General features: G+C 40.4%; 1 protein-coding gene and 3 pseudogenes across 1 annotated transcript; 1 reads left to right on the top strand and 3 right to left on the bottom strand.

Moving 5' to 3' along the window:
• Positions 1-18,751: 18,751 nt before the first annotated feature.
• On the bottom strand, positions 18,752-18,982 carry LOC144249574 (small nuclear ribonucleoprotein G pseudogene; annotated as a pseudogene).
• A 4,718-nt stretch (positions 18,983-23,700) lies between these two features.
• Positions 23,701-77,052, bottom strand: LOC144249699 (galactose mutarotase). Its single transcript, XM_077791838.1, has 7 exons — positions 76,700-77,052; positions 67,940-68,094; positions 63,405-63,611; positions 57,656-57,737; positions 27,736-27,877; positions 26,076-26,250; positions 23,701-24,696 (listed from the first exon to the last, which is right to left on the bottom strand). Exons 1-7 carry the CDS (start codon positions 76,887-76,889, stop codon positions 24,619-24,621), a joined length of 1,029 nt encoding a protein of 342 aa, XP_077647964.1. The 5' UTR covers positions 76,890-77,052; the 3' UTR covers positions 23,701-24,618.
• Positions 77,053-99,280: 22,228 nt separating this feature from the next.
• Positions 99,281-106,475, bottom strand: LOC144249619 (Fanconi anemia core complex-associated protein 24 pseudogene; annotated as a pseudogene).
• Positions 106,476-109,678: 3,203 nt separating this feature from the next.
• LOC144249620 (nucleoporin NUP35 pseudogene) lies at positions 109,679-110,569 on the top strand (annotated as a pseudogene).
• The last annotated feature ends 18,446 nt before the right edge of the window (positions 110,570-129,015 follow it).

The following is a 129,015-nucleotide window of genomic DNA, read 5'->3' on the forward strand; positions in this document are numbered from 1 at the left end:
ATTGTTCTGCTTATGGCTGAAGAAGGAAATTGTGACACGTTCTACGTCAAGGATGAACCTTGAGGACATTAACATTATGCCAAGTGAAAAAAGCCAATCATTAAAGGGCAAATACTACCTAAAACAGAAAGCAAAATGGTGTTTGCTGGGAGGTGAGGGGAAGGAGAAATGAGAAGTTGTTTCATGGATCCATCTTCCACACCCCTCAGGAGCCCCATACTGGACCTTCTCTCCTGGTAGTATATCCCTTCCCCCACCATCTCCCTCCCATCCTCTTCTCCTTGCCCCTCACCCCAAGGGCAGGGCAACAGGTCAGAGGGCTAAGCAAACAACCCTTTTGGAGCACAGCTCCCTTCTTGCAAACACTTCTCTTTTGTCTTAAATTCCCTGAGATCTCTCACCCCATTATTTGGATTCAAGAATGTAAGTAAATTTCCCCTCTGTGGAAACCAGTCCACCTTTCCTTGTCAATCCTCTATACCAGCTGCTGACTGGAGGGAGAGGCTTGGATTGGTATCCTGGGGCCAGTTCTGACTCCCTCTAAAAGGGGAGAGGCCTCTGGCTGACTCTACCCTCTGGGGATTTACTGATGGCTCTCTGAATTGACAGACCATGGGTCCTCACCTTTAAATCCTCACTGAAACTAGTCCTATTGTGACTAGCAGGCTCAGAGGAGAGATCACTTTCAATTTTCAATAATAGGGAATTGGAAAATTTGGTGAGGGGCAGCAGGGATATTTGAACTGACCCTCAAAGGGTAGGTCAGATTTGGCCAAGTAAAGATTAATGGTCATGGGAGGGGGAGGGGGAAGTAGAGGCAAAGGTCTAGAGTCAAGAAGTGGCAGGACCTGTAGGTAATGCTATTGAGCTGCTGAAGGAGAATCCTAGGGATGAGGTGGGAACGTGCTCAAATATGCCCAGGGTTCTGTTTCACATTGCATTTGGCTCAGTCTGAGCTCAGTCTGTCCCATGATACTTTGAGGAGATGAAGACAGCTGTGCAGCCATTCTCAAGCCTGGTGTTTGGGTTAGCACAGGCAGATTAAGCTGAGAGCCCTAAAGTTCACTGCAGCTGGCAAGGTGCTGTTTGGAATGGCTGTCAGTCTAGAAAGTAGAGTGCCTTTGTGTAATAAAGTTAGTAAAATTCTTCTGCAGCTGACCACATTATCCCATGGGCTTTGTGCAGATATGCCAGCTGCTTCTCCAGGCATTCTGAGCAGTCCAGAGGATCAGTCCAGCCTCCCTGGAATTCCCATGACTGCACAGTACAGTCACAGCAAAGGGAGGTCTACTTCAAGAAATAGGAAGCAGTAGTTTTAGCTCTGGTCATTCACTTTCCATGTGACACTGGACAAGTTACTTAGTCCCTGAACCTCAAATTCATCAGAAAAAAATGGGTGAATACTATCTGCCCCTGATATAGGTTCAAATCAGAAAAGTAATGTGCATGAACATGCAATGAAACATCAGGTGGCATGCACACAAAAGGAATAGTGACAATGATATGCACCTTTCTTTGCAGAAGGCAGCATTTCAACTCCTCTCAAGACCCAAGAGCAAAAGGAAGCAGAAAGCATTTATGTTCCCAGGAGGACAAAGGCTATGAAGGGATGTGATAAATAATAGCATTGGCTTAAAAATAAATATCAGTGCCACAAAAACACAGCTTCCAGACCCCAGATGTTTTGGGTCTGTCCTTTCTGTTCCACTTCTCTGCTCTTTATTTCTATGGTATCTATCACCATGGTATCTAGGTTCTCAGATCAACTCATTATGCTTAAAACAGAGACATGCGGGAAGCCTATTATTCCTCTCCCAAAGCCTTATCCCTGAGCTGAGCTTGAACTCAACAAGGTGGAACAGGCTCCTTGGATGACGGAATCTTGAGAATTACATGGGAGAAAAAAAGCAAGCACCAAATAACTATCAAATGCCCACAGGGTGAAGGTCTTATTAGCTGCCTGGAAATCCTGAGTAATGAGTCTCTGCTCCTTGCCCTCAAGGACTTACAGCCTCTAAAGCAACAGCCAACTCTTCACACATAGGACTAGCATAGGGCATTTAATCACACCAGAGTTTGTCCTTGCAAAGGTGATAGCTCATCTCCAGAATAATAACAGCTCACTTCCATAGCAAATTCAGTCTCATTTCATACTGTACCATGGTCAAACCAAACTAGCAGAGAAAAGTGAGCACTAAGGAGATGTGTTAAGGGGAAGGACTAAGGGAGGCAGACTGAGCTGAACAGATCTAACTCATCACGGAAAGTCAGTCCCATTTGAGCCAGTATTCTCAAAAGTCTCAGATATTGTCCAGAGAGGTCAGATCTTGGTTGGACTGCTCATTCTTCCACCACTTCAATGGATAATCTAAAATAATTACTTAATCTTGTCTGATAAATGTGCAGTCTTTGAAGCTGGCTGCATGAGCCACAAATCAGGACACTATTAGACAAACATTTTTTTCCTTTTTTTTTTTTTTTTTTTTTTGTGATGCTGAGGATTGAACCCAGGGCCTTCTGCATGTGAGGCAAGCACTCTACCAACTGAGCTATATCCCCAGCCCTATAGACAAACATTTTAATGCTATCTGTAGAAAACAAGAGGCCTTCTAGGAAGTGTGGAATGAACATAAGTCTCCTGGAGTTTCTGGGACATATAATTGTTTAAAGATGCAGCCACTGACAAAATATTGAGAACAGAACTATCCCAGAAAGCCTGGGGCAAGGGATTGTAGAAATGGGCAGCCTTCTACCTAAAATAAGCCTTCCCAGTGCACTGCCACACGTTCAGCAACACCTTCTTAAATATCTCCAGTGAGCTAGTTTTAAAATGAACATATTTTATTTCTTTACCAACCCTTGTGTTGAGGGCTGACTTCCAGCAAGGAAGCAGCTCTGCTCTGAACAAAACCCCCGACCCAGGAGCAGGGTTAGGGCCAGGTTCCCCACAGAGGTGCATTTGGTGGTGGGTGAGAGGACAGCCCTTTTCCGGCCACACCCCGTTTCCCAGGACCAAGGGCTCTGGGTACTGGTGGACGTGAGGCAGCCCACCCACTGAGGAGCTACTTTTAATATTGAGGCAAACACCTGCTTCCTAGCAACTTATTTCTCCATCTCAATTTTATATATATATATATATATATATATATATATATATATATATATATTAGTTTTCGGCGGACACAACATCTTTATTTGTATGTGGTGCTCAGGATCAACCAAGCGCTGCGTGCATGCCAGGCAAGTACGCTACTGCTTGAGCCACATCCCCAGCCCCCGTGTCCATCTCAATTTTGCTGTTTACTCCCATATAGAATAAATAGTATCTCTTCCACAAATATTGTAAATATTTAAAGGGACATTGGTCCTTGAAAATCTTCATTATTCTAAACCAAACACCCCTGGTTCCTTCTATTGTTTCTTGGTTTCCAGGCCTGTGATCCAGGATGCCCTTTAACCGTATTCTAGCAGATCATGCATCTCTCTGTCATGGCACAGTGTAGCCACTAAGGGACCTAAAGGCTCCCTTAATCCACCCTAGCTGAGAAGGCAGCAAATGCCTAGCCAAGGGTACAGAATTGGACATTCTCTGGCCTCTTCCACTCTCCTTCTTATCTATGCCTTGCAAGCATACACCTCTGGTCTTGTCAAAATATAACAGAAGCTGCCCCCTGAGTGGAGAAGGCACCTGAACTTATTAGCAGGACCAAGATGAGGCCTAGCAAAAGAGATACTTTGTGGTTGGCCTAGAGAGAATGCTATAGGCTATTTACCCAGGCCTTCTCAGGGAGGGGGTGGGGGGGCGGGTCAAAGGAGGCCAGCATGGCTTTTTGCCTGCCTTTGGTCTGGACTTACATTTTTTTTTTTTTTTTTTTTTTTTTTAAAGAGAGGGGAGAGAGAGAGAGAGAGAGAGAGAGAGAGAGAGAGAGAGAGAGAGAGAGAATTTTCAATATTTATTTTTTAGTTCTCGGCGGACACAACATCTTTGTTGGTATGTGGTGCTGAGGATCGAACCCGGGCCGCACGCATGCCAGGCGAGCGCGCTACCGCTTGAGCCACATCCCCAGCCCTGGACTTACATTTAAGGAGAAAAGAAAACTTGAAGCTCTTCCAGCAAGGAGGGCTGGCAACATTTAACCACCTCCATTTCCTTCCAACAAACTAATAGCAACATCCAACAAAGAGTAAGCATAGTACAATGAGATTATTATAGCTCTTGGCCTGAGTGCTGTGCTTCTACTAAACCAAGCAAAACATTGCATTTTCCTTTTGAGCCAGTGTTTCTATTGGCTCCTGGTGAAACTATGGATTACAAGAAAAAAAAATATTTCCTAAATTAAAGGATACCTAGATCCTGCAAGGTTTAGGATCAGGAGATGTCAAAAAAGGAAGGTCTGATGATTCAAAGAGCCCTGACTTAATCCCTAGCCTTTAGGTTCTCTCACTTCAGTTAGCAAATCCACACCACACCAATACCCAATGTTTTTAGTCAACTCTGCTGCTCTGTGACTAAAAGACCCAACCAGAGCAACTGTAGAGGAGAAACATTTGAGGGCTCACAGTTTCAGAGGTCTTAGTCCATAAAGACCAGCTCCATTCCTTGGGACTCAAGGTGAGGCTGAACATCATGGAGGAAGAGTGTGGTGGAGGGAAGCAGCTCACATGGTGATAAGGAATTGGAAAGAGAGAGACTACAGAATGGGGAAAAAAATCTTTACCACCCATACCTCAGATAGAGCACTAGTCTCCAAGATATATAAAGAACTCAAAAAATTTAACACCAGCCAAGTGTGATGGCACACGCTGTAATCCCAGTGGCTGGGGAGGCTGAGGCAGGAAGATCGCGAGTGCAAAGCCATCCTCAGTAAAAGTGAGGCACTAAACAAAATATCAGTGAGACTCTGTCTCTAAATAAAACACAAAATAAGGCTGGGGATGTGGCTCAATGGTCAAGCACCCCTGAGTTCAATCTCTAGGGCCCACCCCCAACCCCACCACTGCAAAAATAAAGCATCAAAAAAAATAAACCACCCCACAAATAACCCAATCAATATATGGGCTAAGGAACTGAACAGACACTTCACAGAAGAAGAAATACAATCACTCAACAAACATATGAAAAGATGTTCATCATCCCTAGCACTTAGAGAAATGAAAATCAAAACTACTCCAGTCAGAATGGCAATTATCAAGAATACAAGCAATATTAAGTGTTGGTGAGGATGTGGGGGAAAAGGTACACTCATACAGTGCTGGTGGGAATGCAAACTGGTGCAACTACTATGCAAAGCAGTATGGGGATACCTCAGAAAACTTGGAATGGAACCACCTTTGACCCAGCTATCTTACTCCTCTGTTTATACCCAAAGGTCTTAAAATCAGCATACTACAATGATGCAGCCACATCAATGTTTATAACAGTTCAATTCACAATAACTAAACTATGAAACCAACCTAGATGCCCTTCAAGAGATGAATGAATAAAGAAAATGTGGTACATTTACACAATAGAATATTATTCAGCCTTAAAGAAAAATGAAATTATGGGATTTGCAGGTAAATGGATGAAACTCGAGAATATCATGCTAAGTGAAATAAGCAGATCCCTAAAAACCAAAAACCGAATGTTTTCTCTGATAAGCAGATGCTGACCCATAGTGGGAGAGGGGAGGGAAGAATGAAGGAATTTTGGATTGTGCAGAGGGGAATGAGGGGAGGGGTGGGGCTGTGGGAATGGGAAGGGCGTTAGAATGAGACAGACATTATTACCCTACATACATAAATGATTACACTACTGGAGTGACTCTGCACCACATACAGCCAGAGGAATGAGAAATTGTGCTTCATTTGTACACAATGTGTTAAATGTATTCTACTGTCATATAACTAATAAGAACAAATTTAAATAAATAACTAATAAGAACAAATTTAAATAAATATACTTATTTATTTAAAAATAAATTTAAATAAATAAGTATATTTAAATATATATATATATATATATTTCCTATAGCCCTGGCCCCAATGAACCACTTCCTTCAGCCACCTTCCTCCAGCTCCCACTCAGTTAATCCCATCAGGGATGAATTCATGATTAGATTAAGGCTATAATCCAATTGTTTTTCCTTGCATTGTCTCACATGTGAGCGTTTGGGAGACACCACATCTAAACCACAACACACTACGATAACTATGCTGTTAAAGTTGTACTCATAGTCCATTCAGGTTGCCATAAAAAATCATAGAGAGCATGGCTTATAAACAGCATAAATTTATAATTTTCTCACATTTCTAGAGGATGAGAAGTCCAAGATCAAGTACTGGGAATTTTCCTCATAGGCAGACATCTTCTCATGTAGCCTCACCTGCTGGAAGGAGACAAGCTAGCTCTCTGGAGTCTTTTTACAAGGGCATTGATCCTATTCATGGGGGCTCTATCCTCATGACCAATCACTTCTCAAAGGACCCCTCTCCATCTGATACCATACCACCATGGACTTGCCAGATCTTATCTAAAGCCCCCCCCCCTTGTAATGCTACCACCTTAAGGTTAGAATTTCAACAAAGAATTGGGGGAGGGGACACAAACAGACCATGGGATAGTCTGGGTGTAAACATTACTCCTTTCACTCATTGGGTTGCTCTAGGCTCTGCTAATCCTCAGTGGCTTTCCCAGCATGAAGCTTGGCTCCAAAATAACTAATTTGCCCCCAGAGTTCACAGATCCTAACCCAATTCACTGACTATCTGAGAGAGCTACTCCCTTGCCCAAAAGATGTGGCATGAGTTTTTAGTACCCTCCTTGGCTTCCTCATTTCTACCTGGAGCCAAATATCTTCCATCCCAACCCCCAGCAATTCCCTCATTGGCAATCTTGGCATCCTCAACTTCCAGTCCTATGAGACCACTCATTCTCTGACTGTTCAAGTTTTCTTGCTCAGATCAAAGATGTGAATTTGAGAAATGTTCTTCCTCCTTGGTGGAGTAACAAAACAAATGACTTTAACCCTCAGATAGAACCTGGCTTCCTCGTGGAGAGATGTGCCCTTAAACACAATAACACAATTTTTACAAAGTAAACCAGTTGGCCAGTGCAGTCCTTGGTCCTGGAATCCTCCTTGGACTTGGGTCCTTATTGCAGTATCATAAGACTGGTTTTTCCCTTGGAGGGGTGCCTTCTCTCCGTGACATCCAGGACCTGCCACATATGCCTGGGGGTGCTGGAACAGCACGTGGCTTGTCGCCTGCATGCTGAAGAGGGCTCAGAGAAGACCTTCCTTCAGGATGTGCTTAGTGGGATGGCAATGTAACCCACAGGAAAGGAAGGGAGCATTGCCATAGAGAGCTGCCTCGACCTCAGGTAGCCAATGAAATCCTGCAGGCTCACCTTGCACAAGTGGAGAGTTCCGCAGGCCTTACCCACCTTCTTGGCACCATGGGAGAAGGAAAGTTGGTACCTAGCCCCCTGCTCTGATGGAGGCTGCCCCTTCTGCACCAGGAACACTGTGCCCCCTGGCAGAGCCCAGAGATTCTCTTCCACGTCTACATTTGTGCAGTCCTCCTCCAGCAGCAGAGCAAGGCTTGTCTGCCAGCCTCGGGTGCCAGGCTTTGCGGAGAAGGCCTCAGACCCCGCCCAGCCTCAACCCCTCTGGCTGGCCCTGCTCACTGACGACTTCTTAGCGCTGAGGCGCATCACACTTGCGTTCTTCGCAGGCCCAGGGTGGCTCATTGCAAGGGGAGGCGTGACATTAAATAAAGTAATTACAGCTTTAATATGGTTTCCGGCAAAAAGGAAGGCTACAAAAAAAAAAATACACATCGGCTTCTGTGCGTAAATACACTGATTTTAAGTACTTGGAGATGTAGACGCGCCCATTTTTGAAGTCCGTAGGCAAAACGCCTCTTGTCAACCGAGTCCCCGCCTCATGGCAGATGGAGTTCTGGCTCGGCTACCGAGGAGGCAGGGGCGGGAGCTGGAGACCCGCCAGGCGCGGGCGCAGGGAGTCTCCATCGAGCTCCGGGCAATGCGCCCCCGGAGGCCTGCGACACGCGGAGAAGATGAAGGACGCGTCTGCCTCGGGCTTGTGACTGCGAGGCCTCGGGACAGCCCTGCTTCGTCCCCGGGGAAGACCAGGCCAGTGGGCTCAGCGCCGCAGGAATGCGCAAGAGTCACCTGGGTACCGCGCGGCAGCAACGCCGCCCGCCCGCGATCCTCACAGCCAGGGCGGCGCCCCAGCCGCGGAGGTCTCGGAGCTCCTGTGCGCGATCCGGCCCCGACCACTAGGTGGCGGCAGAGGCCGCCAGCGCGCGGCTTGTAGGCGATCAGGGTTCTGAGGTTCAGAGGACCCAGGACCCAGAACTGCAGGAGGCTGGGGCACACCAGCTCGGTGCCCAAAATGCCCTGGCCCGGGGCCAACGTGCACAGGCGCCTTCAGTAGTATTGCCAGGGAAAGTTGTTGGCCACAATAACACAGAACAGCATGGACACAGGTAGTAACAGAGGGGGTTGTTTAAGGAGGAGCATGAGTTCTGGAGTCTAAAGGGCTGAGTTGGAATCCTGCTTGATGACCTTGTGCACATTGTTTAACTTCCAATTAATACCACAGCCTCATCTGCAAATGCTGATAATCTATTTAGAACTTACGTCATGGGATGATTGACAGAAACTAAATGAGTTGATATACTACTTGTGTGTGTATTGATATGTATATATAAATTATGTGTATAAATAATAGTTACATGTACATATAATTATATAAATATAAAGTATAGCTAACATTGATGTGCTAGGCGTGTACATAATTTTATATATAATCATAACTTTCCCTGGCACTCAAAAAATAGAATGGCTGTGGGATGGTAATTTTTTTGCTGAATTGCTAATTTGAAAAAAAACAATTCATTCACAAAAGAAATTCGGTCACACTGTTGGGGTTTTTGGGATTAACATTTTATATGGAAATTTTTAATTGTTTATGAAAGTTGAGTGAACAGCATGATGAACTCCCCTAGGCCCATCACCCAGATTCAATCATAACCAACAGCTAGCCAATTCTATTTTGACTATACCTCAAACCCACCTCCACCAGCCCACTGGATTAATTTAAAGCAAATCCCAGATCTTGAATGGTTTCATTTGTGAATATTTGACCATTTTGCAGTATTTTTTAAGCTCAGTGATTATCTTGAATTGCCTCTATGTACAATCTATTTTATTCATCAGCCCATAAATTTCTCATGATACTGAAAACGTCCACACCAGCTTTTGACACAGAAATTGAAACTGAACATTGAATCAGTTATGAAAAGTTAGAACTGTAGTTTCTTTGCTGGAAAAGTATTTCCATTTCTTGTGGGATCAAGGAAGCGAATTTTGTAATTCATCTCTAGTTCACCCACAGTGAGATTATAGAGGGGGGTTTTGTATCCATGTTGACACGCTAGACTGAATTATTGCATGCAGGGAAGGAGATTTCTGCTAATTTGTCAGATCTCTGTGCTCAGAGCAGGAATGATCCGTTTTAAGAATGAAACCACTTCTCCCAACTCCTGAAAGTTTTAGGATATACATCCAACACTTCAGGGATAATCCATTGTCTTCCTAACATGCTCCTTACACGGTGCCAATGTCACTTTCACACTGGAAATTCAACCAAATGTTTTTCCTTAAGTAATTTTGGAACCACATTAACATTTTAAATTATTGCACACACACAACCTGCCTCATATTCCTTACATTAAAGAGCCCTTTGGGACAAGAAAAAGATGGAAAACAAATAATAAGATTCTCATTCAACTATATGTTTTTGAAATCCAACACTGCCACTGTGTCCTTACACACTGACTGGTGGACAAGGCCAATGTGACTGGAGGCAGGACTAAGCTGGGGATATTTTTGAGCTTCTTTCCCAGTAAGATAACAGCAGTGTCAGATAATATTGATATTGCTGTAAATAGCACACTTTCACACAAAAAAGATGTACAGTATTTAATCCTCACAACTGTGAAGTTGATAGCATACTCATTTTACAAAGTACACGAGAACTAAAATGCAAAGCAGTCTAGAAATACACAAATGCATATGCATTTTACTCTAATTTGTAGTTTTTTAATTTGTTATATATGACAGCAGAATGTATTACAATTTATATTACACATATAGGGCACATTTTTCATATCTCTGGTGGTACACAAAGTATCTAATTTGTAGTTTTTAATAGACTGTATTCTCTCATTGGTAGATGAACCTTGGTGCTGTTTTCTTGTTATATTTATAACTAGGCATCTGTCTTCCTCTTATTCTCAAAACAGGGGAAAAAAACTGACAATGTGATATCAAGCAGAGAGACAGTCTAGGTCTATTACTTGATTCCGCATTTCTTCCATTCTCTCTTAGCACCTGAAGAGTTATCAAGCACAATTATGCTTGTGACACTGGTGACCCCCTGATCAAACCCAGGGACTTGCACTTGCTAGGCAAGTGCTCTGCCACTCAACTATAACCCCAGCCCATTTTTAAAAATTTTTACTTTAAGTCAGGGTCTCGCTAAATTTCCCAGGCTGGCCTCAAACATGCTGTCCTAACAACCTGCCTCAGCCTCCTAATTAGATAGGATTAAGGGTGACCCCACCATGCCTGACTGGGTTAAGATTCTGATATTATTGCCACAGTCTTGCTCTCTTCTACAACATCTGCAGTTAATTAACATGTTTGTTTTTTTGCCTTATTTACAAACTACCTAGGGTTTCATTTGCCTGATTTTTTTTTCCCATATAAATGCTCCAGGTACAAAGGCTTTTTTCTAAGTGAGACTCTGAAGACACAATGGGTACTATTAAATATAGCATTTAGGAATTATCTTAGGTAGAACTGGTGAAAAAGAGTGGTTGTAAAACAGCTCTTGACAGCAATGTCACCATCGTCTCCTCCTTGGAGTCATTTGCCCACCAACTGACGAGGAATGCCCTGTGCTGCCTAGTAGCCTACAAGTAACATGGAGAAGAGAGCTCAGCATCATCCTTCCCATTAGAAGCCAACCTCCTCTTGTGACTGCAAGGCACTGGCAACAATCCACAAGTGGAGATGTTAGGACACCTGGATTCATGGGTTAGAAATGGGTATCCCTTTGCTGACTGCTGCAGTCTAAGGAAGGTCTGTTTCTCTTCTGTCCAAACCAGCCCAAACTGCATATCTAGAAATGTCCAGAACTTTAGCATTTCTTTTTTATACCTTGTTGCGTTAAGATTCATTGCATAGGACATGCTGCAGTAGCAAACCTGTAGCATTGCCTGTGTCCAGCCAGAACAATTGTGTTGCTTATGAAGGTGTAGAACAATTTCTGTGTCAGTCAGCAAGAACCACAGGAGCTATGGAGTCCCAGCACCTCCCAGGTCTGCCTAATTTCTTAGGTTCTCTTGCACTGCCATAGGGCTATCTTCCTAAAATGCCCATTCTCCTTGGGCCATTTCTCTCTCAGGAACCTACTATAGTTGTCTATTGCTTACTGGAAAAGAAAGTATCAACTGTCCTATGTACCCAGGGTGCTGGGTGATTTTACACTGTAGTCAAGCCTGTGAGCTAAGTGATATTATCTCCATTGCTCAAATGCAGATTCTGTAGTTCAGAGAGATTAAGAAACAAGTCATACTCCTAAGCAGAAGAGTGAAGATAGATCCTGAAGTCCACATTTTTCCTCACGACAAGTGTGAATAGGATGGAATACAGATTGGAATTCAAGCATTTCCTTATTTATCATCACCTCCTCAACATTCTCTGGCCCTCAAACACTTTCCAAAGAAATGCTCTACCACAGTCAGATCATTCCTTTAAGGTCCTTGTATACCTTGCTCCCTTGGGTAATGAAGAAATCCATATTTACCATCAAGTTCAAAGGGTACAGATATGTAAATGACTTTTTCACAACAAGTGGGAAGTAAACAGCAGGTGAAGTCTCTTGCCTTCAACCCCACTCCACCCATCCACCTCAGTTCCTGCCTCTTGTCAGTACCCTTCAGCCAGAACCCACCAGGAACACACCTGTAGTCTGACAAAATTTGGTTTATTAATGACCTTTTGCAATGACAGAGATGTAGGCACTCAGTAAAAGTGTGTTGAAAAGGGTTCTCCACACTTGTTAGCTTGTGTTAGCTGACTCTGGGGAAGGTTTAAGGAAATAGGACTTTGCTCTGGATTGGATATTGTCAAGAAGCAGGTATGATTCTGATGGGTACCTTAATTCTTATCTAGAAGGCAGGAGGAAGGAAAGAAGCTCACTGCTTTTCCAATTATATGGAAAAGTAGTAGTCACTTCTATTACCCAGGATAGGGAATTCGGGGGGTCAATTTTGTGGTTAGGATAACTTCTTTGTTTTGATCATGGTCCTACATGATCGTAGAGTGGCCTTGTTTCTGTCTTAATTCATGATGTCATGGAGTGGTTCTGTCTGGTGTTGATGTTCTGTGAAAATATATTTAACAAGAATATATGACAAAAACATAACCATACTCTTGATATTATGGCTTATTTTCATTTGAAAATATATCTTCAATACCTTTCCAGGTTAATACATATAAATGTGTTCTATTTTATGGCTGAAAAATATTCCATAGAATAGAAGTATTTTATGAAATCAATCCATCATTAATCATGAGTTATGGTTTTATCTTATGGGCTTTGTTTTGCTAATTGTTTAATCTGGGCCACTCTTGTTTTTGGTATAATCTCCTAATAACAAAGACCATGTCTTAAATACTAATTTCCCCCTAAAACCTCACTCATCACTGCCTATTCATGTCATGCATTTGACATGACATAAAAATTCTTTTAATTTTGGAAATGCTCATCATGTTTTCTGATTTGCTAAAAGGAAGACAGTTCGTAGGATGAGAGGCTCATATTTGACACATTTATTGAACAGAAGGAGATAATTTCTAAAAATTTCCCAATCCCATATAGTCCAATTTTCTCCTTGTACTCAATCTCCCTCCCAATCCATGCATCATGTTATCCCACAACAATACCCTTATTGTATTACCACAATTGTATTACTACAACAATCATTTAAATTCTATCTCTGCAACTTAAAATAATTTTCAAATTAGTTTCAGAGCAAGGCTGCCTAATCCACACCCCGTCAGTTTAAAGATGACAAAGTGAGGTCTGGAGGGATTAATAACTTGGCCAAAGTCACATGGCTACTGAACTGGGGAGCAAGAGGTAGGACAAGAGCTACTACCTGGCATAGTTCCTCCAGGGACTGGGAATGACTGGGGCACAGCACATTAGCAATGGTAATGGTTTTTTTGTTTTGTTTTTTTTTTTGGGTTTTTTTTGGTACCACGGATTGAACTCAGGGGCACTCAACCACTGAGCCACATCACCAGCCCTATTTTGTATTTTATTTAGAGACAGGGTCTCACTGAGTTGCTTAGCACCTTGCTTTTGCTGAGGCTGGCTTTGAACTTGCGATCCTCCTGCCTCAGTCTCCCAAGTCACTGGGATTCCAGGCATGTGCCACCATGCCCAGCTTGGAAATGATATTTTTATTTGAGAAGAGTTTAATTTCTTTTCAGTCATTGATGGATAACTGATTAGTGTCACTTGCTACTCACCAGTCTAAAGAAGAAACTCTCTGCCAGACCCCAAGTCAACAACCTGCTTTCCACCCAAGGTGTGCTCTTGCCCCAGAATGCCATTTACTGTGCATCCAGCAGCTGATTGAGACATGAATTCTCCTCTTTCCTTGTACTCCCACTCCATTCTTGGCATTCCAGTGTACCCTGGCTTCAAGTTGAGGCTGCTGGTTATATGAAGGTTATATATCCATCAGGCTCAGCCAGAGAGGAAACCTTTTGTCAGAAGTTGTCCCAGATTTGTAGGGCCTAAAACCTATAAATTTTTTTGAGACCATTTTTAATGGGAAATAATATCTTTTTTTCCATTTATACAGAAATATACAAACATATTGCATGGTCCCCCTCTCTGTGTCTTAAAAAGGGCCAGGCCCTGAAAGGTGAGGTGGTTTGAAGTTGAATTTTCTTTAGTTTTAGAGTCAAATTGCCCCTGGGCCTTATATAGACTACAGTAGAATACACTTGGCGCACCTTTTCTGATCCCTTTCATGTTGATGGACAGAGCTGCTAAGACCCCTCCATGAGTCTACAGCAATTAGAAGTCCCAGACATGCAAGACAGTCTCTATTTGGATATTTTATCATGTATTAAATGATGCATATTTTAAAAAATATTATACATATGTGTGTATATATACATACACACACACACACACACACACACACACATATATATATATAATTTGTAACTGTGTAGATGGACACAATACCTCTATTTTATTTATTTATTTTTATGTGGTACTGAGGATCAAACCCAGTGCCTCCCACATGCTATGTCAGTGCTCTACCACTGAGCCACAAACCTAACCTTGATGCATTTTGTCTATTCAAAAAATTAGGTAATTATGTTAAAAGACTGGAAATGCAAAAAAAGAAAAAAAAAGCAACCAAAGCAAAATAAATAAAATCAAGCCCCAAATATAAGTATAAATAACAATGGAGCTGTTCCCTCTGTCCCTCTGGATGTTTTGCTTTCTATCTCAGAATGGAAAGAGCAAACTCAGGAAGGATGATAACAGCACCCAGCAGCTTCAGAGCACAGAAGAGTCTATCTGCTGAGAAAACAGCAGGAATCTTTAGAAGGAAGTTATCTCTCCTGATTGGGTAGCAATAATTATGCTGCCAAGCAAACCTTATCTTCTAAGACTCACATTAGATAAGAAATAAACTTTAGTGGCAATTCTGTCACAATTTAAAATGTGAATATGTTGTAACTGACAATTTCCAGTTCAGGGAGTATCAGGAGCATATAATGGATGTTGAGAAACTATATACAAAAACCCATCAGCATGGGATTAATTAAATAAATTACCACTCCTTCTCATAATGATGCTGTACTGTAATGAAAAACAGTAGTAAAAAGGAGGTAATTTTCCTTTTTGACTGTGTCTTTTGTAATAAGCATGTCTTTTATAATCAGAAAAATCAAGGAAGCCATTTTCATTTTACTCATTTAGATGAAATTTAGAATAGTAGTAAACAATATGACCTTGGGAACCCAATTGACTGGGTTCAAATCCCAGTACCATCCTTTGTTCAATCTTCAGAAAGTAGCTTGAAGCCTCTGTTCCTCAGGTTCTTCATCATTAAAAAGAATTTAATAACAATACCTATCTCATAAGGCTGCTGGAAGGATTAAATAAATCAATATATGTAAAATGCTTAGCTGAGCATGATGGCACATGCTTAAGGAAGACTGATGCAGGAGGATCACAAGTTCAAGACCAGCAATTTAGCAAGGCTCTCAGCAACTTAGAGAGACCGTGTCTCAAAATAAAAAGCAAAAAGAGCTGGGTTTGTAACTCAGTACCCTTAGGTTCAATTTCTAGTGCCTTCATAAATAATGCTTAGAGTCTACCTGGCACACAACAGCTAATTGATACATATTTCATTTTGGAAACACAAAAATTATTTAGTGATTTCTGTTTAGACTGTGTCAAAATGTCTCTGATGTCAAAACAACTGATTTAAATGTCAATAGTCAAAGGAAAAAGACTAAAAAAGAGACAGGTTTAAATATTGGAAAGGAAGAGATAGCATAGAACTATTTGCAGATGATAGAATTGCCTACCTAAGAATCTTCAAGAGTTTCTGAAAAATTACCAGGACTTTGGCTAGGCATGGTGGCATAGGCCTATAATTACAGTGACTTGGAAGGCTGAGCCAGGAGGATTGCAAGTTCTATTGCAAGTCTCTGTTTCAAAAAATAAGAAGGACTGGGAATATAGCTCAGTGGTAAAATGTCCCTGGGTTCAATATCTAGTATATACCAGGACTAATAAGAAATATACACACACAAACACACACACACACACACACAAAGACTAATAAGAAAATTCAGTAGAATAAAGGAATAAAAAAATTCTGAATTCAATATCTTTTATAATACTAGCAATAACTAGTTAAGAAAATATAATAAAAAACAAAGTTCCAAATATACATCTTATATATGTATTCCAAGAATAATAAATTTCACAAGAAACATAAACTCTACAAAAAGAAAACTACAAAACTGTGCTGAAAGACTTAAAAGACTTGACTCTCCCACATAGAATAATTAAAACTATAAAAGATAAATTTATCTAATATTAAACCTAATACAATTGTAATGAAAGTTCTAATAGGGCTTCTTGTTATATACGTTTGTCAAGTTGATCCTTAAATTATTTAAAATAATAAGTACTCAAGAATAGACAAGACAAATGTGAAAAATAAGATGAATGAGAGTAGCTTACTCTGTCAGATATCAAAATAACTGTAGAGATAATCAATAAAATGGGTTAGAGAATACAAACCCAGACCCAAGCAGAGCAGGGTTATTCAGGACACTGGTTAAGACAATTAGTATGCGTACATAAAAATTTTAACTTAGATTTCAATGTTACACAGTACATAAAAATAAATTCCCAAAGTTGATCAAAAAATCTGATATTTTAAAAAAGAAACTATTAAATATAGGGAAATATTCATAGAACCTTGGAATAAGTTTTGCCTTTCCAGTCAAGAGTTATAATCTATAATTCTTATGATCTGTTTTAAAAATACTCATATACACATATATCTAGATAGGCGCATATGGGAGTTGGGATTATAGTGGACTTTCATCATCTGTTTGGATTTTGGGGGTTTTAAAATTTTGTATGATTACTTTTGAAATAAAAAAAACAGGCTAACAAAAACCAGTAATTTGTGTCTGTAATGACCACCTAAGTCCTGTGTGTTAAAAGCCTGGTCCCCAGAGTGGTACAGTTGGGAGGTGGAGAAAACTTTAAGTGGTAGGGTGTAGTGAGAAGTCTTCAGGTCATTGTGGGGCATGCTCTGGAAGGGATCCTAGCCCCTTCTTCCTCTCTTTCACTTTGGGCCCATGAGATGAGCAACTTTGCTCTGCCACATACTCTCTCCACCAGTAAGCATATGCCACCTTGCCACAGATCCAAAAGCAATAGGCTGTAGACTGAACCTCCAAAACAGCAGGCCAAAACAAACCTTTTCTCTATACAAGTTGATTATCTCATGTATTTCTTATAGTGATGGAAAGCTGACTAATACAAAAGGCAAACAAAAAGTATATCATGTACCCTGATGCAATATATGAAAACACTCTCAGCAGATACTGGCATAGGCACAGCAAGATATATAAAATGCATCAAAATTTCTGGAGTATCAAAATTTGTTAGTCTTAAAGTTGTCACTACATGGATATAATTCTTGATGCACTTTAGATTGTGAGTGGTTCTCACAATAAGTCATTCAGAATTGGCCCAACATTCCAGAAAATGTTGGACCAATCTACAGAGCAGTAAGATATGATCCAAAAACTAGGGTTTCCCTATCTTTATATTTTACTTTTGTTTTAGTGCCATGACAATGTGCTTTCATATTTAAACTGTGGTCAATAAAAGCCCTCAGTTGTCCTTCTCATTCCTAGTGACTTTTTTTTTTGTGTGTGTGTGTGGTGCTGGGGATCAAACCCAGGACTTTGTGCATGTGAGGCAAGCACCCTATCAACTGGGCTATCTGCAGCCCCCCTAGTGACATTCTGATGAAATCAAAATCATGGTGAAGCCTGGTATTAATCTTAAAAACTCCTCACCATTCTAATGTACAGCCAGGATTGAAAACCACTGCTGTAGGATGCTAGTTCACTGTTGTGAACTGTCTGTTATTGGGCAGATTAGCCTAGTTTATCACTACTTATAAAAAGGAAGTTAGAACATGTGATTCAAGGGAGAGTGTGTCCTTCTCTTAAGTTTCCCTGGTCTTTATGCTGGGTGAAAGGGGCGTAAACTGCATTTTTATTAGTACCAGTAGAAGTCACTGTGCTCAAAGAAATACTAATCTAAAAAATAAATTCTATTCAAGAAATGTGAAGCAATATTTAACAGAACTATTAAGTTATGCCCAGTAGTAAAGTAATTCCAGGCATAGCCTGTGTGTACAATTGTTGCTTCAAAAGATCTGAAGGTTCTATTATTAGGACATACATAAGGTTATAACAATCTTATCTTGCTAATATGTTGATCCTTTGATCATTATGAAGCATAATTTTAAAGCTACCTAATGCTATCAATACAGGAATGGATAAATGGTAATCCATACAATGGAAAAAAAGGATGAGGTCAAATAATACATACAATATCCTGCTTTTGTAAAACCAAAACTATATATATAATACATATAAACAACAGTGAGCTCTGGGAAATAAAATATGTGGGAATGGAGAATATTTAACTTTTTAATGATTAGTACAGTTTGAATTGCCAAAGACAAAACTCTTCCTTTTGCAATTGAAAAAATTTAAGGCACTAAAATGAGGATGGCTGGAAGTCACTATCTTCTTGAAAAAAAAAAAAAGAATCAAATTTACAGAAAAGTTGCATGAATAGCTCCAAAATAGCACCAAATTCTCCCATACACCGTTCAAAGGTCCCATTCAAATTTTGCCACTTGTCTCAGTAATGCACTTCCTAGCAAAAGGATCCAACCTGGGCTGGGAATGTAGGTCAGTGATAGAGCACTTGCTTAACATGTACAAGGCCTTGGGTTTCATCCCCAGTGACCTGATTTTTACATCATATAAACAGGCCCTTTGAGAGAGGAGATGCATTTCTGAAAGTCATTATACTTGTTCCAAGGCTTCTAACATGCTGATAATGTTTATTTCCTCAAATTAGACTATTTAGGTATTATTCGGTTGCCCACTAGTTGCCATTTCCACACATTCATCTGTCATAAGATTCATAAAGGGATCAAAGCCCTGCAAAATTCCTTAGACATGTCTGCCACTGTTTAATTTCCATAACCTCTTGTCCACAAATGTTTTCAGCTCAGGAGGGAGACCTTTGCTCATGGCATCTTCATGGTAGGCTCAGATGCTTTGAAATGGAATTGTCCTGTAGTTTTTTATGTCGTACTTTTTGTAAACTACCAGTCTTTATTTTATTTGGCATATGCTACTGAGTTATTCTGCCAGCTATCCATTATTTTTTTTAAATATTGATTTTTTTAGTTGTAGTTGGACACAATACCTTCATTTTTATGTGGTGATGAGGATCTAACCCAGGGCCTCCCATGTGCTAGGTAAGCACTCTACCACTGAGCCACAACCTCAGCCCATTATCCAGTATTTATTGACACTAAACTTCATCTTTCAAGGTTGGATTGTCATTGGTCACTGAATGGTCACTGTAGCTCAACCTATATGGTATGCCATTTAGTCCTTTTTTTTAAAATATTTTATTTTTTAGTTTTCGGCGGACACAACATCTTTATTGGTATGTGGTGCTGAGGATCAAACCCGGGCCGCACGCATGCCAGGCGAGCGGGCTACCGCTTGAGCCACATCCCCAGCCCGCCATTTAGTCTTTATAGTAATGTTTGTGGAATTATTTAAATATTCTTTTTCTTTTTTTCCCCTAATTGCCAATTAGGTTTCAATGAACAGCCTTGTCTGAATTTCTTTACACATTTATGCTAATATTTTTACAAAACATTTCTAATGTGGAATAGTTAGATCATGAATTTTAAAGTTTGTCAGTACTGATGGATTCTGCTAAATTTCCTTCCAAAAAAGTTGTATTTATGTTTCTATCAATTGTGATGGAGAGGAATCTCCATTTATCAACACTGTATATTATGAATCTTAGATTTTTTTTTCCTGTGTGATAGGAAAAATTGGGGAGTTTCTTTCTTTTTAAAATATTGTGCCAGTAGAACATGCACTGAGTTTCTTATTTATGTTTGGTGCTGGGGATTAAATGTAGGGCCTTGCACATGCTAGGTAAGCACTTTGCCACCAAGCCACATCCCCAGTCCTTGCACTGGGTTTCTTATCAAAGGATTTGGAGATGTGTTTTAGATCTGCTACTTTCTAGCAGTATGCCTTTCTCCAGCTAATAACTTCTTCACAAGGACTTTACCACCTATCTTACAGGGAAGTAAGGATCAGATGAAAGAATCCATTCAAACACTTCCACAGCCATTCCAATGAAGTGAGAATGAACAATTAGTAGAGGAGAATCCTGGCAAAGTGCTAACAGAATTTAATTGTCCAGAGGTTGTAGGAGTTCTAGAGTGATCTAATTAGGCCTCCATACCTGTTCAAATCCAGCCAGGAAGAGAAATAGAACAAAGCTCCAGGCTCCCAGCATTGGTTATTCAGTGCTCTGGCCAGTTTGAGCATTTGTTGTCCACCCTTTCAATACCCTTCATCATAGTCATAGGGAGGGCCTGGGCCTGAGGAGAAAAGAATTGACAAGTGGCCCAGCTTGACATCCTGCCCTACAGATATATGTTCATCTCACAAAGTCTAATCCCTTTGTCTCATAGGTGACAAAACAGGCCAAGTAAAATTAGTAGTACCAAAGATAGTGCTCAGTGCTCCCAGCTCTGTCGTGGTACAAGTTTTTAAAAAATTTAATTTGTTATATATGACAGCAGAGTGCAATTCAATTCATTTTACACAAAAAGAGCACAATTTTTTATGTCTCTATACACAAAGTAGAATCATACCATTCGTGTTTTCATACATGTACTTAGGGGGTAATGATGTCCGTCTCATTCCACCATCTTTTCTTTTCTTTTTTTTTTTTTAAAGAGAGAGTGAGAGAGAGAGAATTTTTAATTTAGTTCTCGGCGGACACAACATCTTTGTTGGTATGTGGTGCTGAGGATCGAACCCGGGCCGCACGCATGCCAGGCGAGCGCGCTACCGCTTGAGCCACATCCCCAGCCCCTCCACCATCTTTTCTATCCCCATGCCACTTCCTTTCTTCTTCCTCCCCTTTGCCCTATCTAAAGTTCATCTATTCCTCCCATGCTCCCCACCCCCGTGCCATCCCCATTATGAATCAGCATCCTTATATCAGAGAAGACATTTTGGCGTATGGTTTTTTGGGATTGGCTTACTTCACTTAGCATTATATTCTCCAACTCCATCCTTTTACCTGCAAATGTATTAATTTTATTCTCTTTTAAGGCTGAGTAATATTCCCTTGTGTATATTTACCACATTTTCCCTATCCATTCATCTACTGAAGGGCATCTAGGTTGGATCCACAATTTAGCTATTGTGAATTATGCTGCTATAAACATTGATGTGGCTGTGTCCCTGTAATGTGCTGTCGTTAAGTCCTTTAGGTATAAATCTAGGAATGGGATAGCTGGGTCAAATGGTGGTTCTGTTCCCAGTTTTCCAAGGAATCTCCATAATGTTTTTTAGACTGGTTGCTCCAATTTGCAGTCCCACCAGCAATGCAAAACTGTGCCCTTTCCCCCACATCCTCACCAACACTTATTGTTGTTTGTATTCTTAATAGCTGCCATTCTGACTGGAGTGAGTAGTTTTAATTTGCATTGCTCTAATTGCTAGAGATGTTGAACATTTTTTCATATATTTGTTGATTGATTGTATATCATCTTCTGAGAAGTGTCTATCTAGTTCCTTGGCCCATTTATTGATTGGGTTATTTGTTTTTTGGGGGGTTAAAATTTTAAAAAAATATTTTTTTAGTTATACATGAACAAAATGTCTTTATATTTTGTTTATTTTTATGTGGTGCTGAGGATTGAACCCAGTGCCTCACACATTTAAGGCAAGCACTCTGCCCCTGAGCCCCAGTCCCAGCCCAAGATTTTAAAAATATATACATGTGGAGATATATATATATATATATGTATATATATATATATAATATATATTTATATATATATATATATAAGTATATATCTATATTTTAAGTTGTTGATATTTATTTATTTATTTATTTATGGTGCTGAGAATCGAACCTAGTGCCGCATGCATGTCAGGCAGTGCATTACCGCTGAGCCCCAACCCCAGCCCCTAAAGATTAGTGCTCTACCTGATGTGCATGTGGTAAAAACTTGCTCCCATTCTGTAGGCATTCTATTCACTACATTCATTGTTTCTTTGCTCAGAAGAAACTTCTGAGTTCGAATTCATCCCATTTATTGATTCTTGGTTTTAATTCTTAAGCTATAGGAGTCTTATTAAGAAAGTCAGGGCCTAATCCAACATGATGGAGATTTGGGCCTATTTTTTCTTTTATTAGGTGTAGGGTCTCTGGTTTAATTCCTAGGTCCTTGATCCCCTTGAGTTTTGTGCATGGTGAGAGATAGGGGCTTAATTTCATTTTGTTGCATATGGATTTTCAGTTTTCCCAGCACCATTTGTTGAAGAGGCTATCTTTTTTTCCAATATATTTTTGGTGCTTTTGTTTAATATAAGATAATGTATTTACATAGGTTTGTTTCTGTGTCCTCTATTCTGTACCATTGGTCTACACGTTTATCTTGGTGCCAATACCATGCCATTTTTGCTACTTTAGCTCTGTAGTATAGTTTAAGGTCTGGTATAGCGATGCCACCTGGTTCACTCTTCTTGATAAGGATTGCTTTAGCTATTCTGGTTCTCTTAGTTTTCCAGATGAATTTCGTGACTGCATTTTCCATGAGGAATGTCATTGGGATTTTGATTGAAATTACATTAAATCTGCATTGTGCTTTTAGTAGTATGGTCATTTTGGCAATATTAATTCTGCCTATCTAAGAACAAGGGAGATCTTTCCATCTTCTAAGGTCTCCTTTAATTTCTTTCTTTAGCATTCTGTACCTTTCATTGTACAGGTCTTTCATTTCTTTCATTAAGTTGATTCCCAAGTATTTTATTTTTCTTTGAGGCTATTATAAATGGGGTAGTTTTCCTCGTTTCTTTTTCAGAGGATTGGTCACTGATATACAGAAATGCCTTTGATTTATGGGTGTTGATTTTATATCCTGTTACTTTGCTGAATTCATTTATTAGTTCTAAACGTTTTCTGGTGGAATTTTGGGTCTTCTATGTATAGAATCATATTGTTGGCAAATAGTGCTAATTTGAATTCTTTTCCTATCCATATCCCTTCAATTTCTTCAATCTGTCTTATTGCTCTGGCTAGTGTTTTAAGAACTCTGTTAAATAGAAGTGGTGAAAGAGGGCATACCTGTCTTGTTCCAGTTTTTAGAGGGAATGCTTTCAATTTTCATGGTGCAATTTTACATTACACATTTATTAGTCTCTCTCGTGAAAGGACACAGTGCCTCACACATTCAAGGCAAGCACTTTGCCCCTGAGCCCCAGCCCCAGCCCCAGCCAAAGTTTTCAAAAAAATATATACATGTATATGTATATATATATATTTTAAGTATATATATATTTTTTGAGTTGTTTATAGACCTTTATTTATTTATGTATGTATTTATTTATTAATATGTGGTGCTGAGAATCGAACCTAGTGCCTCATGCATGTCAGGCATCATGAATGCTTTAAAAGACCTAGCATACAGAGTAGGTATTCAGAAAATCCATGCTGAAGTGAATTTAAAAATTGTATCTTTGATTCATTATTGGTTTCAGAGAAAGAGAAGGTATGGAAAGCTCAATAGTTTGCCAGCTTTCTCTGGGAAAATGCTGGGGCGCCTATTGGAGAACATAGAATCCAGAACACACACCATATACTTGTTCCATTCCCCAAAGTCCATGCCTGACAAAGAAGAATGAAACAACTGGAGTCTTCTGGGGATGACTTTATTTCAACTGATTGTAGTAAACAATAGTATAAAATATATTTCTTTAAAAAGCACCAGCCCACACCGGTCATTAATGATTGGATTATTCAGGAAAAGAATCTCCAGCCTCATCTACATAAACACAACACTGCTTCCAGTATAAATGTTAACTCCAAAGGCAGGGAGTCTAAATGATGGATTCTTTATGGGTATTTGAATGGCTTCTTACAAAAGGGAATCTCAGAAGAAAGGCTGGCTCCTAACAGAGCAGGGACCAGATCCCTTTTTAACCCTTCAGTGACTCCTGGAATGCTCTGGCAGACTGGGATAGGTAAAGAAGGGGACTTTAATTTGCATGACCTAAACTTAAGTCCTACTTAAACTTTTTACTAGCTTGCGGTGGGTCACTCAACCTCTGCGCCTCAGCTCCCTCACTTGTCAATTACCTGCTACAGAGGCTCCATCTGCTGGCATGGTGAACCAGCTCATATGACCTTGGAAAACTGTAGAGTGCTACCCAAGAGTAAAGCAATTTGATGTAAAGGAGGAGGAGGAGACAGAAAAGCAATGAGAGCAACATCACAGAAACAAAGATGAGAGATGGAACCTACAACAGTGTATAAGAGTCCCTGGACACCACTTCTGGGCTAAGTTCAGGCCTTAGATGATGACATTGATGGTTGGGTTCACTTGCCCTTTGAACTGCACAGAGAATAAAGCTTGGCATTAGACATGGTCCAGAGCCAGTCACTGGAAAAAGAAATCAATATTCAGACCAATTATTGTGACAGCTACCATTTGTATGATTTAGTACGTGATCACTTTTAAATCCTCTAAATCTTCACCTTGTCTCTAGACAGGAGACAGGCTGCTGAGGGGGCCCAGGCCTGGGCATGGACTAGGATGTATCTTCACACTTCCTCAAGCCACAGAAAACTTGAACCAGGTGGTATGGTTGTACTCCTCCCCAGGACTCAGCAGCACAGGAGGGAAGTGGGGCTGTGAAGGGAAGACAACACAGTTACACCTCACTAGCCAGGGTCGTGCCATTTGCCATTCAGGGTGTGCTTCTAGACCAGGGCTCTGTGGGTCAGTGCCAGTGTGGAAACAGTAGTATTGGTTTGCGATGAGATAAAGAACCATTCTGAACCAGAATGAAAATCTAAATCACCAAGCACAATTTTTCAAAGCAAGACTTTCTTGCTGGAGGAAGTAGTTGGTTTATGTTATGGTTTGGATGTAACGTGTTCCCCAAAGCTCATGTGTGACAATGCAAGAGGGTTCAGAGGAGAAATGATTGGGTTGTGAGAGTCTTAATCCAATCATTAAATTAATCCCCTGATAAGGATTAACTGAGTGGCAACTGAAGTGGTAGGGTGTGGCTGGGGGAGGTGGGAATTAGGGATATGGCTTTGGGGTGGTATATATTTGTATTTGGCAAGTGGAGCTCTTTCTCTTTGCTTCCTGATCTGCCACACTCTTCCACCATGATATCCTACCTCACCTTGAGCCAAGGAATGGAGCCTGATGTCTATGGATTGAGGCCTCTGAAACCATGAGACCCTAAATAAACTTTTCCTCCTCTACAGTTGTTCTGGTCTGATTCTTTTAGTCACAGCAACAACAACAACAACAAAAAGCTGACTAAAACAGTTTATAGCCAGGCAGGGTGGCACATGCCTGTAATCCCAGTGGCACGGGAGGCTGAAACAGGAGATCATGAGTTCAAAGCCAGCCCCTGCAACTTAGCGAGGCCCTAAACTACTCAGTGAGATGCTATCTCTAAGTAAACTACAAAAAAGGGTTGGGATGTGGCTTAGTTTTTAAGCGCCCCTGAGCTCAATCCCTGATAACAAAAAAAAAAAAAAAAAAAAAAGTTTATATTCTGATGCAAGGTGAGAGCTCCTTATTATAGGCTGGCACTTTGAGGAGAATTGCTTCAAATGATAGATAAAAAAGTTATAAAGAATCTAATAGGATGAAAAGTAGGCTCTGCTTAAAAGTGTGGTTGCAGAACGTGTGGTTATTGACAAAGAAACATTATAGGGGCTGGGATTGTGGCTCAGTGGCAGAGCACTCGCCTTGCACATATGAGGCACTGGGTTCAATCCTCAGCACCACATAAAAATAAAGAGATCATGTCTACTACTAAAAAATATTTAATAAAAAAAGAAACATTATACTGAATAAAGGTTTCAAAGATAAAAAGTTTAAGCTTTTTAAAAACATGTAAATGCCACATCAGCAGCTTTGCTTTGGGTTTTCTGTTTGGAATGACAGAGAAGAAAACAAACATGGACTTTTGAATCATGCAGCTTGATTTGAGGGCTGTGACCTTGGACTCAATACCACTCTATCAAGGCAGCCTGGGGCTTTACCTGGTTGACTGCATCAGGCCAATTCTGGGTCTCAAGACAGAAGCCAGAGTGCTTAGGATAGATGGCTCCATTCTTGCCCTTCAGCGTGCCATTCAGGAAGTTGCCCGTGTAAAACTGGACACCAGGCTGGGTGGTGTATACTTCTAGTACCCTCCCGCTTCCAGCATGATACACCCTGGGGATAAAGACAAGCCACATGTGAGTCCAGAGCAGAAAAGCAGACAGGGAGGGGTAGAAATGGAATCCTCTTTGAGACAGGAATCAGACCCAGCCACAGAGAGGGGCAAGATGTATGGAGGAGAGAGAGGTAGGAAGGAAGAATATGATGGAAATTCTTACAGCCTCCTAGGTGGGGCATGAGAAGGTGGTTTCAAGGATCCTCCATGGCAACTTTTCACTCTGATCTTGGCTTCTTTGGGGAATGGCAAAACGGATTGACCCCAGCCAGCTGAGGTAGGGTGGAAAGAGAGGAACCAGGCTGGAAAGAAGCAGTAGGGGCTCCAGAAGGGGCCAAACCTAGGACCTCATGCATGTTGGACAAGTGCTCTCCCACTGAACCATATCCCCAGCACATAAGGCTGAGATTCTTTTTCACGGAATCAGACTCTCTGCTTGGCCTGGAGAGACAACCAGCCATGTCTTTTATAAAAGAGAAGAGACGTTTTTATGAATTAAACTATTCCCTTCCCAGGGGCTGGAGCAGGCTGGTTTTAGGTCTCTTCTGTAACAGTTTTGTTAGGGGCTGTGGGTTTCTTCTGATAAACTGTGTCCTTTATAAACAACAACCAGGCCTCTATAGGGGTGAGCTCCTTTCTGGTTCTATACTTGTTGTTGATGGATTAGAGATAAAAGCTTGAGTCTTAAGGCACAATACATGCATGAAATAGTTAAGACATCCACACAACATGCTGTCAAACAAGAGGCTCAGGGAAACATGAATGGGAAAAAGGGGGGCAAGATTTGAATCAAGAGGGAGAAGGCAGGGGGTTCTTTGGGTGGGGGCAGTGAGGAGAGACATACCCAGGAAGAAGGTGGTTCAAACAGATAGAACACAGGGGGCCTTGGTGCTGGGGCTTGGAGGTGGAGAAGATTTGTATAGTTCTTTCTGTCTGTATTATAGAATTTGAATCATTTTCTCTGCTTTCTTTAAAATCCATTGATTCTACAAACTTGTATGGATTATTGCCAGTGAAATGGTACAAGGAACTGGGAATTCAGTGAGAAGGAAAGAGCATGCACACAGGCATCGTAGCAGATTGGAGACTGAGGTGGTAAGAGCTGTGAGAGAAGGGGAGCCTCCAAGTATACACAGGGGTGGGCAGGACATGAGTCACAGATGATCAAGTACAAAGGGCTCTGGAAGGTCAAGGAAGGTAATGGGGACTTCAATCGGGAAGCTTTAGGGCTTCTAACAGAAAATGGGCCTGAAAGAACAGGCAGAGAAGGGGAGAGATGAGATGCCCCCCAAGTAGGGGATACAGGGATGATGGCAGGCCAGGGAGGATGAATTCACCAAATTCATGGGAGCTTTGAAAAGATGGGGATGTGGTGTTTGGTCCTCTGTCATGTTGTAAATGCTATCAATATGGTCAGGCAAAAGGCTCCTCAAAGAATTGGTGTCTCTTCTTCCCTCAGAGGCAGGAAGTGAAAAGGACCTGACCTTGCACAGAAATGCTTTTCTTTAGAGTTCTTCAGACAGAAATTATGGTCAAAACCACCGAGGCGGAACTCTTGCAGGTGTTTTCCAAGCTGCACTGGCTTTCTTAGGTCAAATGCAGTTCCTTGCACTGGAGCAACATCTCCTGGTAGAAAGAGAACAAAGGTGATTAATGCTCAGATCAAGCCTTATATACAGCACCCAAAAGACCCACTGGCTCTACCCTCTCAGGCTTCATTTCAACTCGTAAAGGAGACGAAAGCCCAGATCCCAAGGAGAATGAATTATTCGATTTCCTTGATTAGAATATGCTATTGATTATAAAATGCAATAGATACAATATTCAGAGTCATTCAAGTATGAAATAGACAAGAAATAAGGAAACACGATAATTTCCACGAAAGTTTAAGCTACATAAAGGTGATGGCTGTGTTAACCTTTCACCCAATCACCTCATTGATTCTCTTTCTTTTTTCTTCCTTCTCTCTTTTCTCTTTTTTTCCTTTTTCTTTTCCCTTTCCTTCCTTTTTGTGTGGTACTAGAGATCAAATACAGGGCTAGCAAGCACTGTACCACTGAGCTACACCTCCAGATGATGTTTCTTTACTGCTAAAATATCTCCAGTCTCCTAACCAAGCATTAGCACCTGGCAGGGCAGACCAGACACTAAAAAAAATCCTGCAATAGTGATTTTCAAACCATTTGGGGCCATTATTGGTTAAAGGGACACTGGCAATTACCTTGCCCAAATCACCTCCCTGATCAGTCTATAAACACTCTAAACTGTAGCAGAAGATGTTAATAAACCTGGAGCAAATGGATCAAGTAAGATAGTCCGAGGCAAACTGGGATGTATGACCACTCTATCATCTGCCAAGTTAAATTCAGTACTTTGATGGAAGCTTTTCTCCAGGAGTGATTCCTGGGGCAGTCAGTCTGGCAAGCACTGCCTCAGTGTGTGTGAGCCAGGTTCCTCCAACTGTCAGAGCACTGGAGTTTTTCTTATGAAGGTGGCCATCCTGGAGCCTCTTCACAATGATGTGAGTGGGTGGACAGTCCTGAGGGAGGATACTGCTATGTAGGGATCTTCAACTCTTAAAGGGCAAAGCATAGAAGGGACTGGGACAGGAATCCAGGTTTGGTAATTGTCACATGACCAATGCCCAGAACACCCCTTCATGGTGTTCCACAACTCAATAGCATTGGAACCTGTAGGTTCTCCACTCATTTGGTCTAAACTGCTCAGGTAACAGATAAGGAAACCGAGACTCATACAACCTGATATCATTATCAACAACCTAGATGTTGACACAACACAGTTCCTCAATTTAAGACTCTTACATTCATATTTAAAAATTTTCAGTCATGCCCTGGTTTAAGGTAGAGATTTTCTTTCTTTATGATACATAAAATAATGGCAACTTTATAAACAATGGCATCTTAGAATTGATAATATGTAAAAGTTGTTTGTTATATCTTCCATCCTACTAAAAGCACTAAACAAGTTATCAGGGATTTGAGGAAAGAAAGAGAAAGTGGGATTATCTTGAGTCATTTCAATGGGAGATTCAAGGGAGAGATAATTTCTCAACAGAAAGTCCTCTATACACGTTTGCCATAACAGCAGTATGGGTTTGTACATTCTTCTGAAAATACATTTTACTTTTTAACCTTTCATTCTTTTCCTAACTTCTTAAAATTTTTTTTTTGTGTGGTGCTGGGGATTGGAACCCAGGGCCTTGTGCATGCAAAGCAAGCACTCTACCAACTGAGTTATATCCCCAGCCCCCTTTTCTAACTTTTGGTTCTCCCCAGATGCGAGACTGAGCCATCTCAAACAGCCCTGAGCCTGGGCATTTCATCAATGCAATGAAATTGGACCACTGACTTTCAACTACCCACCCTCTCTTCCTGCAGAATTCTCAATTTCAGAGAGAATCTTTGAGGACACTCAATAAACTAAACACATTTTTTTTTTTATGTCCAGGTACACATATGTGTGTATTTATGTGCCAGAGTTCTTACCGAAGCCAAGGCAGGCTCTGAATAGTGTAGGGGAAAAAACCCAGGACAAAATGACAGCAGAGGTCCACCTTGTCCCATAAAATCATAGCCCACCCTGGAGTAGCCCATGGTTAGGTCCTAGAATATTGCATCAAGCACAAAGAATCCCTAATTTCTCTTCAGCAAGCCAAACACTCCAGACATTTTTTTTTTCTTTTTTTGGTGTGTCGGGGTGGTACCGGGATTGAACCCAGGGGCACTTAACCACTGAGCTACATCACTAGCCCTCTCCATATTTTATTTTAAGACAGGGTCTCATCAAGTTGTTCAGTAAGTGCTGAGGCTGGCTTTGAACTTAAGATTCTCCTGCCTCAGCCTCTGGAGCCACTGAGATTATGGGCATGTGTCACTACACCTGGTACTCTAGCCATTCTTGAAGAGGAGAAAAGAAAGGGGCTCCATTATGGATCCTATGTGTGAAATATGAAGACTTCCACAGCCTTAGTTGGTTTGCATCATAATGCTACCTTTGCAGAATTTGGTTTTAGATGCAGGCAAACTAGTTACCATGGATTATGTGTCACTACTGAAGGTACAAGAGATGACTTTGGACCTAAGATGAATGTTAAGATTTTAATGATTATTTATTAGTTTATATTAGAAAATACACATTTTTATACTTCAGATGGTGATTGCAAGAATATTATTACTTGGAATGAGACTAAGTTAAAAAGTAAGTAAACTTAAAAGCAAATCTTAATACTGATTGCACTTAGACCACGTCTAATAGCCTCAAAGTGGGAATACTGATCCCAAGTCTAGTCATAAACCCTGAGAAAGATTCAAGAACTGTTGTAGAATATCTACTCATTTTTCTTTCCTTGCACTTGAGACAGTGTACTTCTGTATTCTTATCTCATTCTACTAACCCAATAATAACTAACCAACAATAATATAAAATGAAATGTGGCTCTCATTTCTTATATGTGACCAGTGACTAGATTGGTTTTTGAAATCCTTGGCAAATTGTTCATCAGTTTCCACTTTTTATTTTAATTTGAAAAATGTTCGTGGAAAATTTGTGTTCCTTAAATAGTGTCACTGTGTAGAATAAAATGATCTTTCCAGAAAAAAATCATTTTTAAGAAAAAGTTTTCTAATAAAATACAGTAAGGCACAAAGTATAAAGAAAGTTCAACAAGGGAAGAGAATAGCACTGCATTCACCTATTGACAAGCTGGTGTCCTCTGAGTGATCTTATCAAGCTGAGTGGTATACAGGAGGGAGGCCTGGTGTTGGGGGAGGTAGATGATGGTGGCTGATCTCTGGCAGGCAGAACCTGCAGTGAACAAGGGGTGCAGTCAAGGGAAAGTGAGTTACAGCTGATTTGAACCTGTCTGGGAAGTAACACACGGAAGACCTAGTGGATCTTTAAAATAGCTCTGTAGAGAGTTGACAGAGCTTCATTTTCCTGTATCCAAGGACTGCACATTTTATATTTGGTATCCCTTATGGCATTTAGAAATTTGATTTTTTGTAAGTAGGGTTCAGTAAGTATTTGTTAGCCAATCATTGTTGAGCATTTTGCACATATTTCTAGTAAAATAAAAATGCAACATCTGTAGACTATAGATTTTATGGCCATATGTAGCCTTTGCATACACTTGTACCTATGAATTGGTAGCTTTTGAAAACACAACAGTAACATTAAAATTTTACTTCATGTTTGTTACTGTTTAATTGAAATGTGTACTTTCTCTAGGCGGAATTTGCATGTGTTATTATATAGTTTAAAACACATGACTTAGGGAAAAAGGAATATGTGTTTTGTAGAAAAATCCCCAGATATTTTGTGTAATTCTTTGTTACCTGAAAAAAATACTGGTATCATGCTATATGTGATTAAATTTTTAGCAACAAGAGTTATATATGGGTGGCCAACAGTGGCTAGACTTTTAATGATTATAAATAAAGATTATTGGTTGTCTTGATTGAAAAAAAAAAAAGAAAGGGGCTCCATTTCTGATCCTTAAACAATGATGCAGCTTAGTCCTTTTTAAAATTTTATTGTCCCAGACTTGTATTATATACACTAAAGGTAAATACAGACGTTAGGTGATTGACATAATCTTTTGGGGTGAGGATTACTTTCTCCTTTCATGTGTTCAGATGGGGACACTTTAGGAACTTGGTGCCTACTATATTTAAGAGAAAGACTTAGCATGCAAAGTGAGGCCATAATCTTAGAAGGCCTAGAAAAATCAGGAGCTTGTACCTTACTCTTTATTTAATTAAGTAGGTAAAATAGACTTAGCTTTTGATTCTGGTTTTGAAGATTCCCAATTGCTGTGAGGAAACACTAATCTTTGAGCAAAAGAAGACGTACTTCAACTGCAGTTCACAGCTTTGGGAGTGCCCAGGGTACCAAGCACCTGAGGGAGACACTGATGCTCCACTGTTCAACCAAGGGAATTTGGGAAGCATATAAAAGAATCTTTTCTATCACAATCAGCTTCAGGAAAAAATTAAGGAATATAGAATTATTTTGGGAAACGTAAAAAGCATCTATTTCCTTGCCTAGATTCTTCTTTTTCAAAAAATTTTTTTGAATAAGTAATATTTACATGTGTGATCAACTTAAATGGTGACAAATGTAAAAGATACAAACATAAAATATTATATAATGAAAGAATTCTCATCTTTATTTGCCACATATCCCACTCCTTCCACAGAAGCAATTACTGTTACTGTTTTTTATGCACCCTTCCAGAAAACAAGATATCCAAACAAGATATCCAAACAAGATATCCAAAACAAGGGGCTGGGGTTGTAGTCAGTGGTAGAGCGCATGCCTAGCATGTGTGAGGCACTGGGTTTAACTCTCAGCACCACATATAAGTAAATGAATAAAATAAAGGTCCATCAATGTTTGAAAAAGAAAAAAAAATCTAAAACAAGATATTTTAGTGTACACAGACACACACACACACACACACTCACACACCTGGTAGCCCATTTCCACCTTGATCTTTTAATTCAATATATTTTAGAGGTTGTTTCTAAAGTTATTCCAATAATTTTATATCTGTTTTATTAGATAACTATGCACCCATAGTTTTCTCTATTTTTGCTATCATAATTTGTCTACTTAATATTTCTTTTCAGGGGCCATAACTGAAAATTTAATTTTCCTAGAAAAGTATCTATTTTATCTATATTACTCTGATACTTATTCATAAAGAGTTTATCGTAGTAATAATTTATGGTTCTTTTAATCTCATCTGTAGTAATTTTCCTATATTCATTTCTTGTTTTGTGTATTGAATCGGTTAGCTAATACTTTATCAATTTTTTAAAAAGTATTTTTTTCAGTTATACATGGGCACAATACCTTTATTTTGTTTATTTATTTTTATGTGGTGCTGATGATTGAACTCAGTGCCTCACATATGCGAAGCAAGCGCTCCGTCACTGAGCCACAACCCCAACCCAATTTTTTTTTTTTTTTTTTAGTGGTGCTGGGAATCAAAACCACAGCCTTTCCCATGCCCTGGATTTGATCCCCAGCACTGCAATACATACATACATACATGTATACATACACACTATTCTGACTTTCATTTGCCTGGTTTACTTTCATGTTTTATTTTCAGCCTTCACTTGGTTTGTATACAGCATTTTATTGGGTTTTGTTTGGGGATTCAATCCATGATCCTGTTTAATAGGGACATTTAGTGGAATTAACACAACATACATTTGTTCTAAGTGTTCTTAGTTTTGTCTTACTGTATAGTATGCTTCCTTATGTATAGTTTATGATTTCCAGTTGTTGCTTTAAAAGCTTGTTATGTGGTCTGTGTTTACTTGTATCTGTGTTTCTGATAATTTAGAAGGTTTTTATTTTTGTTTTGTGGTTTCAACTGTACACTGTCTATCAGTGGCTTCAGTATAATGCACCTAATCTTTTTTGTTAGAATCTGCTCTGGCTTCTCCTTCCTCCCCTTTTCTCCTCTTTGCTACCTTGGCTAGGTGTCAGACACTGAACTGAAGGTATTCGAATGAAGGCCACTTGCTTCCCAGTAGATGTCGCTAGAGACACGAGAGAAAGACCCAGCTGAGTTGTCTGTCCTCTGAACTCTGATCAGTTCTGGGAGATGGGGTTCTCTTTTTGGATCTCTAAGGCCAAAGGCCAAATCCTATATGGCAGTGATCCACATCGGTGCTTTTGTCCTATAAAGTGTGCGACTAGCCACCTTCCAGATTGAAAAAAGGCAACAATGACTGTGACACAATTAGATTTGGAGAAGGGAACAGCTATTCTCATGGGCTTAGGAGATTTGAATTTTACCTACCCATGTTTTGAGTAGTAACTTATGTTAGGCTTTATTCCCTAACCTTATATGGTGTTCATAACATCTGATTCTTCTTAAAGCCATACTCAGTCAAGATCTCACCCTTGAGACTGACCTAGTGTGGCTGCCCCAGGTCAGTTATATTGCTTATGAATATTTCCCTTTCAGGTATGACTATAAGTAGAAGGCTGTAAGGAACAAAGAAAATCATGGAATTTTCATGAAGGAAGACACAGGGCATATTTGCCCATGTTAAATCTACCAATCACTGTTTGCCTCAGCTTCTCCCCCTTAAAACAAAGCTGCTATTTCTGGCTACCTTTCACATTACAAGGAAATATTTGATAAAAATTGTTCTTGCACATCTTCAGGAAAGTAGCATAAATAAATAAACGATACAGCTGACACTAGGATTCCTGTATGTATACACATGGATGTATAACCAATGTGATCCTGCAATCTGCACACGTGGAAAAATGAGAATTCATACCCTATTTGAATCAAATGTATGATATGTCAAGATCATTGTATTGTCTTGAGCAACTATTTAAAAAAATAAAAGTAAATAAATAAATAAATAAACGAGCCAGATGTCAGGTAACATATATATTACACAGCAGAGGCTAGAGAGGGCAAAACCTAAAACTTTACAGAATGGGGCCAGGGTTGTGGCTCAGTGGTAGAGTGCTTGCTTAGCATGCATGAGACACTGGGTTCAAATCCCAGCATTACATAAAAATAAAAACAAGTTAAAAAAGAAAACTTTAGAGAAGCCCTGACTTAAAATTAGAAACTTGGGATAATTCTAAAATAAAATTTTTGTTAAATGAGAAAAAAAATAGATAGTCCCCATTTATTTTCTTCAGTTACACTCCCTCTTGTGCTTAATGGTCAGGTTATGTGGAAAACATTGAATTTGTCCCTCAGATTCACCATGTCTTTGGGCCCTTTATCATAACTAGAGTGTCCTTTCTGTGTCCCTACCCATATTCTGGCAGAGTCCAATTGTTCACTTAGGGGTAGTCTATAACAGCATCTCCTCAGTGAAGGATTCTAACCTCCATGGTCAGAACTAATCATTTTTTGTATTTTGTTCCCATCAGACTTACAATGCACTTTCCCCAAACATCCATCACATTGTGGTAAAATGATAGGATTAGAGCAAGCTCTGTCTATAAGGAGCCTGAATTCCTAAAGGGCAGGCATTCTGGGCTGTTTAACTTTGTCCCCTCTGGGCATGAAGCAGAGCCTTTCCTTGACTGAAAAACTGATAAATGAATGATTCAGAGGAAGAAAAAACAGGCAATTATGAAGTGGTAACATTCTGTAACAAAGTCAGAATGAAAGATCTAGAAAGGCCCTTGGGAATTGCCTCATCCTGAGTCTTCACTCTGCAGATGAAGAGGCTGAGACCCCAGGCAGCAAAAGGGACTTGCCAGAGGTCACACATCTCCAGCACACCGAAGCCTCCAGGCCTTTCTACCCCACAGTATCTGCCTTGTGACAGCCCCTTCTATCTCTAAGCCCCTAAGCACTCTTGATTTTTCTAAGATATTGGAAATGGATGTGCAGTTCTTCTAACTTTTTGGTTAATCTGCATATGTGAGTTTGTGCTTTGTGCTAAGAATAGAAAGAGATGTCAAAATAGCTCTCTGAGCAAGGCTGAGTGTACAGAAAAGGAGGCGGAAATGGAAAGGGTGCCCTCAGAGAGGATGTCACATCGTTAGACTCTAGTTTGGAAACCACTAGAAAGCCAGGATGTTGGCCAAGAGGCATTGTGTTCTCAGGAGGACTTCTTATCTTCCTGAAGGTGGCTGGTGTGGAAGGTCTGAGCAGCAAAGCCTGGCAGATAGTAGGCCCTGGCCCAGAGATGTCGGGGTACAGCGCGGCGGTGGGGAGGGCTGAAGGCAGCATTTCTGCTTCCTTGTTTTAGGGAGAGTCTGATTGCAGGCAGCAGTAAGGACCCACTGGAGGCTATTTTCATGGCAGGTGGGTGTTGGGGTTGGGTTTCTGAGGAGAACTCGAGGGATGGGCAAGAACGCTGAGCATATGCAAAAGGGTGGTTCTGTGATGGATTCCTGATCCAGGCTGGGTGCGGGGAGGGAAGTGAGGTCACGAAGGGGTGAGGGACAGTGAAAGGGGTGGAAGGATCAAAGGACGATAGGGTCTTCTGGCATTGAAGAGTTACTGGAGTTGAAAGATACCTAACATAGTGACCATGGAGGGCTGCATGCAATGAGAGGTGATGACAAATCAAAGGTCTGGCCCTAGGACCACAGACGGGGTGAGTCGACGAGCAGGATGGAGGACAAGCTGGTTGGAAGACAGGGTCTCAGGAGGCTGAGAAGTCAGGGTGTCACCTTATGGTTAATGAAGTGATTAAAATTATGACAAGAAATGAGAGGAAGTGATGGGGCAGGGGCATCTATAGGTCACTTCAATGAAGAGAGTTCACTTGAATGACACTCTGGTGACTACAGCTGCCTCATTTTTGCAAAAAGAGGAAGTGGCTCTGATCAGGACTTTCTAAGGGTAACCATTTGTGGTTTTTTTTTTTTTTTAAGAGAGAGAGAGAGAAATTTTTAATATTTATTTTTTAGTTCTCGGCGGACACAACATCTTTGTTGGTATGTGGTGCTGAGGATCGAACCCGGGCCGCACGCCTGCCAGGCAAGCGCGCTACTGCTTGAGCCACATCCCCAGGCCAACATTTGTGTTGTTGAGTTAAAATTACCTCTACTCAAAGCGAAAGAAAAACTCAGTGCTTTCCTGAAACCCATCTGCCTTGATTCTTATCTCTAATCCCACATAAGGGATTCAGACACACATTCTATTATGAGGAATTTGGCCCCTTTTTCCATGACTGCTTGTGGCAGATTGCATTTTTTTGAAGAGAGCCACACCAGTCTATATCCCATCCCATGTGCACGCACTCCTTACAATTGCGATCCCAGCCCTCCTTCACTGAGAGATGGAGTCTTTCCTCTCTTGTAAAGTGATGGTTAGAAATTGCCTCAACAGAATGTGACACAAGTGATTTCTGAAAAGAGATTATAGAACACAAAGTGGTGTCAGCCCTCTTTCAAAGACATTCGCCCTTGGAGTCCAGACAACACGTGTGGCTGGCTGTTCTGGCTGAAAGTCCCAACTTGGCCCTCAACCAACAGCCAACGCCTGCTGCCAATCATGAGAGTGAAGGAGTCTTCTTAGGATTCCAGTCCCTGTTCTAAATGAAGTTTCTAAATGAAGTGTTAGAGTAGTTTCATGATCACCTCTTATTACTGAAGTAACAATCCTGACGGGAAGCAAATCTCTCCCCTCCTCCCCTTTCACATGGTCAGAAAGGCCTTTAAGCAATTGTGCTTTAAAAACCCTACTCCTTGTGATTACTTTTGGATGGGAAAAAACAAAGACAAATTTGTTAATCCATCAGTTTTTTTAGTATCTTCTATGTCTAGGGTTCAGCTTAGGTCAGGAAGCCTGGAATCTGATTTAAAATAAAAATTTACAGGAGAATGTGACAAATGCAGTGAGAGAGGGATTCATAGGCTCTGAGGGGGCAGGAAAGGCTTACTAAGCAGATAAGGCCCAGGAAAGAACAACAGAGGAATGGATTCCTGCCACCTGTGAAGTTGCCTTTGGGGCAAGACTCATTCATATTATACGCACCCTACAGGTTCCTACCTCTAACTTAATGGTGGGGGGGGGGGCACTTAAGAAGTAGGGTAAAGAGTAAATTGATTCTTTTGAACTCCTGATCAAACCTGGTCTACAGTGAAATGGATTTGTGTACCACCTGGGCATGAAGACTTTCTTCATTGTCTGACAGAATAGTCCCTTAGAGTGAATTTTAATTCAAAGCCTTTAACTTTCCATGATCTAAAATAGTTCTTTTCCCTGCCTGGTACTCCTGTAGTGCTGGGCTCTCTGATAAGGAAAATTGATGGCCACTCTGGGAGTCACTGAATCTCCACATTCATTCATTTTTAGGCCCTTCCTTCTGAGCAGATCTTCTTTTTATCTCATCTTCACACAACTTAATATACAAGTGCAGGAACAGAACCATAGTCCTGCTGACTCCTCAACACAGGTAAGTCTTGCTTATAATTAAAAATTACTTTGACAGCCAGGTGTGGTGGCACATGCCCGTAATCCCAGTCACTTGGGAGGCTGACACAGAGGATCATAAGTTTGAGACCAGCCTCAGCAACTTAGTTAGACCCTAAGCAATTTAGTAAGACCCTGTCTCAAAATAAAAAATAAAAAAGGATGGGAATGTGACTCAGTGGTAAAGCATTTAAGCATTCCTGGTTCAACTGTTGGTATATCTCCCCCCCCCAGACCACCACCTGCCCCCCCAAAAAAAATTACTTTGAGAAAGAGAGAAATAAAGGAAAAGAAAATATGGCATAGATTTTCTAGAAAACTATGGGGGGATAGGTGGTAGAAATGTTCTCCAAAGATTTTTTTACAAAAAGAAATTTAAGTGTATTTAAAAATTGTTTTCTCTGATATGTCCTGTATTTTGCTTTACAAATCTATGCAAAATATCTTTGGGTTTAAACAAAGTAACTGACCTTGGGTAAGTTTCTATTCTTCTGTAAGACCAACTTCCTCCATTTATAAGATGGATCTAATATTGGTGTCACCTGGCATACAGTTAGCTTGTTCTTATTCTCTATTACACTCAGATACACTCCATTAGTGTAGAAAACAGGCATTAACAATAGCATCAATCATTCAAGCAAAAGGAAGGTGCATTCCTTCTTCTGGGGTCATTATATTTTTATTAAAGTGTATTGTGTTCTAAATTCTATTCTGGAGGCAGAAGGAGGAGGATTGCAAGTTCAAGGCCAGCCTGGGCAAGTTAGCAAGACCCTGTCTTAAAATTTAAAAAGGGCTGGGGATGTAGCTCAATGGAAGAACACTTGTCTAGCATGTATGAGGCCCTAGGTTCAGCGCCTAGCACTAAGAGGGGAAAAACAAAACTATTCAGGGTTTCTTCTTCTTCTTCTTCTTCTTCTTCTTCTTCTTCTTCTTCTTCTTTTTTGTGGTCCTAAGAATCCAACCCAGGGCCATGTGCATGCTAGACAAGCACTCTACCACTGAGTCACATCCCTAGCCCTTGTTTTGTTTTTTGAAGCTTCTTCTTTTAGTGCTTTTAAAATCTAGAACAATGGTTTTAAAACTGGTTTCTGAGTCATGAACTTCTTTGAGAATATTGTAAACATTATTGGCTCTTTCTCCAGGAAAACATGTATGTGCATACAGACCAAATGTTCCCAGAACTTTAAACCCATCCACACATCCCTGGTTAAGAATCCCTGACAGGCAGGCTGGAGAATAGTCTGACTGTACCCTGTGTATCGCACAGTTGCCCTCTCATGATCTGATGCCGAAATGCACAGGTGGAATGTTCCAGTCACATAACCATTTGTTTGGTTAAGAAATGTGGTCTGGGAGTCTCCTGGCAGAGTGTACCTAGAGCAATGTACTGCATAGTCCACCAGGGCCACCTCCTGGGATACTCAGGATTCCTCCATTTTCTTGCAGCATGTACAACAAACGTGGGAAAGGCACAGAAGCTTGTCTTTTTTTTTTTTTTAATTGGTTGTTCAAAAAATTACAAAGCTCATGACATATCATCTTTCATACATTTGATTCAAGTGAGTTATGAACTCCCATTTTTACCCCAAATACAAATTGCAGAATCACATCAGTTACACATTCACATTTTTACATAATGCCATATTAGTGACTGTTGTATTCTGCTGCCTTTCCTATCCCCTACTATCCCCCCTCCCCTCCCATCTTCCCTCTCTACCTAATCTGTTGTTGTTCAGTTCTCTCCCTTGTTTCCCCCCCCTTTCCCCTCACAACCTCTTATATGTGATTTCGTATAACGTTGAGGGTTTCCTTCCATTTCCATGCAATTTCCCTTCTCTCTCCCTTTCCCTCCCACCACTCGCCTCTGTTTAATGTTAATCTTTTCCTCATGCTCTTCCTCCCTGCTCAGTTCTTAGTTGCTCTCCTTAAATCAAAGAAGACATTTGGCATTTGTTTTTTAGGGATTGGCTAGCTTCACTTAGCATAATCTGCTCTAATGCCATCCATTTCCCTGCAAATTCCATGATTTCCTCATTTTTAGTGCTGCGTAATACTCCATTGTGTATAAATGCCACTTTTTTTTATCCATTCATCTATTGAAGGGCATCTAGGTTGGTTCCACAGTCTAGCTATTGTGAATTGTGCTGCTATGATCATTGATGTGGCAGTATCCCTATAGTATGCTCTTTTAAGGTCCTCAGGTAATAGTTTGAGAAGGGCAATAGCTGGGTCAAATGGTGGTTCCATTCCCAGCTTTCCCAGGAATCTCCATACTGCTTTCCATATTGGCAGCACCAATTTGCAGTCCCACCAGCAATGTACAAGTGTACCCTTTTCCCCACAACCTCGCCAGCACTTATTGTTGTTGTTTGACTTCATAATGGCTGCCAATCTTACTGGAGTGAGATGGTATCTTAGGGTGGTTTTGATTTGCATTTCTCTGACTGCTAGAGATGGTGAGCATTTTTTCATGTACTTATTAATTGATTGTATGTCCTCCTCTGAGAAGTGTCTGTTCAGGTCTTTGGCTCATTTGTTGATTGGGTTATTTGTTATATTATTGTTTAATTTTTTGAGTTCTTTGTATATTCTGGAAATTAGGGCTCTATCTGAAGTGTGAGGAGTAAAGATTTGTTCCCAGGATGTTGGCTCCCTATTTACTTCTCTTATTGTTTCTCTTGCTGAGAAAAAAACTTTTTAGTTTAAGTAAGTCCCATTTGTTTATTCTTGTTATTAACTCTTGGGCTATGGGCGTCCTATTAAGGAATTTGGAGCCCGACCCCACAGTATGTAGATCGTAGCCAACTTTTTCTTCTATCAGACGCCGTGTCTCTGATTTGATATCAAGCTCTTTGATCCATTTTGAGTTAACTTTTGTGCATGGCGAGAGAAAGGGGTTCAGCAGAAGCTTGTCTTAATCTGAGTAAATCAACACCTTTCAGAAACTGTAGGAAAATGAAGCATCAGACGAAGTAGAAATTGCCCCTCATGGTAGCTCAGAAAATGGGTAGGGGTGCAAAGGGGTAGGTGTACATCTCTTTGGTAGTATTGGAGGTCATGATCACCAATTACTGTATCAGCCCCCCCAGGAGCATCCTGCACATGTGTTTGGCCATCAAACTCCATAGAATGGATTGTAGAGCCAAGAAGGCCTGGATTTAAACCCTGGCTTTCCTTGTTGTAAAAGTTTGTGAAGGTTGCTTCACTTCTCTGAACTTTGTTTTCCTCATCCGTAAAATGGGAATAATAAGACAATCTACCTCATAGGATTATCAAGACTCAACAGGATAAGTCAAGGAATGTGCTCAGCACTCTACCCAGCATGGAGGAAGTACTCAGTATTATAGCTGTTATTATGGATGGCAGAGAAGGAAGTAACCGCTAACCCTGGAGGTAGGGAAACTTGATTCCAGATTTTGACTATGTGGTTTCGATATGAGATGTCCCCCTGAAAGCTCATGATTATGAGATTAGATTGTGAGAGCTATGACCTAATGAGTAGACTAATCCAGCTGGTAGACTAATAATTTGAAAGGACTACTGTGCTGGCTGATAGGCAGGTGGGGGCATGGCTAGGGAAAGTAGGTCACTGGGGGCATGCCTTTGGGGTTTATATTTTGTCCCTGACACCTTGCTCTTACTCTACTTCCTGCCCCTGAGCTGAGTAGGTTTCCTCCACGATGCCCTTTCGCCCACAATGTGTTGTTGCCTCATCTCGGGCCCAGAATAATGGAGCCAGCTGACCATGGACTGAACCTCTGAACCCTGAGCTCAGAATAAACTTTTTCTCCTATAAGTTGTTTTTGTCAGGTATTTTGGTCACAGTGAGGAAAAGTTGACTAATCCGCTGACTCTACCAGTTACTTATCTGTACTGTGCAGGTTATTTAACCTCTTGGGTTTTCAGTTTCCTCAACAGAGCATAGTGTTAACACCTATTCCAAGAGTAGTTTAATGAACTAATGCATGTATGTGCTTAACCTAGTGTCTGGTACATACTAACTACTCAGTAAATGGTGATGGTGATGATGGTGATAGTGAAAATAACAATATCAAGATTTTTTTTTTTTTTGTACCAAGGATTGAACACAGGGGCACTCGACCACTGAGCCACATACCCAGCCCATTTTTATATTTTATTTAGAGTCAGGGTCTCACTAAGTTGGTTAGGGCCTTGGTAAGTTGATGGAGGCGGGATTTGAACTTGTCATTCTCCTGCCTCAGCCTCCCAAGTCGCTGGGATTACAGGTGTGGGTCATCATGCCTGGTTCAAACTCTTTATAAATGCCAGGAAAGCACGTATGTGCTATTACCTCTTGAATTTTCACAACCAAGGAGGTAGGTTCAATTATTATCTTTGCATGTAGTACTTGAAATATGTTGTCTAAGATCCCGGAGCTGGTAAAGATTTTGATGTAGGCGGTCAGTGTTCTTGCCCCAAACCACTATATTTTCAGGAGAATAATGTGTCAAAATCAGCTTATAAAAGAGCCATTCAAGTTCAAACCAAGGATTCACTTCTGTAGGATCTGGCAGAAGCTCCCGTGCCTGCCCCCTTGCTTTTCATGGCACGTGGGGGGCACTTTCAGAGAGTGGGTGCAGGGCAAGTGCTGGTCTGTCAGAATCAAGACACCCTCCCTGGAATCCTCCCAGTTTCTCTCGGGAGCTCAATCTGCTGATGGCTGCTGACTGCTGTGAGGGACAACTCTCCTGACTGATGGCAGAGGGGGGAGGGGATGTTTTCCATGGTTGGCTTGATGATTTCCTAGGAGAAACATATTGGGGCACAAAAATTTCTCCACATGCTGGCTTGGCTGCGTCACGGCAGCTTGGGCAGGCTCTAGTGACAATGGTTTGATTGGGGAGCTCAGACTGATGACTGAGGGTCTCCTGCTCTCCTCCAAGTTTCCCAAGGCTCCCACAGTCCCATTTCATAAAAAGCTCAGAAGAACACAGGGACAGGTGGGTAGACATCCTGACCCTGTGAAAGGAAGGGGTAATTGAACAGGGCTGAATTTCATCAACCACTTGGGTTCAGAGAACAGAATCAAGAAAGGAGAGAGGGGAGAAGTCAGTCCAGCCTGTTCGGTCAGCTGTCACAGGGGAATTTAGTCTCCATAATCTCTATCAGTGTCCCCTCCTTGCAAACTGCCCCCCAAAACCATACAATCTAAATCCAAGGTCAGGCCTAGCCTCCCTTCTGATGAGACTGCTGCCTTAAGTTCTTACTTCATAGAAATGCTGGCACCATCCCAGCAGCTCAGTCTCCGGTGGCTTAGCTGGAACCCAGAAGGCTTGCATTTCACTGCTGGGGCCAGAGGCAGGGTGCCCTGAAACCCAGGCGTGGCCTCCTCATTCTAACTAGCTGTAAGAATCATTGGTCACTATCCTCTCTGGGATGTCCCTTCTGCAGATATTGCTTTCCATTTGTTCCTTGCATCTGGCCCTGCCTGCATCAGGAAGTTGCTAGGAGATTAAGTGGAGTCAGTGTAGAAAAACTGCTTAGCGCAGTGATGATGATGATGGTGGTGGTGATGGTGATGGTGGTGGTGACAGTGACAGCCAACGCCTACAGAAGGCTAGGTTCCTATCCAGTCTTATTCCAGAGTTTATGTTTTTAATCATCATGTTATAGATACTAATTTTCATAAATGTTAAATATAATTGTTATAATTATTACCCACTAGGGAGAGATGTAGTTGAGCCACAGCGTGCGTGAAAATGACTTTTAGGATATAACTTGGCAGTATGTTTGACAGAAATCACAGAAAGAATGTTTACAGTAAGGTGGTGACAGTCCTGGGTTATTTTGTGCCACATGGGCATCTCAGGTAGAAAGACCTAAAAGATATATAGCAGAACCAGAGGAAAATGTCTCGAGGTGTCAAACCATGGCATAAGAAGAATAGCCAATGCACCTGAGATGTTTTGCCTGAAGAAAAGATGCAGGAATGACGTGACAGCCGCCTCTAGGCTCTCAAGCCTCTTCTGCAGGGATCCAAGGACCAGTTCCCAGAATGAGGCCACTGGGATCTGCTCTAGGTAGATGGATTTCATCTTAATATTGGAAAAGCCTTCCTCCATGCTGACCCGTGATGGACCATGAACATCCTGTCCCAGAGGCACCCAAGTGTCTGTGGAACCCAGAGGTCTGCAGTTCAGATACTGGAAAGATGGGTGGTAGCTACCAACTACCACATTCCAGGAATGTAGTCTGTTGGCTCAGGTGACAAAAATAATAAAGCAGGCTGTTCCCTGTGGGGGACTCTGTGATATTTTGGCTATTTCTCTTCTCTCTCTTTTTAAAAATAAAAATTTCAGCTTTTCTTATTTAAGGAGACTACTGGCTGACAGCAGCTCATTGCAGAATGACTTACTGAGCTACCACGGAGCTACCCCCCAACTCATTTGTATTTTATCTTGAGACATAGCCATGCTAAATTGCCCAGAATGGCCTTGAACTTGTGATTCTCCTACCTCAGCCTCTCCAGTAGCGAGTAGCTGGGAGTCCACGGGGTGTGTCACCACACCTGATTTATAGATCAGCTTTTGAGAGAGCTTCTGAGAGAGCCCAGAGTGTGAAGTAGTGGGGGGAGGAGGGGAATTAATACCTTAATTCACTACTAATTCCCCTCCTCCCTCCAAGGAGGCAGGATAGAAGGCAGGGTGGTTGGGAAAAGGAGCAAAAGGGGAGAAACAGGTGCTAAAATGGGAATGCCATCGAAGGTCTCTTAAGGCTAGTGGGAGCTTTTTAGAGCCTATTTATAGCTACTCAGAGTGGGAACTGAAGTTCACCAGTACTTGCATCACCTGGGTGCTTGTCAGAAACAAGAACCCCAGGGCTCCACTAGAGAGCAAGGAGGCGAAATCTGCATTTTAACAAGTTCCCCAGGAGATTGGTGTGCACATCAAAACTGAAGAGCACCAATATGGAGGTCATCCAAGGGAGACCCAGGCTCAGATGGGCTGCTATGTTCCTCTCTGAAAAAGAAGAGTGGGCAGGAACACTGGGACAACAGGAAGAGCCAGGCGCTGGAGTCTGGTCTCCATGGGGACGGCCCAGCTGTGCTTCCAGCCCAGCTGCTCCAATTATGTCTGTCTCTTTATCTAGTCAGGTTCAGAACAGTCAGTCGGATTTGCATAAAGAAGCCCGAAGTAATGGGGCTCGTGGGCACAGGTACTCATCTGACATCTAATTAAGCCATCTTGGTAAATCATCTCTAGAATGCCAGTTATTATTTTAGGAAACAACATCAAGAGAATGATAATTAAAAGTAGCACTCGGGATGGGAATTTTTACTTCATTCCAGGGGTTGGCAAGTAAAGCACCTTGGGATTTTTTTTTTTTTTTGTAAAGATAACATTTCTATAAATTTTCATAGTTCACACAACCTCAAAGCTTGTCTGCAGTATTTCCCCCCTTTCCTCTGCCGCTCTTTGAGTTTTGTGGCTTTATTCTACTACTGTTTTTTTTTTTTTTTCTTTCTTTCCACTGAGCACTTTCTGATTTTATTTTAACTTGCAGTGGGGGAAGGTATTGTTTCTGGATATGACATGATCCAAAGCGTAAACTGCTAAACCGAACCACAGGTTATTCATTTTCAGGCAAAAAGGCCACTTTTACACTTCACAGTTAGACCCACGTAAGGCATTTTCGTGACAGTAATTTTTCCACCACATTTCCTCTTCAGATGGCATCGGAAATTTGCCATCCACTAAGAGGTTCACCCTTCTGTTGCCAACGTCTGTGGCCTCCTGGCCTTCATGCTTCATTCCTCCCAGGTCTGCTCCTCTTGGAGACTGTCAGGTCCCTGGTGTCATTCCCCTGCCACATGTCCTTCTGTCTCTCACCCCCTTCACTACCTTCTAAGGGTGCACTGTCTATGACCTGAGCCACAGGTAGTGGCACTCACTGATCAGCCTTACACCCTGACTCTTGCCCTTCCTATTCCCCTGACTTGCCTTCTCAGTTCTGACTCCGTGCTGCTGAGAGACACTGCAGAACTCTCAGAATCACTAACAGAAGCCATCACAAATCCATGGTCTCAGTTTTTAAGTGGATTCTCGGCCCACTCAACCATTCTGCTTGCCCTCTGTCCTTAAAGGAAACCTCTTAACTTGCATCTGCATCCCCATACAGGGAAGCACTCTCTTTTCTTCCTGTCCCAGCTACCGGAGAGCAGGTTCAGCACCAATCCCTTCCATTAACTCAGGTCCCGGGTTCAGGTACAAGCACAGGAACCACAATACCTGGGCCCAGGCCTCGGTGTTGGAGGAAGTTGTCTGAGTTGGGAACCTCTCACTGGTCTGTATCCTCTCTCTCCTCACTTTCTGTCATTGCTCAAACTGTCCCCGTCCAGCTTCTGCCCTGACCACACTGTCACATGGGGTCAGACTACAATCACAAACTTTCCCCAGGCCTCCAGGGACTTGACCTTCCTAGAGTCTTGACAGTGTTGGCCACACTCCAAGTCTTCTACACACCTTGCTCTTAGCTCGATGACCGGCAGCCCCTCACCATCTCCCTCAGCAGTACCTTTACTGGGGGCTTCCTTGCACCTTAAATATTGGAAGTGGTTTCCTAGGGTTCCCCTGGGCTTGGTCCTTAGATTGCTGCTTTCCTGGATCGACATTTATTTTGGGAAAGCCACGTGGCTCAATCTACAAAGTGCACTCTGCCCATTTGTATCTCCAGCTCTCTTTTCTCTCCTACCGTCATATTCACCTGTCCAGCCGCCGGCTGTATGTCACCACCTGGGTGCCCCATGGCTTCCTTAACCTTCCGTGTTCTTGAGGCCAAATCCACGGCTCTCCCGGCACCTCTCCCCAGCCTGCCCACCGACCTGATGCCACCTCCTCTTCTTCCTTCTCCATTTACCACTTGATTTCTTTCTCTCTCTTGAGCAGGGGCTGCCCTAGAAACCAGCAGCGATCAGATAGCTTCCCTCCTTCCTCATCTACAACATTCAACTCAGATCTGATTTTTACCTCCTGAATTTCATAACAAGTCCCCCCCTCCACTTACACCATGTTTCCGTCCTCCCCAGTTCATGCTTGAACTATGAGCACAACCTCTTATCTGTCTGCAGTCCAGCCCCTAACAGCCCTAACAGCTGCTGGAGTGGTATTTCTAAAAGGCCAGTCCTGCCAAGTCAGTCCCCTGGCTCAAACCCTTCAAAGACCTCCATGATCTAAAGACAAAGTCCAGGTTCCTTAGCAAGACACAGGCCAATGGAGACCACCCTCTGCAGGGCTGAGCAAGCGAGGCGCCAGGTGCAAATGTTAAGGAGACAAATGCTCTCAGGTGCCGACCTTGAAAAGGGGTGCCGACCTTGAAAAGGGTTGCCACCTTAAATTCTGTACCCTAGTGCCTGCACTGCCCTACTGCCTCTCTAACATTCTGGCTTCACAGTCCACCCCCTTCCACATTCCAGGCTTTGGTGCTTTCAGTCTCCTTGCTGCAGTATCTTCACAGACACTAAGAAGCTTCTCACAACTCAGTGATCTTGAGAGAGCCTCCTCCTAACCTCACCTCTATGCCTCCCAAGCCCTGTGGGCATAGAGGTGTATCTCTACTACAGATCTGACCACCTAGATCCTGCTGCTCCCTGGAAGCTTCTCCAGGGCAGGGAGAGTGTTCCATTTTCTTTTTAGGTGTGTCCAGTGCTTCAGGCAGCATGTAAGAGTCAGCAGGTATCCTGTCAATGTTATCTGAACTGGAAAAGTCTGCTCCGGAACTCCCTTGAGGCAGATCCATCATCCAAGGCCCCCAGCTACCACTCGGCCCCTTCAGAACGGGGTGACCTCTGAGGATTGTGATGCACTAGGAGTGAACCAGAGCAAGCACTTGTCCAGAGCTGGGGTAAGGAAGGGGTAAATGTTAAATCAGTTCTCCAGGATGGTGGTCAGAACACTAGCAAATAATTCCCCTCCTGACAAATTCATTCGATGTGAGCCTGCAGTTTTCACAGGAATTCTAACAGCCTGGACAAGTGCTAATTTCCGAGCTTTCCTTCTGCCAGATCGCCACCAGGCTGGTTCATGTTTGCCAATCTTGTAGCAGTGATATGTTCTCTAACAGGGGACATGAGTAGCTTTGGGAGTTATTCTAGGGGTTCATAAAACTGTTCTCGGGACCATTTTATGAGAAGAAGTCAGTAATGTACCCCCTTGGAGAGTATCATCATTACCAGGAGAGAGTTGTGGAGTTTCTACACCAAACCTCTTTGAATACTATTTAGGAGGGACCTGTCAGAGAATAAGCAGCTTTGAATAAAATCCAATGTCACAGTTTAATCTTTTTAGGGTCAATCAAGCACTCTTGTAGCCTAAAATTTGGATGAGGATAGGACCTGTACTATACATATGGCTGTATATTTTTCACTCAGGCAAAACTTACTCAGTTTTTTCAGTATTTCTTCCCCAGGGCTGGCACAGTACCGGCACACAGTAGGTACTGTGACATCCTGTAGGTACAGACTGGAAAATGAAGTAGTGGGGGGCAGATTGGAGCTGGAAGGGCTTGTCCCCAGAACTGCAGAGCTGAGGGTGACAACCAGAACATGTCACTTGCAGAGTGGCCCTGGTGTGCCTGCTTGCCCTACACCCCACATACTGATGTCCAAACCAATGGCTGGTGGACATGTGGAGGCCATTTCATGAACCGAATCAAGTAGAAACAGAAAAGCTGGCATCTAACTCCAAACTGAGAATTACTGTCACTCCTCTTGGTGGGACTTGGGGAAGCTGCTTTTCTTGGTGTGCCGTTCTCCTCTAGCTAGCCTTCTAGTTCCCTTCAGGAAATTCAGTGATGATGAATCAGCAAACGAAACAAAACACCAAATCCACCCTGAAACTCCCCCAAAGGAAAACACTACTGTTCTTCTCGAAAAAGATGACGCTTTATATACGCTAATGCATAGTATATATAAAGCAGCCATAGACTATCATTACCTGATAGGAAAAAGGACAAGAAAACCCCTGTGCAGACCAAGATGATGTGGCCAACTCACACAGGGTTTTCCATAGAACTTAGGAGTGCCTGGGCACCCCCTTTCTTGGAGAGCTACTAGGGGCTGAACCCGGGGCCACATGCATGCTAGGTAAGTGCTCTGCCGCTGAGCCCTCCTCCTCTCCCCTCCTGGGTCCCTAAAGTTCTTTCATCATCTTTCCAAACACACACAGGGTCCTGGTCAGGGGCCTGGTTATAGGTTCCATGTGGTCTTTTGAGTCATTGTTAGAAATGGACAGGATCTAAAGTCCAACTCATGCGATTCCCATCTAATCAAATTTTACAGATTCCGTTGATAAGGCCAAAGAGTTTTTATGAATAATTAGAGGACATGGCTGGTAGAGAACAGAACTAAAAATCGTACCTGGTTTTCTGAATCCCAGATCTCACACCATATCGCATTAATATATTGTATTTAAAACAACTGCAAAGGAGGAGGAAGAGTGGAGCGAGTAGTCATGAGGGGAGGAAGCAGTAGCTGTTTCTAAGATACGTAGATTTGCTTGCTCTTGGTTTCATTTTTGTGTTTAGCATAGATTAGTTTTCCAACTTCAAAAGTGACCAAGCCCAAAGCTCTTCTCTTTGGATCTGCAACTAAATCCTGATAGATCATCCAAGGAAAACTCGTAGAGGGGCAGGAGGGAAGCTTGGGCATGTGATAAGTGCTAAATGGCTTATGTCATCATAAACCAAGCACAAGGGCTGGGGATGTAGCTCAGTGGTAAAGTGCTTGTCTCTAATGCACGAGGCCCTGACAAAACAACATCCCTAGACAAGAACCTATTGTTTCCAGACTGGGTTACAGCTCAGCATTAAAGCACTTGCCTAGCACAGGTGAGGCCTGGGGTTCTGATCCTCAGCATCACATAAAAAAACAAATAAATAAAACAAAGATCAAATTCTTAAAAACAAAACAAAACTATTGTTTCCAGTAAGTGTGGGAAGGATTTCCAAGGAGAAGGTATGAGTCTTGAAGGACAAGTGGGGGTTGATGCAGTAAAGAAGGGGATAATTGGGGCTGGGGCTCAGTGGCTGAGCGCTGGCTTCACATGTGTGAGGCACTGGGTTAGATCCTCAGCACCACATGCAAAAATAAATAAAACAAAGATATTAAAAAAAAAAGAAGGGGATAATTGTGGTCCCTCTAGGATGGGGGTTGGGGGGTTGTGGTGAGAAATGGCCTGGAGAAGCAGCTGGGGTCTGGCCTGAAAAATCATCTAAAAGGTTCTAAGCTGCTGATTATCAGAGTCAGATTTGCATTTTAGATAGATATCTTTAGGAACCAGATGGAAGATAGATCTTGAGATTTTTTTTTCAGTTAGAGAGTGATCATTTAGATTCATTCATTCATTTATTCATCCAAATTTATGAAGCCCACTAATCTAGACAAGAAAAGATCTCATCAACCAAGATGGTGTCAATGGAGGTGGAATCATATAATCAATAAGACATACTGAGGCGACATTTGAGAAGTACGTAGGAGTTAAACATCAGCAGGACCTGATGACTAATGATGTGGAGGAGGGTAAAAAGGAAAGAGAAGCATATCCATGGATGGCTGAAATGAACACTGTGTCCAATATTTTAGGATTATATAATATCGAAAGGAATTGTCTGTCAGGAGCCCACATGCTAATGCACGAAGATCAAAACAACCTTCATCTGCAGCATCTTTGAAACAGGAGAATACTTTGGAGTTTGTTATTTCTCCAGGGTAGAGACATAGACCTGCTCTAGGGAAGTAATTGTATCATCGACCAAATTCTAGGCGGAACCGAGAGAGGCTGAAATAAAATAGAAAACTCTTGCTGGGTCTGTCTCCACAGACTCAGAATTCTAATTTTGTTAAAATGGGGTTGCTTTCATGTAATTTTAGAATGAGCTTTGAAAAATGGAAAACAGCAAGAATAGCAGGTGAACACAGATGGGTTGGGGGACAGAGTGGATTGGGCAAATTTTTATAAAAATATAAGGTATCTTTTCTAAAAAAAAAAAAAGAGAGAGAGAGAGAGAGTAAGAGAAGATTTTACTAATGTTATTGTGAGAAGCCAAAGACCTGATCAAAGCATTTTTTTTGGGGGGGGGGGTGTACCAGGAATTCAACCCAGGGTCCCAGGTGTGTTTAACCACCAAGCCAAATCCTTAGCACTTTTTAATTTTTTTTTATTTTGAGCCAGGGTATCACAAAGTTGGTTAGGACCTTGCTGATTCACTGAGGCTGGCCTCAAACTTGTCATCCTCCTGCCTTAACCTCCTAAGTTGCTGGGACTATAGGCATTTTTGCTTTTTTGATTCCTCATCTATAAATAAAGAACAGCAAGATTAAACAAAAAGTGATATGATTTAAAGAGGCAGGTGTGGTGGTGCACGCCTCAAAAAAAAGAATCTTTCTTTTTAACACTGCACTGTGTTATATACGTGGCTACATCTTGCTGGGCAGATTGCCCAGTTTGTCTCTTGCTCTCACCATTCTGTAAGGTGAAAGGGTAAAAAGTAATATTTACAAACCTGGGAACAAATTAATCCCTGGAGAAATCTGGATTGATTTTTCTCACCTGTCCACTTTGGTTTCTGCTCGTTGCCACAGGGCGAGGCGTGAGAATCATGTCTTGAGTGGAATGCTTGCCATGTGGCTCAGAGACCTGGCACTGGGTATTCTCTGTCCTGACCATCCATTGTACATCTGTCTTTCTGGTAAACGGCCTCTAGGAGTTTCACTTCTGGGAACCCATAGGGAGAGCCCTGATTACAAGAAACACAGCAAACACACTGAAGTGGACCTGAGATGCCCCAGTGGGAGCCTGTCCTCATGCTGTGGCCCTTGTGCTGCCTAGGAGCAAATGCTTTAGAGCAGAAATGCTTTTGTGTTTCGTTAAATAGCTAAAAACAATGGCTCTGAAGAAGTAAAGCTGAACTGAAATTGAGCAGCAAGCTTTGCTCCTGGTCTAGCGTTAAAATGAGTTCTCGGCCTTGGAGAGGCCTTCAGCTGGTACTGCTCTGGGTCATATCAGAGGCACCTGTGAGCAAGGACCATGTGTTCGATGCAGACCCCAAAGTGCCAGGAATGGCATCCAGAGAAGTAGCTTTAGAAGGTGATGAATTTCATTCAAAATATTTTCTGTTCTTATTTTGATCCCTTCCTGCAGCCTCAGTATGAAGGATTGAAGCCTCCGGGGCTGACAAGATGGCAGGAGCTTCCGGTGGGGAAACAGGGGCGACTCTGAATTACTTGGCTGAGTCCCTTTGAAGGCTGCAGATACCTCTACCCTGTGGAGGCTTTTCCATGAGGCTTGGGGAAAAGGGTAGCTTTTTAATTTAGGAGAGTAGAATAAGGAGAGAAGGAAGAAGCCACTCATTTTCTGCTACCATGTCCCTTTCCTTTCTGTGTGATGACACTCAATTAGTAAGCAGGTAACAAACAAAAGGAAGAATAGACTTCACCCCTCCTCAAAAACAGCAGCAGGAGGCTAGTCCCCTTTTACTGAATACCCTGGCTAGGGTGTTATAGTTAATTGTAAAATACAAGAAGCTACGTTCTTATGATGATGGGTTTTCCCATCACCTGAAAAATCATGTACTGAGCGCCTCAGTGACTAACCAGGGTAAAATCACCTTCTGAGTTTAGATCTGCATCAGCATCTCCCACAAGACTAGAAGCTCAGGTTACACCTTTTATGAAGGGCAACCAAAAATAAAGAGTTAAAACATAAGTATAAATTAATAGCCACAAAATGGAAAGGATGGTGTGTGTGTTGGGGGGGGGGAGCTATTAAAACATTTTTGTGTGAAGCACAATCTTAGGAGGACCGCAGAGGACTTGCAAACACTCAGTAGGATCAAATCAGATGAGTCTATAGACATTGTTATTTGTCAGATTACATCACACTAAATTCAAGAAATGTAGATGATCTGATGATTAAAATATTGCCCCCAGCTTCCCTCACATCCACTACAAATGCTTCTGCATGTGCCACTTTTTCAGATTTGGTTGTTAACTGTTAAAGAGTTTTGGGTGCTCAGCCTTTTTTCTGCTACAATGATAATAAGAGTTTTCTCTCCAGGAGTTCTGGGCAAAATTAATGAGAATTTTTATGGCCCAGGAAGAGAGAAAAACAAACATCCAAGCAGGAATCTGGGATGCAAAGCAGAGGATTAGGAGAGTGAGCAAAATAACTGATTTGTGAATAAGAGCCACTCATATGCAAGAAGACCAAAGTTGTTAATGATTTTTTTACTGCTGACTTCTAAGGGCTTCACCACAACAGATCAGCAGCCCCAGGAAAGCCAGGGAGAGCAGAGGGTCTGAAGTGAACTTGTTACCAGGTGTCCCTGCTGGGCAAATAAGTCCCCCAGTAAGTGAATTCTCCAGATAACTGAAAGCTATCCTGTAACTGGTAAAGCTTTTCTTTTACTATGTTTGTGAATTGTCAATCAAATGATTTTCCTGTCATCTTCAACAGAAATGACACACACACACACACACACACACACACACACACACACCACATACTTAAGAAAGTAAACTTTCAATATGATCATAGTAAGATTCTGCAGATAAGAAAACCAGGAACCAGCAAGACCAGGGATGCATTGCCAAACACAGTTGGTTGCAGCTCTGGGGCTACTGAGGGGCACAGAGAAGAGTTTTGAGCTTCCATTACCTGCCTTGGAGTTGTTCTTTTTCTGATTCCCTCCTTGTAGGGCAGACAAAGCCAGGCACTTAAACTCATGCTTTTAACTTCAGGAAAATTCTTCCCTCCCCCTCTCTCCCTTTTTAAAATAAAATGTGAACAAACTTGTGTGTTTTGTTCTCTTTGCAGCAAACTAGAAATAAGTTGACCAGAAGGAAAAACAAGGAACAATTGCGAGAGAAGCTGTGACGTTTCTTGTACAAAGGTGACAAAAGAAATGAGAATTGACAACTATTAAAAGTTTTTGTTTTTGTTTTTTTGCTTATTTCTCATTTCTTGACTATATGGTGGTCTTGGGTATCTATAGAGTCAAGAAATTAATTTATTTTCTTTCTTTCCTTTCCTACCCTTCCTCATCATCCCAAATCTTTTTTTTTTTTTAAATACTGGGGATTGAACCTAGGCCCTGGCTTAAGTTAGGTAAGGGTTCCACCTCTGAGCTACCTCCTCAGCCCTTTCAGTTTTTATTTTATTTTTTTAATTTTAAGACAGGGTTTTACTAAACTGCGCTGACTGGCCTCAAACTTACAATCTTCCTGCTACAGCCTTCCAAGTAGCTGGTAAATATAGACGTGCACCACCACACCTGACCCAAACCTTCTTGACATTTAACATGGGAATATGGTTTTGGGGTGTTTGTTTGTTTTGCTGTGCTGAGGATTAGATTTAGAGTCTTGTGCATGCTAGGCAAGGATTGTATCACTGAGCTATGGCCCTAGCCCAAGAGCCCAAGTTCTAATGTCAGACTACTTAGTGTGAATCTCAGTTTTCCACCATTTGTTAACTGGGTGATTCTCTGTATTAGTCCAATTTTCTATTGTTATAACAAAATACCCTGAGACTTTGTACTTACAAAGAAAAGAGGATTATTTAGCTCAGTTTGGGAGGCTCAAAGTCCAAGATCAGGGGGCCCCATCTGTTTGGCCTCTGCTGAGGGCCTCCTTGGCTATCTCACAACATGGCAGAGAAGCAGGAAGGAAACTGGCTGCATGCAGAAGAGGCCAGTTGGATGAGGTGACTTCCCTATACAACAATTCTCTTTCAGGGGAACAAACTCATTCTGAGAGACTGCTATTCGTCCCTTTTGAGGATGGTGTCCTATAACCTCATTATCTTGCATGAGGCCCCACCTCCTATACCCTGCCTTCTGGGGACCAAACCTTTAGCACATGAGCTTTTGGGGAACACAGTCAAACCATAACCTAACCATATCTCACTGAGTTATTTAAATTCCTTGTTCAACAGTTTACACATCTGTTAAATAAGAAAATGAACACAATCCACCCAACAGGATTATAGTAGGAATTATTTATAGTGTTCCTTTGAAATACTAGCTATTAGTGTCATAAACCTTCATCTCATCTCACAAGTTATTATCTCAATTCAACAAAAATACAATCTCTACATCGCTAGATACGGCACGTTGATCCAGAAGTCTTAATGGAGTGTGGCTGGTCTAACAGGTTCCTAAGTGCATCACAAGAAAGTGGCCTTGTGTGTTCAGTCCACGTCTGGCTGAATACGAGGAAGTTTGACAGTGCATTTGGTCCCACCTTTCAGTCTGTTCTGTGTAGTTGACCTTGAATTTCAGGCCAGCCTGGGGTCACCATGGGCCAACCTCGGCACTTCAGCAGATCTGATGTGGTCTACCTAACCTATGCCATACTGAGTGTGGTGCAGCCTGGTGCTTTAGAAGCAGCACTTCCCTAGGACAGTTCTGCTGTTTCCTGAACTTCCCAGATCTACTCCTCTTTATCCAGAATACCTTTATTTCCTCACTGCCTAGCAAACTCTCACTTGAGCTTCCAGATTGTGTTTAACTCTCCCAGGAGCACAGGGAAGGCAGTTCTGGTTTTTGTTTTTGTTTTGATCCCTGGGGATCAAACCCAGGGCCTCTATCCCTGAGCCACACCCCAGTCCTGGAAAGGCATTTTTGGATGCCCAAATGATGGACAGGCCCTTTGTAGTGATTTTAGAATTAGTAAATTGCACCTGGGCACAAGAGTGCATTCCTGTAATCCCAGTGGCTTGGGAGGCTAAGGCAGGAGGATTGTAGATTCAAAGTGAGCCTTAGCACATCTCAAAATAAAAAATAAAGGGGCTGGGGATGTGGCTCAAGCAGTAGCCCGCTCGCCTGGCACGCGTGCGGCCCAGGTTTGATCCTCAGCACCACATACAAACAAAGATCTTGTGTCCACCGAAAACTAAAAAATAAATATTAAAAATTTAAAAAATAAATAAATAAATAAAAAGAATTGGGATCCTAATTAGAATAAGTTATATCAATGTATGTATGATATGTCAAAATATACTCATTGTCATGTATACCTAAGAAGAAAAAAAAAAGGACTGGTGATGTAGCTCAGTGATAGAGTGGGGGTTCAATCCCCCCAACTCAAAAAAAAAAAAAAGAATTAAACCACTTGCTCAGGTTTTTTGGTCAATGTTAAGAGTCAGATGAAATCTGGGCTCCTAGAGATTTTGTTCTCAACTGAAAATGGGCTAGATGTGAATTCTTTCATCACTGAGGTGCCAAGTAGCAGTTACCACCCATTTTTGAAGGCTATTCCAAAGGAATCTTATAATTTTCGTTTGAGTATTATGGGGCAAGCAGACATAACATGTAGAACTGGTGAACATATGGACAGGTAGCAGAGAATTATTATTTTTCATTAGCTCTGAAGTTACTGCAACTTATTTGTTATCATGATAGAACTCTAATGGACTGTAAGGCTCAACTGTAGCCCCCACAATGATCTTTTAAAACCCTGGCAGATAATCTTTACATAGCATGAATTGTGCATTTTTGCATTTTTCATATGATCAAAACAACAGGATAGAGCATAAGAAGATTTTATAAATATAGACAAATAAATATGCACTTATTTCAAAACCTGCATCTATAAGCTACTTAATTCACTTTCTTCCTTATCAGTCCATTATAGCAGTCAGGTTATTTTTTTCCTTATAATTGATGATATACAGTTGTAATGCAATAATTCTGCATCCAGGACAAAATGGGACAACTTTACTGGGGAATCAAATGGATCAAATTATGCATAATAAAATCTCACTATTATGTATAATTATAATGCACCAATTTTTTTAAAAAGATGGGCCAGCTTACTCATGCTCATCTATTGAGTCATTTAAATATCAAAAGATGACACATATTACCAAGACAAACATAAAAGCCTTTAAATCCTGTCTTGGAGCAGGAAAACACTCAAAACTGTGATGACAAAAATTTTAACTCGTCTATCTCAATTTCTCATTATTATTCCAATTAGTTTTATGGTCACTGTATTTATGGAAGTTTCTCACTGCTGCTGTTAACTCAAGTCACTGTTGAGTACACAGGCTCACATGTTTATCTTTTTCCTTATAAAAATGTTAAACCAGCAGCCATAAATACAACTTCTTTGTTTTAAAGAGGCTAAACTAAAACAAAAGTCCTTGCCTGGTGTAGGGCAGGTATTCTGTAAACTTGAAGTACTTTCTTACACTGATTGTTTTTAACTTAAATTTTGAAAGAATTTTAATTCACAGAAATGTGGTAAAAATAGTACATGGAGGGAAGCCTATCGAGCATAAACATGATGCAAATATCAAAAACTAAGAAATTAACACTGGAATAAGTTTATTAACTGAATGACAGGATTTGTTAGGATTTTACCAGTTTCACTACTAATGTCCTGTCTTGGTCTCAGAATCTAATCTGTGACACTATGTTACATAAAAATGTTTAAATTCACTAACCTGTAGGAAGCATGTTTTCATTCACAGGCAAGTAAGCATCAGCTTCTATAGTGACTTCATGGTCATATATATTTGGGGACCCCTGGGAGGGAAAAGGAAAAAGAAAAAAAAGACTTACTGTTTAGTCTTTTACATATTTGCTTTGTAACATTTCTTGTAAAAATGTTTTCAGGCATTGACAAAAACTTTAGAAATCCAGTTGACCAATGATACTGAGTAAGCAGGATCATCTAGTGTAGGTAGACTGGGGCCTCCAAACAACCACTGACACATGTGAGAGAAGCTTTCAACGTGTGACCCCAGCATGCATTTTCTTTTCTAAGTGGAATGCGAAGGTGAGAAGTCAGGGAGACCACAGTGGCTAGGAAGCCTTATGGTTCCCGCTTTTTAATGGAGGGGTTTCTGCTACTCTGTCAGATAGCAGGCACAGGGAGGAGAAAGGATCACTCACCCAGAACGCAACTCCTGGGTGGTCAAGACACTGCCTCCAGGCCCACTAGAGGGGGACACCTGTCACCCCTCTCCCAGCTCCCATCTAGAGGCTCCACTCCCTGCCACATAACAGAAGCCCCAAAATCAAAAATTCTGTTGCCTTTTTGAGAGAGTCAAAGGCTAGTACAGGCCAGGCAAGGTGGTGCACACCTGTAATCCCAGCTACTCCAGAGTCTGAGGCAAGAGAATCATAAATTTAAGACCAGCCTGAGCAACTTCTGAGAACCTGTCTCCAAATAAAATAATAATAATAATAAATAAATAATAAAAATGGCTGCAGAAGTAGCTCAGGGTGCAAAGCCCTGGGTTTGATCCCTAGTACTGCAAAAAAAAAAAAAAAAAAAAAAAAGGCTAGTACAGGAAACCTGAGTCAGTGGTCAAAAGGCTTGGAACCTAGTTTCCACTCACTAGGGAAGTCATGTAACCTCTGGAATACTCTCTCTCTCTCTCTCTCTCTCTCTCTCTCTCTGTGTGTGTGTGTGTGTGTGTGTATGTGTGTGTAAAATTGGGATTATGATGATCCCACTTTTTCTAGGATTTTTGTGAGGCACAGTTTAGTAAGGGCTACTTGCAAATCAGAAAATAAATTTATACATGTATGTTTTTAATGCAAAGGATTATTTTTTATTATCCATAGTAACATATTTTAAAGCTCTTTGGAAAGAGGAACCAAGAGAGGGCTTTTGCTTAGTGAAGCTCAACAATCAGCCTTCCCACCCTCTCCACCACAACAAACAATTATCTGGCCCAAAATGTCAGTGGCTGAGAAACCCTGAGCAAAGCTAAACTGAAGCTGCTGCTGAGTTGCAGAGAGGTAAGCAGAGGGGCAGAGGGGCTGAGGGCTGCAGGCTGACGGGATGCAGATTCTATGGTGAGAAAGATTCAGGCCACACAATCAAATGGAGTCATTTTAAGGCGAAAGAACAAGATTTGGGGACCATGAGATTCCATGTTGAAATGTGGCAAAAACTGGCTTAATGACACTGCTGGAAGGTTCTGCTGCTGCAGAACTGACATCCCCTGGGAGAGAAAATGGGTTTGTGCTGGGCTGGGGTTGGAGGAAATGGGGACAATATGAGGACAGAGAGCTCTCTGCTGCTCATGCTTCCTCTCTTAGCCACTTTTTTGGTTCCTGGTCTGACTTGAGAAGGCAGGTCCAAAATGGGAGGTGGCGTGCACCCAGGTCCAGTGTAGCTCAAGACATCAGGGTGTCTCTCCTGGATAGAGGCTCCTCCCTACTGCCATGCTCTTTTACCAGGGTGGTGCTGGCACCCAGGAGGCCTTTGGGACTAAAGGGAAGGAAGATGAGAAAGGGAATTTAGAACTATTTCCCCAGCTCTATTTGTTCAATGCTCAGTTCAACAGGAGGGTTTTATTTTGCTTCGTTTTTCAGTGCTGGGGTTTGAAACCAGGGCCTTGCATATGTCAAACAAGCACTCTACCACTGAGCTACCCCCAGCCCTAACTTGGAAGGTTTTATTCAGTCCAGGCAGCAGCAAGGAAGGTTGAGTACAAAGCCATGAGGGTATTAGATTGACATCTACAGCCCACATAGAGGACTGAAGAGTCCCAGGAAAGGACAGCCAGACCAAAAGAACACCTCCATCCTTTCTTTGCATATATGAGGCTTGAGAGACACAACCTCTCCTACACCATCCAGTGAGCAAAGCCTGCAGGAGATGACTCCTGGCCTAGCATTTATCAGGTCTTCACTCAATTTCCACAGGTGCCTGCCTCCTTCCATTCTTTTTTTTTTTAAAGATAAATGCTCACTTATAACCAGGATGCTATTCTGATTTCTATGAGCATAGATGAGTTGTACATGTTCTAGAACCTTCCATAAATAGAATCCTATGGTAGATATTCTTTTGTGTCTCATAAGGTTTTTGAGATCACTCATGTTATTGGATCAGTAATTTGGTCCTTTTTATTGTTGGTAATATTCTACTCTACCATTATGTCACCATTTGTTCACCCATTCTCCTGATGGGTAGATGGACTTGTGGATTGTTTATAGTGTTTCACTATCATGAACAAGGCTGCTTAGGAGTTTCCTTTTCTCTTTTTCTTTTTTGTTTTGTTGTTTTTAAAGCAATGGGCAGGAGGAAATGAATTAACAAAAAAAGTCACATTGCAAAAAAATGGATGAGTCTGACTTTATAGGAAGAGGCTGGGAGGATCAGGAAAAGAACGCTTACTGTGCTCCCAGTGGCCTCTGGGTCACCAAGTAGCACTAATATCCCTTCCTTAAAGAGAAGCATGATTCAGTTCACTTCTGGCCTGGAAAACTCCAATGATCTGCTCTGGTGGAATATTACTGTTAGACCCATTTCCGTTCAAGGTTGATGAACACTTGGCAAGAAATGTTGACAAACAAACAGATCTTGAGATCCATCTCTGAGTTCAGTGTTTTGGTGAACTTTGCTCGATTAATACCAGTTTGTAACATTAGCCATTTACAAAGCCCATCACAACTTGCATAGAGATTTTAAAACCTTTTCTGTTCATTGCCACAGTTTCTGCCTTAATTCACCTTTTAATGTGCCTAGCAGGAGTAACAGACACTGTTGACTACTGCCCAGAAGTCATAGAGCCTTTCCCTTCACCTGTACCCTCCCTTTCTCCTGGGAGAAACTTGACTTGTTGATTTATTCTATGTTAAGTCATAGATTCAGGCAAGGAACCTTTTCCCGAGCCCTAGAGGCCAAATTTTGGTTGGTCTAGATCAATCATGGCAGTCTCAGATTCCCGTTGGCAGAGAATGAGTCACACTTTTGGCCAATGAAATGTGAGTCTTCCAGGAGCTTCTAGAAAAGGTTGTACTTGTTCTTAGAAAAGAAACATTAGAGATATGAAAAAGGTAAACATCCTCTTTTGTCTCTGGGGGTGACTGTATGAGGAGGTGACTCCTGGAGCTGTAGCAACCACCCTGTGACTGAGGGGGAAAACCTGAAGACAAAAACCAAAACACTGGGTTGGGGTTGTGGCTCAGTGGTACAGCGCTTGCCTGGCATGTGTGAAGCATTGGGTTCGATTCTCAGCACCACATATAAGTAAATAAAGGTCCAACAACAACTGAAAAAAAAAAAGAAAGCCAAGACACTGAGGAAGTAGAACGGAAAAATGGAAGAACTTGGTTCCTTGATGACGTTATCTACCTAGTGGTACCAGAACCACAGCTATTGCTTTTCATCTCAAATTCCACTAGGCCTGCTTTCAGAGGACTTTAGGTTAAGTTTCAAACAGTTCTCACATCCTACCTCTCAGACCCCCCAACACACAAACTAGAAGTAGCAAGCCAATGCTTGGGCCCCAAAATAGAAAAAAATACCATTTGTTAGATTTAGAAAACAAAAAAAGTGAACAGATGTAACATGAGCTGGCTACTTTGTTCATTTATTATTTTTGTGCTAGGTGCTAGGAATTGAACCCAGAGCCTGTGCATGCTAGGCAAGTGCTCTACCAGTGAACCACATCCCGGCTAATTACTTTAAATATCATGTTTTGAAGTATTTCCCTGGAGAGGGCTTGACATATGATAATGCTTCCCAGGATAGGGCAAGGGATATTCTGAATATGCAGCGGCTCTTGACCCCAGGCCTGGTGACCATCCATTCCTACCCAAGTGCCCCCAAAGGCTGGTGCCCTTAATGCTGAGGCTGGTGGTTGTAGATTTGAGCTGCACTTACTAAGACAGTCTAAGAAGAGAGATTTATATTGACTGCTCTTCTGGGTGGGGTCTCTGATCTAGGAAACTATTCATCCTCTGCAAAGAGATTCAGAAATATCTGTCACTCCAAGTCCCTGCAGGATTAGAAAGGTGACAAATGCAAAGAGCCTTAGTAAACCTTAAAATCCCATTTTATCTCCTTCACTGGAAGAACACTGGCAGATGGAATACTTCATGTGTAATTTCTCTTTCTATTTCTGAATCAATTCATTTAGATCATTCCCAAGGTTATAAAATAATATGTCCTAAGCCTATCAAAATTCAGAAAACAGAAAAATCATCACAATTTACTCTCTACCTAAAACAATATAATGTGTTTTGGTTTGTTTTTCTTTCTCTATTTCTGCCCTTTCTGAACTCATTTTTAAAAGTAGATGCTCTTACGAATGGGTGTTTTTGTTTTGTTTTTAGCTTTTGGTTTAGTTTTCAGATTTCAGGAAGGATGATGGATGTTCTAGAGAAAAGATCAAACAAGGGAAGAGCCATATTTCTTATTTTTAAAGGGAAAACTTTGGAAATTTTATCAGAACCAATTACCTCTGTTATTTAAGAAAATTATCCACCACCCCTCCCCCTAAAAATCAGCAGCAAATTCCTAAAAGTTGGGGAGGGCAGAAATGTAAGCTAATACTTGTTGGCTGTACATAGGCTTGAAGGAAATCATGCCCACATGATTCAAGTTGAGTGGACCATGATTTCTTCAGATAATGAGGAAGTAACAGATAGAATCTACAGAGTTGGGCTCAGCTTGTTTTCTGCCTCCAGTGGTGGCCTCCTCAATAAGCTGAAGTGTTCCCTTTTGAAGGGAATGAGGTGGCTTAGAGGGGATCGCTCAAGGGCACTGTCAGTGGCTCTCTACCCCGTGTAGGGAGACATTTTAAGAGTCCTCCTCCTGGGGCTTATCCCTGTGCTGGGTTGATTTCAATGTCTTTACTGACAACTTCATAAAGTGCTTCTGACAGGGGCTGATAAATAATAGGTAGCTATTATTACGAAATTAAGAACATGCCTCTTATTCTAAATAAATCAAACAAAAATAAAAACCTCTAGATCGTCTAAATCCAGGTCTAATGCTCTTTCTACTGTCCTGTGCAGGGCATGACTGGCCACCAGAATCCCTGGAAGGAGCTGGTGGGCTGCACAGTGGGAGTACACAAATATTAAAGGGGCTGGTTTAAGTATAATTTGGAGGATTATATCTGCTTCCTTAAATGGAAGTAACTGGAGGGGGATGTAGGAGTACAATAAGGGAAGCAGATGTGAGCACATGCTGCAATCCGATGAGAGAAGTTCTTGAAATAGCCACGGGAACAGATACCCTTCTTGACAGTACAATGTATTCATTCCATCTTCTTCCTCTATGACTTCCTTTTATTGAACACCTAGTAGGAGCCAGATGCTCTCCTGGGCTCTTTTCATCATTGTCAGGACCAGAGTAAGTCCACACTGGGTTGGTCTCTCCAGTCACAGTCCCTGGTTATTCCACGAAGCAAGTTACAGCAGGAGAGAAGGAGCGAGTTCACTTACCTGGCCGGCCAGGTTGAAGTAAGCATGGTTGGTCAGACTGACTGGTGTGGTCTGACTGGCTTGTGCTCTATAGTTGACCACAAGCTCCCTGCCATCCAGGGTGTATGTCACCCAGACTTTTAACTCTCCAGGGTAGCCTTCCTCACCAGCTGGACTGATACGGGAGAACTGGACGCCATTTGAGAGCACCTGAGGGGTCCAGAGGACCTAGAAAAAAAGTGTTTTCAAAGCTGCTTATTTGCTTCAATCCCAAGTTAAATGCCACATTTCAATATTTAAGGATAACTGATTCCAGAAAGGGAGTTCATCAATCATCAAGGCTTGGATTAGTAGCCGGGATTTGAACTCATCTAAATCTCTGATTTGTACAGAAAAGAGGCATTTTTTTTTTCCTGTTTACCTACTCCCATTCCTTATACTCTTTTTTTGGCGGGGAGGGATTATCAGGGATTGAACTCAGGAGCACTTGATCACTAAGCCACATCCCTACCCTATTTTTCATATTTTTAATTTAGAGACAGAGTCTCACTGAGTTGCTTAGCACCTCACTTTTGCTGAGGCTGGCTTTGAACTCACAGTCCTCCTGCCTCAGTCTTCAGAGCCACTGGGATCACAGGCATGTGCCACCTTGTCCGGCTCCATTCCTTATACTCTTTCCTCTTAACCTTACATGTATGTATCTTCAATATTTTCCTCTTTGAATTTTTCTTGGATATATATTTATTTTAATCTTGGTGCTCCATTCTGGTGTTGTGTAGCAATACCTTTTTATAGTACTAAAAAATAACCTTAATAAATTAACCCCTCTCTCTGGTGTACTGTATACAAATATTAATGAAAAATACTCCAAGTTTCTCTTATTCCCTGGACAGAGTTTATAACAAATTGGGCACTTGTTCCATTAGGATTCAGTTCCAGCCCACAAGTCAGGAGTCATGGTTTTGGAGCCAGATCTGTTCCTAGTTCACTGTGTAAATTTGGGCATCTATCACTTCCATAAAATTAAGGAGCTAGAAAAATTACCTTGAAGCTTTTCTCTGTGTTCTAGCAAATATTAAGAATGGCAAGAAAAATATGAAGAGAAAAAAAGAATCTTGAATTAACATAGAGGTTCCTCTTCACTTTGCCTGAAAGGCCCCAAGATCACACTTTCAGGGAAGGGAAAACCAGCATTTATCAAGTGTTCGTTATGAAGAAAGGCACCTAGCCAGAAACTTTACAGACGTTATCTCATCTGTCTACTTCAAGTAGTGCCATCATTCTCATTGAGTGAGCACACACGGAGGCTCAGGAAGGGTAAACTGCTGGCCCCAGGTCATGCAGCTGGTAAGTGATAGTGGATTGGACCCAGCCCAAGCCTGTTCCCTTATGTTACAATAGCAGCATGAGTTGACCAGAGTCCTCATCCTTTAGGGAGCTCTGGGATCACTAGTAAAGAGCTTATTGCACACATGAGACCTCCAATCTGTGGAGTATTCAACAGTCACTGATGCCTTACACAAATCACCTTGCAAGGTGAACTAAATGACTGTCCCTGTATGTCAAAACTATTGAACACTGGCAATCTCTTCTAATTCCAACTAATATTATCCCCACTTTACAGATGAACAAATTAAGTTCAATGGCGTTAACCTGCCTGTTTCTCCCCATACATTCCAGAGGTGTAGAATAGAACCCTTTAATACAGCATAGTTTAAAAAGAAAAAATATTGTTTAAAATCATACATGTAATTAGTGACAGAGCTAGGATTCCAACTCAGGTCTGGCTACCTACATGATTTCACATCTTAGTTTCAGTGAACAGCTTTATTCAAATCTCCATTTTCAACAGAAGAGTCAAACTCTCACTCCAAACAGTTAAAAGGTCATAACCTTCTGCATCAGAGGAATGGCCTGCAGCCCAGGCTCTGCCCACTCACTCTGGCCTGGGTCTGGCTCTCACAGGTGTTCTGCCTGCCAGGAAGGGGAGCCCAGCAGGGATGGAGGTCTCTACCTTCATCCACAATGAGAGCAGCTGGCGTTGACACAAATTCACTGAGCTCAGTAAAAATTTAATTTATATCCTAATTATCTCTCAGAAATATTGAACTTTCAAGACACTTAAAATAGGAAGACTGTTATATGTGTAATTAAAAAAATAAAAAAAGAATTCCCCAAATGGAAAATTCTAGGAATTAAATATCTGAAATAAAATGTTCTTACTTTGCTATCCAGATTTTCTTCTTTAAGAAAGGAAAGAATGGAAAGATTTTGGTGTAAACAAATATTTTCAGTTACACGTAATTCCCATTCATGGAAGAATTTCTCTGACCTTATAGTTTCTAACTCTCCAGAAACTCTAAATCTGCAGGCTTTCTTATACTATTTCAAATCCTGTCAGGTTATTTAATTTTCATCTTTTAAAGAATTGTGCTTAAATGCACAGAAAAACACACACCCCCCCAACCTAAACTATTCATTCAGTAATTGTTGAAATCCAATACACTTAAAATAAAGTCCATCTGATACTGCTAACGATACCTATCTAAAAACTTACCGCTGAGAAACTTTCAGTGGCTCCATAAGTATTCTCAGCTTTTCCCCACCCATCTCGGGGCCCCAGTATAGCCATTCTGTCTAATACCCACAGATTGAATGAAATGTTACCTGTTCTTCAAAAGCTGTTCAAGTCCCACCTCCATAACTATTCATTTGATCATGTTCAGCTCTTCTAGTATAATGTTAGCATCTATGTTGTGGTGCCTGTGGAAGCTCAGCTGTTAATAGTTATGTAAGGGTCCATCTGCCTCATTATACTGTGAACCTCAGGAATCCCCAGCCTGTTATGCTCCGTGGTTCACAAAAGGGGCCCACTGCACGGGTTTGGGCTATGGTTTGAATGTGTCTTCCAAAAGTTCATGTGTTTAAAACATAATTCCCAAACTCATGCTAATGGTATTTGGAGATGCAGCCTTTGGCAGGTAGTTAGGATTAGAGGAGGTCATGAGAGAGGTAACCTCTGATGGCATCAATGGTTTTGCTGGAAAAGGAAGAAAGACCCAAACTGGTACAGTTGCTCATTCTTGCCATGAGATGCCCTCTTCCATGTTAAGACACAGCAAGAAGGCACTCACTAGAGGCTGGCACCATACTCTTGGACTCCCCAGTTTCCAGAACTGTGAGGGGAAAAAAACCTTTGTCTTTATACATGACCCAGTCTATGTATTTACTCATAGGAGCAGAAAATGGAGTAAAACAGATATGCATTCTTACTACTCTTCTGTGTTAATAAAGGGAATATATATGAAGCAACACTGCAGAAAATACCACAGTGGAACAGAAGGAGAAGAGCAAGGTGCTGTTTTGAGGGTCCTCTCAAGATCCCTGTAGGAACCCGGCCCAGCTTCTTCTAGATGGGGTTTACTCACGGACCTGGCATGTTCTAGAGGATCTCTGCCCTCTGCTCTTCACTGAAGAAAGGGAAACCAACGGGATAGTCTGCTTCTTGGCTACAGAGAGGAAGCTGGAGGGAGAGGGGAAAACCTAGAGCAACCAACTTCCTTCAGCAGGAGAAGTGGAGGCCAGAGGCAGAAAAAAGGAAATCATGGCCTTTAGTTACCACACATCTTACTTCCTGTCTTCTCTATCTCCACTCTAGCAAACAACCTGGGTGGTATAAATTAAAGGAGAGCTCTCTGAAATTTTTTCCCTCAGAGACTAAAATGAGACTGGAGGACTCTGAAGCAGGAGGCCAGGAACTCTGATCTCAGGGAGTAGGTTGATCCCTTTGCTTTCCAAGGATTGGAGTTTTTATTTAGGGGATGGAGTTTTTATTTAGGGGATGGAGTATTTATTTAGGGGATGGAGTTTTTATTTAGGGGATGGAGTTTTTATTTCGAAAGGGGGATCTGGAGGAGCCTAAGGTAATTTCAAGGCACAAAGCACTTCAGTGGAAGGGCATTTCCGGGTGTGGTGCCACACTGCACAGGAAGGGTGCACACAAGAGGAACAGGGAGGAATATTGGATTGGGGGTCCCCACAGTGGCCATGGAGGACACCAGCAGCTCTTGTATAGCGATGAGGGCTTGGAGCCAGGCAGACCTGGCTGTCCCCTTTAGGAATCGTGTGCCTTTCACAATCTCAGATTTCTGATTTGAGTGATGATTCAGGTCTCTTGGAAAGGTCAGAGACGACGTACGTGAAGGCCTATGCAGTAGAGGGTAGGTAGGTATTTATCATTCACCCACATTTCTTCAACCTGATTCCCTGATCCCAACACTAGGAGAAAGTTGTTCCACATCTTTCCTAAGTCAGGGGTCATGGTCCTTTCACTCAAGGATCTCTGCTTGTGACAGTCAGATGAACTAGAGAAGGACGGATCCTGGATGTGGCCATTTGCATCTGCTCCCCCAAACCCTGGGAACAGCCTTTTTCCTGGATTGCTTTACCATGCACATGTCCCAGGGCCTAGGATTCTGCTTGGCAATAGAAGACATGCTTGTGGGTCCTCTGGGAAGTGGACCAAGAAAGGACTCTGCCACATGCCCTGGACTCACCTTGTCAAACCCTTTGAATCCTCCATGCAGACTGTTGGGCCCATTGTTAATGGCCAGGTGATACTCCTTCCCATCCAATGTAAATGTTCCTTTGGCAATTCGGTTGGCCACCCTTCCAACCACTGCTCCAAAGTAAGGCTGCTTTTGGAGGTACCCTGAAAGGACAAGGATGACAGTGTTTTTTAAAACTTCAAACAGAAGGGGTGTCTTACACTGCTGCCTGTCACTTTCTTCTTGAGGAAGCCACAACTACCTACAAGTTGGCCATATCAAAGTCTTCATGAAAGCACAGAAAAATGGTATTTTTTTTCACACCTGACATTTTCCTGTTCCAGAAGTAATACATATTCATTACAAAAAGTTTTAAAGAATTTTATAACACACAAAGAAGAAATTTAAATCCTCCTTAATCTTATCACTCGAGAGAGAATCACTATTAATATTCTTATATATATCCTTCTGTCTTTCAGTGTAGTGTACATATGCATTTGCTTCTTTTCATAAACTGGAATCTTAGTGGGAATGTTGCTTTATAATCTGCTATTTTCTGAGCCAATCAATTTTCTTAATTAAAAATTGGACTTTTGTGTAGTCTTGAGAGAAAACTATCTAATTCTTCTTTCTCTTTTCATGTTTTTGTAAAATCATATAATTAGTACATGTAAATATCTTTAATGAGAGTTAAATAATACCCAAGGACATAGAGTAGGATTGCCAGAGGAAATACAGGATGCCTAGTTAAATTTGAATTTCAAATAAAAAATGAATAATTATTTAACAGTATTTAAGTATGTTCATAGTATTAGTGTGGATGAAACAGTATAAATTGTTTACCTGAAATTTAAATCAGACTTCTTATATTTTCATTTGCTAAATCTGGCAAACTTCATAGTGTAAAACATTTTAAAAGCCTTTCTTAACTTCTCTTCCTTCCTAATGTCAACCACTGTTAACAGTTGGGAATGTACAATTTTTTCAAAAATTGAATTAACTACATATAAGCATACATGCAAGAACACAAACACATGTGTATTCTATACAGTTATAATTCAGTTATACACATTGTTCTGTAACTTTTCACTTATAAAATATCTTAAGGTTTCTCCCTGTTACTACCTTTTTTTTTTTTGTGTGGTGGTGGGGGTTATAAAAAGCAAAGCACCATAGCTGTAGTTACAACTTTGAACAAGGGCATATTCCAGTAAAAGTACTTAAAGTACTCTTCTTAAAGTTTTTCTCTTCTTAAAGTTTACTCTTCTTAAAGTTTTTTTAAGTTCTTCTGTGGTTTTCCATGGAAGAGATTAAGATTTGGAGACAGTTTGTTTTTACATTTTTACCAAAATTCCTTTCTGTTCTATTTCTCACTCAGATGCACTCTGGATTCCATTCTCCTTCCCTGGGGTACTCTGTATCCTCCATGTCTAGTTAGGATTAGCAAAGAATGCAATTCAAACATATGACCTCTTTTTCCACAGCTGGAGGGGCTCTCGGATACAGACCCTGAATCAGCCAGTGGCTGGTCACTGTTCCCATTACGCAACTGGCTGGGCACAAGTTAATCATTCTCTTCCAGGTCCTGGTTCCTTCCTCATTAATCCATGGTGCCTCAGAATCTTGTAAATGAACTATTATAACAGCGGACACTTAGTCCTTTCTAAGTCCCAGACACTTTCTCAGGGCTCTACATTTAATTCATTTCATCCTTAGAACATTTCTCTTAAGTAGATACTATTATTGCCCCAATTTACTGATGTGGAAACTGAGGACAGAAAAGTTTAGTAACTTGCTCTAAAACACTAGTTAGCAAAGGAATCAAGACTTGAATCCAAGTAGTCTGGCTCCTAATCCATATTTTTAAGCATTGCCTTCCATTGGTCCCTTCCAGGACCCCCCAACAAAATATCAAAGTGTATAAATGCTCAATTCCTCATATATGATGGGGTAGCATTTGCATAAAACCTATTCACATCCTCTTTCTTCAGTACTGGGGATCGAGTTACACCCTCAACCCTTTTAATTTTTGAGACAAGGTCTCACTAATTTGCAGAGGCTGGCCTAGAACTTGCAATTCTCCTGCCTCAGCCTCCTGAGTATCTTGGATTACAGGTGTGTGCTACTGCACCCAGCTCCCCCCATATACTTTAAATCTTCTCTCGGTTATATATAATCCCTAATACAATGCAAATGCCATATAAATAGTTTTTGTACTTTATTATTATTTAGGGAATGACAAGAAAAAAAGGCTAAACACATTTAATACTACTGCAGTTTTCCCCCAAATATTTTTGATCTGTGGTTGGTTGAATTCACTGATGCAAATCCATAGATACAGAGGGCCAACTGTATTTAGCAAGCACCAGGCATCCTGGTTGGCCCATCTAACCACCATCTCTAGGCACTGGTGGGGTTCATTGTTCCGTCAGTTCCCACCTTCTCCCCCCTTCCACTTTCTGAAGCTGTAGCTTTCAAACCCCTTAACAGTGGTTAAACAAAAGGAGTCCCAAAAGGCAAACAACCTCTTCTTGGTTTTGTTTCATCTTCTCTTTAGATAGAAAAGGGGATAATCCCTCTCCTGCCCACCATCAGGGGTCATGGCTGACACCTCTATAACAAAAGACAGGTTGACAAGAGAAAAGCACATTTGATTATAGTTTCACGTGACGCAGGAACCTTCAGATTGAAGACTCAGAGATCCAGGGTGAACTAAGCATTTTTATTCTTAGGAGAGATGATGCACGGACAGCCATTTAGAAATAGAACTGAATAAAAAGGGTATAATCATGGCAGATCCTGCAAGGCCTGTCTGCCCAGATTCTTCTTGGCCTGTCTGAACAGCAATCCTTCCTCCAGCTACGAGCCAAGACCCTTTCTAGAACAGGGGTCCTAGGACCTACAATTGAACAAGAGGTCAGAGAATTTTTTTTTTTATGGCTGACTCTTAGAGAGAAAGTGTGTGTGTGGCGGGGGGAGAGTTAGAGTAATATTTCTAGCTTTTATCTTGACTTTGGGGAAAAGGGGGTTCTAGTTTTTATGACCTGCCTTGGAGAAGAGTAATCCTAGCTTCTATGGCTTGCCTCAAGAGAAGGCCAGAGGGAAACTTTGCTTTGAGGTTCCTTCTGCAGACATCAATTTGGGATGTCTGAGCCCAATAAAGTTTTAAAATGTAAAGAAAAGCAGATTGTCTAAACCAACAAACAAACATACAACAACTGGCTGTGGCCATTTTTAGTCCGATCTCAATTTTTTCCACAAGTGTACCCAGAGCCCCCATCCTCCACCAGAGGTATACTAGGCTTTGGAGACAATCTGACAGTGAAGCTCCTGCCACACCGGCTGGCAAGATTCCCTCAGAAGGCACGACTCCTGGCAACAGTTCATCAGCCTGTGGAGATGAGAAGTACCTGCCAGTTCCTTGGTTTAGATTAATAGTTTTTAAGAATTAATCCATTAGGGCACTAAGGTTGTGGCTCAGCTGTAGAGTGCTCATCTATGCAGGTAGGGGGCCCTGGGTTCTATCCTCAGCACCACATAAAAATAAAGTAAAGGTATTGTGTCCAACTACAACTAAAAAATAAATACTAAAAAAAAAAAAAAAAAAAAAGAATTGATCCATGAGGACGGAGAAACCACTTATTCAAGCTGTCTCTGAAAAAACCTTAACAGAACAAATAGATTTCATATTATTTTCAAATGTAATTAAGCATTTGTATCAAATCAGTCTTATGGAAAAATGAAAATCCCCAAATTCTGAATAAGGAATGATTAAAAAGTTATTTTGCATTGCAGAAAATTCTGTTTTATGTGAAAAGTTCAAGTTCCTAGGTCAAGCCATGAATACTGATTTAATCAGATCAGCTGCTGACGTGGAAGAAAGAGGATTGGGAAAGTCTGCTCCTTTTCCGAGATAAGGCACTGGCCAGAATAAATCAATAAATGCTTAACCATGGTATATGGCCCTTTCCACTCCTCTGACCTCCCAAGATCCCCAACTATGACACCCACCTCAAAAAGCCCAAACCTTCACCAGAGTGCTCTAAAGTCTGAAATAAATTATTCACTACTCTCCCTCTAAACAACCCAGCATGGTGGTGCAAAACCTATAATCCCAGCTGCTCAGAAGGCTGAGTCAGGAGCATTGCAAATTCAAGGCCAGTCTGGGCAACATAGAAAAACCCATCTAAAAAAAAAGTACATCTATATCCATATCTATATACACATATAGATAACATATAAATATATACATGCATTTAACTGTATATGCATACATTATAATTTGTAATATACACTATATTACATATTATAACATCATTACTATAAATATTATTTAATTATAATATTATAAATATTAGTATGATAATTATACAATAACAATATTATAATATTATATGTATAATAACATAATATTGTATAGTATATAATTTAATTATTATATATACATATATTAAATATATATTTAATTAAATATATATACATATATTTAATTAATTTTTTAAAACTCCAAACAACATTTAGTACTTGAATGACTCTCTTTTGGTCAGATGAGGAAAATAACTGAACTTTAATTGACAAGCATTCTAATTATCCCAAACATGTTATATATTTTTAAAAGGCTGTTGGTTGCCCCAGCTGAAATTCCACATAATTTTTTGCAGATTTAACAAAGTGAAATACAAAGTTCTAGTCGTATGATGGAAGCTATTTGGGGGCAAAGGAAAGAAAGCAGACACATCTCCGGTCAGACACATATCATAGATCATAGTGCACTGAATCATCATAATCCATTTGTTTCAGGGGAGGCACTGCTCTGAAGAGGTTAAAAATAAAAGCTTGCCCAAGATGTTATACAACATTAAGAGACAAAGTGGGGAGTCCTCAATGCTCCCATAAAGGTACTCTTAGGCATCTGAAATATTAAACTGCAGGCTCTAACCTGATTGCTTTTATCCCCACCTCCTCTGCTGAACCCAGGTTTCTAAAAGCATTTTTGTTTGTTTATTTATTTATGAAGTTCTGGGGATCCAGCCCATGGCCTCACATGTGCTGGGCAAGTGCCATAATGACTCATGGCAGCAATAGATGGCTGTTTGGTAGTAACTGGGGGGAAATGAAAGAAAGGAATCTCATGAATTTTATGGGTAAGTTGTTTATCCATGTGGCTTACAAGCAAACATTCTCATAACAGGCTTGAAAGGAGTCATAAGGACTGTAGGTGGGACACAAATAAAAAAGATTTTTAAAGAAAAGAAATGGTAGGCAAAACTCACAGAAGGCATACTGTTTTTTTTCTAGGTCATACCTAAAAGATCGGATAATTTACTCTTTAGAATCCTTCAGAAGAAAGATCTCATTTTCCCAGAGAGAAATCGAGCCATTCTGACCTCTGGTTATGGCTGTCATCCAAGCATTTATGTAATCTATCTGGGAAACTGGAGAGTGTTCGAATCCAACCTGGCAGTTACAAAAGGACTATGTCTCATCAAATTACCCATGCTTAGCTCTCCCTTGTAGCTCAAAACACTTTTGGAACATGATAATGTCAAGACAATATCTTGCTCTGTCAAATCTTATTACTTTCAATTATTTACCTGTATGTTTATATGTACTTACATAATCAGACATTTTAAAAGAGTATAAAGAAGGTCCTTTCCTACACCTTAAGTATCCAGGGTCCTTTCTTAAGGACAACCACTGTGGCTAGTTTTCTTTAGGGATGCTCTACCACTAAACTAAATTGAAACCCCTTTTTACTTTTTACTTTGAGACAGGGTCTCACTAAATTCCCTAGGCTGTCCATGAACTTGAGATCCTCTTGCCTTAGCCTCCCGTGTAGCTGGGATTACAAGAATGCATCACTACGTTGAGGTTAGTAGTTTCCTAATATGGGTTTTAATAAATTAGAATTAACGAAAATAGTAGCAGAGAGCCATTTCTTACTTTGATTGAGGCAATATGCTTCCTATTATGACATATGTTAAGTCTTATCTTTGGCAATACTAAAAGACAAGGCCTTATAAAGGGAACTAGGGTCCACTTATGGTAACCTTGAAGATGGCTGAACATATCAGAAAGTGTAATTTAATATACTGAGGGTGTTTTCCCTTTATATTGTCTTTTGAAAATAGTTTTCTTTCCTTTTAAAATAAATTATCTGAATTATAGCACAGGAATGAAAATGTCCATCTTGGACCAGCACCAAGAAGAATATTTGAAATGCTTTGATTTAAATTGGCATTCTGTGAAGCTGTGGTGCCTTCTGCTGAGAAAATGCCACTGAACATTCTCAACATATGTTGGTACTAGGGAGGGCAATAAAATACCGGCTAGATCACTATAATCTAGGGGAGCTAACGTGCTTTCTTCCTTTTAAGAACATTTGAGAACATTTGGGAAGGATTCTTTCACCGAGACTCCCACAAGGTTTACAGTCTCACACAGGATTATGTGAATGTCTTTGCACTTCCACACCTATCAAGAAACTGGTGCTTCCTGGGTGTCATGTCTTCCGGAAGCTTGTCATCACAGCTCACATTCCATATGAATTCCAAAGATCATTGTGCTTTTAGATTCACGTGACTCTTAGAACTAAAAATTGCAGGAAATAAGAGAGGTGTGCATATGTCTGCAGGGGGTGGACAGTACCTTTCTGAATGGTGATAAGGGATGGTGCCCACATCTTTTTATCCCCAATTTTTTTCCGTGGATCAGGAATTCCAGGTTAAATATCCAGTTCTCCTTTGACTCCCCTGAACAATTTTGCATGAGTCAAGTAAACTCTTTGAGTTGCATGTGGTGGGCAAACTGTGATCCCAGCTACCTGGGAGGCTGAGACATGAGGATTTGGAGTTTGAAGCTGGCCTGGACAATTTAAGGAGATCCTATGTCAAAATTAAAATAAAAAGGTCAGAGATATAGCTCAGTGGTATAGCTCTTGCCTAGAATGTGTGAGGCCTAGTACTGAAACAAACAAACAAAAAACAGATGCAATTTTTTGTGGTTCTATCTGCAGCCTATAGCAGAGACAAGTGACTCGACAAAGTGATTTTAGAGAATCCTCTTTGGTCACTTGCCTGCCCTCTTGCCTTCTTATTCTGAAGATGTGTGGAAGGGAAGTGACTCTGATCTTTCTCACATCCCCTTACCTTCCTGCAGTTAGCCTCCTGTACCAGATCCTCAATTAAGTTGCTGCTAAAGAAGCATTTTTGTTTGTTTATTTGAGGTTCTGGGGATCTAACCCAGGCCTCACATGTGCTGGGCAAGTGCCATAATGACTCATGGCAGCAATAGATGGCTGTTTGGTAGTAACTGGGGGGAAATGAAAGAAAGGAATCTCATGGATTTTATGGGTAAGTTGTTTATCTATGTGGCTTACCAGCAAATATTCTCATAACAGGCTTTGAAAGAAGCCATAAGAACTGTAGGTGGGACACAAGTAAAAAAGATTTTTAAAGATAAGAAATAGTATGCAAACCTCACAGAAGGCATTACTGGTTTTTTCCTAGGTCATACCTAAAAGATCATATAAAGAAAACTGTGGGGCTCCAGGGCTGGTGAAGACAAGCAGAGGTGATCAACAGGACCTTCAGGAATATTCTTACAATAAATTTTGATAAGGAAACTGAGAGTAAAGTTTTATGCTAAGTGGAAAACAAAACTCTCAGGAGTTTTCCTGTTGACCCCAAACCATGAGCCAAGTTAAACATCTAAATAACCCAACGGATAGAGAGACACACCAAAAGGGAAACCTCAAACCTCTTCTCCTGCAGAATTTGTCCACACCCAACAGCCAGCAGAGCTTATTAATTCTCAGTTTCCCTTCGCCAATTTCATTTCAGACCTCATTTTCTGTTTGGTTACACTGCAGTGCCAAGAGATAGAACCATGTACCCATTCTCTTGCTGCAATCCAACTGCAGTTGTAATTATACATTTATGGAGTTATTTGGGTTAAAAACCATCTCATGAAATATGATATGTCAAGAGCTTTGTAATGTTTTGAACAACCAATAAAAAAAAATTAAAAAAAAAAAAAACATCTCCTTAGCTAAACGGCAAGCTCTGTGAAGGGGGTGGGCGTGGGGGCTTGTCTGTGTTGTCGAATGTGTTACCAGAGTTTTAAAATGCATGAATTAACACATGATCCTAATTGCCCATAGGCCCCAAAGGGAGAAAGTCCATCTAGTTAGAGGTGATCTTCTCCCTTTCAGTCAGTACATGCTTATTGAGCGGCAAGCAGTGTGGGCTGGGCTGGGCATCATAACCAAAACAGCCAAGCTCTCTGCTGAGCCTACACTCAGCTTACGTTATGGAGCATTTCTGGGACAATCAGTCTTCAAAGAGAATCTGATGAAGAGTAAGTAGTAGACGCAAGTCTGTGATTTTCCTTCTTCTGAAAAGAGCAGAACCGGAAGAAGAAGGAGCCACGCCCCCCTATTGCCAGCAGTTCAAAGTTTGCTCCAGGATTGCTGGAGTTTGGTCTTAACTTTTTTTCTTAACTGAGGCAAAGCCTGAATGGATAACCAGCAGCCAAGAAACCAAGTCCTTTAGCTACTCGACTTGGAATCATTCTGGGTTTTCATTTTCCCCCGCTAAGCTCCGGATCGCCACACTGCCCTGTTAGCCAACCCACGCACTCCCCAGTTAGATCGTCCCAAGATCACTCAGGGACTTTGACCTCAGCCCCTCGCTCTCAGGCGGCCGAATGTTCGGGGTGCGTGAAGGGTGGTCCTGATCATCCCCTTGGCCCGGGATTGGTGGAACCCACCTTCCAACTCTGCAAAGCCAAGAACCACGTCGGAGGCTTTCCCCTGTCTGTCTTTGACCTCCAGAGCGGTGATGGTGCAGCCCCAGGAAATGATGTCCACTTTCAACAGGTCTGATTGCAGCTGGAACTTCTCCACCGTCCCTCCTCCGGAGGGCAGCTCTCCAAACACTGTTCTGGTCACCGAAACCATGGTGAAAGTTCGCGGCGTGTAGCTACTCCCCGTTCTTAAAACTCCTGCAGCCGAGTTGAGGAGCTTACTGCAGGAGGGGCGGGACTCCGTTCAGCTTCCTTGCCTGGATTTAGCCAGTGACCACTCCTGCCAAGAATATCCTCTGGGGCTTTTCCATAGCCTTCCTTTGCCTGAGGTGACAGAAAGGCAAGCCAAGCATTTACTGACCCTGGCTGCACTGCATGTTGGGAATGGTAGTCTTTGGGAGGTGAAATTGCATTTTGGAGCCTGTAGTCTTTCAAAACCCAAATCTTGAGTTTGCTGTGTCCCATCCCCTTCTCCCACACACTTTTTCATCGTGCAATGATCTGGTCATTATTGTTGATGGCTGATTGTCAGACAAAGTACTGGAAAATGCAGAGAGCAGACTTAGGAACAAAGAGGTAGATCTTGGGGAAAATTCTGGTTAACACTTTGATGCAGAACAAAGAGTACAGAGGTAATTTAGAGAGGGGGTAGATCATTGCAGGCTTCTTAGCACACTGATTAAGATCTGCCCTTTTTGTAGCACAGGATGAAGCCCTAGACATGGTCCTGATGGAGTTACTGCTGAGGATCCTCCTCAGACTGCTGGCAGGCATTAGCAACCTAGACATGGTCTGGTAGAGGGGTTAGGCCCTTCTTTGGAGGTGATCAGAGATAGCTTCAGACTTTCTTTTCTTCAAGGAGGAGCCATAGGTAGATAACCATTTTGTTTCTGAAGTCCAAAGTTCCTTTAGGAAAGGATTAAGGAAACATGTCATTATTGTAGACCCTATAAAGGTCAAGTACTGTACCTTTGTTGTCTCCTTTACAAGTAGGATGAAGTCCTTAAGTATATACAGATGGGAGAGGAAAGACACTGAGGTCATTGAATTCTTTTCTTGCTTTAGTGGGCCTCATAATTAAAGGCAGATTCCTAGGCCCACTCCTGCAATTTCTGATTCTGGGAACCTAGGACATGATTCAGGAATTCTCATTTTTTCCCAACCCTCCGGTTATGCTAATGCAGATTATCTGGGTCCAGACTTGAAATATTGCTTTAAAGTCTGATAACTAACTGAGATATTTTCTGCCAAATTAGGCTCTGATGGCAGAGGACTAAACCCTAAAGGACTATGAGATGAAATACAGGCATGTCTGTATTTCTTTGCTAAATGTAGCAACTCCACAAGAGTGTTGGCCCTGGAAAGGAGGGGGATACTAGGAGCCTAGAGACATGTTTTGTTCAATCCCTCTGCATACCTATCCCTTGTGCTTCGCCCTGCATTTGACCTGGTTCCTGGGTGCTTCAGACAGTGTCTAACTACACTGTGGTGAGTGCAGAAATCATCTGTGATCAGGAAATCAGGGGAACTGGGATCATGTTCCTGTAATCAGATGCTAATAAAACATAATAACTGTCTCACATCCTTTTCTGCCTGTGTAGCTCAAAGGAGTATTTAGCATTCTTGCTGCAAAGTCTCAATTCTTCATCACTAAACAAGAATTCTAATAGCAAAGGAAAAAAAAAAAAGAAAAAAGACTTTTCAACAGGCTTCAGTCAAGCACAACCTATAATAACAAGAAGACCCAAACAAGTCAAATTACAGACCACACCACACTCATACAATAACCGATGGGCGCTCTTGCATGCTGCTTCATCAGAAATTCTCAAACTCTGCAAGTCTCATCAGCCCACTTACCATTTGTGCCTGACTCATACACAAGCCCTTTTGCTAATGCTGTGTGAGCAAGTATGTCTTACAATCTCTTCTGTGAGCAGGAAGACGGCATTTTTTTCTTGGCCTCCTGTTCTCAATGTTCTGCAAGCTCACGCTGTCACAGAATGAAAGAAATTTGTTTGAGTGGCCAGCTCTGAGTGTCGCCAGGGGAGGTCTTATTGCTTGACTTGGTAGAAAAGGAAACATATCAGGATTTCTTCATTTTTGTTTCACTTTCAAGTGAACCAAGGCTTGGACCCCACCCCCACCTCCTCATTCTACACAGAAACTGCAGGGTCTGCTGTTTCTGGGACTTCTTAGCCCCCCAGCTCATTCATAGAGATGTTGCTGAAGTCTTAAGCCATTGACAGGCTGTTACAGAGAGGAAATTCTCTAAGATTCGATAACAAAAACCAATATACAGTTTGTCTATAAGAGACCTGGAATAGGTTACTGTGCATCTGTTCTCTTTCTCATTCCTCTAAACTCCATGATATTTCAGTTCTCTTCATTGGGCACTTTGTATTCACCATCTGAACTCATTTCTTATCTTTTGTTGTCATTTCTTATGTTTTGTTGTCATTGTTTACTCAACTATTGGCTTCTTGACTTGATATTTTTACTTACATAATTTTTTGTAACCCAAACTCATTGTATTTGGTTTTAGATGAAAATCACTTGTATCAAGAAGCCAGGAATGCCTAGAAGAATCAAGTTCATGGGAGGTAGAATTCAATTCAATTTATCAATTTTGGAGCAGCTGTCAGGGAATGTATTGTGGGGGACACGTGAGAAGTGTTTTAGGAAGATAGACTCAGTGGCTATATGGCATGTTGTTCATTTGTCAACTATTCTGTGAGTATGTGATGGACATTGTGCTAAGTGCTAGTTATACCTTTATAAGTAAAAACACGATTTTTGCATTCAAATAACTTATAATTTAATGTGATATAATATATTAAATTAATTTAATTTAATGTGATATAATCCTCATCTTTATCCCCACAAAAACTTCAGTAAAAATCTTCAGAATTCACTATTAACTAATGCTGGATGAAACAAAGTAGCTCTGGGCCTAGCTTCAGGTTTTGTAATTTCAGGATGGCTCAAAGATGGCAAGTCATATTGGGATTATTTTAGAATTTTCCTAGCACCAAGCACAGTGACTGTTACATATTAGATGCTCAATAAATAATTATTAAGATAAGGGGTATAGCTCGATGGTTAGAGTACTTGTTTAGCATGCATAAGGCTCTAGGTTTGATCCTCAGCACTACAAAACTATTGAATGAATATACAATACATTAATCTGTACAAATAATGTTGTGAAGAATTGGCTGTTGTATCAGAAGACCTGAGTTCAAGAGACACCAGCACTTACTGGCTTGGCAATTAGCTCAACCACTCTGAATCTTAGGTCCCTCATCTATAAAATGGGAATAATATCACATGATCAATCCATCCAATTATTTCTAATTGAATAGTAGTAAACTAAAGTGCTAAAAATTTACTGGGCACTGTGTTAAGCACCCCTGACTCAGGCACTATTATCTGATACAGAAACTGACACTTAGGTAAAGAAACTTGTTCAAGGTCACATGATTAGTAAGTCAGGAAACCCAGACTTGATCCTTGGTAGCTTGACTGCAGAGATAGGAGCACTAACCACTTCCTTATCTGCTGTCTGGTATTGTGATGAGGTGAGAACATGGATTCCAAAGCACTTTGTTTATTCTGGTACTTTATAGTAATGTAATATGTTCATCTTCTAATTGTAAGATAATTGTAAATTTTTAAAAATTGGTTTCTTACCTGGTGCAGTGGCACATATCTGTAACCCTAGCTACTTAAGAAGTTTAGGCAGGAAGTTGGCAAGATCAAGACCAACTACTGCAAATAAAAAAATAAAAAGCGCTGGGGATATAGCTCAGTGGTAAAGCACCCCTGGGTTCAGTTCTCAGCACTGAAAATAATTTAAAACAAACAAACAAAACACACAGAAAAACAAAGAGGGCTTTACCATTGAGCTACATTCCCAGTCATTTTTATTTTATATTTTGAGATAGACTCTAAGTTGGCCAGGCTGGCCTCCAACTTATGATCCTTCTAAGTTGCTAGAATTACAAGTGTGTGCTACTGCACCAAGCATGGTTTCTTGAATTAGTTCATGTTGGGCTCACAAGGTTATTACATTTACTTACTTAAGAAGGGTCCAAGGAGAAGAGTTAGTCCTTAGCACCCACAAGTCCTAGAAACAAGGCACTCATCACCTCTGGACCTACTTCATATTAATTTATTTATTATCATAGGTTACTGTGGTTTGAATGTGCCTCCCAAAAAGCTGTGTTGGAAGATTAATACCGGTACAACAGTGTTGGGAGGCAGGGCCTAATGGGAGGTATTTAGGTCCCAAGGGCTCCACCTTCACAAATAGATTCATGCTGATTCTAAAAAGGCCTGAGGCTATGGGTTTAATCTTTGTCTCTCTTCTTGCCTTCTCTAGCCCTTCCACTTTCCATCATGGGATGATGCAGCAAAAAGTTCCTCACCAGATGCCAGCCCCTTGTTCTAGGACTCCCCAGTCTCCAAAACGTGAGAAGTTAATTTCTATCGCTTAAAAAGTATTCAGTGTATGGTGTTTTGTTATCTCTTCACAAAATGTACTAAGAGGCATCTCCTGCCAAAAGAATGGAAGCTCAAAGAGAATGGAAAATGATTCCCTCCTGAAAGCCACTGCTTGAGTCATAAATATCCAGTCATCTGCTCCTAGAAAATAGATCCAATGCCACAATGAATAAGAAAGAGTTTGTTTAAGATTTGTGGGAAAGCAGGAAAGAAGTAAAATCACACAGCACTCAGGAACTCTCCCCAACCAATTGCCTCATAAGTCCCCTGCTCTTTTGCACAGCTTAATAAATATCCCTTCTAAAAATCATTTCAGAACCTTGCTTTGCATTTGCCATCCAGTAACACAGCAGTTCTGTCCTTAGTTCAAATGTAATCATATGATCCCTTATGTGTATTTCTTAGGGTCTCAGTTTATCCTACCACCATTATTAATGGATTCTTGCATGTATTCCCAGAAAATTATCATGCCTATACAAAGAGATGTGTTCAGCACACACATAAAACACACATATGTATGTACACACACACCCCTCCAGGACACACAGCAGCATGAAGTACTCTCCAGCCAGTCATAGTGGGTTATGATTTACAGAGCCCACACATTCCTAGTTGTCAAATATTTTGAATGTCATGGCCATGTATAGCCTCTTTGAAAACATAAGCAGCTGAAAGAATTAAAAATAACTATCTGAGATGAGCAAGAGTAATAGCTGGGTAAAGGTAGAAAAAGAGACTATTTTATAATTATTTTAATAGTACTTGTTTTTCAATTATGTGTATGCATTAATTTTGACATAAAAATAATTGGGAAAATAACCAAATTTGAATATAACATATGATTGCTGATAAAACAAAATTATATTATACTTAACTCTTCTGTTAACTGTCTTTTGTTACTCCACTACAGAGTTTGGATTTTTTTTCTTTCTTTATTTATTTTTAAATTATGATGGACCTTTTTGTTTTATTTATTTATTTTTATGTGGTGCTGAGAATTGAATCCAGTGCCTCACACAATGCTAGGCAAGTACTCTACCACTGAGCCACAAGCCCAGCCCGAGTTTAGATTTTTTTTGTACCATTTTTTGTAGACTAACTTGATCCTTATAATAACTGCAGAGTATTCCACTCAGTAGTTGTACCTCTATTCATCTTTTATTAATAGACATTCAGGTTGTTACCAGCATTTGGGATTATAAGAAATTTGATCATGGATGCCCAAATATATATTGTTTTATGTAGTTAGACAGGAATAGAGGTAAAATAGATTCCTACTAGAATTGCTGGATCAAAGGGAGAATCTGGAATTTATTAATTTTAAGTTAAAATTTGTTTCTATTTCATCTTTTTTTCTTCTGAAGAATTTCAAACCTACAGAAAATTATAAGAATGAGAAACATATTCTATACATATTTGCCAATTTTTAAGTTAACTTGAACTCTTTCCTCTTGCTAATTATATTACTATTCTTCTCCTTATCCTCCTTATTCTTTGCCATTTAAAGTAAAAGAAGTCATAACCCTTCACCCCTAAAATATAATAAGCATCTATTGTCTAAGAACAAGGGTATTCTCTTGCCTAATCACAGTATGATTATAAAATTTTAGAAATCTAATATTAAATATATAATTATCTATTGTAGTGTATTCAAGTTTGGTCATTCTCCTCAATAATGTCTTTTATAGTGACTTTTTTATGTAGCTAAGGATCCAATCCAGGTTTGTGCATTACAGTTTACTGAATTGATGTCTTGATCTTCTTTAACTCTAGAACAGCTCCTAGGTGCTCAGTACGTCATATCATTTTTGCTACCTCATAAACCTTAACCAATCATTTTAGTATCTATTAAAAATTCATGAATCTGTTACTGCTATGGAAGAAGGTAAGCTGTTAATATATTCAAAGAATATCATATATGTATGCACATGTATGTGCTATGTGATTTACTTATTTTGGATCTAATTCTTACAATAGCTGTAAAAATGATCTCCATTATCTAAGTGAAAATGTATCCTCCTGAATTTAAATCACTGTTCCAGGGTTATTTAGTTCAGTAAATTATAGAGCTGTGAATTGAACCCATAGCACTATATCATCCTGCCTCTCTGGTAGGCATTGAGATATATATAATGACCCTGTTAGTGCTTTGGAAACAATATTGATTGACTTTTTTTTTAGTTTGAGTCAGTGATGTTGCCTTTGGGCATTTTTACTCCTATTTTTTGTTATGATAATAGATATTTAACCAATTTTATAAGTGGCTTCTAAACAAGTCCCTCATTCAGTCCTCTCTGATTTGATTATAGCATCTAACTCTTCCTATTTATAGAAATTCTGGAGCAACAACTAGGCTAAGCATATTCTTTGCTTTTATACAGATGGGATAGTCACTTGTAGGTGTCCTTTTTGACAACAATACTTTCAAGAGTCAGTATTCTTTTAGTTCCAAAAGTTATAAACCAACTCCAACTTGATTTAGGCAAGAAGGGAAACTTATTGGCTAACAAAGTGAAAAGTCCTGTGGTTAGACATGGATGGATCTAGGCTAAAATTGTATCAGTAGGACTTGTTTTTTCTTGCCCTCTTGGTTTTGTTCTCTGATACATTGGCCTTAATTTCAGAATTGCTCTTTTTACCTAATGATTTCAGCATCCCTAGGTTTATATTATCCTATGTTTGCAATCTCAGTATAAAACAAGATTTCCACTTCTAATAGTAGCAACAGAAGTCCCCAAATTGAACATCTTTGGGCAGACTTGGGTTAGATGCTTTTCTAAACCAATTACCTGGTGCTTCATAGGATAGAATCAGCTTCATCCAACAATATGGATTGGGAGTGGGGGGGGGGGAGTGATTCCCTAAGGCAAAGTGTGAATTGCTATTTCCAAAGTGAGAATGGGTGCTGAGAATGCAGAAACAAGTTAACAATGCCTTTGATATTTGTTAACCAGGGGACCACAAATGATATGGTCTTTTTTAATTCTCATATAACCCTTGCCTAAGAGGTCCCAAGTTGCATACATTTATCACTGCTTAATTTCCAAAAAAAGAATGATGGGGCTAAGAATTGTGAACATGTTGGAAGTAAGAAAAAAAAAACACAAGAAATTATTGTAGAGAAATTAAGCACTAAAAATATTTTGACACATCCATATCTCATGGAAGAGCTTTCAACATTTTGTCAGTGGTTCATTTGCAGGTTATTGACACATCCTCACATTTACTCTTGTTTCAGCTTTGATCTCCTGATTAACGTGGTAGTGATGCAAACTTGTTTGAGTCTTTCTCAATATTTTCAGTTATTCTGCTGTTTTACAAAGGATATGAGCTGCCAAACACATAAAGAAGAATTCTCAGAACCGGTAGGTCAAATCATCTGTTCTCCAAGTACATTTGGATTCTATTTCTTATAATATAGAATTTTATATTGAGGTATTGGTGAATATAACACTTGGAAGAAAATAATGTTTAAGCAACTAAAAAAAACAGGCATTCAAATGTGGAGAATTCACTTGCATAATTTTAACAGCTTGATTCAAGTTAACAATGCCTTTGATATTTGCTAACCACAGGAACCATGAATGATATGGTCTTCTTAATTCTCATATGACACTTTCCCAAGAGGTCCCAAGTAGTATACATGTATCATTGTTTAATTTCCTGGTTTTAAATGGATTATATTTGGCTTAATTTGAGTATCAACCTAGGTACATGTATGACTGCACATACCATGCGACACTACATTGTGTACAAACAAGAAATGAAAGTTGTGCTGTAACTGTGTACAATGAATCAAAATGCATTCTGCTGTCATATATACCTAATTAAAATAAATAAAAAATAAACATTCAAAAAGATGTAATAAGCATGATTTTTTGTCAAATAAGAACTTTGAAAAGTTATTCTTTGATTGGATTAGATTTGGCTACTTGTAATAGAAATCCAAAATAACAGGGGCTAAAGAGAGATTCAATTTGGAGCTGGGGATGTGGCTCAAGCGATAACGCACTCGCCTGGAGTGCGCAGGGCACTAGGTTCGATCCTCAGCACCACATAAAAAAAAAATAAAAGATGTTGTGTCCACTGAAAAAAACTAAAAAAATAAATATTAAAAAACTCTCTCTCGCTCTCTCGCTCTCTCTCTCTCTCTCAAAAAAAGAGAGAGATGCAATTTGATTTCTCTCAAAAATAATCTAGAGGTAGTTAGATCTGGTGAATCCGACCCTACATGCAAGCTCATAAATTACTGGTTCATGGATGCTGGAAGAAGATACAAGACTCCTGAATCTGAAACAAAGGATTTTATTACTCAATGCATAGTGAGAAATATACTCATCATATTGGTACTATCTCCCCTTGTCCCCCAAGATCCATGTGGAAGGGCTAAGGTGGAACACATAATAGGTTAGCATTACAGTTGTAATCTACCATTTTTATGGTGAGTGGTAAGAAAGCCAGTTCTTTTGTCTAGTAAAAGATGTTACCTCATACCTCATTGCAAACATAACCCTGATAAATGGCTGACTAAAGAGTGGTCAAATTTTTTCATTTTTTTTGGTATATCCAAAAAGTTGTTCAGGGATATCCAGGACGCTGGCAGATCAACTCTCTCCGCAGGTGGTCCAAGACTGGTATGGCAGCTCTGCTTAATGTAATCTGGGAAGTCATTTAAGTTCCTTCTAACTTGTTGTATGGCCATCCATAGAATATAATCTGAAATACATTTGGTTAACAAAGTGTAACTCCATGTCTACAGTCAGAGCAGCAGAATGGAAAGAGAGGACACTGGGAGAAGGAATGTTGGAGAAAGGGTCTGACCCCTCCTTAAGGATACATCCTGAGAGTTCCGTACATCATTCCCCCTCATACTTGTTGGCCAGAACTTGTTAAAATAATCATTTTAAACTGCAGAGTAAGGTTGAAAATGTGTAACCTTTATTTTAGGCATTCTATTAATATAGTATGAAGGAGAAAACTGGGGAATAAGCAGTACTCTGCTGCACTCTATCAAAAGTTGAGAGTATTTAAATACATGTTTTCTTGGAAACTTGGAGGATTGACATTCCTTCTGTCCTTCATACATAATGAGAACCTGTGACAGATGATGATTCACTTCTGCATGTTGGGCTAGAGACCTGGAGAATCAAAGAGGGAAAGCCTGAAAGAACCTAGATAGAGTCATTATGCCTAGAAGGTAGTAGTACAGTGTGAGAACCACTTTGGTGATGAGCCTGTCAACAGAAAAATCCAAGCCACATGAGATTTGTCCCCAACCTTCACAGAATTGGATACCATGAAGGACATGGAAAACCCAAGGTGGTCAGCCCAGAACTTGGCTGTCTGTGTCTTGGAAGGAGAGATTGAGCCTGAAATGGAGGTAGGGCTTTCAAGGAGTCATCTCTCACCCAGCATAGGTACAGTAAGGAATTTCCTTATCCAGAGTGACTGGGAGCAACCTGGGATACCACCCAAGTATTATGTAGCTGAGGTCTTCAGGGATGAACTTGTAGCTGGCAGGTGCTTTCCACTAGTTCATGGGAGTTCTGTAGTATAGCTTTCTAGTCCCAGGGAAACTTTTCCCTGGAAAACATAAAACTTTGCTCAAAATAGAAGCACTTGACTGGCTAATTCCACTTGAACTTCTACAGAACATTGGGCCTCAGTTATATCCCTTGATTTTGTGCCATCTTCTACCAAGTTAACCACATCTCTCTCCCTGCAGGGAGGTGAGACAATCATTCAATCCACTTCTATAGTCTGGATTTTATGTGTCTCCCAAATGTTCATGTGGTAAAGGTTTGGTCCCCAGTGAGGTACTATTGGGAGATAGTGGAACTTTTAAGAGGTGGGGCCTAGTGGGAGGTCTTCAGGTCACTGAGGGTATACCCTTGAAGGGATATGGGGGGGGCCTTGCTCCTTCCTCTTCCTCTGTTTTGCTTTCTGGCCATAAAGTGAGCAGTTTTGCACCACCATGCACTTCAGCCATGGTGTACTTCCCTGCCTCAGACCCAAAAGCAACAGCATAGTTTTGAAATCTCCAAAACTATGAGCCAAAATAAAACTTTTCTCTTTATAATTATCTCAAGTATTTATTACACTGGTAAGAAGCTGACTAATACAACCAGGTTAACTTTGTTCTATGTGGGATCCAAGCAGTGGGAGTTCCCACTAAGATACACCACATATAAAAACAGAAAAGGAAGGAGACCTCTTTGAATGGTTTCGGTTATGTCATTAGGGATCCCAGAATGTTTTTTTTTTTGGGGGGGGGGGCTACCAGGGATTGAACTCAGGTGCACTCAACCATTGAGCCACATCCCCAGCCCTATTTTGTATCTCATTTAGAGAGAAGAGTCTCACTGAGTTGCTTAGCGTCTTACTTTTGCTGAGGTTGACTTTGAACTCGTGATTCTCCTGCCTCAGCCTTGTGAGCAGCTGGGATTATAGGTGTGCTCCACCCCGCCCAGCTCCAAGATGGTTTTAATGTGTCGCTACACAATTCATGTTGAAATTTACCCCCATTGTGGTAGTATTAAGAGATGGGATCTTTGGAGAGATAATTGAGGATAAGTGCCTTACAAGAGAGCCAAAGAGAATATCTTAGGCCATTTTGCCCTTTGATCTCTTTTGTAATGTGAGAATACATTCTGTAATGTAAAGCAGAGACCCAGCCCTCACCAGACACAAAACTTATAGGCACCTTGATCTTTGGACTTCCCAATTTCCAGAAGTGTGGGGAGTAAATTTCTGTTGTTTAGGAGTTATGCAGTCTCCAGTATTTTTGTTATAGCAGCATTAATGGACTAAGTCAGGTAGCATTGATTGGTGAGATTGTGTGTCCTCTTTAGAAGGAAAGAAAGGAGAGTGATAGTAAAGAGTGAGGAGATAGAATTTAACAATAAACACCAGGACAGCAGCATGGCTGCAACATCAAGCACAAGGGTCAGGATAACGAGCCTTTTTGGCTTGTTTTCCTGGGCTCCTAGGGCCTGGGCTTCTCGGGCACATTTGAGTGAAAATGGATGAGTGAGTTTATTGTAGCAATGTTGAGGGGCTCTAGGAAAGGCTTGACTACTGATAAGTAGCTAAGAGGAACTAGGATCAAGAATCTAGTTAGATAAGTGGGGTCTGGTAGACAAGCTCAAAGGCCAACAGGCAGCTCAGGCAAAGTCTAGCCAGAGTCAAGGCCGTCAGTCAGGGTATAAAATTAGACTAGTAAAGGGGCTGCACCCTCTTCTACAGTCAAGATCCTTTCACCAAGCATGGTATGGATTATAATCTAAAGTCTGGGTCAGAAGGCAGGCAAATCTGGTCCTCCCTGAGGTAAGCTTAAACAGAGAAATGGAAGCCCCATTTCTACTCCTCTTCAAAAGGCTTGCACTGAATTTAGGTCAGAGAATTGCAGCGGAATTACCATTTCTCGGCTTAACCACATTCTATAAAGTTAAACATGCTTTTACAAAGGCCAGGTGAGGTCAGGAGGAGAGGAAATGTGACAGGGCCTCTGTGGAGTGCTTTACCTTTTCTGACATCAATTGTGTGTCATTTCTCCCCACACTAACCAAGTCTACGAACCAATTGTGTGTCCAGTCATTTGTTAGGACTCAGAAAATAATATTCCAAAGTATGGAATATCATTTGGATATCAGAAGCAGATCTCAAAAAAGCAATGTCTCTCTCTTTGACCTACTTCTGCCCTGTCTCCCACTCTCCTCTCTCTTCCTCAAGGTAAGGCATGGAAACCAGAACCTCTTTTCCCCAAAGTAATCCATAAAGCCTGAAAATATTACTCCAATCTTCCCTTACCTTTCTGTCTTGGGACTAGTCAGAAAGAAACTCTGACAAAGTTGTCTGATGATAGATCAGACATTTCAGAAGGGGTTCTACCCCATGCCCAGATGGAAGAAATGCTTTCCAGAGAGGCCTAAGAATCTGACAGGCCTTGCTGGGTTTCCCCACTTAGATCATACTTATTTCTTCTCTTTAAATAAAAAGCCCCACAGCATTTATTGTCATCTGATAATAATATAAAGGTGATCAAAACAATATGAACAAATGTTTTATAACTATACTCCCAGCAAAGGTTACCTGAAAATACTAACACTGTGAGCACAAAGTTGTTTTTTCTGGTGATTGGCCTCCATCCTGAAGATACTGCTGCCCTCCTTCATTATAAATCATCCTTTTGGCAAGTAAAAGACACTTTTATCACTGAGCAGTGATAAGAGAAGCAGATCTTCTTTGGGATCCTGAAGATTCTGCCTCAGGTTGTACTCTCAGGAAAAGGAATCAGAATTCACATGGATCAGTGTCTACTGTGTGTCAGGTGACATGCGTGTTACTCATTTTTATGTGGTCTTATGTTTGGATCTGGAATGTCCCCCAAAGGCTCATGTGTTGAAGGCCTACCTCGTCCCCAGTGCAGCAATGTTCAGAGGTGGGCTCTTGGGAAGTGATTGGATCACGAGGGCTGTGACTTCATCAGTAGATGATGCACTGATAGCTGACGGACTACTGGGGGTGTGTGAAAACTGAAGGTAGGTGGGGCATGGAGAAAGTAGGTCACTGGGACATAGCGTTGGGGGCTATATATCTTGTCCTGAACCCCTTTGTCTCTCTCAGCTGGGCTGCCATGAGCTGAGCAGGTTTCATTTGCTACTTTCTTCTGCCATGATGTTCTTCTTCTAGGCCTCAAGCCCAAAGCAATGGAGCCAACTGACCATGGACCCAAAACCTCAGACAATGTGAAATGAAATAAATCTCCACCGAGTTGTTTTTCTCAGGTATCTGCCACAGCAACAAAAAGCTGACTGACACTTGTGGTTTATCTGTGGGGGTAACAATGCTTGTCATTTCATAGTTGAGAAAATTGAGACTCAGAAAAGACCAGGGCCAAAGAGACACAGCTGGCACTCAAAGTCAGGCCAGTCTGGCTTCAACACCTACCTCAAAATAGTACACAATGAAATGGGAACATATGGAGCTGCAGTGACTTGGTTGTGAGCTGAGTTGCTGCAGCCACAGTGTAGTGTCCATCCTTCCACAAGGACTGCCACCGGAATAGCCATGCTGGCAGGTAACTGTGTGAGGCTAAAAGTAGAAAGCTTCAGCTCACAGGCCCCACTCACTGAGCTCTATCTCAGAACCCCCCCACCCCCCCGGAAATCACCAATTCTGTCCCATGTTCCTTTGCCATATTGCAAAGTATGCTGATCTTAGATCCCTGAGGTAGAGCCCAGCCAAAGCTTCTTTATATCTTATGCTGCATCTACCTTGCTGATCCTTTCTATTTTTCTTTTCTTTTTTACCGTGCTGAAGATGGAACCCAAGGGGTAGCTCTCCCAGTGAGCTATACCCCAGCCTTTTTTATTTTTTGAGATAGGGTTTCACTAAATTGTCCAGGCTGGCCTTAAACTTGCCATCCTCCTGCCTCTGCCTCCTAAGTAGCTGAAATTACAGGCCTGTGTCACTGCAGCTAGAATTTAGAAGTTTTTGTTGTTTTGTTTTTTTGACTCTCACATGGGGAGTGTGTCAAGAATGGTTCTATGATTCTAAGTCCTGCTTACAAGTCTAGTGGGAGAGTTGGGGTGGAGGGAGAGTGACTGAAATAAGATGTCAGCCAGGACTTTTTGAGTCAGACAAGATCAGATCCAATGGGAACACTGAGGAAACAAATAGGAGAAGGAATACAACAATCAGCAGTCAGAACATCGAGAGTCGGTCAGAGGGAAGTTGAACAGGTGATGGAAAGTGGTTCAGGGATGAGTCACTGAGTGAACAGCTTGACCGGCATACCTGGAGTGTGTCATGAAGCAAGTACCGGAGCTCAGGGAAACGTGCACTTGGCAGGACTGTGTTCTGCTTCCACATAGGTTCTTTGTCCATCCCAGGTGGAGCTGGCAGTGTGACATGACATTGCTGGACGGGACAGCACAGGAAGGTAGTGGTGTTGCCAGAGGAAACTGGCCAAGCCATCACTAAGGTGATGGTGTGCCCTTGAGTCCATGCATGGCCTGGTCTTTCGCCTTTGAAACAGGAAACTCAGTTTTGTCTTTATGCCAGGATTTGTCCTGCTTAGGGAGACTAATATCAATTATTTTCTTAAGAAACTAATAAATAAAATAAAACATTTTCTTTAGCCTTCCTTTAGTATCCATGGGGGACTGGACTTACTGTGTCAAAACCCCTCCACACTCAAGTCTCTCATATAAAATGGTATAGTATTTGCTTTTAACCTATGCAATGTTCCCTTATATTTTAAATCACTTCTAGATTACTTAACACATCCAACACAATATAAATTCTATGTAAACAATTGTTGTACTATATTGTTTAGGGAATAAAGGAAAGGAAAAAAAAGTCTATACATGTTCAATACAGATGCAGAATACCTCCCCTTTCTAATGCAGAATTTTTTTCCAAATATTTTTGATACACAATTGGTTGAATCCACAATGCAGAACAGGCTGCTATGGAAGGCTGCTTGTATTTCTTTAAAAGGGATTGTCCTCTTCCAGGTTCTGGAATAATCTTACCTCCCCTTTCTAATGTTGAAAAACAGATGATCATGAATTAGATGAATTAACAACCTAGGGACATTTGACAAGCATGGGTTGGAGCCAAGAGCAGGCAAGAAGCAGGCCCAAGGAATTGGACGTGTCTCACAAGTGGGAGTTCTCTGATGACCAGATTGCTAATGCCCACAGGATTCAGAGCCCCCCCTGGACAGTGCTGGATATAATCAGCTGATGTTTGTATTTTCAACTCTGCTTTTTCTAAGCTTCTGTATCAAGTTATATATAAATTTTCTTTGCTACAATTTTTTTTTAGTACAGAAAAAGTGGATTTTCCTATTATTTTGTCCTCAACTAATTCAGTTTTCTCTTGAGCCCCTATTCACTTGGTTAGTTGGGGATGAAGATAGTGGAGGCTGGTTAAATGTCCATAATGGGTTAAATCATGATAATCTGGTAACTGGAATGATTCTTTTAGGGATTTTCAGTTTCTTTTGAATAAAAGTACTGTAACTTTCAAATAACCCCTTCCCTCTTCCTGATCCTTTTTCTAACAGTGAGCAGATGTATGGAGGAAGGAGGGAGAGGGTGGCCTGTGAGTATTTGTCACAGCAGGAAGAGTGTGGTCCTCTGCCTTCTCTGCTCCCTTCTCCACTGTGTGCTCTGCTGGCTTTTCTGACCCGCAGCCAGCAGTGGTTCTCACATGATCCCTAACATCCTTGGCCATGTTTCTATGTCCCTTGCACATCTGGCTTCCTGTCAGCCCTGACGGTGGACCCTGAGCCTCTTTGCCTCCACTGATTCCCTGTCCTGGTGGTCAGTGACAGCATCTATAATGGGATCTTCTCTTTGTTTAGACTTTATCTTCTCTATTACACTGCAGTAGTCTTCAAATAGCCACTCTACCTATGAGCTCCTTCAATCTCTATTTCTCACAGTTGCAGAGCCTCTTCCTAAAATACCTACATAATCATGTGACTCTTTTCATTATAAGCCTCTCGGGGCTTCCTGTGTTGTATAGGATAAACTGGAACCTGCTGAGTCTGGTTATATATGACTTTAAACAACTTGTCATCAATTGCCTTTCCAGCATCGTCTTCGTTTCTCCTGCCTTACACGTACGCCCATCCAACACAAATGCTCTCTGATGCTTCTGAGTCTGTGTGCTATATTATCTGCCTGGATTTCTTCTCTTTGCATTCTTTCAGGCCTAACTCTGTGAAATGCTTTTCTGTGAAGCAATTTTTTTCTTTTTTTCCCCTCTATGCACAAGTCTCTGGTATGGTGCAGATGATAAGTAATGTAAAATATTGTAAATTTAAAATTCAAGAAAAAACTGTTTCTTCAATAAACTGTAATTAAAAACCCAATTAGCTATAAGTGGTCTCTTCTTGCACAAGAAGCAGTCCCTGAACCTTAAAATAAATCCCCATGGGCATTGGCATATTTTAATAATTTTAACATACGAAAGTGTTATAATTGGCTTGTTGGAGTGCTTTTGGTTGCAAGTAACTGGGATACCTGTTCACAACAGCAAGTAGCAGTAGGTTAACAAAAGAGTTCTATTTTCTTACATAATGGGACAAAATTTTATGTGATAGGAAATCCAGAAGTCCAGCACTGCCACAGTAGGAAATCCCAAAGTCCAGCATTGGTGCAATTATTGAGAAATGCTCATAAGGACCAGGGCTCTTTCAGTCTTTCTGCTTTGCCCTTCTGAACTTTATGGCTTTTATCCTCATACTTGTCACCTTATGTCACCAATTGGTTTTTGCATTTCTAGGCCTTACATCAGTTTTCTAGGCAAGAAGAAGGGGGAGGGCTGGGGATGTGGTTCAAGCGGTAGCACGCTCGCCTGGCATGCGTGTGGCCTGGGCTCAATCCTCAGCACCACATACAAAGATGTTGTGTCCACCGAAAACTAAAAAATAAAAATATTTAAAAATTCTCTCTCTCTCTCTCTCTCTCTCTCTCTCTCTCTCTCTCTCAAAAGAAAAAGAAAAAGAAATCAATTTCCACTTAAAAAAAAAAGTAGAAGAAGGGGGAGAGGCAACAGGGGAAAAAGGAACAGAAGGGTCCTGTGGATGTATCTAATCTTCTTCATCCACAAAGAGATACCTAGGAGCGTTCTGCTTCACCATGTGGGCCAGGACAGAAGCCTATAGCCACCTCTCACAGTCAGAAAGGAAATTGAGTATTTTGCTCTATAGTGGGGGGGGGGGAGAAAGAGAGAGAGAGAGAGAGAGAGAGAGAGAGAGAGAGAGAGAGAGAGAGAGAGAGAGGAGAGAGAAAGAGGAGAGAGAAAGAGGAGAGAGAGAGAAAACAAGGCAATGTAAATGGCTTGGGTTGCCAAACTCCAATGTCCATCACAGGGCAGTATTGGGTTAGATTAATCATTAGGCAAATAGCAAAGAAGGACTTTCATGGGACGTAGGGAGAGAGAATGATAGAATATTCTAGATTAAAAAACTCAAGTCTGTCTGTGGTTTCCTGCCTAAATGCTTCAGCTAACAGACTGCTCAAATCCAAGAGACCTCTGTTCTTTATGGCACTCTTCTCCTTTTAAATCTCTCCTTCATAATAGACTTTAAAAACATCTTTGTTGAGATATAATTTACATACCATAAAATCTGCCCATGTAAAGTGTACAACTCAAAGGTTTTAATGTATTCACAGGGTAGAACGTTTTTATCTTCCCCAAAGTAACCCCCTTAACCCATAAGAAACACTCCCACCCCTACACCACCTCCCCAGGCCCAGACAACCATTGATTTTATTTCTGCTGGAGAACAATGTTTTAAAAAGCCTGACTTTCTGCTGGGAGGCTAATAGAAAACATGACACCACTGAGCTTCAGAGTGGTACTTAGATTTACATGTGTCATGAAAGGTGATTCATCTCTGCTTGTAGAATTTTCTGTGAAGGGGCTGATTTCATCTTGTATTCCCTCGAAGCAGAACTTCTAGACACCTTATCCCTTTCTTCATTTTGTCCTCAATAATCATGCTGTTTTCCAAATCTTGGCTGTCTCATGTTTCAGCCTTCCTGTAAGGTAAGTGAGATTGATAGAGATATAAAGTAGGTCTAAAGTTACAAAAACTTCAAAATCAAATCCAAAGTCTGATTAGAGGGAAGGCTTTAATGTAAAACAAAACAAACTCAGCAGGTCCAAACAAGCTGCTAAGGGACAGAGTCAACTGGTGTCTCTACAGCCCAGGCTCATTCTGAGTGTTATTGCAAGAGATAATCTGCTGAAATAAAATTCAGCAAATAGGCCTAAGACCCAGAGTGATTGTTTTCATTGTTGCAACATTCCCTCTAACTGTCATATCCTGCTCTGCTTTGTACCTGTGAGTGTATCTAGATAAAAGATAAAGCAGGAAATGAGGCAGTTACTTAGTAGCATCAAACAACTAGAACCAAAGGCTTCCCAGTCCAAGGCCTCATCAGAGGTTTGAGAAGCTATGGAGGGGGAAAAATCCTGCCAGGTAATACCAAAAAAGAAAAAGGTGCCTAAACAGAAGTAAGGGAACATCAAAACAAGCTGGTTTGGGGGATTGAGTTAACATACCACTTAAAGTGGAGATTTTACCCTGAGAATTAGAGATTTTGATTGTCATTCATTTGGTTTCAATCACAAACTACTGTTTTCTTTACATTTAGCTATATTTTTTCTCTTGCTGTAACAGAAAGACACATTGTACCTGTTTCCCATTGAAAATAATCTATGATCAGGTATGGTGATGGTGCCTATAACCTCAGCTACTTCAGAGGCTAAGGCAGGAGGATTGAAAGTTGGAGGCCAGCCTTGGCAACTTAGTAAGTCCCTGTCTCAAAAAAAAATAAATAAAATAAAATAAAATAAGGGGCTGGAGATATAACTCAGTTGGCAGAGTGTTTGCCTCACATGCACAAAACCCTGGGTTCAATCCTCAGCACCACACACACAAAAAGAGTTGGGGGTGTAGTTCAGTGGTGAAGCACACCTGGGTTCAATCCTCAGTACCATAAATAAATAAAACAAATATCAGAGACACAATTGGCCTTTCTGTGTATCTGTCTTCTACTGTGTTCCTACCTTTCCCCCAAAAGAACCAGATTCATGCCTTTGGTTCATGCCTGTTCTCAGACATGTTTTTGTAATTTTGACACAAATTCATATAATGCCTAAACAAAATTGTTTGTGTGCATATTTTTAACTTTTTAAAATGAGGGAAATACTACTGCTTTGCCTATTTGGGAAGTTAAACAGTGGAACAGCTACTTGTCATCTGTGGCACCTGGTTCAGGAATCAAGATGCCAGCAAGGCTCATGTGATTGTATAGGCAAATCATAGTTATTCAGTGCTGCAATGTCAGTTACACAAATAAAGCACATTGTTTGGACTTATTGTTAATACCTTGGTAGGCCATTTTCAAATGTAGTTAAGCATTCTAGATGTGATTTGGAGTGAAAAATCTTTGCCTTTGTATGTTGAAATACTGTCCCTAGGTTTAAATGCAAATATAAATTTACTTATACAAGAAGAATATGTTATTATTAAGTACTATTGTGAAAGCTGTGAATTTTATGTGTATAATTAATAAAAATCTTAATTGTTAAATTAGTAAATAGATGGACAGTTAATACAAATATTAAGAGGGCATTAGCTAGACAATTTAAGGGAGAACAGTTGATTTTTATCAAGTCAATAAATTCTTATAAAATAACAATACAACTTAGAATAATAGAGGTTAGATTATATCACATTTTAGATCATTGTATAATTGTGGGTACCTGCATCCAAAGCAAATAATCTTGAAGAGCTCTGTTTCCCATCTTTTTTATTGATGTATTATAATTATACATAATAGTGGGATTCAGTGTCATGTATTCGCACATGCATGTATATGACCATATGATTTGGTCAATATTGTTCCCTAGTATTTCCCCTTTCCATCCTGCCTCCCTTCCCCTGACCCTTTTCCTCTACTCTTCTGATCTTCCTTCAATTGTGATGAGGTCCCTTTCCCTCTTCTTTTCTCTTTTTTTTCTGTTAGCTTTCACATACATGGGAAAACATACCATCCTTGACTTTCTAAATTTGGTTTATTTTCCTTAACCATAATATGCTTTCAAGTTTCATTCTAATTTTCAGTTTTTATATTCCACCTCTATCATGAATTATTCAAGGAAATTTATTACTTGAGAATCTTTTTCTTTTTCAATGAGCAATTAATTTTTTGATTGTTGGAATTTTATTAAGTGCAGACCAATTATACAGAACAATGGGGTTTGTTGTGGCATGTTGTACATGCACATCACAGTTTGACCATTTCTGCTCTCATATTTCCCTCCCCTCCATCCCCTTCTTCCCTAATAGTCTCTCTGCTACTCTTTTTCCTCCCTAGATTTCACATAAAATGAGAGAAAACGTGATATTTTTCTCTTTTGAGTCTGACTTGTTTCGCTTAACAAAAGGATCTTGGGATTCTGTCCATATTCATGCAAATGGCATGTTTTCATTCTTCTTTTTGACTCCACTGTGTATGAATACCAACTTTTCCTTATCTATTCATCTATTGATGGGACCTAACATGAAGGAATCCTTTTCTTTTTATGAGGATAATTAAATTTAGAGTAGAATGTCAATTTTCCTTCTTAAAATTTAAACAAGGAAAAACTCCAAAATCATATACACCTATCTAAAATAAGTTACTTTTTGATCCAAACATAATATATATGAAGAAGAAGAAATAGGGAAAAACTAGATGACCCACAAGTAAGTTCCTTCTCTGCAGACCTCAGTTGCAAGTGAATGTTAATTTAGTAACACACGGGGGCAGATGGTGACTGCAAAAGCAAAATAGTCACCTGATACTGCTCAAGAAATGGTCCTGGTTTTGGGAACCGGACCCCCAGACTAGGGACAGGGTGGTTGGAGGAGGAGCTAGCGGGATGGGGGAGAGCCCCACCCCTGACTACACCTAGACAGGGACCTCGCCCTGCTGCAGCTCGGGACACAGGTGATCTGGAGAGACTGCAACCCACCACCTCCGGCCTCATCTTCTCCATGCGACCCGGTTGCCCACTTTGTCGCCTCCACCCAGGGCCCGCCCATTTCACTCCTTGGCAAGTTCGGGCTACGCTCCCAGCACCTGCCTTCCCCTCCAGCAGTGCTGCCCCCAACACTGCTAGGCTGGGCATCTGGCCATCGCCTCGACAGACGCGTCTCTGCTGATCCCACGGACCTTCCAAGGACCTAGGAGAGGCTAGAAGAGGTCAGTGATGAACTTTTCTAGAGAAACAGCATCACGAAGTCCGCAGTTCAAACAAGGCCGATCCCAGACCACGCTTCTGTTGGAAATAGTAGGGACAGTTTTGTACTGAGCAGAAGTGGAAGGGTCAGCAAAATCTCAGGGGTCATAAGCCACACCCACTGCCTTTCACTAGCAGCAAGCAGAACCCTAACAGCCGATTCTACTGAGTTTGAATCTAGAACTTTTAGAACTTCTATTCTGGGACCTAAAGTAAAGATGTGCTTTTGGGAGCATTTCAAGAAGACAGCAAAAGTTTGGAGACAAGAATATATGATTTGAGTAGTATAGTAACATAATTTATTTGTCTTTTTATATGGAATTTTAATTGTTTCTCACTAATGATAGAGAAACTGATATGAAACTCTAGGAAGAAAAATATGTTTATATTATAAGTGTTTGATGGAATTCATACAGCAGTTTGATGTATTAAAACTGTTTCTTGGCATGTATAACTAAAAGTACTGTAGTGTTGTATGTACTCAGACTGCCCAAATGTAGTGTTCAACAAGCTCTGAACAACTGTACAGCCAGCCGTTTGTTCTTTGCTGTTGTCATTGTGCACCAGGTGATTTACACTGCCAGTGCAGGAATTTGGGGACCAGATCTGAGACCAAGAAGAAGAAGAGGTTTATGATACACAGTGCTTAATTGTGGGTCAGTTTCCTTTAGATGGATATATCCACCACCTGAAAGTCTATGCCATGACAGATACAGGTCAGGGTCACTCATAAAAATCTGCCCCAACTGGCTTTTTACTGCGAGTCCCTGACTCTTAGGAAGATTCAGACTGTTTTTTTCCTATCTTTGTAGAATGAGGGCATTGCCACCTGAGAGTCACTTAAATGTCGGAACAGTGAAGCTGCACAACCATCCGGCCTACCTCAGCTTTCACTAAATGTTGTAAAATACTTTATTTTCTTAAGTATTTTTTTTTGAGGGGGGAGGGGAAGGGGAAGGTGTTTTGTTTTGTTTTCTTCCAGAGATTGAACCCAGGGAACCTTGACCACTAAGCCACATTCCCAGACCTTTTTTAAATTTTGAGACATCTTGCTACATTGCTGACACTGGCTTTGAACTTGTGATCCTCCTGCCTCAGCCTCCCCAGCCACTGGGTTTAGAGGTGTGCCACTGCACTTCGCTTTCTTCTTCTCCTTCTTCTAAAATATGAAAACCAGATCCTGTAGTTTGTGGTCAAAAGGAAAAACCATAGTAGATGTAAGGGCAGCAGTCACCTGGACTGGGTGAAGAAGGTGTGGATTAGCTGTGCTACCACTTGACCTACTGCTGGCTCAAGCTCTTGAACAGACGCATTGCTTAGTTGCTGGATACTTGGAAACTTCTGAAGCAGAAGGGAACCTCTAACTTTTCCAACTTCTGAGATCTGCTGCACAGTTTGAAGGAGATCTGGGTCAGGGAGCAGAGCCAGTTTCCTCCTGAGGAAAGGGTTCTTGGTGGGTTCTTTGGATTGCTCTTGTACTAATTGAACAATGGGGCAGGATGCTTCCATCTGGTTGGCCACTGGAAGAAACATCATCCCAAGGTCCAGCACAGTAAACTTTTGTATAGCTGGGAAGTACTGTTCATTTATCTGTGTTTTTACAACTACTACAATCCCTTGAAACTTACCAGAATTTCTAACTTGAACAAGTCTTTTTCTGTAGCCATTTTCTGCCACCAAATCAGCTTCAGTGACAAAGAATGCAGGATTTTCTGGACAGGTAAAAATCTACAGGTGTCAGGCCATCCTCAAAAACGAGATTAATTTTCCCTTGCATCCCCTGTACCAGCTGAGATCTGTGCCACTTCTCATTAGCTACAACATACCCCAAAGGCATGTGCACAGGGGGCCTATGCCTTCAGGGAGCCCTGTGCCTTTTCCATCAGTGATCTGGACCTAAAGAGGGACATGCAAAATGACACCTGGGCAGGCTCTCCTGCACAGGGCCCCACATTCCACTCTGAAGCCAAGGGCCTCTTTAACAGGATCTTGTCTGCAGAGTGTTCTCTAAAAGTCTTAAGAACCCAAGAGATTTTTGTCCTCATGGCTGTGTCCCTCATTTTCAGCACCGCCTGGCCCCTGGTGGCCCAGCTCCACCTGTGCTATAGCTGCTCACTCCAGTCTAGGGCTAGGACCTAGCTGGCAGGGACCCTACTTCTGCCCTAGTCACCATTCATTCTTTGGTGGAGTTAAATACAACTTTGGTGATGTCTTATATGTATTTCTAATTTTTATTGTTACAAATGGCTCCACTGTTGAATTATAAGTTAGTGAATTGATTACTTGATTAATTAATTTGAAACAGGATCTTACTGTGTGACCCATGACTACTTTGCACTTGTGATCTTCCTGCTGCAGCTTCTGAAGAGCTGGGAATACAGTCCTGAGCCAGCACATCCAGTTGGACCTAAACATTTAGACAACAGTTTGATCTTTTGTTAGTCTGTCTCAGTGTGGAACAACCTTCAGTTTTCACTACCTCCAATCTTCTAAGATAGAATTTATGTAAAATGTCCCTCAGTTATTTTTCTGGTATGTTTCACCATGAGCAGACATTATGTTTGGGGAGAAAAGCCTCCCAGAAGAGATTCAGCACTTTTTTTTCATTGCATCCTCTCTTGTGACCTATAATTTTGATTTCCCCCTTTTTGATGATGTTAACATTGATCAGTGGAGGTGGTATCTGCTGGGTTTCTCTTTTGAAATGTTGATCCTTCGCTTTCTAATTCTTGAGTGTTTTGTGGAGAGACAATTGGAGACTATATAGCTATCTGCTTTCCTCATCGAAATTTCCATTTCTTTATTCATTGTATTAGTATGGATCCGTGGTTGATTTCACTTAGTGGATGATAATTTTGTATTATTATTTCTGGAAAATTATATTTCTCTTTGGAAGCTTTTATTTTAATAACTTCAGGATGAAGAAAATCTGTAGGAATCGCATACATAATTTCTTGGATACCTGTCTCTAGTTGTGAATATTTTACTATATTTTCTTAATCCTGTCTGCCTTCCCCATTTCTCAGAGTAATATCAATGTAGATAAATAAATAACTAAATGCTTTCTCTCTGAATCTCTTGTAAGTAGTAGACAGGATGACATTGTACTCAACACTTGTATTTCCTGAAATCAAGGAATGATAATATGATAGCTTAATGTTGACAACCAAGAAATAAAAAATTGGTTCACTCTTAAAACCAAATCAGCAAATCATAAAAAAAAATAATCCTTTATGCATTATGCCATAAATACCACTAAAATTAATAATGAACTAGCAATCAATAATATTTTAAATATAATTTCAGGTTTATTCTTGTATTTCAGAAGCCATTCTTTCCCTCAGCTGAGTATTGACTTTAACTTATTGAATCTTTTGCCAAAATATATGTTTGGTACAGTTCTATTAGTGCTACATAATTGAATAAGTCATCTTCAACCCAGTTCTTTGCTTGAATTTTTATTTGTGAGATTGGCTCATCTTGTTAAGTTTAGATTCTCTGGTGATGTGTAGTTCAGCATGGATCCTATATACAATCCATTGATCCCTTTTCCTGTTGATGGAAATATGGTTGATTTTAAAAATTTTACAGTATAATGCTAAGTGAAGTTACCCAATCCCCCAAAAAACAAATGCTTTCTCTGATAGAAGGAGGCTGACTCATAGTGGGATAGGGAGGGGGAGCATGGGAGGAATAAATGAATTCTAGATAGGGCAGAGGGGTGGGAGGGAAAAGGAGGGGGCAGGGGATTAGCAAGGATGGTGGAATGTGATAGACATCATTATCCAAAGTACATGTATGAAGACACGAATTGATGACAACATACTTCATATACAACCAGAGATATGAAAAATTGTGCTGTATATATGTAATAAGAATTGTAATGCATTCTGTTGTCATTTACTTTTAAAAAATCAATTAAAAAACATTTTACAGTTACAATGTTGCTATATACATTTGTACTTCATGTTGTGAGTGCTTCTCTAACATTTCTACTTGGAGTGGAAGTGACATGCTGGTTCAAACAATGCTATTTTTTCTTATTATGCTTTGCCTACAAGTGCTTATCAATTTTTATGAACTCAAAAGTTTGCCTTTCAACTGATGACTCCCAAATCCATAACTCCAGTTTTGTCCTGTCTCCCATACATCTGACTTCTTTCTCGATCTGCTGTATAAATATTCTACGAAGGAAAACTGTGAATATGCCACTACCACTGCACACTTATCCTGTCCAAGAAGGAGATAAATGATTATTTGATTCCTGAAACATCTTACGTAATGCCTACATATGGGTATTATGATCCCCATTTTACAGTTGAGAAACAGAAAAAGAGGTCACTCAACTAGAAGGTGGCAGAGCCAGAACTTAAAGCCAGTTAGCCTGGCTCCCCAGTTCAGGGTCTTACCCTATTATTCTGATTATTTTTATGCTGTTCTAATAAAAATAAAAGAGTCAGAGCATGTTCTAGTTCTTTGGCTATTATATGCTCTGCTGTTTATCTTCTTTCTTGTATCTTTGTCTACATGTAAGATTATTTTCTTAAGATCCTTGCATATTTTCATTTATAATATCAAAGTTTGGAAAATAAGAATGTTGACACTATTGATCTGTCAATAGATGAAAGAATAAAGAAAACATGGTATATACACACAATGGAGTATTATTCAGTCTAAAGTGAAATGATGTGCTTTGTGCAAATAGACGGATTTAAGACAGCATGTTACTGAAATAAGGCAGACATGGGAGAACAAGTACTGCATGTTCTCTCAGATGTGGAAGCTAAAATAAGTTGACCTGAAAGTACAATAATGATTGGGAAGAGGAGAAAGGGGTGGAAAAGGGTAGGAGGACAGTTTATTTATTGTGTGTGTGTGTGTGTGTGTGTGTGTGTGTGTTATTTAGGTTGGAGCCCTGGGCCTTGCTCATGTTAGGCAAGTGCTCTACCACTGTCCAAGCTACATCCCCAACTCTGGGTGGTTGGATTTGATCAGTGTGTGCTATATGCACATATGGAAGTATCACTTTAAACTCCATTAATATGTACAATCAATACAGGTTGATTAAAAGGAAAGTAACACTATTTGAGTGATCCTCTGGAAGGAAGAATCCCTGCATGCTATTTGCTAAAGACCTATTTCATGGTCAAATAGTCTCCAAGCCCTGATTGTAATGTCAGAAAGGAGATGAAGACAATCAAACTGGTCCCACCATCATGAGCACTTCTATAAAATGGTATGAATGAAGTGTGGTGTCAGGAGGAAAGTGTGGGGTGCATGTAATAATGTTTGTGTAATCATGCTGCTGTTGACTACCTCCTTACCTACAGACTGAACAGATAGTGGTGAATCTAGGAGATAAATTTTTTCTTTCTTCTTTTTTTTTTTTTTTGTGTGTATGTATATGGCTTGGGACCTGTTTAAGAGCAATTTGATGCAGTGGTTGCCATGGTAAATGTTTTTCCTAAGAACTAAGTAATTGTTTGAAACTGTTATAATTTACCATTATTTAGTTTCAGAGTGATTTGAATGCTTTCACTTTCCCCTCTCATTTAAACATTTTATCTTTATCAGAATTCCTTTTTTTATGTTTTCTTAGGGACAAAAAAATACCTCATTAAGGATAATAGTGGAATTATATTCATTTTCTTCTAAAGAAAATCCTGGATGTGTTTTCTATTTTTTTTTTTTTTGGCCTGTAAGACATAAGACATCTGACAGATTCACATTTTAGGATCTTTTAAACCAGGCAACAGACCTCAGTCTTCAAGAGTTCAGGAAAAAAGGGCAATTGAACTGCTTACCATGGAGGAGGTATTTGTGACTGCTTATAATATAGATGTCTTCAATGACATCATAATGCAACCATCCATCACTCAAACTCTAAAAGACTAATTTATTTCTTCTGTATTTTATATTGGTACATTATAATTATTAATAATGGTGGGATGTCGCGACCCCTTGCCCGCAAGGAAGACGCAACTCAGGAATCTTCTTTCAGCAGTTTATTCAGGTCCTTGATACTTTTTCTTCTTTCAGCTGTTTATTCAGGCCTTTGTATTGACATGTCTTTTAGCTTCTACTGCTACTCCTACTACTACTTCTACTGCTACTCCTACTGCCACTACTACTACTGCTACTACTACTGCCACTACTACTACTCCCGTGTGCCCCAGCCTTAATAAAGCAGATAAAGCCCCAATGCACAACTGCCACGTGGACTTTTCTCATAGGGTGCCAAGTCACAGCGTGCCAACTCATTCTGATAAGGAGTTGTTTGTCACAGACTACAGGGGAAATCAGCGCCATCTTGTAATGGCGGCCACAGTTCACAGAAACGGCTCACCACAGTGGGATTTGTTTTTACCTATTCATACATGCATACGATATAGTAATATATATCCTTCCCCAGTATATTTCCCCTTCCTCTCTTCTTCTCCCTCCCCCTTGTGCTTTTCCTCTACTCTACTGATTTCCCTTTGATTTTCATGAGATCTCACCTGCCCCCAATTTTTATTTTCCTTTTTCCTCACTAACTTCCACATATGAGAGAAAACATATGACACTTGACTTTCTGAATTTGGCTTATTTCACTTAATGTAATGTTCTCAAGTTCTCAAGTTCTACGCATTTTCCTTCAAATGACCTAATCTTATTTATCTTTATGGCTGAATAAAATATCATTGTGTGGGGCTGGGGTATAGCTCAGAGCACTTGCCTAGCACGTGTGAGGCACAAGGTTTGATCCTCAGCACCACATAAAAAAATAATAAATAAATAAAATAAAGGCATGCTGTCTGTCCATCTACAACTATTAAAAATTTTTTTTAAAAAATGTCATTGTGTATAATGCCATGTTTTCTTTTAATCCATTAATCCTGAAGTTTGAAGTAAAGATTTGGGGTTATAAAAATTATGTTTCTTAGTTCATAGCTATTATACAAACTCAATGTTTTTGCTCTCTTTAATTTTATTTTGTATTTTCCTTATAAATTTTAGAACCATTGTCCGTTATTACATTGCAAAATATAACTTTTTTAAAAATTGTAGTTGTAGATGGACAGAATGCCTTTATTTTATTTATTTTTATGTAGTGCTAAGGATTGAACCCCAGTGCCTCACACATGCTAGGCAGGTGCTCTGCCACAGAGCTATAGCCCCAGCTCAAAAAAAGTGTAACTTCTAATACAACAATCTGAGTTACTTTGAAACAATAGGACATCACCTATAGGAAAGACGGGATGTAAGGTTAACTTCCAGTACTAATATTGATTCCCAATTAAATGAAAGGGGAAATAACTACAAAGTTATAGACATTAAAGGTAATCCCAGTACTCTTGGTTTAAAACTGGTTTGCTGGATGTTTAAAACCAAGATTTAGAGACTAAAGGAAGTAAAAGGGCCAAGAAGAAAATAGCCAATATTTGGTTCTTGCCCTCTGAGTCAGCTTGGACTCAGGGAACAAGGGGACTTCTCTAAGTACTTTGTAACTCTGGGTCACATGATCTCCTGGATCAGGGGAATCAAAGAGACCCTGGAGAACAGAAAGCTGACCAGTGCGCATGCTGCAAAGAGGAGGGTCCTTGGAGAAGGAAATGTTCCTAATGCTTCCAAGGGAAGCCATGTGGTCAACAAGACCCTGACCTATCCTGGAAGATGGCACTAGAGGAGCCAAGAGGCTGCTGCTCACAAGTTCCCAAGAGTGCCCCCTGAGGAAACTCAGCTGACTCTTAACAATAGATAGGAACAAGGTCAATTTGACCAGCTTGGTCTTAAACACCCTGCAAAATAAGTTACAGCCAAAGAACAGCCATACCTGGGCATTTAAAAGGAAATACTTATATCTGTTAAATTTATCATTTAGAGAAACTAATCTTAAAGGAATTAGGATTTGCATGACTGGTTAAACAACAACTGTCATTTTAGAGTATAAAACTATACTCTAAATGTAATGTAACTTAAGATATATACTTGATTCAGCCCCACCAATAGTAAGTAAGATTAGAGGCTATGAAAGAGGGATTCCTAGACAGGAGTGCCTAATAACTATCAAAGACTATCAGAGTCAACAGCTTTTATTAATCAATTTAGGGCCTACAAATATTCCTAACCTCCTATATAGACAGACTTGATCTATTTGCTAGCCCTAAGTGACAGTAAATACAGGGATCTTTACTAAACACAGAAGATATGCCAATAAAAATGTATTATACAAAAATCAGATGACATTAGATATCTTACCTACATCTTATAGGGCATCTGTGACATTATTAAGACTGTATTGTGTTTTCATTCCTGACAACTCTGAGAATGTAACTAATATCCTTAATATCCCCAAATAGGTCATTTCCTCACTAGCCTTGTCATGGGAACAATTTTTTAGCTCTTACACCTCCTGGTAAAAATTCCTGGTTTCTATCCTCATCACGATATTCATTGACATGTCCCAGACTCTTTGTCATTTATTTTGTATTAAATGCATTCCAATACTCATGTCTTTTTGTTTCTCTTGTAGAAGCACCCACCTCTTAGATGACTTTACAGCTTGTTCTTTCCAAACCAGACTTTCACCACAGACCCCTCAACTGACCCACCCACAGCATTTCTAAAAGGGAAACCCAAACTGCTTGCCCCACATGGCCCCCTCTCATCCTGAAGCAGCCAAAGTGGTTATTACTCATTTCCTCTTAGAGCAGTAAGAGTTCCCTTAATCAGAGAGGGGATTGTGACCAGGGCAAATGACAGTCAGTGTAGATAATGAGGCTGGGCACAGTGGCACATGCCTGTAATCCCAGCGGCTCAGGAGGCTGAGGCAGAAAGATCACAAGTTCAAAGCCAGTCTCAGCAAAATCAAGGTGCTAAGCAACTCGATGAGACCCTGTCTCTAAATAATACAAAATATTATTTTGTATTATTTGCTGGGGATGTGGCTCAGTGGCCAAGTGGCCTTGAGTTCAATCCCTGTACACCCCCCAAAAAAGTATAGATAGTGAAGTATTGGATCAGGAAGATGGGGGTTGATTCAAAAGGAAACAGAATACCTAATACCTCCAGAACACTTCCTCCTCCTCCTCACCTGTTGCCAAGGTCACCTGCCTCCAGGGAATTGTTCTTCCCATCAAGAAGCTTTTAATGAGTGCCCATTTCTGCCTTTCTAGTCAGATATGGAAAATACAGAGATATCCCCTGTGTGGCTCTCTTCCTGCCCTTTTGGTCATGTAGGCAAAATAAGAGGAGTGGGGACGGAGAAGAAAGGAAACCTGAAATCTAAAAAAGGGGCACTTTCTCGTGGCATCAGCTCCGGACAACTCCCTTTTCCAGAGGAGTCTCAGACTCTGACTCTCTCTCTCTCTCTCTCTCTCTCTCTCTCTCTCTCTCTCTTCTATTCTTTAATAAAACTTTTTGCTCTTGATCCTGCATTTTTTGGGTGTTCAAGAGCAATCTTCAATACTGAGGGAACAGGACCCTATCCTGATTTTCAAGACCAGCTTCAATACTCTGTTACTGAGCTACATCCCCAGCACTTTTTATTTATTTATTTATTTTATGAAACAGGGTCTTGTTGGATTTGAAATCCTTCTGATTTAACTAGGATTACTGGTGAGCCACTGTGTCCAGTTGCTAAATCTTATTAATTTGAAAAGTTATTGGTTATTCTGAGATTACATTTGAAATTTTTTTTTTTTTTACAACTTGCAGACTTATGCTTCCTTTGTAGATTCCAGAAGCCTATGTATCCTTGCCTCACTTACTTCCTGATCTTTACCACACTTCACCTTTTCAATGGAACACCTTTCCTGGAAGTGTAGAATTTCTACTGTATTTCCTTCCTCAGAGTTATTGGTCACAACATTGGGCCAGATTTTCCCAAGGCAAAAGTCTTTAATTTTTTTTTATTACACAAGTTAGATATCAGTTTCAAAAACCCTTGCATTGGGCAGTGAAGATGTAGGAGGAAAGACAGGGAGTTGGCAGATTAAACTGCATTCAGTTTAGTCTTCAGAAAAGGAATAGCAATGTACAGGGCTTCTTGCTTGAGATGTGGTGGCTTCATTTTTAAAACAGAGACTTAAGTTGTTCAAACTTCAGCACTAAATCAAGCTTGAGAATACTCCATATTAACCAGACAAAATTTAAGGAACCTGCCTTCCCAGACTTTAGCAAGAAACTAAAAGCTGGATTGTTGCCAGATAAAGCAGTGAGGTATGGGAAATGGAGACCAAAAGAGCAAACCCACAGCAGGAGTTGGGAGACTTGAACTGTCATCCAGCCAGGATTAATAGTTTTTAATTAATTTTTTAACTACTAAGTTGATGTAAACTTTTTAAAAAAATACATATGTTTACTTGCTAACTAAACTTCCTCTTGTTTTCATTTGTCTATTCATGACTCTTTTTATCATTTTTGGAACACATTTTTATTATTTACTGAATCAACTTATGTGAATTAAATATAATACTGATCCTTAACTCTATACTATTTATGCATTTCCAACTTGTTTTTGAACATGTGTTTAGAAATAACTCAAGAGTACCTTTCAAATTAAAAATATAGGAGTTTCCATCATTTTTTTAAATTGGGAAAGTCCCTGTCATGAGTGCAATCTATGTCACTAACATAGACTAAACAGGTTTGTGTCTTTCCACAATGTCAACTTATTGAATAACAATAAATTCATGGGCTACACCACTTTCATCAGTGGCAGTTCACTAAATATTTGTGAGTCACCTGGTCGTCATAAGCCAGGCAACTACAAGTTCTTTTATTCCAATCTTAATTTCTAATATCTATAACACATCACAAATCATACTTTACACAATGATATATATAAGTTGCAGGAAGGCTTAGGAAGAGTTGAGGCAACCACAGGAATTCAGGAGTCTGACCTGAGAGCAAAGGCAGAGCAATTATGAATGCAAAGAGTAACTGTAGGTGGTCAGATAAGATTAAGAACCATTTGAAAAACTTGTCCAGGGCACAGAGCTGTCACAACCAAAGAACTTACTCTAGGCCAAGATCTGGACTGATTGCAGTCTCAAGTGTATCTGCTTGGGATGGCAGCTTTTTGTGGCTTATGCTGCAGAAACTGCACTCTGCTGAAGCTCAAGGACAGAGATTTGAAAGTTCATTGTGGTGATTTTCCTGGGCAAAGCTCATGGGAAGTACCAGGTGATAAGGTTAGGGTACCACCATGTCTCATTTTGGGGTGCTTCTCCTTTTATAGACCTGGAGTGAGGGGGTTGCTTCATTCAATGATCCAGTGTGTTCGATAAGTGCATAGGTCTGGTTTTTCCAGTCTGAGTTGGATATGCCCATGTATTCATGTGCTTCTGATTAATTTGATAAATTCACAGGTAGTCATTTTTATTAGCATGATTAATTTATCAGTTTATGCCTTATTTTGTACCAGACAGATGGTGGTTTTTACTTGTACAACCAAATTGTAGAGTCACTCCACCTCACAGCACCTAGACTCAAAATAGAGTGGGTTATGGCAAATTACTGCTTTATACACTGGAGTAGCACAGGTTTAGGCGCAGCCTAAAAACTGCTGCTCTATACATCATGAAGTAACTGAGCAGGGCACAGCCTGCTCTCCAAATCCCAGGATGTTTAGTAGTGGCCGAGATGGTAGCATTTATCATGGAATCCCAGGTTCCATGGAGCTGAACCAATGGTACTGGGTTCATCAATGTCTCCAAAGTCAGGAGTTGACTCCCAGTTCTTATCTAGAATTGTAACGGGGGATTTGCCATGTCCAGTTACTACTAATTGATGACTCCACAACCTCCATCAATTAGTAGCTCTTCAGCAGGAGTAATGGAAATGAGATTGCCTTTACTTGCATATGGTTCATCACCATGACCAGTTGTACCAGCTCATAAAGAGTGGAATTCTACTAGTTAGAAGTACCTATGATGACATTTCCTTCCCAGGGCTCATACCAACACCTTGAAATTCAAGAAGACAGCCAGACATTTCAGTAATGCAGATTAATCTGGCTGGAGTTACAAAAACTACTTCTGAAACAGGGTAAAGTATGTTTAGTCCATCAAATATTGGTCATTCACAAAAGATGACATTAACTCCTGCCAAGTTGGATTCTTTTTATACTCCAGAAATTCCCTGACTTCAGAAGACGACCTGGATGACATTCAGGTGACTGTGTTTTGGTTTCCACAAGTATCTGTTTTCTATATATTATTACAATTTATATGAGACTATCTTAAACCATGTGATGTCTAGAATAGGAAATTGGATGTATATTTGTTACCAATCAAAACTGCAGGTTTAGAAAGCTTTAGGCAAAGATGGGAGAAACTTTGGAAAATCTGTCATGATTGAAACAAAATGATGAATAAATAAAAGTGTTACAGAAAACAGGGATAGATGTGCTTTGTCATCTCCATCTCTAGCCTTTGCATCACCCATCAAAACCTTAGGAACACTACTACAACCAGAAGTAGCCCTAGGATTTCTACCATGAAACCTCTTGCTACAGCATTTAGTAATTTCTGATAAACATCCAAAAAGATGAAAGTCTTATATCCAGAGTAATGAAGTACATATTTAGCTGGTAGTATAGTAATATCTAAGAATTCAACTACCAAGAAGAAGGTTGGTACATTAAAACAGAGTTATCAGAGTACTGCTGGATCTCCTGGGTTAGATGTATAACCACTCTTGGCATCACTGACTATCTCATGCTTCATTTAGAAGTTTTCCTTCAAGAATACATCTTATTTGTAGCTTGCACTGTAAATGATATTTGTGATACATTTTGAAGAAATCTAAAAAAAAATTCCTGTAAGTAGGATTTTGTCCTTTCCATGTAAGTTTAAGTACAAAAAAACTGATCATTGATTACTACAAACTAAATAATAGAATTGATGGGGAGGCTTTGTAATCATCATGAGAAGGTGGGTGAATTCCATGAAGAGGAACTACAGCTGCTTCCACCAAGCATTAGATTAGAATTAGCAATTTGAATTAGTCTTTAGAGAGTATTTAGTAGTTTAATTTTCTTTGCATATTATCTCATTGTGAATTGTCATCTTTCAGTATTCTAAAACCAAAATATTATTTTAAAAATTGACTAAAGTTTCTTGATAAGACTTGTCGATCATGTTCTGAAAAAGTATGAAGACATTATTCAAACAAAATTGTGTATATAGAATATTATACAGCTTAATGACCAATAATAAACTTAATAGCTCTATTTTCCCCACTCAGCTTAAGACATAGCACATCATGATACTTTTGAAGATACCTGTGTGCATATCTCCAATCTTGTCCTTCCCAACAATGGGATTACAAAAGTCTTGACTTTCATTTTTTGCTTTTCTTTATAGCTTGACCATATACATATGTATCCCTAAACGATATATTGCTTGATATTTCCTATTTTCAACTTTTGTGTAAATGTAACCAAACTGTGTATGCTTCTATGACTGGTTGCAACTTGTGTTTCATTAATAGTACATTGTCTTAAATATTATAGCTTTATAATAAGTCTTAGTATTTAGCAGAGTAAATCTCTGTACTGTTACTGCAGATGTTTCTTAGCTGTACTTGACACTTCGCTCTTCCATATAAACACTAGAAGAAACCTGTAAGGTTCAATGAAAAAACCTGACAAGATAGTGATTCAGAATTGCATTGAATCTATAAATAAGCTTGAGAGAACTGACATCCCTATGATGTTGTATTTATGAAAAGATATCTTTCCATTTGTATTTGTGGTAGACAGTAAGACTCCCTAAAGACATCCACGTCCTAGTGCCCACATCTGTGGGCACATTGTGTTCCAACTAAACTATCCAGGCGGGATAATTACAAGGTTCTTATAAGAGGGAGGAAAAGATGGTCAAAGTCAGAGAGGAGTTGTGACAAAAGAAGTAGGGGTTAGAGTGAGGCACTTGAAAGATGGAGGGAGGAGCCAGGAGCCAAGAAATGCAGGCATCCTGACGAATCTGGAAAAATCAGTGGAAAAGATTCTCCTCTTGAGCTTGTGAAAGGAATGCAGCTATTTCAACTCCATTTTAACTCACAGGACCATTTCAGACTCTGACCTCCACAACAGTACAATAATAAACTTGTATTGTTTGAAAACACTGAGTTTGGGCTGGGGATATGCCCTGTGGTAAAGAGTGCTTGTCTAGCATGGGCAAGGCCCTGGGTTCCCATCCCCAGAACTGTAACAAATAAACCAGTTATTAAGTTTGTGGTAATTTGTTATAGCAGAAATAGGAAACACAGTACCATATTGTTTTACATATAGTTATTTCAAAATGCTTTACTAGATTTATGTCTAGATTCCTTATAGTTTTAATTGCTATTTTAAATGGTATTTTAAAAATAAAATATATTATTTATCACACTTTATGGAAATGCTGTTGGTATCTATGAATTGATTTTGTATCCAACAAACTTGCCAAATTTTTATTTATTCTAGTAACGGATGATCTGTAGTCTATCTTCTATCATGTCTGAGGAACAACAGTTTTATTTCTATTTTTACAATTCTTCTTTGTCTCCTTGGGTTGAATATACCCCTAGAACAATATTTGATAGATATGATACCAGTGAGGGTATCATTTTTCATTCCTGATTTTAGTAGAGATAATTTTAATATATCGCCTAGAGGGTTTTTGTTTATGGTGTGTGTGTGTGTGTGTGTGTGTGTGTGTGTGTGTGTGTGTGTGTATGTGTGTTTGGCAGTGCTGGGGATTGAACCCAGGGTCTTGTGCATGTCAGGCACCTACACAGAGCCCAAACCCCTGCCCAGGAGCATTTTCTTTGAAGATAACTCTTTTCTCTTTGTGTTGTATTCTGAACAATATCTGAACCATGGTTTTCTAATTTACTGTTTCTCTTTGATCTATTTTTAATATGTTAACTAGTCTACACAGTTTTTAATTTCAATCATTAAAATATTTAATAAACTCATTAATACTTAAATTTTAGTTATTTGTTAAATCTGCTTTGTAACTTTTTATATTCTGTTCACATTTTCATTGGTAAATATCTTTTATATACTTATAAATTTATAATTTATAACTTCAATATCAAAAGTTTTACAATCTGATTTTGCTGATTATTGTTTCTGATGTCTCTTGCATAACATAGGTTCATTTCTTCATGTGTTTTATTGTTTTGGGTTGTGAGGTTGGGTTCCTTGGAACATTGTGGGAATTCTTTAAGCTTTTTTTTAAAATATTTTTTTAGTTGTAGATGGACACAATACCTTTATTTTATTTGTTTTATTTCTTTAATAAGGTGCCAGGGATCAAACCCAGTGCATGCTCGGCAAGTGCTCTACCACTGAGCCACAATCCTGCCCCCTAAGCCTGGTTTTAAAGTGTGCCCTATCACAGGAATTTCTTTGTACCTGCCCTGTGCTTTGGGGCATTGAGAATCTAGGATCATTTAAGCTAAATTTTCAGATTGAGAGGTTTCAGGCCACATAAGCAGTGTGAATGTCCAGTATCCATGTGCCAGTACATCATTGGTGTTCAAGATTTCTCAGAGCTGAAATAGATACAGATCTTTCCACATGACTCTGCTGGGTGATTTTTTTCCCTTATATCATCCATTAGTGGGTCATCTTTAGAACATTCTAACTTCATGTGGGGATCTCTGCTATGTTTTTTTTTCTTCTTTTTTGCATTGGATATTGAGTGGAGGGTTTCAAGCAAGTTGCCATACCCCAAGTCCTAGAGGTCTCTGCTTTGATCCTTTACCTTTCGAAAGACTCAGGCTTTTCTCCTGTGGCTCTCATGATTTAGATTTATTGAACACTAAGCCCTGGATCAGCAGGGATCAGCAGATGCCCTTAGGGCAAACACTCAGTTACCTGTTACCTCTGTAGATGCTTCTCTCCCTTTCCCCAGGGGTCTTGCTTTATGTTCCAGCCAGACCAACCTTGCGTTTAAAGAACACTTTGTTTGCTTGTTTTTAAAAAATATATTATCCAGCATTTTTAAGTGGGTCTTTACCAGTTAGGCCACTGTATAGCTAGCAGTGAAAGTCCTTGGTCAGTGTTTGAATTTTCACCTAAAATCTCAATGTCTTAAATTGTGTTTAAATTAGTTAATATTTAAGATATATAAATAGTGTATAGAATATAGCACAGTGAATCTCCACCCAGCTTAATAAATAAAACATCACAAATACACTGTTTTCCGTGATCTTAACAATGTGGAAATTCTATAGGTGCTCAATTTCTTTCTTTTCTTTCTTTATTTTATTTATTTATTTATTTATTTATTTTATTATTTTTTTTTTAAAGAATAATATGGTGATTAAGAACCCTGGCTTTGCAGAAAAACCCAGATTCTAACTCAATCTTAAGCTCTGGAGTCCACAACCTATATGAATCTGCCCAGACAGCAGGACTCCTTCACTGAGAACTTCCTCCAGGAATGTGCCTACAGTCATGCTTCTGGTGCAGTGTGCCTGACTGGACGTGTTTGGTTAGATTAGAAGAGGAAACAACATTAATCAGATTCTGTCTCTAATATTTGGAAATGTGACTACTTGGGTTTAGAACAAGTAAAGGCTATGACACAACTATGTTTGGCCATGCACCTATGGAGAAGCAGAGTGTGTGCTTGGAACACAGGAAAAAAATGAAATAGAAGAAATTGTACAGAGAAAGAGGCAAGAGAATGAGAGAGGGAGAGACAGAGAGAGAGAGAGAGAGAGAGAGAGAGAGAGAGAGAGATATTAACTTTTAACCACAAAAGCACCCTCACACACTTGAATTGTGGGCACTCACAGTGACACCCATGGATTTCCATTTCCTGATTCTAATCCTTCTTGATGCTTGGTGTTCCTTTCTGACCCATGGGTTTCTTGTAATGTGCTAAAATTCCCTTTTCCCATTAGAGTTGGAGTTTAATTTAGCGCAAGTGGTTTTCTGTTGTTTGCATTGTAAGAAAATCTGATTCTAACAATCAATTTATTAGAATGTAACTTTAGGCAAGTTATTTAATCTCCTAGCCTCACTGTCCTCATTGGTACAACAGGACAGCAAGAAAACCTACTTGCTAAGGTTACTGTAAGAACTATATGAGTTAACAAACGTAAACAGTTTAATAGATTGAGAAAGCAAACTTAAATGTTACTGTTATTATTACTAATTTTTTCCAGTCAGGCTGCCACTAAGCTAAGTACAGGACTATAGTATCCATAGCCCCGTTGAGCTATGGCAGTGGGACAGGTTGCTGAGACCAAAGAAGAAATGAGGAGATGAAATGCGAGACACAAGCTTTATTGAAAAATGCTTCCAAGAAGGTCTAGTGGTGACAGGATGGACAAGTAACACCTCTGTTTCTCACATTACCTCTAGTGCTTTGCCAGAAAGTAGCACTTCTGTCCCTTGTTGAGAGCCACAGCCAGAAGGGGCCCCAGCAAACTTCCAGCTGCCAGCAAACTTCCAGCTGCCAGCTGACGATTGGCTCACAGCGGCCCCAGCAAACTTCTAGCTGCCAACTGATTGGCTCCTCTGCCGTGATGCTCATTGGGCTGTTTCCCCGCCCTTTCAGACCACGGAGCTGCTCATTGGGGGACTTTTTTTTGGCTCTGCCCACGCTACCCAGCCAATCGGCCTCAAGAGCAGGAGGAGTGGGGGAGGTTGAGAGGCTTGTGGGAAGCCTGTGGTGGCAGTTGGGCTCTGAAGGTTTTTTCTGAGGAGCTGTGTGGTTTGGCGTGTGTGGTTCTAAAAATAAAGTTTGTTTCTTTTGACAAGTGGTTCCTGAATTGTGCCCAGCCAGACTGCGGCAGTCCCTCATGATGCTGTGGCAACTGGCAGGATGAGCACTTATCCTTTCTGCAGTGGGTTGCTCCATAGCAGTTACTGCAGAGAGGGAAGTTTTATAAACTGGATTACAGAGGCACTGATAACATTACATTAGTTCACCTTGTCCTATTGTATGACCAGCACCCTAGGAGCTTGGTGTGCATGCAAAACAGCAGTTTTCCACATAACACTGACTTGCCCTTATTCCCAGCATACATAAGGGAAAGCCAATACCTTTTGAGATAAATCTGGATATTCCGGCCCGACTGGCTCTTATTGTTCCCTTAACTGGCCATGTTCTTAGGAACAGAGAGGAATACTTCAGGGACATGGTGTTTTGCTGTCCTCCTTTTCTCCAAGAATGACACAAGGACACTCTGTGATATCACCAAGAATCATAGAACATCACTTTAACATGATTGCCACATAGACTCAGAAACACTTCTGTTCATATTAACAGGAGTGGTTTACTGGCTGCTAAAGGCTAAGAGGCTTGTATTCTCGTATTACTATAGTCACAAAATTGTAGGACCCTTGGCTCAGATGGTAAGTGTTACATGTAAGCAATCAGGTAATGATCATGGTAAATTAGTAGATTATACTACTGACAACATCTGTTTACCTAACACAACTTCCTATCTAGTTAACTGACAGTGGACCCACACAGGACTGTTATCAACAGCAAAAGGATGGAGGGAAAAAAATCTCATGAATAGTCCCAAGAAGACAGTTCTATGAGCACTTCTCTTTAAAAAGATTTGACTCTCAGCATTATAAAACTGTCTTTCATGTTATATATGATATTTAAAAACCTGAGAGTGTTTAAAACTATGTTGCTATGATGATGTAAAGTTGATAATGTTCTGTGGGACTCTATAGTTTTTAGATCCTCAAGAGATTAATTCAGAGTTCAGCTGGGCTAACTTGGGAATCAGTCCCTAGAGCTCAGTTGTATATGACAACAATTTAACCTTTTTCTTTTAAACATGAAAAAAAAAAATCAAGACACCATTATATAATGGCAATGTCAAATAAAACCATTGAGGGAAATTTTACCCATAATTCCACAACTAACTAATAAATCATTTTCATTTTTCCATATTTGGTCTTTGTATCTTTAATGGTTATTGACATATTCCTTTAAACAACAAACCACTAATCCTAATGCAAGTTGCTCTTGGGATATAAGAGATGCTTCCTTAGCATTTGGGAGATAGGACCTTATAAAAGCTTGGAGTCACTGTCTTAAAACTCTTGTGACATTTTTAATGTAGCAAGTTTAAAAAATCATAATTGTGTACATAACAGAAGCCACTAGTGAAATGTGCATGGACCCAACTGGAATGGAAGCCACTGTATAGGAAAGTCTGGTATCTAGGACCTCCCAGCAGCATCTCTGCTGGTTTGAGACTGCCCAGTACATGTGACTTTCTATTCAGCTCTGCCACAAGTTCCCCACAGCACCAGAGATGGGTATGGCTTGCCAAGATATCAATCAACCTGTTGATTGCAAGACACCATGGAGCAGGACTCAACTGCTGAAACCTTATCCCTGCCTTTGAGGTACTCTTCCTTAATTAAAGGACCAAGCCATTTTCTTTTTTTTTTTTTAATTTTGTTTTGTTTTAGTTATAGATGAACACAATACCTTTATTTTATTTATTTATTTTTTATGTGGTGCTGAAGATTGAACCCGGTGCCTCACATGTACAAGGCAAGTGCTCTAACACTGAGCCACAACCCCAGCCCAGACAGAGCCATTTTCTAATCATTCAGTTTCAACTCCTGTGTGGACTTGGAGGAGCTCCCCTTTTTGAACCTATTTTCTAGCTCTGTCTCTTATTTCTTCACTAATTATTTCAGACTTTCCTGCTCACAACCTTCTGAACAGGAAATTACCATGGTGGGGTGCTGGCCACCACACAATATGTACATATTTTATTTATTCTAGATTATAACCTCTCAGAGGATGAATGAGGACTGTGGTTTTCTCATATTCTCTGACATGCCTAGTACGTGAGTTGTACATGAAGGACAATTAGTAAATAATTCTTGAGGAGCCAATAGAGCTGATCAAGATGAGTGGGTGGCTGGTAGGGACTGAAAATAGAATGGGAAAAAGCGAGGCTCTTTCAAACGTCCTGCTTCAAACCTGTGTCTCACTTTGTCTTCTAAACACAGTCTGTCCTCACCACCTCATTCCCTGCCTTAAAACTTCCATCAAAAGAATATAGAAGCAGTTACCTGTGGCAGAGGTCAGGCAGGGTCCGTTTACAAACATCCATGACAAACATACTTTTTACAAGCAGGAGGAGCAAACAAATACTCTGCAAAGTATTTTCTTTCATTATATCTTATTTTTAAAATCCTACACATTCAACTACAGCTATTGAGGATTGTTTTAATACGTGTACAAATACGCAGGTTAACAGATCTGTTTGTTTACTTTCACCTTTCCTTTTCATTATATTTAATAATTCTGTTCAGGATAATGTAAATTGTTCAAAAAATTGTTTTCTTAGTACCTGTTGAAATGTTACATAATATTTTTTTTAGCATCATTGTCAGAATTCCTATCTTCATCCCAGTGCTGGTAAAAACAAAGATGAAACCAAACTACAGTTTCTTCAATAGTTATCACAACAAACTATATAAACTGATGCATCAATGAATAATAACTCAACAAGTAATGCTCATTCAAGGAGTCGATTTATTTTGGGAGGAAATGGACATATTGATAGATTCCTCCGCTTTGAACTGCTTGCAGAACTTGCCTGGACTATATATCACTTGTATGCATTGTGAACTACCTGTTAATGCAGCAAATTATGGTAGTGCTGGTGTATCTTTGCTGATGTGTCACCAGTGATGCAATTTCTCCTAAGGAGCTGTCAATTGGCTTGGTGTCGTGGCATTTCTGTATCCTCCTCCCTTCTACTAGTGATTGTCTAATTTTGGGGGCCAAAAGAGGTGAGGCAAAGAACCTCACCCCCCCACTGGTGCATAGGCCTATCCACAAGTATGGCTATATGCTGGACCGGTAGTCAGTGACGGGTATGATCCAAGTGCAGTGGTATCAACCTAAGACAGGAGGCTAACACCTACAGGTCAGTTCATCCAATGACAGGTAAGCACAATATGTTGAATTGGACAAACCTAACAGGCATGGTCCCTAGCCACATTGCTTGTTGCTTAATTAAACAGAAGGGGGGGAGATGCTAAGAGCCACAGCCAAGTAATATGATGCATGGCATTTTGGGTTGAAAGGTGACACCAGCAAGCCATTGAGATGATATGATTATGTTAAGATCTGCATTTATATGGACATTGGACTCCTGCTCTCCACTTCGGCCTGCTAGGGGACTCCTGGAGAGTTCCCATTGGTTGGGGAAGTGCGGTAGGAGGGAATTCCGGAGGGACTTCCTGTTGGGGTCTGGGAAAATGCCGCATGGGTCGGTCGGCAATCTTCCCGGGAGCATACGGGGCATTGGTGGCAGTTTCAAAAATAAAGTTTGTTCCTGCTTGAGTGGCTCGTAATTTTGTGCCCAGCCAGACTGCGGCATATGACTAATAATACTCTTTTACTGATTGTAAAAAGTGGAAATACTATAACATTGAATAGGAACTGGGAGCAGTTCTAATTTTTGTGGCAAAATGCCTTATGTGTCTGACACTTTGTAGTTTTCTTCTGCAAAGAAATAGAAAGTGGAATAGGGAGGTAAAGAGAAAAGAAGTAAAGAGATTCACTCACTAATAAATATTTACTGGGCCCTATTATCTCCCAGGCACTATTCTAGGCCTTGTTAATAGAAATAAAACAAAGATTTCTGCAATTGAGTTCCAGCAGGATACAGCTGAATGAGATTTCACCACAGCCTGTTTGTTGAACAAGAGAATGGAGCTATTGATGCACAATGTTCACATTTGAACCTACATATGCTTCTTGTAGCTACATTTGGAATTTACGTAGATATTAACTGCATATATTCACCTTTGAAAGTTCTTATGACAAGCATGGTTATGCTATTCTTGATGTTATTGGTGAGTCAATGTTCACCCTATACAATAAAGTGTGTAGAAATTCAAAGCTAAAGTCAGAGGCAGGAAATGAGACTGGAAAATGTTACATGAATGTAATTGTCTTCACCTCATACTTTGTGCTATACAGATTCTTCCTAGGCATTATTACAGGAAAAACAGTTAAGTGATGTCAGAAATAGACTAAACTCTAAGGTTTGGAAGATAAAGACAATAGAACCTCCACTGTTGATTTTCAGGTCTTTCCTCTGATACACTGCCACCTAAAAATCATTTATGACTTTATGCTAGGTACCAAGTTCCATGAAAGTGTACATCCCAGCATGCAATTCGGTTTGAAGCTGTGATCAATACTGCTAGTTAACTATTAGGTGACCGTTTTCTTCTTCTTTTGGTTGGATGACCCTAATTCTGTTTGGGCAGCAATGGCTTAACCAGGCATAGATTTCTCAGTCCAATGTGAGGCCCTGTGACATGGTTCTGGCCAGTAAGGCGATACAGTGGAGACAGATATGTTGGCACCAACCTTGACTCCATCTTTCCCTCTGTAGACTTGAACAGGATGTAATTCCTAAAATTCCAATGGATACTTCCAACTTCTAGTAATGTGACAAAAATAAACTGCTAGTTATTTCAACCATAATCTGATTTTCTGCTACTTGTGGTTGAACAGAATTCTAATTGATATGAGAGTGTGCACATGGTAAGGCTAACTCTTCTGATCAAACAGCCTCATGAACAGGAATTATGACTAAGTTGATTCTTTCTCATGTCAAGAACTTTCTGGCTTATGAGATCGAATTTCATTTTTCTCTGCTTTGGGGTCTGATTTCTGTGCTGCAGACTTTCTTCGAATACCTGGAATGCTTGACCAGCCATTAAATTTTCAGACTGACTCATACTGAAGCTCCTTGGAAACTCCAGGTGCTTTGGCAAGGAGTGTTGCTGAAAGGACTTTTCTTTTTCTGTAGAATAACTGGGAGATTAACCAGCCTTATAATTGGGGAACCTAAAATATCATAGTCTAAAGGTCTTTTTTCCTGAGAATGTCTAGTTTCTCCAGAGAGAAATCTCATTGATTGGATGGGAAGGGCATAGGTGTATGCTTGGTTACTGGGATTCTGGGAGCAGGAAAACAACATGCCTCAAACCTCCATGGTTCAGTATATCTAAAAAGAACAACAACAAAACACTCTATGGTTTCAGCATATACTCTCCTACATAAGACTCCGGTTTTCATCTCTGTGACTTGTCTTTGTTTCTCTGTGGCTTAGTATCCAAGTCCAGAGTCTAGTCAGAGTCTAGTTTAAATATGTATGAATTCCCCTTCTGTTGTGGAGCAGTGAGCCAAGAAGGGAATACTTATCAGCTGCTTAAGAGAGTGCTTGGGAGAGGAGATCCAAACATTTTCCACACAGTCCTCCAATCCCATTAATTTTGGAGTCATACTTCACGTCTACCTTTTGCAGTTCTTGCTTCCTGCAGAAGTTCAGAGAGGGAGTCTATAATGTAGAGGAAAGAAAAGCTTCCAGAAGAAGTTCAGAGAGGGAGTCTATTATTTAAAGGGAAGAAAAGCAATTTAGGTTAGTTTGTAGAAAGAAACTGAGTTAAATTAAAAATTTTAGGGCCAAATGAACATGTCTTCCAGAAATTTTGGTAAGAGAGACACACAAGGAAAGAAATGGGTAGGAACTGCAAAACGTCCATAGACATGTGAACACAGAGCAAAGGGAGCAAGAATACAGTGGGAAATCAACTTGGTGTGGTTTAAATTTCATTCAAGTCACGTTGAGTTGGTTTGCCCCCTTCTAGTTGTTCTGGCAATGGAACACCCTCTTGATGATAATGACAAGACCACATGCAAATGAAGCAAGCAACAATTAGGGGCAAAATGATTGGTAGTCAAGGTAACTGAACCTTGGGGGACTATCCAGAAAGGAGTTCTGGAAGTGATTCTGAGCGCAGAAAAATAGTAATATCATAGGGAAAAGAATTTCAGTGAAATTCTTCTGTGAAAAAGATAATTTAGACCCAGCTGGCTTGAGAGTGATTGTAGGTACCTCCTACCTGTTGTCTGTCTCCCTAACTTTGGGTCAAAGTTAACAAAGGTATTAAGTCAAGTGCTTGCATATTCTTACTGTCTTATCAGTTGTTTCAAAGCTGCCTGGAAGAAACCTCAGGAACCCAGAAAATGGTGGGGGATTTTATTCTAGATGAGCTGGGTAAATTGATATATATTTAAACAATTAAGGCTACTGCTTCTGAGTGGATGGTAGAAGGAAAACATAAATGGCAAAAAAAAATAAAAGGTGACATCAGTGTGGAGCTGACTTCACACATAGTTGGACCAAAGGTCTCAAGTAATAGCATTAAGTATGTTTGCCTTTTCCCTGGCTCTGATCACTTGCAGCTTCCTTCCGTCCCATATTCCTAGCTTGGCACACCCATAAAGAGTACAGTCTTTCCCAATAGCTCTAACAAACAAGACACTTCTGGGGGTAATTCTGATAATGTTCTGCTTGATCACATACATATCTCTGAAGTAATCAATGAAGCCAGGAAATGGGGAACTCTGGTCGGTTCGCTTGGGTCACTTGCCCACTCTTGTGATGATTGCCTTGTGTCCCTTGTGGAGATTTCAGCCTCATTTGATACATGGGGATTGGGTTCCTCATGGGAGAGAAGAGTTATATCTTAAGCAATGTAGGGATCAGACTGTTAAAAAAATGAGATTTATCTGTTGTAGGCCCATTTACCGAGGATGGACTAGAATCCTGCCTTTGTGTGCTGGCCAGCATGGTTCCTGACAGAGAATAACACATCATTCAATACAAAACAATTTTAACTTTCAGAATCAACACAGAACCATTTGTTCTATGCAGTGGTAAGTAAATTTCTTGGAGTAATGATCATGGTACCTGCAGAAGTGGTGTTATCACAGGCTTACTCTTTAGACTTCATGAATACCAGCTTGAAAATCTGATAGCTGTGGGGCTGGGGTGTAGCTCAGCGGCAAAGTGCTTGCCTAGCATGTGCAAGGCCCTAGGTTTGACCCTCAGAACCACAAAAGAAAAAACAAATCTGGGAGATGTGAAGGCCTTGGTTAATGGTAAAGGATGTCCCTGTTGAATGCAGTGCCCAGCCTACACTGTGCTAGAGTTCGTCTTAATGCCCTTCAATATGAGAAAATTTTAGTACAGCTTATTGGAACTTTCCATCCACCAGAAAAGAATTGGCTGGTGACTGATTATGTAATTATACCTAATTAATACATGAGAAAATAGGGATTTGTTTTATACTTTACTTAACATTTTAGTCAACTTTTCTGAAATATTTTTTCCATAGTTTTATTAGTGCACTACGGTTGGGCATAATGGTGGGGTTAGTTATTACATATTAATACAGGTATGCAACATAATCATACAATTAGGTCAATGTCATTCCCCAGTATTTCTCTTTTCCTTTTCCTCCTTCCTCTTCCTGGTCTCTTTACCTCACTTTACTGATCTCCCTCCAGCTCTCTGAAATATTTATTTGATCAAGTAGTGACATCTATGATAGATAAATCTGGGAATTGGTGGAGTGTGTTTTATAAATCAGATGTGATCTGAATGTTCCCCTCCTAGTCAACCCATCAGAACCAAAAGGTCACATTAACAATGACTGCCTTACCTCAGAGACTTCAATAATGTCCCTTCACCAAATCTTCACCTGGTCACCTGGGAATTGTGATTAGATTTTTTTGCATGCTCTTAGAATAAGTCTGCTACTGTTCTGTGGTGGTCAGGTGTCCAGGTGGGAGTCCCCTGTTCCAACCATGTTTGATGCAGGCACTGACCCTGTAATTTCTGACGGCGTAATTTCTGCTTTGCTTCTCTATCTTGCACAGCTCTTGCTGTACTTGCTTTGCTCTGCCCATACAGAAATGAAGTTAATGCCCCCAGCCCTCTCCATCCTTAACTACCTGGGCCTCAAAAGAACACTGTCTGCAAGGAGTTTGACAATATAAGCATGAAAGAGTTTCTTCAACTTTTAACTGCTTTTCTCCAAGACTTAATGGGTCCATAGAACAAAACTAGTTGGGGTTAGCATAGAGATGGAAGGGTAATAGGCCAGGTCTTCCAGCCATGAGCTAGCTATGCCATTAACATGGAGCAAACATGTTTGTGTCTTTCCACATGTCATAATTTATTGAATAACAATAAATTCACAGGCTATACCTCTTTTATTGGTTGCATTTCACTGAATCTGATCAGGTGGGTCACTTGATAACCAAAAGCCCAGTTTAATCTTAACTACTAATATCTAAACACTCAAGTCACACATCACATTTTATACAAATATGTGGAGTGGGTGGGGAAGAAAGGGAGAGAGAGATAACAGAAAGGCTAAGAAAGGATTAGGGTAGCTGCAGGGGCTCAGGAGCCTGAATTAGAGTAAAAACAGAGAATAGACACCAAATGCAGGGTCACTGCAGGTGGTCAATAAGATGAAGAACTTGTTCAGTGTACAGAGCTGTCAAAGCACAGAACTTATTCTAGGCCAGGGTCTGGACTCTCAGGAGTTTCAGAATGTCACTTTGAGATGTCAGATTGGAGTGGGCTGGTGTGTGGTCGACATGGGTGGAGAAACATGAAGCCAGAGGACAGAAAATCAGAGGTTCATTGTTGCAGTGATTTTCCCGGGCAGGCTTGTGACAAGTGACCAGGTAACAGAATCAGTGCACCTCTGTGTCTAGTCTCAGGGTGCTCCTCCTTTTATGGGTCTCAGATGAGGGAGTGGCTTCATTTGGTGGTCTGGTGTGTTTGATAAGTTCATGGGCCTGGGTTTTCTGTTATGAGATGGATATGCCACACATTCATGTGCTTCTGATTAATTCCATAAGTTCACAGGTGGTCATTTTTATTAGCACAATTAATTTATCAGTTTGTGCCTTGTGGTTTTGCCAGGCAGGTGGTGGTTCTTTACTTGGACAAGGTGAACAGTCAATCTACCCTAGCACTTGCACTCAAATGGAGTATCTTATGGAAAACTCCTGCTTTATAATCTGGAACAACTCAGGGCTAGGTGCAGTCTGAAAACTACTATTCTTTACATCATGGAGTAACTCTGGGCAGGGCACAGCCTGCTCCCTACACTTCCTCTCCACTGTCTCCAGATTCCTGCTCATAATCTTCTCCCTTTTCCTTTCCTCTTTAGTCCACAAATTCCTAATGCCTCTAGGCATAACTCTTCAAGTCAAGCATCAAACAGCTCTGTCCTTGTTTATTGATTCAAATATGTGCCCCAGAACAGAAGACAGTGTGTGTCAACCCTTCACACGCGCCCCTCTGCCAAGGTTCAGCCCCACCGGGTCACTTGCTTCTCAGAATAACATTATTCAGACTTGCAAAACAAGTTCACCTTTTTGAATGGAGCAAGGAACATAAAGGTTATATGTCAACAATGGTTTTATACTTTCCCATTCCAACAATGTTAGAGTAGCCTGCATTCTCTTTTTTTTCCTATGTTACATACTTCTATTACTCAGCACATGTTCATAATTGAGGTTCTGATGCTTGTACTCACATCCATTAGAGAAGAGAATGAACACTGTGTTCTGGATATTACATGCTGTAATCCTTAATGCTTTTTTTTAAAAATAGAATTGGGACTTGTCAAATGTTTTAAGTAACTTTCTCATTGATGCCAAACATACATTTAGCTTACTCAAATCTAGTGTTGGTTATCAGTGATGAAATAAATTATGAATTCATTTTCTTGCATAAAATTTCCTTCAGAATTGGTGATAATTCTGAATTTGGGCAGGTTCCAAGAAGCATTCAGCAGAATGGGAATCATGTCCAATATTAATGAGTCACTCTGTTCTTCTCTCTCTGAATCACATACCAGTTTTTGGTTTTATGGTTTTTAAAAAATGATTTCACAATCATCTAAATAAAATTCGATGATATTATAGTGGGAAGATAAAAATCATTTTTAATAATGAAAACATGTAGCAATCTTTAAAGATTAAAACTCCTCAGAAGAGTTCATGAATCATAACAGTACTCAGGTTTTCTTTTAACTCACCTAATATTATTGCAAAAAATAGGAGACTTCTTAAAAGTTTCAATAATTTTATCATCTTAGCTAAAATGTTCTTTTAAATTTTTCCTAATTACCTTCCAGCTTTGTCCATACACACATACATTTTACATAGATGAAGTAGAAGTGTGGAAACATTTTTGACTGATACTACTGGGTGTAGGTGGTGCTACTGGAAACTAGGGGGTAGAGTTCAAAGGCTGTTAAACATTCTACATTGTACAGCTCTTAGCAAGAGATTATCTGGTACAAAATGTCATTGGTGCCATAACCCTTATATAAACACACACACACACACACACACACACACACTCACAGACACACACAAATGTTTTTGTGTTATTAAAAATTATTGTTTATTACAAGGATCTTATAATTATTCCTTAGTACATCTAATTTAGTTGATAATTTAATGATTCCTCTACCTTTCAGATCATAGATGATGTTATGCTTATGGTTTCAACAACAGTCTGGATTAAACAAATTCTTCTAAGTAAAATTTCTTTGACAAAGTTTTTTATTATTTGTATGGTTCTTATAGTTGGTGTACCACAGGCCTTATAAACACTAACTTTGGCAAAACACATCAATTATAAACAGTTTATCAGAATTAAAGTCTGCCTGTTATTATATTTCTAATGCTATAATTTTCTAAGTGAAAAATATGGTGCTGGAGGAGGATTATAGCTATCTGTTTTTATTGATGATGATGATGATATTATACTGGACATTGAACCCCGGGTCATTGTACCACTGATCTATATCTTTTTTATTTTGAGACAGGGTCTAAGTTGCCCAGGTTGGCCTCACATTTGGAATCCTCCTGTCTTAGCCTCCTGAGTAGCTAGGATTACACACCTGGCCAGTTTTAGCTTTTTGAATAGATAATGTGATTTCAGGCACTCCTCAGGAAGGACATATTTTTACCCCTCATTTGTGTTACCCATGCTGTTTGAAATGTCATGTAACCCTGAGGAGGAGAAGATGTAACAATTGCCTTAGCCTTCTTTAATATAAGAGCACCTTGTGTCAGTCCCCACCTCAGGGTCAGGTTGAAAATGTTTGTTGAAAGGAAAGAGAGGAGTAGGAGTAGAAAACCACACAGTGACTAACAGAATGTATTGACTTCACTGGGGCAGATGACAACATAAGAAACTTTGTGTTCCCTCAAAATCACTACACTGAAATTGATTGTTATAGTTTTTATTATACCTAATGATCTAAAGACATTTACTTTTGCTATCAGACTCTGCTAGAAATATCTGCTAGGGGTGGTAAAATAACAGGAGTCTGTGGGCACAGGGTCTGGCTCTTTCATTCAGGATGAAAAAGCTACTCTTTTTTTTTTTTACCCCTAAGACTATTTAATTAATTCTTAAATTCTCTGCATGGTATGTGTAAAAATGTCATATTCAGATACACATGCACGATGAGAGGAGTGGGTGGGATTTGTTCTAATGAAAAAGAACAAATTTGTTCTAGCTTCTATAGCTAGAAGCACTGGTTTTATTTAACAGGGATTCAAAGAAATTAATAAACCAATGAATTAGACAATGAATTTTTAATAATTAGGGAATATGTGTATATGATACAAAAATGGAAAATATGAGACTATATAGAAGCCAATCTGTGGTTTCCCATTAATCCAGATCCACTCCCTGGAGGCTTACCATAGAAATGTTACCTGCACACTAGAAACTGTCATAATCAAGAGATCTCAAAATAAGGTGTACAAGCAAAGCAGAAGTTTGTCTCTATTATGTAACATCTGGGAGTGTGTGGTCTAGGTGGGGTGTGGTCACATTCCATAGAAAGCATCCAGGTACCTGGCCATGCCTTACAGTGTTGTGCATGGTAGAAGCTATTTCAGCACACATCAGTACTCCAGCTTGTAGAAAGGAGAAAGAGAATGTGAAGAGCAAGTGAATTGTTTTTCAAACAACTTAAGCAAATGCACCATCTTTTCTACTCACACTCTATTGGCCACACATACCTGCAAGGGAGGTAGGGAAATGTAGTCTCTAGATGGGTGGCTTTATGACTAGCCGAGATTCCATGATTTAGCAGAATGGGGGGTCAGATTTTATAGGTGTAGAAGGCTAAGAATGAGAATTATTTCATAAGGTATAAATGATGTTAACTGGATTATCAATCATTGAATCTGTCTCCAAACTGAACTATGATGCCTGGCATATCACAACTAGATCCCTCTAAAATGTCAGAAAGTAAATAAAGTCAACAGCTATTTATGGAAACCTTGTGCTTCATTTCATTTCTAGAGCTCTTGTCTTCTTTAACTCAATTCTGTTCTGATTTATCTTTGAATCTTTAAGATGGAGGCTGGATAATCTGGAGCCAGTAGGCAAGCTTCCTTCTTTGCTACAATACCAGGTACAGACAGAGTTGTGAAGTAGGTGAAATTTGTCTTTGGCAACCTCTGCTTTCTTCCTCCTTCTTCCCTCTTCTGAGGGTTTCCTTCTTTTCCTTCTCTGAAAGTAGCCTTGCGGTGCCTTTACCTTTCAGAGCCCCACAACAAAAGTTCTATGTCTAAACTGCAAATGTACAAGGTATTCATGCAGAAACATTTGCAAACATTTTGTAAAATTTCCTTCTTTCCTGCAGAAAAGTTGCAACTATGGAAACAGTCAAGTAGTTTAACTTTGTCCTCCCTTTGGTCATTCTGGTGTCATTGGCAGAACAGCTGAAGCCATCTTAGAGAATTTGCTTTCAAGTTGAGATTAGACTCACTCTTAACAGTAGATAGGAACAAGGTCAATTGGACTAGCTTGGTCTTAAACACCTCGGAAAAACAAGTTACGATAGAATATGTGATCTACTTAAACCAAACACTCAGTTTCTTTAGGTGAACACAGAGGATAAGGAGGATTCACTCAACAGCCATTTCATTCTTCTTCAACTACTTTCCTGCACGATAGAGACTGATAAGCCAAAGTTGTATTCCCTCCAGACTCTTGCAGCTCTCCATTATGTAAATACTTAGGTTCCAACTATAAGAGTCTATGTATAGTCTGGAAGG

This window comes from Urocitellus parryii, chromosome 12 (assembly GCF_045843805.1).
Source record: "Urocitellus parryii isolate mUroPar1 chromosome 12, mUroPar1.hap1, whole genome shotgun sequence".
Lineage (NCBI taxonomy): Eukaryota > Metazoa > Chordata > Mammalia > Rodentia > Sciuridae > Urocitellus > Urocitellus parryii.

Bases quoted from the DNA above. Each gene is read 5' to 3' on its own strand.
- LOC144249699 (XM_077791838.1), bottom strand. From the start codon at position 76,889: ATGGTTTCGGTGACCAGAACAGTGTTTGGAGAGCTGCCCTCCGGAGGA. The intron at 68,095-76,699 runs GTGGGTTCCACC...TTGTCCTTTCAG, and splicing joins TGGCTTTGCAGAGTTGGAAG to GGTACCTCCAAAAGCAGCCT. The intron at 24,697-26,075 runs GTAAAGCCCCAG...TTCCCTTCACAG, and splicing joins GGCCTGATGCAGTCAACCAG to CCCCACTTCCCTCCTGTGCT.